The 144,179-nt window shown below is 44.0% G+C and overlaps 1 protein-coding gene across 3 annotated transcripts; it reads left to right on the top strand.

Moving 5' to 3' along the window:
* Positions 1–61,259: 61,259 nt before the first annotated feature.
* On the top strand, positions 61,260–141,166 carry LOC117515176 (5-hydroxyisourate hydrolase-like). Of its 3 annotated transcripts, XM_034175647.1 has the most exons (5): positions 131,025–131,290; positions 134,768–134,907; positions 134,980–135,115; positions 140,918–141,013; positions 141,074–141,166. In XM_034175647.1, the coding sequence occupies exons 2-4, from the start codon at positions 134,774–134,776 to the stop codon at positions 141,005–141,007; spliced, it is 360 nt and encodes a 119-aa protein (XP_034031538.1). In that variant the 5' UTR covers positions 131,025–131,290; positions 134,768–134,773; the 3' UTR covers positions 141,008–141,013; positions 141,074–141,166. The 3 variants fall into 3 exon arrangements, with proteins under 3 accessions (XP_034031539.1, XP_034031538.1, XP_034031537.1); XM_034175648.1 differs by lacking the exons at positions 131,025–131,290; positions 141,074–141,166 and adding an exon at positions 61,260–61,282 and having other exon boundaries at positions 134,771–134,907; positions 140,918–141,067; XM_034175646.1 differs by lacking the exon at positions 141,074–141,166 and having other exon boundaries at positions 134,771–134,907; positions 140,918–141,067.
* The last annotated feature ends 3,013 nt before the right edge of the window (positions 141,167–144,179 follow it).

Below are 144,179 nucleotides of genomic sequence, written 5' to 3'. Positions count from 1 at the left end.
GAGTCACACTAACTGTCAGAATGCTCGTAGCACGGGCCGAGGCGGAGGATTAGCAGCAATCTTCCACTCCAGCTTATTAATTAATCAAAAACCCAGACAGAGCTTTAATTCATTTGAAAGCTTGACTCTTAGTCTTGTCCATCCAAATTGGAAGTCCCAGTTTTATTTGTTATTATCTATCGTCCACCTGGTCATTACTGTGAGTTTCTCTGTGAATTTTCAGACCTTTTGTCTGACTTAGTGCTTAGCTCAGATAAGATAATTATAGTGGGCGATTTTAACATCCACACAGATGCTGAGAATGACAGCCTCAACACTGCATTTAATCTATTATTAGACTCTATTGGCTTTGCTCAAAATGTAAATGAGTCCACCCACCACTTTAATCATATCTTAGATCTTGTTCTGACTTATGGTATGGAAATTGAAGACTTAACAGTATTCCCTGAAAACTCCCTTCTGTCTGATCATTTCTTAATAACATTTACATTTACTCTGATGGACTACCCAGCAGTGGGGAATAAGTTTCATTACACTAGAAGTCTTTCAGAAAGCGCTGTAACTAGGTTTAAGGATATGATTCCTTCTTTATGTTCTCTAATGCCATATACCAACACAGTGCAGAGTAGCTACCTAAACTCTGTAAGTGAGATAGATTATCTCGTCAATAGTTTTACATCCTCATTGAAGACAACTTTGGATGCTGTAGCTCCTCTGAAAAAGAGAGCTTTAAATCAGAAGTGCCTGACTCCATGGTATAACTCACAAACACGCAGCTTAAAGCAGATAACCCGTAAGTTGGAGAGGAAATGGCGTCTCACTAATTTAGAAGATCTTCACTTAGCCTGTAAAAAGAGTCTGTTGCTCTATAAAAAAGCCCTCCGTAAAACTAGGACATCTTACTACTCATCACTAATTGAAGAAAATAAGAACAACCCCAGGTTTCTTTTCAGCACTGTAGCCAGGCTGACAAAGAGTCAGAGCTCTATTGAGCCGAGTATTCCTTTAACTTTAACTAGTAATGACTTCATGACTTTCTTTGCTAATAAAATTTTAACTATTAGAGAAAAAATTACTCATAACCATCCCAAAGACATATCGTTATCTTTGGCTGCTTTCAGTGATGCCGGTATTTGGTTAGACTCTTTCTCTCAGATTGTTCTGTCTGAGTTATTTTCATTAGTTACTTCCTCCAAACCATCAACATGTCTATTAGACCCCATTCCTACCAGGCTGCTCAAGGAAGCCCTACCATTAATTAATGCTTCGATCTTAAATATGATCAATCTATCTTTATTAGTTGGCTATGTACCACAGGCTTTTAAGGTGGCAGTAATTAAACCATTACTTAAAAAGCCATCACTTGACCCAGCTATCTTAGCTAATTATAGGCCAATCTCCAACCTTCCTTTTCTCTCAAAAACTCTTGAAAGTGTAGCTGTAAAACAGCTAACTGATCATCTGCAGAGGAATGGTCTATTTGAATAGTTTCAGTCAGGTTTTAGAATTCATCATAGTACAGAAACAGCATTAGTGAAGGTTAAAAATGATCTTCTTATGGCCTGAGACAGTGGACTCATCTCTGTGCTTGTTCTGTTAGACCTCAGTGCTGTTTTTGATACTGTTGACCATAAAATTTTATTACAGAGATTAGAGCATGCCATAGGTATTAAAGGCACTGCGCTGTGGTGGTTTGAATCATATTTATCTAATAGATTACAATTTGTTCATGTAAATGGGGAATCTTCTTCACAGACTAAGGTTAATTATGGAGTTCCACAAGGTTCTGTGCTAGGACCAATTTTATTCACTTTATACATGTTTCCCTTAGGCAGTATTATTAGACGGCATTGCTTAAATTTTCATTGTTATGCAGATGATACCCAGCTTTATCTATCCATGAAGCCAGAGGACACACACCAATTAGCTAAACTGCAGGATTGTCTTACAGACATAAAGACATGGATGACGTCTAATTTCCTGCTTTTAAACTCAGATAAAACTGAAGTTATTGTACTTGGCCCCACAAATCTTAGAAACATGGTGTCTAACCAGATCCTTACTCTGGATGGCATTACCCTGACCTCTAGTAATACTGAGAGAAATCTTGGAGTCATTTTTGATCAGGATATGTCATTCAATGTGCATATTAAACAAATATGTAGGACTGCTTTTTTGCATTTGCGCAATATCGCTAAAATTAGAAAGGTCTTGTCTCAGAGTGATGCTGAAAAACTAATTCATGCATTTATTTCCTCTAGGCTGGACTATTGTAATTCATTATTATCAGGTTGTCCTAAAAGTTCCCTGAAAAGCCTTCAGTTAATTCAAAATGCTGCAGCTAGAGTACTAACAGGGACTGGAAGGAGAGAGCATATCTCACCCATATTGGCCTCTCTTCACTGGCTTCCTGTTAATTCTAGAATAGAATTTAAAATTCTTTTTCTTACTTATAAGGTTTTGAATAATCAGGTCCCATCTTATCTTACGGACCTTGTTGTGTGTTGGGGGGCTTGGCTGGACACTGTTTTGCGGTTTTTGTGTTTGTTTTCCTTCCCAGGTGGTTTGAGGCTGATCTCTGGGGAGAATGTGCTGCAGAAGAGTCTCTCACCTCTGTCACGGTGATCTGCTGCACCTGTTGCACTCACGTGCGATTCTCTAATCAGGACGATTTACGACACCTGTGACATTCGCGTGCAGTTCTAAGGACTCTCAACTGGTACCAATGAAGAGATGAAGAACTGCATTTAAGCCAGCAGTGATCTGGGCTTAGGGGCCGGAGAATACGACCGTGTGACGATCGTTTGGGGACGCTGAGGGCCGCTCCAGAAGCTGACATTGCGCCTGTGAAGGAGGACGAGGGTGAGAGGCAAGCGCTGTCAGCACACGTTAGAGGTGATTATCCTTAAAAGCTTATCTGCGAATATAATGTGGCGTGGTTGCGCAGCTAAGTTTAAGTATTGAAGAGAATTGCTCGTTTGCTCCTCACGGCTGTGGCGTGCGGATTGATAATCCTCCGCAAGATGGGAGCAGCTGTTCTTTTGAATTAAGCCTGAAATCAGTCCTGAACGTGTTGCTGATAAGTGTGCCTCTAAATAGTGTTTCTTGATATAAGTACTGAATAACCTCACCTCTGTTCCTCCTTCACAGAGTACAGTCTTGGGAAAAGCCACCTGGGGGGGTGTCGGCGGAACTCCTGAGTCCAGAACGTTCGGGCTCCGATCCGTTGAGGCGCTGGGAGAGCGTGCCACGTCTTCACCCCACCAAACTCATTTATTTTGTATTTTGTGTACAGCACAGTGGGAAGAAAATTAATTTGTTTCTTTTGGAACTGCTTCTGGTTATTTAGTGCTGGGTTCAGTCAGACGCTGGACCGCTCCTCAACCTGCGTCCAGACCATAACAGAATTCTCCGGCCAAACCAGTATGGACCCAGTGGCAGAAGCAGTTCCTTTTCAGGAAAAGGTCCAGAAACACCTGGAGATGATTTGGGAGCAAGTACAGCACCTTTCGATTCAAATTAAGCAGACAGATGCCCGTGTTACGGAGCTTGTAGCGCAGGCTGTTCCGCTTCCTGCGGTTGCAGCTCCGGTTCCATCGAGCCCGGTGCAGATAAGTTCGCCGTCCAGAGATTCGGCTCCTGAACCAGTTATTTGTCATCCGGAGCCTTATTCGGGAGATGTGGAGGTTTGTGCTCCGTTTTTGATGCAGTGCTCCTTGGTTTTTGCTCAGCGACCGGTGTCTTTCTCCTCTGAGAGTAGCCGAGTTGCATATGTTACAAATCTGCTGCGAGGTGACGCCCTGGCATGGGTCACTGCGTTGTGGAGCAACAAATCACCACTGTTAGAATCCTTTGATGAATTTTCCCGTGAGTTTCGTTTGGTTTTTGATCATCCGGTAAAAACAAATACCGTGGTTCAACGATTGCTGAACCTCCGACAGGGGCGACGAAGCGCAGCTGATTATTCTGTGGATTTTCGAATCTTTTCCGCACAGTCCAGTTGGAATGCTGCTGCTTTGAGGGGGGTGTTTGTAGACGGGTTGAATGATTCCCTGAAAGACGAGCTAGCAGTCTGTGATGAACTGAAGGATTTAGACGAATTGATATCCTTGGTTATTTGTCTAGATGATTGGATTAAGGAGCGTGGACGGGAGAGGGGGCGAGCGTGCGAGCGTGCGAGCGGGGTTTTGTGTCTCGGGGCTTTCCCCGACACAAGTCCGGACCGCCTCTTCTTCGTTCCACTGAGACTCCTCCGATGGGACCTCTAGCTCCTCTAGGGGATGAGCCAATGCAACTCGGAAGGGTCAAAACGGCCATATTGCCCCGGTCAAACGAGCGTCAGGAGACAGGATAGTATCATGGCTCCAGGTGTTTTTGGGAAATATTTGGGATATAAATGGGTGGTTTTTGTAAACTGTTTTTTTTTTTGTTTTTTGCACAGCACTTGAGGTAGTTCTGGTGGGGTGAACGGGTTGGCTGATTGGAGTTCTCTTGGACTCAGGTAAGCGTGAGTTCTTATTATTTATAGTTGTTTAAATTCAGTTAGTGGAGTGGGTCGTTTTGTTTTGGGTTTTTTTTTGTTTTTATTTCCCTGTCCCCTAACCTCAACCTCACACACTTCTGACCGTTCGTCTTTGGTGTTGTGGGGTGGTGCAGGTTGGTTGCTGGGCATTCCCATGAGGACCTCTGCACCTGGGGGGAGGGGGGTTTCAGGGCTCTTTTCTTGGATTTAGTTAATTCCCAGTTCCACTCCAGCCTCAGTGAGCCTCTGACCGTTCGCCATTGGCATCGCTGAGGTGTGGGGCAGTGGGGAGATACTCCAGTCGGATCGGTGGGGCCGATCAGTGCCGTACGCCTTTTCCGCTGCCCACCCCTCCTGGTGGGCTGGAGTATAGTCGGGGGGTCAACACCGGCGGTCTTGCCAGTTTTCCCCTGCCCTTGGGGGTGGAGCTGGGTTGCGTTTTTCCTGTTGTCTTCCCCGGCTTAGTAGTCCTGAGCTGATTGCCGCGACGTGTTTGCCGATAGACTCGAGGGGTGTTCCGGGGTCTTTCGGGGTGCTGGGGAGGTCAACGGGGCTTCCCTTTGTTTTTGTTTGCTCCTGGGGTGGTTTTTGGAAATCCCTGGGGGTTTGGGGTTTTTGTTTCCTCCTATTTCCCCCCGGGGTTTGATGGGACGGTCCTCTGGGGGGGAGGTTGATTGTGGGGCCGACCGACCGTGTTGGGCTGGGGTGGGGTTCCTGGGTTGTGGGGGTGTCTCCTGGGGTTTGATGGAACTGTCCTCTGGGGGACGTTAGGGCTCCCGTGTATGCCTGGGGATTCCTGGATGGCTCCTGCCGTGGTTGTTGCTCCTGGGGTTGACGACGATTTACCCTGGGGGAAGTCGGGCTCCACATGTTGGGGGAGGGCGTTGTTGTTTTTTTTTCTTTAACCTGTGTTTTTATGTGTTGGGGGGTTTTTGTTGGGGTTTTTGGGGTTGTATGTTTTTCGTTTTCCCCCGGGGTTTGATGGGACGGTCCCCTGGGGAGGGGTTGGTGGTATTCTCTGGGGGGGGTGCTGGGGGCTTTTTCTGTGTTTTTGATTTTCTGTATGGGTTGTGTTGGGACTCTTTTGGGGTTTTTGGGGGTGTTTTTGTTTTGTTGCCAGCTGGCCTTCCAGCCGCGTCTCCTGGCCTTGTTGCCTGCTGTGGACTCTGGGAGCGTCGTCACTGCCTGCTTCCTGTTTTGGACCCCGGTGAGGGGGCGGTTTTCGGGTCAGGTCTGTGCGGTCGCCGGGAGGCTTCCCGTTGACGGGGGGGTACTATTGTGTGTTGGGGGGCTTGGCTGGACACTGTTTTGCGGTTTTTGTGTTTGTTTTCCTTCCCAGGTGGTTTGAGGCTGATCTCTGGGGAGAATGAGCTGCAGAAGAGTCTCTCACCTCTGTCACGGTGATCTGCTGCACCTGTTGCACTCACGTGCGATTCTCTAATCAGGACGATTTACGACACCTGTGACATTCGCGTGCAGTTCTAAGGACTCTCAGCTGGTACCAATGAAGAGATGAAGAACTGCATTTAAGCCAGCAGTGATCTGGGCTTAGGGGCCGGAGAATACGACCATGTGACGATCGTTTGAGGACACTGAGGGCCGCTCCAGAAGCTGACATTGCTCCTGTGAAGGAGGACGAGGGTGAGAGGCAAGCGCTGTCAGCACACGTCAGAGGTGATTATCCTTAAAAGCTTATCTGCGAATATAATGTGGCGTTGTTGCACAGCTAAATTTAAGTATTGAAGAGAATTGCTCATTTGCTCCTCGCGGCTGTGGCGTGCGGATAATCCTCCACAAGCTGTGAGCAGCTGTCCTTTTGAATTAAGCCTGAAATCAGTCCTGAACGTGTTGCTGATAAGTGTGCCTCTAAATAGTGTTTCTTGATATAAGAACTGAATAACCTCACCTCTGTTCCTCCTTCGCAGAGTACAGTCTTGGGAAAAGCCACCTGGGGGGTGTCGGCGGAACTCCTGAGTCCAGAACGTTCGGGCTCCGATCCGTTGAGGCGCTGGGAGAGCGCGCCACCTCTTCACCCCACCAGACTCATTTATTTTGTATTTTGTGTACAGCACAGTGGGAAGAAAATAAATTTGTTTCTTTTGGAACAGCTTCTGGTTATTTAGTGCTGGGTTCAGTCAGACGCTGGACCGCTCCTCAACCTGCGTCCAGACCATAACAGACCTCATTGTACCATATCACCCCAATAGAGCGCTTCGCTCTCAGACTGCAGGCTTACTTGTAGTTCCTAGGGTTTGTAAGAGTAGAATGGGAGGCAGAGCCTTCAGCTTTCAGGCTCCTCTCCTGTGGAACCAGCTCCCAATTCAGATCAGGGAGACAGACACCCTCTCTACTTTTAAGATTAGGCTTAAAACTTTCCTTTTTGCTAAAGCTTATAGTTAGGGCTGGATCAGGTGACCCTGAACCATCCCTTAGTTATGCTGCTATAGACTTAGACTGCTGGGGGGTTCCCATGATGCACTGAGTGTTTCTTTCTCTTTTTGCTCTGTATGCACCACTCTGCATTTAATCATTAGTGATTGATCTCTGCTCCCCTCCACAGCATGTCTTTTTCCTGGTTCTCTCCCTCAGCCCCAACCAGTCCCAGCAGAAGACTGCCCCTCCTTGAGCCTGGTTCTGCTGGAGGTTTCTTCCTGTTAAAAGGGAGTTTTTCCTTCCCACTGTCGCCAAGTGCTTGCTCACAAGGGGTCGTTTTGACCTTTGGGGTTTTTCCGTAATTATTGTATGGCTTTGCCTTACAATATAATGCGCCTTGGGGCAACTGTTTGTTGTGATTTGGCGCTATATAAATAAAATTGATTTGATTTGTTTTGCTCTTGTTTGCTTGTTTTTAGGATATCTGAATCGCGGTGCGTCCCCTTGTCTGTGCGGTGGAACCACGACCCGTCCTTTATCTTCTTCGCCCTCTTCCTCCTCCACGGTGGTGCTGATGATGAAGAGAAGCAAAACTCCCAGCAGGAGTAGCAGCACACAGACGCCGTCTTCTGTTTGCTACAAAGCCAAACGTAGGAGACGAAGTTTGACCTTTAAAAACAGATTCACGTGTTTGTCCAAACATCCACCAACATGTTCTCTACATGTTCTCATCCATAACTGTGGTTCCAGCAGTTGTGAAGCAGAATGAAGATGATGATTGTGCCTGTGAGTCTGTGCTGATACCCCGGGGTAGGATTTAGGATCGACTACTTCTTACTTACTTCTTACTTCTTTACTACTACTTTCTTCTTACTTACTACATTCTTTATAGGAGATGCAAGCTAAAAGAAATCACAGACTGTAAGGTGGTAGCAGGAGAGAGTGTCACTAGACAGCATAGGATGGTTGTTTGTAGGATGACTTTAGAGGTAAAGAAGAAGAAGAGAGTGAGAGCTCAACAAAGGATCAGATGGTGGAAGCTGAAGGAGGAAGACTGTTGTGTGAAATTTAGCGAGCAGGTGAGAGAAGCACTGGTTGGAGGGGAAGCAATTTTTGGACAACTGGAAAAGTACTGCAGATGTGGTGAGGGAGACAGCTAGGACAGTACTGGGTATGACATCTGGACAGTGGAAGGAAGACAAGGAGACTTGGTGGTGGAATGAAGAGGTCCAGGAAAGCATAAGGAGAAAGAGGTTGGTGAAAAAGTTTTGGGATAGTCGGAGAGATGAAGAAAGTAGACAGGAGTACAAGGAGATGCGGCGTAAGGCGAGAAGAGAAGTGGCAAAAGCAAAGGAAAAGGCATATTGTGAGCTGTACAAGAAGTTGAATAGTAAGGAAGGAGAAAAGGACTTGTACCGATTGGCCAGACAAAGGGACAGACCTGGAAAGGATGTGCAGCAGGTTAGGGTGGTAAAAGATTCAATTCAATTCAATTCAATCAATTTTTTTATATAGCGCCAAATCACAACAAACAGTTGCCCCAAGGCGCTTTAAGATGCACATGGTAATGTGCTGACAAGTGAGGAGTGTGTGCTGAGAAGGTGGAGGGAATATTTTGAAGAGTTGATGAATAAAGAAAATGAGTGAGAGAAAAGGCTGGATGATGTGGTGAGAGTAAATCAGGAAGTACAAGATATGCTTTGGAGAGAAGGGGAATGAAAGTCAGTAGAAGCAAGACTGAGTCCATGTGTGTGAATGGGAGGGAGCCCAGTGGAATAGTGCAGTTACAAGGAGTAGAAGTGGTGAAAGTAGATCAGTTTAAATATTTGGGGTCAACTGTTCAAAGTAATGGAGAGTGTGGTAGAGAGGTGAAGAAGAGAGTGCAGGCAGGGTGGAGTGGGTGGAGAAAGGTGGCAGGAGTGATTTGTGATTGAAGAATATCAGCAAGAGTGAAGGGGAAAGTTTACAAAACAGTAGTGAGACCAGCTATGTTGTACGGCTTAGAGACAGTGGCACTAACAAAAAGACAGGTGGCAGAGCTGAAGATGTTGAGATTCTCTTTGGGAGTGACAAGAATGGACAAGATTAGGAATGAACATATCAGAGGGACAGCTCAGGTGGGACGGTTTGGAGACAAAGTCAGAGAGGCGAGATTGAGATGGTTTGGACATGTGCAGAGGAGGGACCCAGGGTATATAGGGAGAATGATGCTGAGGATGGAGCCACCAGGCAGGAGGAGAAGAGGGAGGACAAAGAGGAGGTTTATGGATGTGCTGAGAGAGGACATGCAGGTGGTTGGTGAGACAGAGGAAGATACAGAGGACAGGGTGAGATGGAAACGATTGATCTGCTGTGGCAACCCCTAACGGGAACAGCCGAAAGACAAAGAAGAAGACTTCACACAAAACGATCAGAATGACAACATTAAATTTAGATTTTAAAGCTGGAAAAGCAACATTTACTCAAGTTTACTTTTATATTTATTCAAGAACCAGATTAAAGGTCTTCTGCTCATGCTCCTCTACTCACAGTCTTCCACTCCTGGTGTTCTACTCACAGTCTTCTACTTATGTTCCTCGACTCACATTCTTTCACTCATGGTCTTCTACTCACAGACTTCCGCTCGTGGTCTACTCACGGTCTTCTGCTCATCTTCCTCAACTCATGTTCTTCCGCTCGTGGTCTTCTACTCACTGTCTTCTGCTTGTGGTCTTCGACTCATGGGCTTCTATTCACTGTCTTCTGCTTGTGGTCTTCTACTCACAATCTTCTGCTTGTGTTCTTCGACTCACCGTCTGCTTCTCATGGTCTTCTACTCATGTTCTTCTGTGTGGCCTAAGCTGTGATGTTCTATGTTCCAGAAACAGTATATTTTCTAAATTATGATAGAGAAAATAAATCCTTCTGGACTTTAAAACAGAGATTTATTAAAAGCACAGCAGAGACCAGAGTGGCATAAACAGGATGTACTGGATAGGCCAGCTACAGTGAGGAAAATAAGTATTTTAACACCCTGCGGTTTTGCAAGTTCTCCCACTTAGAAATCATGGAGGGGTCTGAAATTTTCATCTTAGGTGCATGTCCACTGTGAGAGACATAATCTAAAAAAAAAAAAAAAATCTGGAAATCACAATGTATGATTTTTTTTAAATAATTTATTTATATGTTACTGCTGCAAATAAGTATTTGAACACCTACCAACCAGCAAGAATTCTGTCTCTCACAGACCTGTTAATTTTTCTTTAAGAAGCCCTCTTATTCTGCACTCTTTACCTGTATTAATTGCACCTGTTTGAACTTGTTACCTGTATAAAAGACACCTGTTCACACACTCAATCAATCACACTCCAACCTGTCCACCATAGCCAAGACCAAAGAGCTGTCTAAGGACACCAGGGACAAAACTGTAGACCTGCACAAGGCTGGGATGGACTACAGGACAACAGGCAAGCAGCTTGGTAGAAGACAACAACTGTTATGATTATTTATTAGAAAGTGGAAGAAACACAAGATGACTGTCAATCTCCCTCGGTCTGGGATTCCATGCAAGATCTCACTTTGTGGGGTAAGGATGATTCTGAGAAAGCTCAGAACTACACAGGAGGACCTGGTCAATGACCTGAAGAGAGCTGGGACCACAGTCACAAAGATTACATTAGTAACACATCATGCTGTCATGGTTTAAAATCCTGCAGGGCAGCAAGGTCCCCCTGCTCAAGCCAGCACATGTCCAGGCCCGTTTGAAGTTCACCAGTGACCATCTGGATGATCCAGAGGAGGCATGGGAGAAGGTCATGTGGTCAGATGAGACCAGAATAGAGCTTTTTGGAATCAACTCCACTTACCATGTTTAGAGGATGAGAACAACCCCAAGAAAACCATCCCAACCGTGAAGCATGGGGGTGGAAACATCATACTCTGGGGGTGCTCTTCTGCAAAGGGGACAGGACGACTGCACCATATTGAAGGGAGGATGGATGGGATCATGTATTGCGAGATTTTGGCAAACAACCTCCTTCCCTCAGTAAGAGCATTGAAGATGGCTCATGGCTGGGTCTTCAACATGACAATGACCCCAAACACACAGCCAGGGCAACTAAGGAGGGGCTCCGTAAGAAGCATTTCAAGGTCCTGGAGTGGCCTGGACAGTCTCCAGACCTGAACTCAATAGAAAATATTTGGAGGGAGCTGAAACTCCAAACCTGAAAGATCTGGAGAAGATCTGTATGGAGGAGTGGACCAAAATACCTGCTGCAGTGTGTGAAAACCTGGTGAAAAACTACAGGAAACGTCTGACCTCTGGAATTGCAAACAAAAGCTACTGTACCAAATATTAACATTGATTTTCACAGGTGTTCAAATACTTATTTGCAGCAGTAACATACAAATAAATTATTAAAAAATCATACATTGTGATTTCTGGATTTCTTTTTTTTTTTTTTAGATTATGTCTCTCACAGTGGACATGAACCTAAGATGAAAATTTCAGACCCCTCCATGATTTCTAAGTGGGAGAACTTGCAAAACCGCAGGGTGTTCAAATACTTATTTTCCTCACTGTAGATTATACCTGGATATACACACACCGGCCACTTTATTAGGGACACTTGTTCAATTGATTAACACAAATAGCTAATCAGCCAATCACATGGCAGCAACTCATGTAGACATTTAGTGCATTTAGTCATCTAGATGCGGTAAAGATGACTTGCTGAAGTTCAAACCGAGTAGCATAATGGGGAAGAAAGAGGATTTAAGCATTAGGGCTCTCCAATTGGTTCAAAATGCTGCAGCCAGACTTTTGACACAAAGAAGAAAGTTTGACCACAATACACCCATTTTGGTGTCTCTTCACTGGCTTCCTGTCCCAGTGAGATCAGATTTTAAGATTTTCTCTACAAGGGTCAAGACAGAAGTCAGACTACCAGAGCAAGAATTTTAGCTGAGGAAGCTTCTGTGATTTGAAGCGAAACGTCCTCGCATCAAGCAACCCAGTCCAGTCGAAGAGTCAAGCTTCTCTACTATCAGATTTTAAGGTTCTGCTACTAGTCTATAAAACTGTTCACAGACTGGCACCTCCCTACCGAGCTGACCTAATTAAACCCTACGTACCGGCCCGGGCTCTGTGTTCTCAGGGTGCAGGACTACTTTGTGTCCCTAAGGTGAATAAGAAGTCTGTGGGTCACAGAGCTTTCTCTTATCGTGCTCCTGTTCTGTGGAATGATCTCCCTGCATCAATAAAACGGTCAGATTCTGTGGAGACTTTCAAGTCCAGACTTAAGACGCACTTATTTTCCCTTTCATATGGCAGCATACTGGTACAGTTTTGTTTTACGCTTTTTACTCTTTTACTTAATTTTATTAGTAAACAGAGTGTGCTGCAGCCTCAACTTTACCTAAATTCTGGATTTTTTAGTGTTTAGGGCTAGTGGCCGGCGATCACCTTAGTATTTCTTCTGTTTTTCTTGTTGTTTAATGCTGACAAATTATACTGTATTTCTTGTCTTTCTGATGCCTGATTCAGTTTTTTTCTGTCTGTTTGAGGTGCAGCTTCATCTAGAGATAGGAGTGGTATTTGTGCTGGAGACCCTCCTGTCCTGTGCACCGACAACATTTCTTGTATGTTCATTTTGTGAATTGTTTTGTAATTTATGCCTCTATCATGGCCCAAGCAGAGGGTCACCCCTTTGAGTTTGGTCTGCTTCAGTTTCTTCCTCAGAGGGAGTTTTTTTTTTTACCACTGTTGCTCTGGGGGTTAGAAGGTTAGACCTTACCTGTGTGAAGCACCTTGAGGTAACTCTGTTGTGAGTTGGCGCTATATAAATGAAAATAAATTGAAAAAAAAATTGAAATTGAAAATTTAAGTGACTTTGAATGTGACCTGGTTCTTGGTGCCAGACTGGCTGGTCTGAGTATTTCTCAAAGTGCTCATCTACTGGGATTTACACCCACAACCATCTCCAGGGTTTACAGAAAATGGACCAAAAAAAAAGAGAAGATATCCACTGAGTGGCAATTGTGTGGATGAAAATGCCTTGTTGATGTCAGAGGTCAGAGGATGATGGACAGACTGGTTGAAAGGGTGACTGTGTGATGCCATCGTGCCAATATAGACCAACATCTCTGAGGAACGTTTCCAACAGCTTGTTGAATCTGTGCCACCAAGAATTAAGGATGTTCTGAAGGCAAAATGGGTCCAACCAGGTACTTCAAGGTGTACCTAATAAAGTGGCTGGTGAGTGTAGGTTGTCAGTGGTTAATCTCTCCTGCTGCACTGGTTCAAGAACTTGTGTGTTGAATGTTAAAAAGCTTTTAATCAAAACATGCTGATGTCAGAGGTCCAGAGGCAGTGCCACCGTCCTCCAACGCTTTTTATCTTCAAACTAGCACAACTGCACTTTTTTCCTCTACAATGGGACACGGCACGGCATGGAAATGGGAAATGTTTTGTCTTTCAGAACCGTGTTCTGTTATCTTGTGCCCTGGGGTGTGTGTGTGTGTGTATGTGTGTGTGTGTGTGGTGTGCCAGATGGTCTCTTCATTAGAAGCCTCTGTACCGCGGGCCTCTCCTGCCTGCTATAATCCAGCTGAGCCTATCACAGCTCGCAGTTAGACTGAGTTAATAGTGCATATCAAATAAGAATTGTTTATACTCGTTTATTACAAGCTGTAATAGTTTTTACTGCGTCCCATCACCACAAAATTACGTTGCCTTTGGAAGCTTCGGAGGTTGAAAAGCTTTCAGGAGTGAAGTACTTTTCATGGTTGTTTGGGGAGCCGTGCGTGGCGCCGGCGGTCCGTCACGGCAAAGGCCAAAGCTTGTTGAGTGCATGGAGGCGGGGCTAAAGCTTTGACGGTTTGTCATGGTGCAGGACTTCAAACAACGTGATGTCTGACTCTGAGCCCATTTTATAATGAAAAGGGAAAAACTCCCGTTCAGGTTTATTTTGTTTTGTAAACCAAACACTGTGGACCTGTAGCTAGTCAGCGTGGAGACGTGAGTCCTGTCCAGGGCTCAAGGCCTACTGGTGCTTATCCCAGATACTGTAACACTAAGTGGATGAGGGTTTACGGCTCGAATCCCAGGTTACTTCCTCAGCCAAGATGGGGGTCACGATGCAGAGGGTGTGTCTTGTAGCCTGAACCACACAGCTGGAACTGAATGCCGGTCTGTAACCAGAGTTCATCCCACAGAGTCACCAGGAACCTCATGTACAAAGACTAACATGGACTTTCTACTAAAAGCTGGTGTTTGCCAAAACCCTGAATCTGGTGTAAACACAAATATATTCAGATGTATGAAAGTGTGCGTAGGCATGAATTCACACACGTTCCGTTTGTACGTCCCACTGAACATGGAATTGAGCGTGGAACCAAACTCCTCCCTGGCCACGCCCCATTTAAATATGCAATTTCATGTAAATAAGCCCATTGAGCAGAGATTCCCCCCGACGACACATCAGACAACACGAACACAGGAAAGAAATGATACTATAGATGACTGGACATGACACACAGGGACAGTTTTTTCAGGATGCTGTTAAACAGATTAATCATGAAACTGGAAAAATGTTCATGGGAGCTACAGAGTGTGAGTGTGTGAGGCCACACACACACAGACACACAGAATAGTGCACACACAATGACATTAAAAAGGTGAGGTGTGACATCACAGCTTACACATGCGTTTCTAAATACTAAACACAGGAAATCTGTTAAGAATCTCTGCAGCTCACCATCAAACAAAAATAAAAAAAACCATTATTAATAACAATAAAAACATATTTGAATGTGCACAAATGTGACCGCGCTGGTTTTCGTTTGGAACAATTACACAAATAAACTACTTAAACACAAGCAGCCCCCCCATGGCTCGCCGTGCCAGGCGCCTGCTGCACATCACATATGATCTGAACATTGATGGAATGAAAGGGTGATTCTTAGACTACGGGCACGTATTATGTTCTTTGATCATATTGTATGAAAAACAGAAAAAAGAGGAAATTTCACACTTTTATAGTTATCTTTACAATGAAAGTGTGTTAAGAAATTTGTTCTAGTAGTCTATGATGACTTTTTCACCTTTTTTCAGCATCATTATGCAAATATTGCCGTTTTGTGCTTGTCCCACACCCAGACTTTTGATCTTCAATGATAAAAATGAATGGTAAAGAAACATTTTTTTCTAATGTTTTAAAATATCTCTGAATAAAATATCAGCAAAATAATCAAAACATAATTGGGGTATTCAATGTCATACAACTGTTGTGATTTTTTTTAAACAAAATGTAGTTGTCCCACACTATTGCCGTAATTTCTTCCACAACACTGTAATGTCCCTTTAAACAGTTTGTATGAAAGATTGTTTGGGTAGTTTCTATGGAGATAAACAGTGACATCAGAGCACGTGTATATAGCGCCAAATCACAACAAACAGTTGCCCCAAGGCGCTTTATATTGTAAGGCAATGGTGTGGTGGAAATTACATTTACAAGGCCAATAGTGCCCATAGTTAAAGAATCACCCGAAAACGTAGGCTATTAACAAAAACAAATTCATCATATGATGGCAGCTTTATAGCAACATGTGTGCAGTTAACAGCTCTGATTGCAAATTGAGCTTTAATGTTGGAATGTGATGTACCTGGATGACATTCTGATGATTGTCTTCCACACAGCTGGCACGGCTCGGCTCAAGGTTGACTGGCACACTCCTGACCGATCAGCCAGCTCCTGCAGGAATGCCCCTGTTGCCAGGAAGCCCAGCGTGGTCACCACATATGTGGGCAGAGACAACCACTGGCTCCTTGCCGTATTGCACTCTGGGCCGGCCACAATTCTGCATGCAACTGTTACTGGTCTTGATAATTGGAATTAACTTATGAGCCAATTATCGTCATTTGGAAGTAAATCCTCGTGTTCCCTGAATACTCGCTCACGTTGGATGGCACCATTTTTAAGGTCCTCTAACAACGCTAACACAGCCACGGTTAGCGCCATTTTACATATCACTTTGTGCATGTTTTTATATCCACCCATATAACTGCAAACACGTGGGTGTGTTATTTGTTCATCTGTGTGTCTCTGATGTGCACATCACTCTGATGACTTCATGTTTTCACACTATTAACGGTTCCCTGTGTCACCTGTACATGAGATGGAACAATAGCTGTAGAAACATGCGGACGCAGGCCAGGATTTTTGTGTGACGCACTGTACATTTTCACATCTGCACGCGGATGTGGAGACGGATGTACGCCAGGTTTTTGTGCGTATGCAGCCTTTGTACATGAGGCCGCTGGTGTCAGGCTGCAGTGAACAGATATTTAAAATGTTGTCAGTGATTTCAGTCAAGAATTTGATTTAATTTTATGTTTTCACACCTGTTTGTCTGTTTGTTTATGAACAAAATGGATATGGATTTAATATTGAAAAGCCCTTTAGATTTATATTTTGTATTATAGTTTAACTTATGAAAAGTCACTTCAAACAGGACTTTGACTTTGAAAAATTTTTCTAAGGCAAAAATTTGTATAATTGGAAATTAGTGTAGGTTTGCGCTCGCGGAGCACGGCGCTCTAGTTAGTAATTTGATTGAATTTGATTTCTGTCTTTGTATTTTTCTGCAGTGAAAATGACGGAGCTTCTTGCCATAAAGAGGGAGCTGACAGTGATTAAGATTCAGATCGACGGCTTGTTAGACTGCGTGGACAAGATGCACCAACAACAGCAGCAATCTTCAGGTAGGGGGCAGAATACTGTGTTTGATGGAGCCACGCGTTTTCAGACTCTTGTGCAGTTGTTCTCTTGAGTTGACTGTATTGGATGGGCCACTGGGGGGTGGGTGGGTGGGGGGTTGACCTCAAGCTTCAAGAGTCCTCCCCACTGTCACCACATTCACATTGGCTGTGGTTAAAAAAATTATACTGACTTTCAGATGTTTGATGTCATCTGTCCATCTTTGGTTTTAGATGGCTGAACAATACGGGAATTTTTGATTGCACTTACAGTAACATAACGAGTTGTCATAATGAGTAACACGAGCACATGCAACATTAACACACTTGTAGCCTGTCAACATGCATCCTTAGAACCCATGTAATTGATTTGGACCATCAGTACATATGCCATTCACAACCTCCTGGCCTCCCCATACCTGTCCGACCTCCCTGATGGGGGGCAGAGCATTCAGCGGCTCTGCTCCCCTCCCTAGGGAAGCGCCCAGGAGGCATCCTTACCAGATGCCCGAACCATCTCAGCTGACTCCTTTCAACGTGAAGGAGCAGTGGCTCTACCCAACTTCTCACCCTATGTCTAAAGGAAACACCAACCACCCTCCTGAAGAAGCCCATTTCAGCCGCTTGTACCCGCGATCTAGTTCTTTCGGTCATGACCCAACCTTCATGACCTATAGGTGAGAGTAGGAACAAAGATTGACCAGTAGATCGAGCACTTCACCTTTTGGCTCAGCTCCCTTTTTGTCACAACAGTACGTAGAGTGAATGCAACACCGCCCCTGCTGCACCGATTCTCCGGCCAATCTCGCGCTCCATTGTCCCCTCACTTGTGAACAAGACCTTGCGGTACTTGAACTTCTTCACTTGGGGCAAGACCTCATTCCCTACCTGTAGTAGGCAATCCATTGGTTTCCTGCTGAGAACCATGTCCTCAGATTTACAGATGCTGATCCTCATCCCAGCCGCTTCACACTCGGCCCTGAACCGGTCCAGTGAGTGTTGGAGGTCACAGGCTGATGAAGCCAACAGAACCTTAACCTTTATTTAACCAGATAATAAAAACCCATTGAGATCAAGACCTCTTTCACAATGGTGACCTGGCCAAGAAAGACAGCAAAGACAAACCAAGTAACAAAACAAAACAACACAACCACCATAAAATACAAATACAAGCAGCTGACTAAAGGACACAAGAATTACTTTTTGCAGTAACAACAGTGATGCCGGTGGTCAGATTAGAGTTACCTAGTAACGTGTTACTCTAATCTGACCACTTTTTTTAGTAACGAGTAATCTAACGCATTAATCTTTCCAAATCAGTAATCAGATTAAAGTTACTTCTCCAAGTCACTGTGCGTTACTATTATTTTTCATTGTGGGTCGATAGCAGCATTAAACTTGGTCCGTGGGCAGGAGGTCGGGGTTCGACTTAACTACACTTAAGCGAGCTGTGAGCTTTTCAACCGTGGTTTTCTGCAACAGCTACGACTCGTCCTCACCTCTTAAAGCGCGGTGACAACAGCACACCTGCACTGAGCTTTACAAAGACATTTTTATGCTTTTTTTTCCCCGAGCCGCTCCGTATCTGCTCGCTAAAAACAGCTGATCCTCCGCGACGTGTCAACAACTAACACTATTTTCCACTCAAAAGCACCTAAACTCTCTTTCAGAGGACCATATGATGTGAAAACACAATAAAACTTTCTTACCTATAAATCTGGTCATGTTTTCTGTATAAATAAATGTTATTCATTCTTTGTGCTCAGACGCCAAAGCAGGGGCGAATCCAGATGGAATGGGGGTGTGGGGCAGGGATGTGCCCCCCCTCCCCACAACACACCTGGATTAAAGGTCCAGTTTTGAAGCCTTTTTTTACTACTACTACTACAACTACTAATACTACTTAAAATAATATTAATTTCGACAAGTAAAATCAATCAATCAATCAAATTTTATTTATAGAGCCCTTTTACAACACACAAGGTGCACAAAGTGCTTTCCATTAAAATCAAACAAGGAAAAGACAGTGTGCATAAACAGTTATTCAAAAAATAAAATGCAAATAAATAAACCATCACTGCTTAATAAGTATCAAAAGCCAGTCTGATCAAACGAGTTTTGAGTCGAGCTTTAAAAATATCAAAGTCTGTCATGGTTCTCATGTCAGGGGGAAGTTTGTTCCAGAGTCTAGGCCCAGCAACAGAAAAAGCTCGATCACCCCAGTGCTTATACCTGGTTCTTGGAACTTCCAGTAAAAGCTGGTCTGTAGACCTTAAGGCCCTGGTTGTGTTACGAATACACAACAGTTCGGAAAGGTAAGAAGGGGCAAGACTGTTAAGAGCTTTAAAAACAAAGAGCAAAATTTTAAAATCAGTTCTAAAAGAAACGGGGAGCTAATGAAGAGAATAAAGAACTGGAGTGATATGTTGGCGATGGGAAGTGTTTGTTAAAAAACGTACAGCTGCATTTTGAACCAATTGAAGCCGTTTGAGAGACGACTGGGAAATCCCAACATAAAGTGCATTGCAATAATCGATCTTCGAGCTGATAAAAGCATGAATGGTTTTCTCCAGGTCTGCATGGTTTAAAAAAGGTTTAACCTTTGCCAAGAGACACAACTGATAAAAACTGGTCCTGACCACACTATCAATCTTCCTGTTCCGGAGCACAGCGGTGTTTTGCTGTATCTGTTAATTTTGGCTCTCTGTTGGGACTGTTTACACAGAGACTGCTACCTGCTGCTTTGGACTTTGAACTAATAGTCTTTTTCAAGACTTTTTTACCTTTTTATTTTTTTTTTTTTTTTTTTTTTTTTTTTACTTTTTTACTTGACTCTACTGGTGGTCGGCTCTCACTGCGGTATTGTATCACTTCTTGTTCCGGAGCACAGCGGTGTTTTTCTGTATCTGTTAGCTGTTTGATCTGCGCAGTTAGATTGATCTAGTTATCTAGATTACGATTTGTTTCCCAGTGTAATCTTTACGTGCCTTAACTAAAGCACTCCTTCTGCTGAATCACCTCTAAATTATTTACACATTATTCGCTTTGCGTGTTTTTAGGAATCCGCTAGCTTAGCGTAGCTACTAGCTCTTAGCCGATTTAGCATGGCGGCTTCTCCTGTCTCTCCCGCACTTTTCTGCTCTGGGTGTGAAATGTTTAGTTATTCCTCGGCCTCCTTTAGCAGTAATGGTACTTGTAATAAGTGTAGCTTATTCGTAGCTTTGGAGGCCAGGCTGGGCGAATTGGAGACTCGGCTCCGCACCGTGGAAAATTCTACAGCTAGCAAGGCCCCTGTAGTCGGTGCGGACCAAGGTAGCTTAGCCGCCGTTAGTTCCCCCCTGGCAGATCCCGAGCAGCCGGGAAAGCAGGCCGACTGGGTGACTGTGAGGAGGAAGCGTAGCCCTAAACAGAAGCCCCGTGTACACCGCCAACCCGTTCACATCTTTAACCGTTTTTCCCCACTCGACGATACACCCGCCGAGGATCAAACTCTGGTTATTGGCGACTCTGTTTTGAGAAATGTGAAGTTAGCGACACCAGCAACCATAGTCAATTGTCTTCCGGGGGCCAGAGCAGGCGACATTGAAGGAAATTTGAAACTGCTGGCTAAGGCTAAGCGTAAATTTGGTAAGATTGTAATTCACGTCGGCAGTAATGACACCCGGTTACGCCAATCGGAGGTCACTAAAATTAACATTGAATCGGTGTGTAACTTTGCAAAAACAATGTCGGACTCTGTAGTTTTCTCTGGGCCCCTCCCCAATCAGACCGGGAGTGACATGTTTAGCCGCATGTTCTCCTTGAATTGCTGGCTGTCTGAGTGGTGTCCAAAAAATGAGGTGGGCTTCATAGATAATTGGCAAAGCTTCTGGGGAAAACCTGGTCTTGTTAGGAGAGACGGCAGCCATCCCACTTTGGATGGAGCAGCTCTCATTTCTAGAAATCTGGCCAATTTTCTTAAATCCTCCAAACCGTGACTATCCAGGGTTGGGACCAGGAAGCAGAGTTGTAGTCTTACACACCTCTCTGCAGCTTCTCTCCCCCTGCCATCCCCTCATTACCCCATCCCCGTAGAGACGGTGCCTGCTCCCAGACTACCAATAACCAGCAAAAATCTATTTAAGCATAAAAATTCAAAAAGAAAAAATAATATAGCACCTTCAACTGCACCACAGACTAAAACAGTTAAATGTGGTCTATTAAACATTAGGTCTCTCTCTTCTAAGTCCCTGTTGGTAAATGATATAATAATTGATCAACATATTGATTTATTCTGCCTAACAGAAACCTGGTTACAGCAGGATGAATATGTTAGTTTAAATGAGTCAACACCCCCGAGTCACACTAACTGTCAGAATGCTCGTAGCACGGGCCGGGGTGGAGGATTAGCAGCAATCTTCCATTCCAGCTTATTAATTAATCCAAAACCCAGACAGAGCTTTAATTCATTTGAAAGCTTGTCTCTTAGTCTTGTCCATCCAAATTGGAAGTCCCAAAAACCAGTTTTATTTGTTATTATCTATCGTCCACCTGGTCGTTACTGTGAGTTTCTCTGTGAATTTTCAGACCTTTTGTCTGACTTAGTGCTTAGCTCAGATAAGATAATTATAGTGGGCGATTTTAACATCCACACAGATGCTGAGAATGACAGCCTCAACACTGCATTTAATCTATTATTAGACTCTATTGGCTTTGCTCAAAAAGTAAATGAGTCCACCCACCACTTTAATCATATCTTAGATCTTGTTCTGACTTATGGTATGGAAATAGAAGACTTAACAGTATTCCCTGATAACTCCCTTCTGTCTGATCATTTCTTAATAACATTTACATTTACTCTGATGGACTACCCAGCAGTGGGGAATAAGTTTCATTACACTAGAAGTCTTTCAGAAAGCGCTGTAACTAGGTTTAAGGATATGATTCCTTCTTTATGTTCTCTAATGCCATATACCAACACAGTGCAGAGTAGCTACCTAAACTCTGTAAGGGAGATAGAGTATCTCGTCAATAGTTTTACATCCTCATTGAAGACAACTTTGGATGCTGTAGCTCCTCTGAAAAAGAGAGCTTTAAATCAGAAGTGTCTGACTCCGTGGTATAACTCACAAACTCGTAGCTTAAAGCAGATAACCCGTAAGTTGGAGAGGAAATGGCGTCTCACTAATTTAGAAGATCTTCACTTAGCCTGGAAAAAGAGTCTGTTGCTCTATAAAAAAGCCCTTCGTAAAGCTAGGACATCTTTCTACTCATCACTAATTGAAGAAAATAAGAACAACCCCAGGTTTCTTTTCAGCACTGTAGCCAGGCTGACAAAGAGTCAGAGCTCTATTGAGCTGAGTATTCCATTAACTTTAACTAGTAATGACTTCATGACTTTCTTTGCTAACAAAATTTTAACTATTAGAGAAAAAATTACTCATAACCATCCCAAAGACGTATCGTTATCTTTGGCTGCTTTCAGTGATGCCGGTATTTGGTTAGACTCTTTCTCTCCGATTGTTCTGTCTGAGTTATTCTCATTAGTTACTTCATCCAAACCATCAACATGTTTATTAGACCCCATTCCTACCAGGCTGCTCAAGGAAGCCCTACCATTATTTAATGCTTCGATCTTAAATATGATCAATCTATCTTTGTTAGTTGGCTATGTACCACAGGCTTTTAAGGTGGCAGTAATTAAACCATTACTTAAAAAGCCATCACTTGACCCAGCTATCTTAGCTAATTATAGGCCAATCTCCAACCTTCCTTTTCTCTCAAAAATTCTTGAAAGGGTAGTTGTAAAACAGCTAACTGATCATCTGCAGAGGAATGGTCTATTTGAAGAGTTTCAGTCAGGTTTTAGAATTCATCATAGTACAGAAACAGCATTAGTGAAGGTTACAAATGATCTTCTTATGGCCTCGGACAGTGGACTCATCTCTGTGCTTGTTCTGTTAGATCTCAGTGCTGCTTTTGATACTGTTGACCATAAAATTTTATTACAGAGATTAGAGCATGCCATAGGTATTAAAGGCACTGCGCTGCGGTGGTTTGAATCATATTTGTCTAATAGATTACAATTTGTTCATGTAAATGGGGAATCTTCTTCACAGACTAAAGTTAATTATGGAGTTCCACAAGGTTCTGTGCTAGGACCAATTTTATTCACTTTATACATGCTTCCCTTAGGCAGTATTATTAGACGGTATTGCTTAAATTTTCATTGTTACGCAGATGATACCCAGCTTTATCTATCCATGAAGCCAGAGGACACACACCAATTAGCTAAACTGCAGGATTGTCTTACAGACATAAAGACATGGATGACCTCTAATTTCCTGCTTTTAAACTCAGATAAAACTGAAGTTATTGTACTTGGCCCCACAAATCTTAGAAACATGGTGTCTAACCAGATCCTTACTCTGGATGGCATTACCCTGACCTCTAGTAATACTGTGAGAAATCTTGGAGTCATTTTTGATCAGGATATGTCATTCAAAGTGCATATTAAACAAATATGTAGGACTGCTTTTTTGCATTTACGCAATATCTCTAAAATCAGAAAGGTCTTGTCTCAGAGTGATGCTGAAAAACTAATTCATGCATTTATTTCCTCTAGGCTGGACTATTGTAATTCATTATTATCAGGTTGTCCTAAAAGTTCCCTAAAAAGCCTTCAGTTAATTCAAAATGCTGCAGCTAGAGTACTGACGGGGACTAGAAGGAGAGAGCATATCTCACCCATATTGGCCTCTCTTCATTGGCTTCCTGTTAATTCTAGAATAGAATTTAAAATTCTTCTTCTTACTTATAAGGTTTTGAATAATCAGGTCCCATCTTATCTTAGGGACCTCGTAGTACCATATTACCCCAATAGAGCGCTTCGCTCTCAGACTGCAGGCTTACTTGTAGTTCCTAGGGTTTGTAAGAGTAGAATGGGAGGCAGAGCCTTCAGCTTTCAGGCTCCTCTCCTGTGGAACCAGCTCCCAATTCAGATCAGGGAGACAGACACCCTCTCTACTTTTAAGATTAGGCTTAAAACTTTCCTTTTTGCTAAAGCTTATAGTTAGGGCTGGATCAGGTGACCCTGAACCATCCCTTAGTTATGCTGCTATAGACGTAGACTGCTGGGGGGTTCCCATGATGCACTGTTTCTTTTTCTTTTTGCTCTGTATGCACCACTCTGCATTTAATCATTAGTGATCGATCTCTGCTCCCCTCCACAGCATGTCTTTTTCCTGGTTCTCTCCCTCAGCCCCAACCAGTCCCAGCAGAAGACTGCCCCTCCCTGAGCCTGGTTCTGCTGGAGGTTTCTTCCTGTTAAAAGGGAGTTTTTCCTTCCCACTGTAGCCAAGTGCTTGCTCACAGGGGGTCGTTTTGACCGTTGGGGTTTTACATAATTATTGTATGGCCTTGCCTTACAATATAAAGCGCCTTGGGGCAACTGTTTGTTGTGATTTGGCGCTATATAAAAAAAAATTGATTGATTGATTGATTGATTATCAAATCTGAAGCCACTTTTTTTTACAGTGGCTTTCAGTTTAGCAGGCAGGTGGTTAAAATCAGTGGTGCAATCGCCAAATAAAATACATTCTGTCTTCTCTTCATTTAAATGGAGAAAATTTTGACCTAGCCATAACTTTATATCTGCAATACAGTTGATGAAGGCTTGAAGAGCACCTGCTGTGTTCGGGATCACAGGCAAATAAATCTGTAGATCATCTGCATAACAGTGAAAAGCAAGATTGTGCCTGGTTACAATAGATGCCAGTGGCAACATGTACAATGAAAATAATAAATAGCCAAGAATCGAGCCTTGAGGCACACCGCAAAGCAAAGGCACAACGGAGGAAGATAAATCACCGATCGTTACAGAAAACGTTTGGTTGGCTAGGTACAATTTGAACCATTTCAGTGCTGTGCCAAGAATGCCAACACACTGGTCAAGTCGTGATAAAAGAATAGAATGGTCGACTCTATCAAATGCTGCTGTCAAATCCAACATTACTAAAATAACAGGGCACTTGGTATCAATGGACAGAGCAATGTCATTGTTTAGAGAGAATTTAAATGTTGTGTGGGCCGCCAGAAGAGGAGGTACTGCTGGCCCACCACCAGAGGGCGCCCTGCCTGAAGTGCGGGCTTCAGGCACGAGAGGGCGCAGTCACCTCACAGGAGCAGCCAGGGTGACAGCTGTCACGCATCACCTGCAACAGCTGTTACCCATCATCTGATCAGCAGGGGAATATCAGCAGGACGACGCCTCCACCTCTTTGCCGAGATATCGTTCTACCTGGAAGGTAACGTGCTCAGCTGACTGGTTAACAGTGATCTTTTGTGACTTTTGTGAGTTGTTTAGCTGACTCCTTTTCCAACAAGTGGTGGAGGTAGTTTTCCTGCCGTGCGGATTCCTGGGTGCAGACGCACCCACATTTAATTGTTCTTTTGTTCCTCGCCAGCAGTACCAGGTCCGACACGCGAAGGCAGTGGCCACCTGGGAGTTCGGGACTTGGCGGCTCCAGTATTCCCGGGGTCTGGTGGCGGAGGAAATCATGTGGTTCCGGTTCTGCTTTGGACAGACGTCTCCTATCTTCGAGCCTGCCCACACGACACCTTTTGTGATTTGGCTTTTGTCTATTGATGTAATCTGATTGTATTTGTTGTGCCCATTCACAACAGTAAAGTGTTGTTATTTGACCTCATCCATTGTCCGTTCATTTGCGCCCCCTGTTGTGGGTCCGTGTACCTACACTTTCCCAACATTAAATGTTAGAAAAATGTTAGAATGAATTTAATAGTTACATTTGTAAACAATGTAGGTTCGAAATAGAAAGTTTTACTGTTACAGTGCTGTCAACAGTTAAATATGAGGTCAAGAAAGAGGTCTTTATTTTACTTTTTATAAAACAAGTATTTATTTTCATTGAAGTCAAGAAAGGGTGACTATAAAGTGAGTTTTGGCAAAACAAGTACGCGTGGAGGAGCTGTTAGAGGACAAGTTTGGACATGCTTACCAGTCGAGTGAGTATAAGAGAACTTGTGGAGAGCTGGACATGTCCCAACTTGTCCTCTAACACTCCTAAACGGAGGTGTTCCTTTGTCTCGCTTCATCAGCGAATCGGTCGTGATGCGCGAAGCCTCCGCGCGGCTTTCCATGAGAAAATCTCATGTTAAAAGTGAAATCTGCTGGAAAATGGCTGATGTCCAGCTCTTGTGATAACCAGAGAAAGAGCACACGACGGTCTTGTATCCACAGAGCCATCAGCTTAGAAATGATCCAGTGGTTTGTGCCGCGACATCGCAGCTCAGAGCACGGCGCACCGACCATCCTTAAAGGGGTCCCTAAAGCTGTAGTTAAAGTCCTTATTCTCTGTGAAGCCCGTAAAATTTTCACCGAAAGCCAGATAAATTTTTCGAATGGTTTCCAGGTGCCAGTCTCTAACACCTTCTGAAAAAATTCTGATGGAATAAAAGTCCTTTTCATTCCGCCATTCCAGACAATGAAAATCCGACGATGGGGCGGGACCACTCCTTCCACAAGGCGTGGAAAAACTCACGCATGCGCACGAGGGTTCAAGCCTGTCTGACGTAAAAACATATGAATGAAATCCATATAGTTTTTTAAAAAAATAAAAAGGACCGTTACTTTATGGACAGACCTTGTATATATATATATATATATATATATATATATATATATATATATATATATATATATATATATACACACACATACATATATGACTTTATTTTGACATGAAACGCGATCCTCTCAAAACGAGACCCTATTTAGGAAATCAAACACCCCTCCCTTCTTCTTCTTCTTCTTCTTCTTCTGTGGCGTTTAACAGCAGCCAGCATCCTTATTGTTGCACTGCTGCCACCTTGTTATGTGTCGGACGCAGCCCGGAGAACCGACCAGCGTTTGAAGGACCCAGTATGAAATAAGGAGAGCACGGTACAAAGGATAACTAAATTTAATTACATAACAATGATGTGGAAAATATAACAAAAGAGTGCACGGTCTGGCGTGGTGGTGAAACGGTGTGCTCCCAGCAGCACTAATGGTCCGGAGCCAGAAACTGTTCGGACCCAAGGACCCCGCCGACACCCCCCAGGTGGCCGCGACAAACCGAGTCTGTGAAAGAAGAAATTATCATGTGAGTCCACACTCCACACACAGAGAGACCGCTCAAAAGTGTTCACAAACAGCAAACACTTCCTGGCTTAATTACTAATCAGCTTCCCACCCTGCAGGCATGGAACACCCTGTTCACAAACTCAACTGCAGTGGAAGCTGATTAAACGACTAACATAACAGCTCAATATAATAAGGTGTGAGGGACACCACATTTACTGACTGTATAAATGTTAGTCACAAAACCTAACGTACCTCAGGAAGTGTGCTGACGAGCGTGAGACCTCACCCCCTCCTCTTTCACAGACCATGCATCAAACCTGGACGTTCTCTGCATCCACTGATGATGAGATGGCTCTCGAGACGATGATCTCACCCGTCTGGTCACAAGGTCGAGTCTCTGGCAAATACACACTGTGTACTCCAGACTTAAATGCCACCATGCTGCAATCTGTGTAGATGCACCACAGCTGTGAGTCCTGACGAGCTGCACTTGATCAGCCTCAGGTGATCAGGGTGAGGTCCTGAAAACTCAGCCACACAGCCACTCAGTCCTAAACGCGTACCACCTGGAAGGAAAAACAAAAGACAGCACAGAAGACAGAAACAAAAGGCAGCCAGGCCCCCCCAGCCATACAACACACCTGCTGCATCAGTCTGTGATAGCAGCACTAAATCCTCTGGATGAGACCAGTGTCTTTCAAATATTTTAAAGACAAAACTTCCACCTCTCACTTGACCTTATGGCTAAAATACTTCCTACAGAAACTTCTTTCAGGCCTTACAATTGATTTCCTTTAATAGATAAACCAATCAAAAATGATGAGATATATTTTGTAAAATAAAATATTTTGAGCTAAAATTAAAGCGCGGTGCTAAATACTGTACAGGTATATTCAGTGGTTATGATTTTTATTATTTATATTATAACTGGTGGCATTTGAAAGTGCTGAATTCTGGTGATGGCATTTCGCACTTTATTTAGAATTCAGTTGGTCTGGTTTTGGTATTTGGCTTTAATATGTGGTATTGATCTGGTGATGGTCTTTTTTAATTACATTTTTTTAGCTCTCAATTTTCTATAGGAATACAATCTTCCTACAGGCGCTGCACTAGTATTAATAATAGTGTGAATGTTATAGAGTTTAGAATAGAATAGAATTCCCTTTATTGTCATGATACAAAATGTACAGTGACACTGGAGAGAGCTTCTCCTTTGACAGTGCAAACAGATAAAGTAAATAAAAAAAAGTATAAATAGATCAAACATCCTACAGGACAGTTCAATGTACACTGTTCCCGTATCCAGGTATCACAGTGTTGTGATGACCTTCATCTCAGGTGTGATTACGTTACTACACTGGGTGGGAACAGTCAGCTCATTCCTGATGAGGTCAACCACAAACATTATCTGTTATTATTAATGATTATTAGTAATATGCTTGTAACCAGTTGTCTTCTAACACTGATATTCTTGTCACTCGTCGATGTGAAAACAAACACCATCCTGCTTCTGTATCAGTCTGATTTCACCTCAGCTGAACTGTGGACTGATGTTTGCCGATTGAAACGATCTGTCGGGTTATAATGAGCTGCATTGTGTTCAGAGATACAAAGTCTTTGTGTTCAGATGTCATCAGGTGTCAAACTGCATCTGTGAGTAAACCTTTAGTGAAAAACTGCCTCCATTGGAGCGTGGATGATGACAGTGAGGGAAAACAGCAATAAATGGCAGCCCTGTAAATTTTCATAAGCGCCGCATCGCTGCTCGTGAGTTCTGACTGTCCGCCAACTCTGCCTGTCTTATTTCTGAAAAAATGTCCTCTTAAGTGTCAAAAAAGGCAGAAACTGTCCAAACTGATGACATGTTAATGGTCCTCATTTGTTTAATTGTAAATTAAAACATGATATAATTAATGTTTCTGTGTATTTGTGTTTTTTTTATCAGAATGTTCAGAAAACAGCAGTCCCACTGTGATGGATTCTCCACGCCAAGGATCAGTCACCAACATAGAAAGTCCTGAACCAGGAGAGACCAGCGACGAAGACGCACTGAGCTACAAAGACTACTACCCCCATATCTACCACCGCAGGGTAAATATACACTGTACTGTTCCATATCTACCACCGCAGGGTAAATATACACTGTACTGTTCCATATCTACCACCGCAGGGTAAATATACACTGTACTGTTCCATGACTACCACCGCAGGGTAAATATACACTGTACTGTTCCATATCTACCACCGCAGGGTAAATATACACTGTACTGTTCCATGACTACCACCGCAGGGTAAATATACACTGTACTGTTCCATATCTACCACCGCAGGGTAAATATACACTGTACTGTTCCATGACTACCACCGCAGGGTAAATATACACTGTACTGTTCCATATCTACCACCGCAGGGTAAATATACACTGTACTGTTCCATATCTACCACCGCAGGGTAAATATACACTGTACTGTTCCATGACTACCACCGCAGGGTAAATATACACTGTACTGTTCCATATCTACCACCGCAGGGTAAATATACACTGTACTGTTCCATATCTACCACCGCAGGGTAAATATACACTGTACTGTTCCATGACTACCACCGCAGGGTAAATATACACTGTACTGTTCCATGACTACCACCGCAGGGTAAATATACACTGTACTGTTCCATATCTACCACCGCAGGGTAAATATACACTGTACTGTTCCATGACTACCACCGCAGGGTAAATATACACTGTACTGTTCCATGACTACCACCGCAGGGTAAATATACACTGTACTGTTCCATATCTACCACCGCAGAGTAAATATACACTGTACTGTTCCATGACTACCACCGCAGGGTAAATATACACTGTACTGTTCCATATCTACCACCGCAGGGTAAATATACACTATACTGTTCCATGACTACCACCGCAGGGTAAATATACACTATACTGTTCCATATCTACCACCGCAGGGTAAATATACACTGTACTGTTCCATGACTACCACCGCAGGGTAAATATACACTGTACTGTTCCATATCTACCACCGCAGGGTAAATATACACTGTACTGTTCCATGACTACCACCGCAGGGTAAATATACACTGTACTGCTCCATATCTACCACCGCAGGGTAAATATACACTGTACTGTTCCATGACTACCACCGCAGGGTAAATATACACTGTACTGCTCCATATCTACCACCGCAGGGTAAATATACACTGTACTGTTCCATGACTACCACCGCAGGGTAAATATACACTGTACTGTTCCATATCTACCACCGCAGGGTAAATATACACTGTACTGTTCCATGACTACCACCGCAGGGTAAATATACACTATACTGTTCCATGACTACCACCGCAGGGTAAATATACACTATACTGTTCCATATCTACCACCGCAGGGTAAATATACACTGTACTGTTCCATGACTACCACCGCAGGGTAAATATACACTGTACTGTTCCATATCTACCACCGCAGGGTAAATATACACTGTACTGTTCCATGACTACCACCGCAGGGTAAATATACACTGTACTGTTCCATGACTACCACCGCAGGGTAAATATACACTATACTGTTCCATATCTACCACCGCAGGGTAAATATACACTGTACTGTTCCATGACTACCACCGCAGGGTAAATATACACTGTACTGTTCCATATCTACCACCGCAGGGTAAATATACACTATACTGTTCCATGACTACCACCGCAGGGTAAATATACATACAATGTACTACTCCATATCTACCACCGCAGGGTAAATATACACTGTACTGCTCCATATCTACCACCGCAGGGTAAATATACACTGTACTGTTCCATGACTACCACCGCAGGGTAAATATACACTGTACTACTCCATATCTACCACCGCAGGGTAAATATACACTGTACTACTCCATATCTACCACCGCACAGTAAATATACACTGTACTGTTCCATATCTACCACCGCAGGATAAATATCAATCAATCAATCAATCAACTTTTTTCTTGTATAGCGCCAAATCACAACAAACAGTTGCCCCAAGGCGCTCCACTTTGCAAGGCAAGGCCATACAATAATTATGAAACACAGTCTACGTCTAAAGCAACATAACCAAGGGATGGTCCAGGGTCACCCGATCCAGCCCTAACTATAAGCCTTAGCGAAAAGGAAAGTTTTAAGCCTAATCTTAAAAGTAGAGAGGGTATCTGTCTCCCTGATCTGAATTGGGAGCTGGTTCCACAGGAGAGGAGCCTGAAAGCTGAAGGCTCTGCCTCCCATTCTACTCTTACAAACCCTAGGAACTACAAGTAAGCCCGCAGTCTGAGAGCGAAGCGCTCTAATGGGGTAATATGGTACTACGAGGTCCCTAAGATAAGATGGGACCTGATTATTCAAAACCTTATAAGTAAGAAGAAGAATTTTAAATTCTATTCTAGCATTAACAGGAAGCCAATGAAGGGAGGCCAACACGGGTGAGATATGCTCTCTCCTGCTAGTCCCCGTCAGTACTCTAGCTGCAGCATTCTGAACCAACTGAAGGCTTTTTAGGGAACTTTTAGGACAACCTGGGTAAATATACACTGTACTGTCCCATATCTACCACTGCACGGTAAATATACACTGTACTGTTCCATATCTACCACCGCAGGGTAAATATACACTGTACTACTCCATATCTACCACCGCAGGATAAATATACACTGTACTGTTCCATATCTACCACCGCAGGGTAAATATACACTGTACTACTCCATATCTACCACCGCAGAATAAATATACACTGTACTGTTCCATTTCTACCACCGCAGGGTAAATATATGTACACTGTACTACTCCATATCTACCACCGCAGGGTAAATATACACTGTACTGTTCCATATCTACCACCACAGGGTAAATATACACTGTACTACTCCCATGACTACCACCGCAGGGTAAATATACACTGTACTGCTCCATATCTACCACCGCAGGGTAAATATACACTGTACTGTTCCATATCTACCACCGCAGGGTAAATATACACTGTACTGTTCCATATCTACCACGGCAGGATAAAGGATAAATATACACTGTACTGTTCCATATCTACCACGGCAGGATAAATATACTCTGTAATGTTCCATATCTACCACAGCAGGATAAATATACACTGTACTGTTCCATATCTACAACCGCAGGGTAAATATACACTGTACTACTCCATATCTACCACCGCAGGGTAAATATACACTGTACTGTTCCATATCTACCACCGCAGGATAAATATACACTGTACTGTTCCATTTCTACCACCACAGGGTAAATATATGTACACTGTACTACTCCATATCTACCACCGCAGGGTAAATATGCACTGTACTGTTCCATATCTACCACCGCAGGGTAAATATACACTGTACTGCTCCATATCTACCACCGCAGGGTAAATATACACTGTACTGTTCCATAGCTACCACCACAGTACAGTGTATATATGGTATTTTTAATCTGGTTTTATGGGTTACCCATGTTGTCCGTGAAGAACAGGAAAAGGACTATTTGCTTCTTTTCTTTGGGGCTAAAACAGACAGGGATCTGAGGAGGCGAGAGGGAGAACAGGTGACTTTTGGAGGATGTCCAGACAGGTTTATGGGAAGCTTCAGAGTGCTGAGTTCGATCAGAAACAGATTAGATTAGATTAATCTTTACTGTCACTGTGCAGGTACAGAGCCAATGAAATGCAGCTGACATCTAACCAGAAGTGCAAAAGAAGCATTAAATACCAAGTTCAACTGAGTAATATGTACAGTTAGGAGTGAGGAAGACTAACAGGAGGTGGATAATATACAGATGGGTATTACAGTAATATATATACAGAGGACTACAGTGACATACACATATCAGTATGTACAATAGCATATATATATATATATATATATATATATATATATATATATATATAGAGAGAGAGAGAGAGAGAGAGAGAGAGAGAGAGAGAGAGAGAGAGAGAGAGAGAGAGAGAGAGAACAGAGACGTTTCAGAAGACCTCGGGATCAGCAGTTTATCTGGACATTCCACTGCTAAAGGAGATTGTAATGAAAGATGTGCGGACGGATTGGCGCGCCGCCACAGGAAAAACACCTCTGTTGGAAGCCTTAAGGACAAGTTGGAACATGTCCAGCTGTTAAACAATTTCTCAGATACTCACTCTACTGAAAGCCATCAAAAGCTGCCTGGTTTTTACAAACGGTTATCAACACGGAGGTGTTTTTTCTGTGGCGGTGCACCACGCCGGCTGCCTGCCAACGCGCGGACCCATCCGCACGTCTTTCATTACAAAATCTCCTTTAACAGTGGAATGTCTGGGTAGACTGCTGATCCCGAGCTCTTCTGAAACTTCTCTGTTCTCTCACGACGTCCTGGGTCAACAGAGGCTTAAATTTGGAGGTTTTCAGCTCGAAACAGGCTGACGACAGCGGCTCAGGGCGCGGCACGACGTCCCGCTCCATGGGAAGTCCTTAAAGTGACAGTAAGACTCCATAATCTCTCATCAGCCCTTAAAATTTTCACAGAAAACCAACTGAATTTCTCGAATGGTGTCCACTTCGATCTGCCTCACAGGTTCTGAAAAAATTTTGATAAAGCAAAGCGCCAGTCTCTCAGAAAGAAGTCAGACAAAGGAATTCCGATGAGGGGGGTGGACCACTCCTCACTCAAAGACTGCCCACAGGCGAATGACGTAACCAACAGGCGTGAAAAAACTCTCGCATGCCCACGAGGGTTCAAGCTTGTCTGATGTAATCGCACGTGATTCAAATCCATATAGTTTTTGAAAAAAATAAAAAGGTCCGATACTTTTCTCACAGACCTCGTATATATATATACGAGGTCTGTGAGAAAAGTATCCGACCTTATTATTTTTTTTCAAAAACTATACGGATTTGATTCATATGTTTTTATGTCAGCCAAGCTTGAACCTTCGTGCGCAAAAATGAGTTTTTTCACGCCTGTCGGTTGCGTCATTCGCCTGTGGGCAGGCTTTGAGTGAGCACTGCTCCACCCCTCTTGTCTTGTTTCATTGCGAGGAAATGGCGGAATGATTTGGGCTTTTTTTCCATCAGAAGTTTTTCAGAAACTGTTAGAGACAGGCAGCTGGAAACCATTCGAAAAATTTATCTGGCTTTCGGTGAAAATTTTACAGGCTTCACAGAGAATAAGGAGTGTTACTACAGCTTTAAGGACGGCCCACAATGGTGCACGGCGCGCTGCGCTCCGAGCCGCCATCGAGAGGCAGAAAACACCACATCATTTCTAAACGGATGGCTGTGTGGAGCCGGGACCGTCGTGTGCAATTTCTCTGGTTATCACAAATCAAATCAAATCAAATCAATTTTATTTATATAGCGCCAAATCACAACAAACAGTTGCCCCAAGGAGCTTTACATTGTAAGGCAAAGCCATACAATAATTACGGAAAAACCCCAACGGTCAAAACGACACCCTGTGAGCAAGTACTTGGCGACAGTGGGAAGGAAAAACTCCCTTTTAACAGGAAAAAACCTCCAGCAGAACCAGGCTCAGGGAGGGGCAGTCTTCTGCTGGGACTGGTTGGGGCTGAGGGAGAGAACCAGGAAAAAGACATGCTGTGGAGGGGAGCAGAGATCAATCACTAATGATTAAATGCAGAGTGGTGCATACAGAGCAAAAGAGAAAGAAACACTCAGTGCATCATGGGAACCCCCAGCAGTCTAAGTCTATAGCAGCATAACTAAGGGATGGTTCAGGGTCACCTGATCCAGCCCTAACTATAAGCTTTAGCAAAAAGGAAAGTTTTAAGCCTAATCTTAAAAGTAGAGAGGGTGTCTGTCTCCCTGATCTGAATTGGGAGCTGGTTCCACAGGAGAGGAGCCTGAAAGCTGAAGGCTCTGCCTCCCATTCTACTCTTACAGACCCTAGGAACTACAAGTAAGCCTGCAGTCTGAGAGCGAAGCGCTCTATTGGGGTGATATGGTACTATGAGGTCCCTAAGATAAGATGGGACCTGATTATTCAAAACCTTATAAGTAAGAAGAAGAATTTTAAATTCTATTCTAGAATTAACAGGAAGCCAATGAAGAGAGGCCAATATGGATGAAATATGCTCTCTCCTTCTAGTCCCCGTCAGTACTCTAGCTGCAGCATTTTGAATTAACTGAAGGCTTTTCAGGGAACTTTTACGACAACCTGATAATAATGAATTACGATAGTCCAGCCTAGAGGAAATAAATGCATGAATTAGTTTTTCAGCATCACTCTGAGACAAGACCTTTCTAATTTTAGAGAAATTGTGCAAATGCAAAAAAGCAGTCCTACATATTTGTTTAATATGCACATTGAATGACATATCCTGATCAAAAATGACTCCAAGATTTCTCACAGTATTACTAGAGGTCAGGGTAATGCCATCCAGAGTAACGATCTGGTTAGACACCATGTTTCTAAGATTTGTGGGGCCAAGTACAATAACTTCAGTTTTATCTGAGTTTAAAGGCAGGAAATTAGAGGTCATCCATGTCTTTATGTCTGTAAGACAATCCTGCAGTTTAGCTAATTGGTGTGTGTCCTCTGGCTTCATGGATAGATAAAGCTGGGTATCATCTGCGTAACAATGAAAATTTAAGCAATGCTGTCTAATAATACTGCCTAAGGGAAACATGTATAAAGTGAATAAAATTGGTCCCAGCACAGAACCTTTTGGAACTCCATAATTAACCTTAGTCTGTGAAGAAGATTCCCCATTTACACGAACAAATTGTAATCTATTAGATAAATATGATTCAAACCACCGCAGCGCAGTGCCTTTAATACCTACGGCATGCTCTAATCTCTGTAATAAAATTTTATGGTCAACAGTATCAAAAGCAGCACTGAGGTCTAACAGAACAAGCACAGAGATGAGTCCACTGTCTGAGGCCATAAGAAGATCATTTGTAACCTTCACTAATGCTGTTTCTGTACTATGATGAATTCTGAAACCTGACTGAAACTCTTCAAATAGACCATTCCTCTGCAGATGATCAGTTAGCTGTTTTACAACTACCCTTTCAAGAATTTTTGAGAGAAAAGGAAGGCTGGAGATTGGCCTATAATTAGCTAAGATAGCTGGGTCAAGTGATGGCTTTTTGAGTAATGGTCTAATTACTGCCACCTTAAAAGCCTGTGGTACATAGCCAACTAATAAAGATAGATTGATCATATTTAAGATCAAAGCATTAATTAATGGTAGGGCTTCCTTGAGCAGCCTGGTAGGAATGGGGTCTAATAGACATGTTGATGGTTTGGAGGAAGTAACTAATGAAAATAACTCAGACAGAACAATCTGAGAGAAAGAGTCTAACCAAATACCGGCATCACTGAAAGCAGCCAAAGATAATGATATGTCTTTGGGATGGTTATGAGTAATTTTTTCTCTAATAGTTAAAATTTTATTAGCAAAGAAAGTCATGAAGTCATTACTAGTTAAAGTTAAAGGAATACTCGGCTCAATAGAGCTCTGACTCTGTCAGCCTGGCTACAGTGCTGAAAAGAAACCTGGGGTTGTTCTTATTTTCTTCAATTAGTGATGAGTAGTAAGATGTCCTAGCTTTACGGAGGGCTTTTCAGGCAGTCAGGCACTTCTGATTTAAAGCTCTCTTTTTCAGAGGAGCTACAGCATCCAAAGTTGTCTTCAATGAGGATGTAAAACTATTGATGAGATACTCTATCTCTGGTATATGGCATTAGAGAACATAAAGAAGGAATCATATCCTTAAACCTAGTTTCAGTGCTTTCTGAAAGACTTCTAGTGTAATGAAACTTATTCCCCACTGCTGGATAGTCCATCAGAGTAAATGTAAATGTTATTAAGAAATGATCAGACAGAAGGGAGTTTTCAGGGAATGCTGTTAAGTCTTCAATTTCCATACCATAAGTCAGAACAAGATCTAAGATATGATTAAAGTGGTGGGTGGACTCATTTACATTTTGAGCAAAGCCAATTGAGTCTAATAATAGATTAAATGCAGTGTTGAGGCTGTCATTGTCAGCATCTGTGTGGATGTTAAAATCGCCCACTATAATTATCTTATCTGAGCTAAGCACTAAGTCAGACAAAAGGTCAGAAAATTCACAGAGAAACTCACAGTAACGACCAGGTGGACGATAGATAATAACAAATAAAACTGGTTTTTGGGACTTCCAATTTGGATGGACAAGACTAAGAGTCAAGCTTTCAAATGAATTAAAGCTCTGTCTGGGTTTTTGATTAATTAATAAGCTGGAATGGAAGATTGCTGCTAATCCTCCGCCTCGGCCCATGCTATGAGCATTCTGGCAGTTAGTGTGACTCGGGGGTGTTGACTCATTTAAACTAACATATTCATCCTGCTGTAACCAGGTTTCTGTAAGGCAGAATAAATCAATATGTTGATCAATTATTATATCATTTACTAACAGGGACTTAGAAGAGAGAGACCTAATGTTTAATAGACCACATTTAACTGTTTTAGTCTGTGGTGCAGTTGAAGGTGCTATATTATTTTTTCTTTTTGAATTTTTATGCTTAAATAGATTTTTGCTGGTTATTGGTGGTCTGGGAGCAGGCACCGTCTCTACGGGGATGGGGTAATGAGGGGATGGCAGGGGGAGAGAAGCTGCAGAGAGGTGTACATCAGCTGGACAAGAGCTGGACATGAGCCATTTTCTGGCAGATTTCACTTTTAACAAGAGATTTTGTCATGGAAAGCCGCGTGGAGGCTTCGTGAGTCACTACCGATTCGCTGATGAAGCGAGACAAAGGAACACCTCCGTTTCGGAGTGCCAGAGGACAAGCCCAGCTCTCCACAATTTCTCTTATACTCACTCAACTGGTAAGCACTGAAAGCCGAGATAGACATGTCCCAACTTGTCCCCTGGCACTTAGCCAGGGGACAAGCTGTAGTAACAGCGCCTCCGTGATGAAGTCTCATGGGACATGTTGTAACATGCCCAGCTCGTCCACCATTTGGAAGATTCAGATGGCTTTCGGTGGCTTTTCAGTCATGTGACTATCCGAGAAATTGTGAACAAGCTGGACATGTCAGGGCATGTTACAACATGTGCTGTGAGGTTTCAACATGGTGGCGCTGTTGCTGCGCCATCAGCTTCGTGCCGATGAATTTCGCTGCAACTCTTGTCATGGCAAAATCTTCTGTCACAGTGGAATGTACCGAAAAAGTGCTGATGTCCACCTCTTCCACAATTTCTCAGATAGTCACACGACGGTCCCACATCACCACAGCGTTCACTTTGGAAATGATCTGGTCATTTCAGCGTGTTGATGCCGATCAGAGCGTGGCTCGCTCTCCACCGTTGTGCGGCCGTCTTTAAATCGGTTGTACCGCTCCTTAATCTGTGTGATGCCCAGAGGATCGTCACCAAAAGCCGTCTGAATAATCCGAATGGTTTCCACCTGGCTGTCACCCAGTTTGTGGCAAAATTTGATGCAGTCGCACTGCACCAGTTGTTCCACCATTTTCCTTGCAAAGAAAAAATGATGAGAGACTCCACCCATCCTCACACAAAGGCAAGCAAATGACGCAACCGACAGGCGTGAAAAAAAATCACGTATGTGCACGAAGGTTCAAGGTTGGCTCATGCAAGCACACGTGATTCAAATCCATCAGGTTTTTGGAAAAAATAAAAAGGTCGGATACTTTTCTAACAGACCTCGTGTATAAATATATATATATATATATATATATATATATAAACTACAGAGGATCTTCAGACAGCACAAAATCCCAGTTTACTTTAAACCTGTTAACACCTTGAGACAGAAATTAGTTCACCCTAAGTACAGGATGTGTTGTATGGCTGGGGGGCCTGGCTGCCTTTTTGTTTCTGTCTTTTGTTTTTCCTTCCAGATAGCTTGCATTTGGGACTGAGTGGCTGTGTAGCTGTGTTTATCAGGACCTCACCCTGATCACCTGCGGCTCGTCAGGACTCACAGCTGTGGTGCATCTACATGGATTGGAACATGGTGGCATTTAAGACTGGAGTACACAGTGTGTATTTGCCAGAGACTCGACCTTGTGACCAGACGGGTGAGATCGTCTTCTCGGGAGCCATCTCATCATCAGTGGATGCAGAGAACGTCCAGGTTTGATGCATGGTCTGTGAAAGAGGAGAGGGTGAGGTCTCACGCTCGTCAGCACACTTCCTGAGGTACGTTAGATTTTGTGACTAACATTTATACAGTCAGTAAATGTGGTGTCCCTCACACCTTATTATATTGAGCTGTATGTTGGTCGTTTAAATCAGCTTCCACTGCAGTGGAGTTTTGTGAACAGGGTGTTCTATGCCTGCAGGGTGGGAAGCTGATTTGCAATTAAGCCAGGAAGTGTTTGCTGTTTGTGCACCTTTGAGCGTTTCTCTCTGTGTGTTGAGTGTGGACTCACATAATGATTCCTTCTTTCACAGACTCGGTTTGTCGCGGCCACCTGGGGGGTGTCGGCGGGGTCCTTGGGTCCGAACCAGTTCTGGCTCCGGACCGTTAGCGCTGCTGGGAGCGCACCGCAAAACCACCACGCCAGACCGCGCACTTTTATATTTGTCACAGCACTGTTATGTTCATTAAACTCTGTTATCCTTTGTACCATGCTCTGCTTATTTTATACTGGGTCCTTCAAACGCTGATCGGTTCTCCGGGCTGCGTCCGACACATAACAGTAGTCTCTGGCCAAACATCGCGGACCCAGCGGTAGCAGAGACGGTAACGCGCCGGGAAGGCGGCAGCAGACGTTCAGAAGTTATCCGGATCAGTTGCGGGTGCTCTCCGCCCGGATGGTGCGTGTTTGAGAACCCATTACTGAATACTGATTCGTGCTCTCTTGCAGCCGTGTTCCTGTGTGTGCCTTATCCGTGGGTCGTGGTGGAGTGTGACTGGCGACGGCTTCGCGTCGCACTTCGACCGGATAAGAGGTTTGAACGGGAGCTGCAGGAGTGGGTCTGTAATGGGTGAACGCGCACGGCGGAGCTCTGTGGCACGGGTCGCGGTGCTTCCTGTGTTACAGTCGTAGCCCCGTTTCCCCGGGTAATGATAGCTACTGCGTCTGTTGTGTCAGCTCCGGTGTTATTTAGTTGAATCACATTTTTGGTTGTGTGCTGCTCACAGAAAGGCAGCATGAGTTTGTTTTCTCAGTTACCAAAGGGGGTTTTTCATTTTTAGCACTTTGGCTCCCTCTTTTGGTGATTGAGTCACATTACTGTCAAGCTCTTAAGTTGGAACAGGTGTGTTCCATTTGTTTGAGCTTGACGGTATAAATCACTTATTTGTTTTGTGTTGGTTCATTTTTTGTGGGTGTTTTTTGAGTTGGTTTTTGTGTGGGGTTTTTATTTTTACACTATTTAGTGTCTGGGGTCGTGACCCTGCAGTTCTGTCTGGAGCAAAAAAAAAAGAGGACCCAAGCAACTTTATGTTAGTCTGTTAGTCTTTCTTTTTATTTCTTTCAGTTTCACCTCCCAGGGTTTGATGGGACGGTCCCCTGGGGGGTCATGGGGGGGTAATTGGGTTGTTTTTTTTTTTTGTTTTGTTTTTGTTATGCCCTCTCTTCTCCTCTGACTCCAGCCGGGTGAGCCGTAGAGTCGGCGTTGCTGGAGTGGTGCAGTTTGGTTATGCTGGGCGTTTCCCAGGTAACCTCTGCACCCGGGAGGGGGGGGGGGGGGTTTGGGGCATTTTCTTTTTGTTTTGCCCTCAGGGTTTGACTGTGGTGTCCTCTGGGGGGGAAAGGGCTGTGGGTCCATCTAGCCATAGACGGCCGGGGCTGGGTCCGTTGGTCATGAGGAGAGGCGTCTCCTGGGGTTGATGGAACGGTCCTCTGGGAGGCGCTGGGAGTCCCCGTGGGTGACGTTGGATCCCAGAGGGACCTTGGCTGTGGTTATTACTCCTGGAGCTGGCGGGATGTCCTCTGGGGGGTGTTGGTCCCTACATGTCGTTAGGGGGGGGGTGGGGGGTGGTGGTAGCAGTTTTATTTGCAAGCTTAAGTTTGGGTTTTTCTTTTCTCCCCTTCCCGGGGTTTGATGGAACGGTCCTCTGGGGGGGGGGGGGGGGGGGGGGGGTGTTTTGGTTGTTTGTGTTTGTCTTTTTTGTTTTATGACTAATCAGACTGTGAACATGGTTGGACAAAGGCTGACCGCACAGGTTCAAGAACTCCTGGCCACACCTGTGCTAATTGACTGATAGAAACAAGGGCAAAGATGCAGCCAGAGGAGAAGACATCTACCGTTCTGTTAGATGAAGATTCTGTTGGAAGATGAATGCGGATACGGTTTCCAGCCATGGTCCCTGGAGGGGGGTGTTTCTCCTGGGCCAGGTTTGTGTGGTCGCCGGGAGGCTTCCCGTGAGGGTGGGGTACTGTTGTATGGCTGGGGGGGCCTGGCTGCCTTTTTGTTTCTGTCTTTTGTTTTTCCTTCCAGGTGGCTTGCATTTGGGACTGAGTGACTGTGTAGCTGAGTTTATCAGGACCTCACCCTGATCACCTGCGGCTCATCAGGACTCACAGCTGTGGTGCATCTACATGGATTGGAACATGGTGGCATTTAAGACTGGAGTACACAGTGTGTATTTGCCAGAGACTCGACCTTGTGACCAGATGGGTGAGATCGTCGTCTCGGGAGCCATCTCATCATCAGTGGATGCAGAGAACGTCCAGGTTTGATGCATGGTCTGTGAAAGAGGAGAGGGTGAGGTCTCACGCTCGTCAGCACACTTCCTGAGGTACGTTAGATTTTGTGACTAACATTTATACAGTCAGTAAATGTGGTGTCCCTCACACCTTATTATATTGAGCTGTATGTTGGTCGTTTAAATCAGCTTCCACTGCAGTGGAGTTTTGTGAACAGGGTTGTTCTATGCCTGCAGGGTGGGAAGCTGATTTGCAATTAAGCCAGGAAGTGTTTGCTGTTTGTGCACCTTTGAGCGTTCTCTCTGTGTGTTGAGTGTGGACTCACATAATGATTCCTTCTTTCACAGACTCGGTTTGTCGCGGCCACCTGGGGGGTGTCGGCGGGGTCCTTGGGTCCGAACCAGTTCTGGCTCCGGACCGTTAGCGCTGCTGGGAGCGCACCGCAATCCACCACGCCAGACCGCGCACTTTTATATTTGTCACAGCACTGTTATGTTCATTAAACTCTGTTATCCTTTGTACCATACTCTGCTTATTTTATACTGGGTCCTTCAAACGCTGGTCGGTTCTCCGGGCTGCGTCCGACACATAACAGGATCCCTAGTTACAAACAGAGCAATGTAGTGTATTCTATCATATGTCAGGAAAACTGTAACGAACACTACATACGTGAGACTAAGCAACCGTTACACAAAAGGCTATACCAGCACCGCAGAGAGGTCGCCAGTGGACCTCAGTCTGCAGTTCATCTCCACCTTAAAGGCACTAACCACACGTTTGAGGACAAGGAAGTTAAAATCTTAGCCAGAGAAAAGAAATGGTTTGAGAGAGGTGTGAAGGAGGCATTCTATGTGAAACAGTTGAAACCCAGCCTTAACTGGAGAGGGGGTCTGAGACACGCTTTGTCCCCTGTTTACAATGGGGTACTCAGCTCAAAGCAGTTTCAGTCTTTTGTTCATGGTAATGAGTCATTCACGTCATCAGGAGAGGCATCAGTCCCATCATTAGGAGGGACAGCTGCCCTGTCATTAGGAGGGTGCTAAGAAGAGCACAATAGTTGCTAATTAAAGCAATTGTTTAGTCACTAGCCAATAGCAGTCTGCCTCTCGGTAGGAGGGGTCTGGTTAGGTTTAAAACTCCGGCTTTTGTGGTTTCTGTTTGTTCTTCTTGTCAAGGGTCAGACAGAAGTCAGACTACCAGAGCAAGAATTTTAGCTGAGGAAGCTTCTGCGATTTGAAGTGAAACATCCTTGCGTCAATCAACCCAGTCCAGTTGAAGATTCAAGCTTCTCTTCTCTCTTTCTTATGAATAGTTTTTATTTTTTTATCTTTATTCTTTTACTTCTGCTTTTAATTTTAATTATGTATTTGAATTTTTTGATTCATTTTTAATTATTTATTAAAATTTTATGTTGCTGTGATTTGTGATTTGCTTTTGCTGTGATTTGGCGCATTATAAGCTAATTAAATTAATTAATTAAATGAGGACAAACTGAACAGTTTTTAACTTACGTTAAAGGCAGGCAACAATCTGTGTGTGAGGTTCATCTCAAAAGCTGAGACATCGCCTCACATGCACACACAGTTTAGAATCAATGGATGTTCTGAATCACATATTGATCAGCAAAATGTTTGTGTGATTGGTATGAAAGACATCACATTGGAGTCACATGAAAAAGTCTAACATCGCCAAACGCACCATTACAGACAAGTGTATATTTACTTGTATATTTATATAATGATGTGTACCGTGTGCAGTCTGTGCATAAGCCATCTTGTATTTTTGTAATTTAATCTTTGCATATACAGCGTTATCCATTTGACCTGCAAGATGACCTGTGATGCTGCACCTCGGGTATGATCGCATGACGTCACAGAGGAGCATGCTGCTCATTTCAGAGTTGATTCTCTTCAAGCTGCATTTACAGTATTTTATCTTCATAAGTTTCAGGTTTTCCATTTTGCACATAAATTTTTCACTTCCAACATGCAATAAAATGATCTCTTTAAAAGTACAGTTTGGTGGAAAGTAGCAAAATACTTTCAACTCATCAACTGTACTTAAGTACACATTTGAGGTACTTCACCAAGGTTTTTTCTAAACCAGAAAATAGGGGTGCTGCACCCCCTGGTTTTGGCTGCGCGCCCTCTGGTTTTGGCTGCGCGCCCTCTGGTGTTGGCTGCGCGCCCTCTGGTTTTGGCTGCGCGCCCTCTGGTTTTGGCTGCGCGCCCTCTGGTTTTGGCTGCGCGCCCTCTGGTTTTGGCTGCGCGCCCTCTGGTTTTGGCTGCGTGCCCTCTGGTTTTGGCTGCGCGCCCTCTGGTTTTGGCTCGGCGCCCTCTGGTTTTTACTGCGCGCCCTCTGGTTTTGGCTGCGCGCCCTCTGGTTTTTACTGCGCGCCCTTTGGTTTTGGCTGCGCGCCCTCTTGCCAAAATGCTGATTTTTAATTTTTTTTTTTAAAGTATTATTCCTAACATACAGCCTTTCCTGCCAGCATTCAATTCTTCCTTAAATACATAACATTGATTCCTGAAAGTAGCAAACTTGTTCATAATAAATAGTGGGGTTTTTTCTCCCACAATACTAAACATGTGGCAAAATGGCAGTAAGAATGCATAAACATTTTATGCAGCTCCCATGCTCTGTTGTCTGGTCGTAGCCAGCAGGGCTTCAGATGAACCTCCCACTTTGCCCACTTTTGCCATGAATTTCGTTCTGGTGCCTGTTCACAGTCTCTACTGGACTCCACTCTGTGAGTGTCCTCACTGTGGTTAAAAACTGTTTTTTTCATCTTCTAGTAAAGTCCTTCCTTAGTAGACCAGGGCCCGCATCCGTGGAGCAACTCAAAGTCCTCTGAAAGAGCTCCTAACTGAGCCTAAAATTTCCTGGCAAGGAATCTTAGTGTAAGAGTGAGCCAGCAGGTGTCTGAGAGCAACTCTGAGCAGCGTGGAGAGGGGGAGCCTGCTGTATGGGCAACAGCATATGAGCCTAGTGTAGCTTCACTCCAGCATCATCACAAGATGCCAGCACAACATGAGAAGTGGCAGTTTGCTGGTTATAAGCTCATCTGTTTGGCAATGGAAACGAGCACCAGGGGTCACTTCTGACAGTGGGAGGGATCATCGCATCTCATTAGACAGCTGCCACCTGCCTCAAACTGGGCAGCTCCCAGCCAGTAAGGTGCTGTCTCACCATGGCCTGCTTGCTCCACTGGGTGTGTGAAGTTTAGAGTAAACCTTGAAAAGCAGGCCACAAATTCTGCACCAGACAACAAGAACAAAAGAAGAAAGATGACTCCAGGCTTTGTTTTGCAAGCTGAAACATCAGTAACATGTGCCCTGGCCTCTCTGTTGATCTGCAGCAAATTGATGATGCCCACAAAACTGCCGTCATTGACAGGGAACTCTCATGACTAAATGTTGACATTGGTTTCCTCAAGGAAGCAACTTACACCTTATTTTGGCAAGGGAAGTCCTTGAACAAATCCCATCAGCACAGTGTCAGTTTTGCTGTGAAGAACACTTTGGTCTTGTGCACTGCGCCACCGTCAACAGGCAGCGAGAGAATCCTTGCCTTCCCACCATCATCATTGCATACACTCCAACCCTCTACTCCAACCCAGAGGAAAAATACCAGTTCTGCGAGTCCCTAAACAAAGTGATATCTGGGATTCCCAGCACAGAAGGCCTCTACCTACTCAGAGACTTCAATGCCAGAGTAGGTGCTGATCACAAGGCCGGGCCCACCTAGGTGTGTACGGAAGGGGCAAGATCAACAACAACAGCCACCAATTGATGGAGCTGTGCTGCTATCATGGCCTATGCATGACCAACACCTTCAAATGCAAGGACATCCACCAGGTGTCTTGGAGACACCCGCTGTCCCTCCACTGGCACCATTTGGATCTAGTCATCACCGGGCGTGCAGACCTTGCCGATGTTCTTCTCACCCACAGCTACCATAGTGCAGACTACAATACGGATCACTTCCTCTTGACCAGCAAAGTGTGCATAGCACCAAGGAAGCTGCACCACTCCAAGAAGAAAGGTCACCCATGCATCAACACCTGCTATGTTGCCAGCACAGAGAAAACACAGCAGTTCTTCAGCCAGTTGCGAGAAGCCCTCACTGAAGATATACTGGAATGTGAGGAGGGTGTCATTGATGCCAAGAGGTCCCACCTCCAAGATGTTGTGTATGACTCGGCCATCAACGCCTATGGGAGAAAGGAGCACTAAACGCAGACTGGTATGAGGCCCACTGGGAGGAAATGGACCCTGTAACTGAGGCCAAGAGGAGAGCTCTCCTGACCTACAAGGCAGCGCCCAGTCCGAACATATTAGAAGCTGTCAAAGCTGCCAAGAGAAAAGCCAAACAAACCGTCCGCCACTGCACCAACTCATACTGGCTGAACCTCTGCAGCAGTATACAGACAGCTGCCAACACTGGAGATGCAAGAGGCATGTATGAGGGCATCAAGATGGCAACAGGCCCATTCACCTCCAAGTCTGCCCCACTCAAGTCAAAGACAGGCGAAGTCATCACAGACCAGGGGAAGCAGCTGCAGCACTAGGATGAGTACTATCTCGAGCTGTATGCAACCCAGAACATTGTCACAGTCACAGCCTCGAGGACATCCCAGATTTGCCACTCATGGAAGAGCAAGACACACCACCAACCATGGAAGAGCTTGGAAAAGCCAATGACTGCCTTGCTAGTGGCAGTGTCCCAGGGAGTGACGGCATCCCATCAGAAGTCTTAAAGAGTGGGGAAACCTGCGCTACTAAAACACCTGCACAATCTATTTTGCCTCTGCTAGGAACAGGGACACATTCCCCAGGACATGTGAGATGTGAGCATCATCACCTTGTATAAGAACAAAGGATTTAGAAGTGACTGCAGTAATTATCAAGGCATCTCCCTTCTCAGCACTGTTGAGAAGGCCTTCGCCCGTGTTGCCTTAGCGCGTCTACAGACCTTGGCCTCATGTGCATACCCAGAGTCCCAGTGAGGCTTTCGAGATGGGAGGTCAACTGTGGACATGATCTTTTCAATATGCCAGCTGCAGGAGAAGTATCAAGAGCAGAAAATGCCATGCTACATCACCTTCATCAACCTGACCGAGGCTTTTGACTTGGTCAGCTGAAGCGGAATCTTCAGGCTCCAGCCGAACATCGGCTGTCCCCCAAAACAGTGGTCTCTTCATTCCATGAGAACATGCACAGTACAGTTTGCTTCAGTGGTGCAACATCAGATGCCTTCCCAGTTAGCAGTGGGTTGAAACAGGGCTGTGTCCTTGTGCTGACACGCTTTGGAATTTTATTCTCCATGCTCCTCCAGTACGCCTTGAAGGATTGCAGGGCACAGTTGCTTTCCCTAACACTGACATTGATGGGTACAGCCTGGATGTCATGGAGCACTTCACATACCTTGGGTCAACCTTCTCTAACTCTGATGAACAGCAGGATTGCGAAGGCAGCAGCTATGGCAAGACTAAGCCACAGAGTCTGGAACAACTCCAGCCTCACTGAGAAGACAAAACTGTACGTCTACCAGAACTGCATGCTCAGCACACTCCTCTACGGTAGTGAGGCATGGACCACCTACGCCAGACATGAGAAAAAGCTCAACAGCTACCATCTGAGGTGCCTTAGACAAATTCTGCACATTGGATGGTAGGAGAAGGTCCCCCACACAGAGGTCTTGGAATTTGCCAACATGAGCAGCATGTTCACCATTCTTGGCGAAAGGCACCTTCGTTGGCTTGGCCCCATCAGGAGAATGGATCCGGGCTGCATTCCTAAAGATCTACTGTGTGGTGAGCTGGCAGAGGGCACTCGTTTGGCTGGTGGACCACACCTGCACTTCAAGGGTGTCTGCAAGAAGGACATTTGAGGCAACGTTTTTATGATTTGGTGCTATATAAATGAAATAAATTGACAATGAATTGAAAAAGTGTATAAAGAAACAAACTGGATGCTATGTCATCATATTCCACAGATGGACAGATGACAAGATGAATCAGTAAATAAATTTAAGTAGTAAAAGTAGGAGTAAAAAATTCTAATACTAATACTATGAAGCGTCACAGAACATGTTCTGGCATGTCCAGGCACATCCACAATTTCTTGGATAATCACTCGACTGAAAAACCACTGACAGCTGTCTGAACGTCATCTCAAAGCCATCCCGTGAGACCAAAACAGAGGTGGTTTTGTGTCGGTCCAGCAGCAAATCCATCATGACGCGCGAAGTGTCCGCTCGGCTTTCCATGACAAAATCTCTTGTTAAAAGTGAAATCTGCAGGAAAGTGGGTGATGTCCAGCCAGGGGCGTAGGCAGAAATCATAAAACGGGTGGGTCCAGAAAAAATCAGACGGGCCCAACCTTTGGGGTTGTAGGTAAGGTGTAGGTATTATAATACACCGTTTGAAAAAGTATGCCTCGTTTGGACATCGCAAGCAACGTTATCACTTAGCCTACAGCACTGGCAAAGTGAGCACACAGACACAAGCACCCCATGGACAATGCAAGCAGCAACGCAACGCTTAGTCATGTAAAGTCCTTTAAAAGAAAAATTCTAAATATATCCGCAACATGAAAACAGGTTGGCTCGGTGGCCAAATTAAAAACCATCAGAATGGACACCAACATGATTCATGGCAGTTGCAATATAATATTAACAATTAGGCCTATTTAGAAGAAAAAAGTAATTAATGGTCTCACACTTACATTTGATGAATCCTTTTAATGCTACAGCAGGAGACGACGGGGTTTTTTTTAAACTCTATCACGTCATCATGGTCCAACGACTTGGTCAGTTCTCTTTCAAGGGAAAGCACGGAGAGTGCATTCAGTCTGTGAGTCAACATGGATGTTCTGGTGGACGTTTTTATCCGATTAACAGTAGAAAACAGCTGTTCGACAGTGCATGTTGTTATTGGCATTGTGATGAGGGCCCGCAGAAGACTCCTTATTTGAGGAAAAATGTGGTCCCTCGTTTATCGCAGGCGTTACGTTCTAAAAATAACCCGCGATAAGCAAAATCCGCGAAGTAGTCAGCGGTATTTTTTGCAATTATTATAGATGTTTTAAGGCTGTAAAACCCCTCACTACACACTTTATACACTTTTCTCAAACAGGCATTAACATTTTCTCACTTTTCTCTCCTGTGTAAACACTCTTTTTTCTTCTGTACGAGAACATTATAAACAGACACAGAACACAATGCGCGTCTCACTGCCTCTGGAGGTACGGATGCGGTACCCGCAAAGAATCCAAGTCCTCTCTCAGTGGCCACAGAGCTCTGCGGCTGTGATCAACATCCGCAACAAAACAGCGAGCGTAGTCTCTGGACCTGTTGCCAGATTTGGTGCAATTCTGCACAGTAGACAGGAGGGCAGTGTGAGTGGCCCGGGCCAGCATCATCATCGCAGCATCATCCTTTGAAAACGCATCGGAGCCAGTGAGAGCAATCGCGGTGATGCCGACCGGTGCCGCTACCAGCCCGCCTGATAAGGACGCAGAACACAATGCGCCGCTGTTAAAAAAAAGCATGCAAAATTGCTCTAAAAAAATCTGCGAAACTGCGAGGCCACGAAAGGTGAACCGCGTTATAGCAAGGGACCACTGTACTCTGAAAATGAATTAATAAAAATTAATTCATTGTCATCGTCATCGGTGTCTGGGTCATCATACTTCCATTGGTCTGGGTACAGGTCATGAGAGCCCTCTTCCTCCTCGTCGTCGTTTTGCCCCAGGAGTGGATATGAAGCTGGTCCCCCTCCTGGTCCTGGACTTATTGCTGTGGTTATCATTCTATTTACAAGGCCTCGAAGACATGGAATACAACAACATCCACACAATGTTAGAATCGCAGCAAATACTGCTATAGACACTAATAGTGAAGAAATCAAAGACCTCCATTTTCCCATCCCTTCCAGCCACCAATCCCAGCCTTCGGTGTTTACTCCACTGTGCTCTTTCATCTTCCTGTTCAACGTCCTCAGACCGTCGATGGCTTGAGTGAGGCTGCCATCTGCAGCTGTGTTGTTGGGAATGAATGTGCAGCATTGTTCTCCGAACATGGCACAAACACCTCCTTTCTCTGCCAACAACATATCCAGAGCAATACGGTTCTGGAAGGCCATAAGGGACGTGGCTTCTAACTGTGAATGGACAGCCTTAAATCCTTCCTCAGTCCAATTTCCTAATTTCTGCACATTGTAGTGGATGTAGTTTGTTCTGTCTACGTTCTTATTAATTGAACACCACCAACAGATGGAGGATTCGAATCCAGCTGCTATCTGATCAGCCAGTTTATACTCGTCAGGCACTCCTCTGGGGACTCCTATTGCGTCAATATATGTTGGATTTCCTACTCCTTTCCACTCTCTTTTTACTCTATGTCTGGCTATGCCTTTCTGCCAGTCTTCAGGAATAAGAGAGGCTGTATATGTCATGACTTCTTCAGGTGTCATGGGCATGGCTTTAACTGGTAACAATAATGATATAAATGCACAATAACCTGACACATTTCTTGGCAGTCTGTCAAAAATTCTGTTATCGCCACACCACCACCATACGTCACTCCTACTGACAGGTTTGAATGTGGGAGTACTATGGACCACATCCTACACCAGGCAGTGTGGTTTAAGCTACCCAAAGTCTTACTTGTCCCTGTCAAGTTTACACATGTATGGTTAGCATGCCCAACTTTGCTTGAAAATAAAGGTTTAATCTTAGTCAATTTGGTCAATGGATACTGTCCATGGGGTCCAGGAACCCTCGTTCTTTTCGTTTTTTTTCTTTTGCCATTTCTACACACTACAGCACACCTATGTTCAGAACAGTGGCTTCTTAATGTCTTCTGCTAGCTTTCGTGTCTAGCCTGGATCTTAACACCAAGCTCACACACTATTACTAGTCTTATCCTACTGCTCTTACTGTTTGTCTGTGTCTGCAGAAATGACTTTCTTACAGTGAGTTAAATGAATCCATGTACTTCTTTCCCCAATTTTCAAGGCTGTGGGTGTTATGAGTAGTACTTGATGGGGCCCTTCCCACTTAGGTGAATGCCAGTGTTTTCTCTTGATGCTTCTTATCAACACCCAGTCTCCAGGTACCACTTTAGGGTCATCCTGTGGAGAAATGGGATCATCAGTGTTTGAAACTCTCCCTCGTTGTCTTTCTAACATCTTCCTCATGTAATCTGCCAAATTGGCTTCCTCAGGTACATCCCAAATTTGCCCATAATATGGCAATCGGTATTTTCTGCCAAACAATGTTTCATACGGTGTCAACCCCATGGTACTAGTTATGTTTATGTACATTTTTACCAAATCTACACAATGTGTCCATGGTCTGCCTGTTTCCTCCATTGTCTTTCTAAGTCTGTTTTTTACTGTCCCATTCATCCTTTCCACTAATCCGGCACTTTGTGGATGATAAGCACAATGATTTTTGAGATTAATCTGTAGCGCTTCTTCTACGTATTGCACTATTGTATTAACAAAGTGCGCTCCATTATCTGAATAGACTGTTTCTGGTATTCCAAATCGTGGAATGATGTCTTTGCACAGTGCTTTAGCCACTGTAAGTGCATCTGCATGTTTTGTGGGGAACAATTCTACCCATTTTGAGAACGCATCAATTATGACTAAACAAAATTCTTTTCCTTCATGTTTACTCAGCTGTATATAATCCATATGAATCACTTGAAAGGGATATTGTGGTGTTGGAAATTTGCCTCTTTGGGGTCTCAAATTGCCTTGTGAGTTGTGTTTTGCACATGTCATGCATGCTCTACAATGCTGTTTTGCATATGCATCGAACCCATAAAGACAAAAAATAGATTGCAATTGCGATATCATACCCCCTGATGAGACATGCGTCACGCCATGGCTCATAATAGCTGCCCATTTAAACATATTTTTTGGCAATATGGGTTTCTTTTGTGGTCATAAGTACAAATCATTTGCGAATGTAGCTCCTTTGTGTAACCACATCTGCCTTTCTTTCTCAGGTGCCTGCTGTTGCATCTCAGCAAGCAGTATGTGACCTAAGTGCAAATCTGGAGTGGTTTCCTGTACAACAAAAATAGAAGAAGCTGCTGCTGCTGCCGCCTTCGCAGCTCTGTCAGCAAAATCATTTCCTTGTGAAACTATATCAGAGCCTTTGGTGTGAGCCGCACATTTGCATATAGCAATTTGTTTAGGCAATTTCACAGCTTTCAGTAGTGCAGTTAGGAGTGTGGCATGAGTCACCGGCTTTCCAGATGATGTCACCATTCCACGCTCTTCCCACAGTTTTGCAAACACATGCACTGTGCTGAAAGCGTACTGGCTGTCTGTATAAATTGTTACAGCCTTTCCTTTAAATAAATGACAAGCTGCAGTTAGAGCTACTAATTCAGCTGCTTGCACTGAGAATGATGACAACAGCATATCCAGATTGTGTTTGTCCATAAGCATTTTTAGTGGAGGATCCATCCACATACACAATTGTACTGTGTGGGATGGGCGTATCCAAAAGATCAACACGGGCCTTCATACAGACAGTTGCTACATCAAGACAATTGTGCGGCTCACCATCCTCAGGTAAAGGTATCAATGTGGATGGATTCAATGTTGTACAGCGCTCTACCGTAAGGTGTGGTTGTGATAATAGCAAGGACATGCACGAAAGATGTCTTGCTGGGGACAAAAAGCTCATGTTTGTCTGCAACAGGAGTGCAGAAACTGCATGTGGAACTTTCAATGTCAGCTGATGGAATAGAACAACATTACTGCTACTTTGAACAGCCATAGAGGCTGCAATTACAGCTCGCACACAGTGAGGCAATGCACTTGCTACTGTATCCAATTTGGAAGAATAGTAAGCCACTGGTCGTAATTTTGTACCATGTGACTGTACTAAGACACTTGTCATGAAATTATTTTTACAATCCACTGTTTGAGTAAATGGTTTACTATAATCTGGTAGTGTCAAAACTGTAGATGACACTAACGTTTGTTTTACTTTTACAAAAGCTTCCTCAGCTTCTTTGTTCCATTCCAACACGGTTGACATTGAAATATCATCTTTGTACATCAAATCAGAAAGTGGACTAGTCAATTCTGCATAGCAGGGAATCCATGCCCTGCAGTAATTAGTCAGTCCAAGAAATGACATCATCTGTCTTTTAGTTTGTGGTTTCGGAGCATATAAAATCGCTTCCTTCCTGTCAGACAGGATAGTACGCCCTGTGGCTGATAATTCATGTCCTAAATATTTTACTTTATCCCTACACAACTGAACTTTGTTTTTACTCACTTTTTCTAGTCTCCTTTTCTCTGCTTCCTCCTCCCAAAACGCCACTAAATCTGCCCCTATTGCTGTTTTTTTTTTCTCATAACCTTTATGTTCCTTTTCTAACCTTTCCTTCAACTTCTGAATACTAGTCAGGTTCAGTCGTCCGTCAAAGTCATGTTTATTTATCCAGGTCTCCAATTTCTTTGTTGCTTTTGGATTTTTTGCTTCCATAAATTTCCAGTCGTCAGTTGATAAATTTTCCTTATTTTTAGACGTCTTACCCCCCATTTTTATTATCCCTTGTTATAATTTGGACTTCAGACGGGGGCACACCTAGGGTGTTCTAAATCTGAAGTTTTCACTTTCTTTGGACGTGACAATTAATTTGCCGTCGTGTGGTTGATTCCTTTCACCTCCCCGTAGGAAGCGGAATCACTTGCCTTCGCTTCCACACACACGTTTGTCACTTACGTTGTCCAAAGTATTACACTCTCACACTTTTATTCTCAAAACCGGTATTACTTCGTATTAAAACAGAGGAGTCCGTACCCTCCTTCCGGAATTTCACTACGTGCGTCCCTCGCAACCGTAGAGGAGTCCGCCCTCCTCGCGGAGTTTAACTGCTTTACATTAACAGATGATTCCACGCCATCGTTTACGGAGTTTAACTGTTTATGTGATCACACTTTTATCCCCTACCGGTACGCGTATATAAAACAGAGGAGTCCGCACCCTCCTTCGGAATTTAACTACGTGCGTTCCTCGCCATCGTAGAGGAGTCCGACCTCCTTACAGAGTTTAACTGTGTTTCATTAACAGACGATTCTGTATCATCGCTTGCGGAATTTAACTGTTTATGTGATCTGATCACCACTCACTCAGTACTGTTTACAAAGAAATTTTACTCACTGACTCGACTTCCTGTCTGTCTTCTTCGGGAAAATCTCGTCAACCAGACGATGCCACCGGCGGTCGACAATTGCAGACACGATCAATCGATCGGACCTTGGCCAAGGATTTACGTCTGGACTTGGCGACCCCCGCCGGACACCTCCGGTATTGTTGAGATCCCGGACGAGCCCCCAGTCAATGTTGGGTATTTTCTCCTCCAAACATTCTTAAAACCTTTAACAAGACAAACAGAGTCAAGAACCACCAGTGAGACAGAAAGTCAAATTTATCTCGCGAGGAGTGCAGTCAGGCTGTACACCAAAGCTACACTAAAGTCTGGCCTGCGCTCCTGCTCTTTTATTGGAGAAGCCATAACCACATCATAAAACTTGTCCTAAGGGTGGGGGGGACAACGCAAGACAAGTTTCTTCCCGTGACATAAACACATACGTCAATAAGTGCAGCTGTAAGGAAAAACAGTTTCTTTCCTTTAATCTTATCGTCGAAGGTCAGCACATCCCGTTCGTTTGTTGCACTTATCATCTGTTCTGCATCTGCCTAGAGTGTCCTGTTCTTCACACTAAGCATCACATATCACAAGGCCATAAATTCACAACGGTCAAAATAACCTCCAGTTCTTTACTCCCAGTTCAGACTGACCCCAGCATGCTAAAACGAAGTTGAATAATATGTGCATTCTCAGGGTTATCTTAAGACTGGTGCAAAACAGCACAATAACATTTTCATAAGAAAGAAGACAAAGGTACAAATGTTTAACAGTGATAAAAATATATATATATATAAAATCTTTAACAGATGAACCAGATTTTTTTGACAAAATTTATTAATTGTCGCTCAGTGCTAATGCAATACCATATCATAGGAATACAATGAGGCAACGACAGGTGACTGTCGAGTGTCGACTCAGCCTTCTCATTGGATGGGGTGGGCCTGGCTGACAAGAGGGCGGGCCCACACCCATCCAGGCCCGCCCCTGGCTATGCGTAAGTGTCCAGCTCTTGTGATAACCAGAGAAAGTGCACACGATGGTCACGGATCCACAGAGCGATCCGTTTAGAAATGAAATGGTCGTTCAGCCTGTCGATGGCAGCTGGAGCGCGGCACACCCCACAGCTGCTGTGGGCCGTCCTTAAAGCGACAGTGACATCCCTTAATGTCTTTGAAGCCCATAAAATTTTCACCAAAAACCACCTGAATTTCTCGAATGGTGTCCACATGGATGTGCCTCACAGTTTCTAAAAAAAATTTGATCAAGCAAAGCAGCAGTTTCTCAGCCATTTCCCTGACAATGAAAATCCGCCGAGGGGGTGGACCACTCCTCACTCAAAGCCTGCTCACAGGCGAATGACGCAACCGACAGGCATGAAAAAAATCACGCATGCGCATGAAGGTTCAAGGTTGGCTCACGCAAGCACACGTGATTCAAATCCATGTTTCTTTTTTTTTAATAAGGTCGGATACGTTTCTAATAGACCTCATATATATATATATATATATATATATATATATATATGAGGTCACACACACATAAATGGCAATGATTCCCAACATTTCCTCATCAAACCCTTATGAAAAAGAAATGTAATTGAGGTTTTACAGCTTAAACATGAACTTTTTCACAAATAACTATAAATCTAACCAACAAACTATCAACACACATCACACTGCCTTCACTCTGATTGGTTGTCACCATGTCATATCACTTTGTATAGTAGACTTCTCATTTATTTTGGCTCCGCCTAGCTGGCGGCATATTGACCGCTTGTTGCTGTAAAACATCCATTGTGATTGAAAAAGAACAGCAGCTGGTCTCTTTGCCTGTCTCTTGTAATTAATGTGATCAAGGGGTGAAGGGGTCCCAACCATGCTTGACAGGACAAACTATGTAATGACACCATTTCCGGCAGCCATATTGTTTTTTCTGCATGATTTATTCAGTAAAATAGATGTTTTCATATCGTCAAAAATAACTCTGATTCCAATGTATTTCATATTCATATCAGCTGATATTATCAACCAGTATGACTTTATTTGTCCACAGGGTGCTGTGAAAGTGTTGTTATATGGCTGGGGGGGCCTGGCTGCCGGTTTGTTTGCCTTTTGGTTTCCTCCCAGGTGGTGTGCATTTGGGACTGAGTGGCTGTGTTGCTGAGGCTGTCAGGACCTCACCCTGATCACCTGCGACTCGTCAGGACTCACAGCTGTGGTGCATCTGGATGGATTGGAACATGTTGGCATTTAAGACTGGAGTGCACAGTGTGTATTTGCCAGAGACTCGACCTTGTGACCAGACAGGTGAGATCGTCGTCTCGGGAGCCATCTCATCAGCAGTGGATGCTGAGAACGTCCAGGTTTGATGCACAGTCTGTGAAAGAGGAGGGGGTGAGGTCTCACGCTCGTCAGCACACTTCCTGAGGTACGTCAGATTTTGTGACTAACAGTTATACAGTCAGTAAATGTGGTGTCCCTCACACCTTATTGTATTGAGCTGTTTGTTAGTCATGTATCAGCTTTCACTGCAGTGGAGTTTTGTGAACTGGATGTTCCATGCCTGCAGGTTGGGAAGCTGATCAGTAATCAAGCCAGGAAGTGTTTGCTGTTTGTACACCTTTAAGTGTTCTGTGTGTAGAGTGTGGACTCACATAATGGTTCCTTCTTTCACAGACTCGGTTGTTGCGGCCACCTGGGGGGTGTCGGCGGGGTCCTTGGGTCCGAAACAGCTTCTGGCTCCGGACCGTTAGCGCTGCTGGGAGCGCACCACGCCAGACCGCACCTTTTGTTATTATATTATCACTGTTATGTATTAAATTCCGTTAGCCTTTGAACCGTGCTCTGCTTATTTCATACTGGGTCCTTCAAACGCTGGTCGGTTCTCCGAGCTGCGTCCGACACATAACAGTAATCTCTGGCCAAACATCACGGACCCAGCGGTAGCAGAGACGGTGACGCGCCGGGAAGGCGGCAGCAGACGTTCAGTGGTTATCCGGATCAGTTGCGGGGCTCTCCGCCCGGAAGGTGCGTGTTTGAGAACCCATTACTGGATACTGATTTGTGCTCTCTTGCAGCCGTGTTCCTGTGTTTGTGCCTTATCCGTGGGTCGTGGAGGAGTGTGACTGGCGACAGCTTCGCGTCACGCTTCGACCGGATAAGAGGTGTAAACGGGAGCTGCAAGAGTGCGTTTGTAATGGGTTCACGCGCACGGCGGAGCTCTGTTAGCACGGGTCGCTGGGCTTCCTGTGTTACAGTCATAGCCCCGTTTCCCCGGATAAAAGGTAACTACTGCGTCTGTTGTATCAGCTCCGGCGTTATTTAGTTGAGCACATTTTGGTTGTGTGTTGCACTCAGCTGCGCACACAAAAGCAGCTCGTTTGTTTTTTTTCTGTCGCCCAAGGGGTTTTTTCATTTTTTGCACTCTGGTTCCCTCTTGTGGTGACTGAATCACGGTACCGTCAAGCTCTTGAGTAGGAACAGGTGTGTTCCATTTGGTTGAGCTTGACGGTATAACTCACTGATTTGTTTTGTGTTAGTTCATTTTGTGTGGGTGTTTTTGAGTTGGTTTTTGTGTGGGCTTTTATTTTTTGTTGTCCACTATTTGTCTGGGGGTGTGACCCTGTTGCCTTTGCTAAACAAGAAAAAAAAAAAAAAAAAAAAGAAAGACGGGGACCCAAACAACTGTGTGTTGGTCTGTTTTTTGTTTTTTTTTTCTTTTGTTTCTTTTTGTTTCACTTCCCCAGGGTTAGATGGAACGGTCCCCTAGGGGGTGATGGGGTGGTATTTGGGTTGTTTTTTCTCTTTGTTTTTTGTTATGCCCTCTCTTCTCCTCTGACTCCAGCCGGGTGTGCCGTAGTGTCGGCATTGCTGGAGGGGTGCAGTTAGGTTGTGCTGGGCGTTTCCCAGGTGGCCTCTGCACCCGGGAGTGGAGGGGGGGGGTTTGGGGTTTTTTTGTTTTCCCTCCCCCAGTTTCCGCCCTCAGGGTTTGACTGTGGTGTCCTCTGGGGGGGAAAGGGCGTTGGGTCCATCTAGCCGTGGACGGCCGGGGCTGGGTCCATTAGTCATGCAGGGAGGCGTCTCCTGGGGTTGACGAGTGGTCCTCTGGGGGGCGCTGGTGGTCCCCGTGGGTGACGTTGGATCCCAGAGGGACCTCGGCCGTGGTTATTACTCCTGGAGCTGGCGGGTGGCCCTCTGGGGGGTGTTGGTCCCTACGTGTCGTTTGGGGGGGAGGAGGGGGGGTCTTTTGGCATTTTTGTTTGTGAGTTTACATTTGGGTTGTTTTTCCTTTCTCCCCTTCCCTGGGGTTTGATGGGACGGTCCCCTGGGGCGGGGGGGGGTGTTTTGGTTGTTTTGTGTTATGACTAATCACACATGTTTGGTTAAAGGCTGACCGCACAGGTGTAGGAACTCCTGGCCACACCTGTGCTAAGACTGTCAGAACCAAGGGCAAAGATGCAGCCAGTTCAACCAGTCTGTTGGAGGACGAACGCAGACGCGGTTTCCAGCCATGGTCCCTGGAGGGGGGTGTTTCTCCTGGGCCAGGTGTGTGTGGTCGCCGGGAGGCTTCCCGTGAGGGTGGGGTACTGTTATATGGCTGGGGGGGCCTGGCTGCCGGTTTGTTTGCCTTTTGGATTCCTCCCAGGTGGTGTGCATTTGGGACTGAGTGGCTGTGTTGCTGAGGCTGTCAGGACCTCACCCTGATCACCTGCGACTCGTCAGGACTCACAGCTGAGGTGCATCTGGATGGATTGGAGCGTGTTGGCATTTAAGACTGGAGTGCACAGTGTGTATTTGCCAGAGACTCGACCTTGTGACCAGACGGGTGAGATCGTCGTCTTGGGAGCCATCTCATCAGCAGCGGACGCTGAGAATGTCCAGGTTTGATGCACAGTCTGTGAAAGAGGAGGGGGTGAGGTCTCACGCTCGTCAGCACACTTCCTGAGGTACGTCAGATTTTGTGACTAACAGTTATACAGTCAGTAAATGTGGTGTCCCTCACACCTTATTGTATTGAGCTGTTTGTTAGTCATGTATCAGCTTCCACTGCAGTGGAGTTTTGTGAACTAGATGTTCCATGCCTGCAGGTTGGGAAGCTGATCAGTAATCAAGCCAGGAAGTGTTTGCTGTTTGTACACCTTTAAGTGTTCTGTGTGTAGAGTGTGGACTCACATAATGGTTCCTTCTTTCACAGACTCGGTTGTTGCGGCCACCTGGGGGGTGTCGGCGGGGTCCTTGGGTCCGAAACAGCTTCTGGCTCCGGACCGTTAGCGCTGCTGGGAGCGCACCACGCCAGGCCGCACCTTTTTGTTAATTTATCACTGTTATGTATTAAATTCAGTTAGCCTTTGTACCGTGCTCTGCTTATTTCATACTGGGTCCTTCAAACGCTGGTCGGTTCTCCGAGCTGCGTCCGACACATAACAAGTGTAGTGACACGGACCCACAACAGGGGGCGTAAATGAATGGACAATGAATGAGCCGAAAATAGAACACTTTACTGTTGTGAATGTGCACAACAAAATACAGACGATTACAGAATTTGTATGTAGTCAATCTACAAAGGTGATGTGTGGGCAGGCTCGAGGATAGAAGACGTCCATCCAGAGAGGAGCCAGAACCCACACGATTTCCACTGCCACCGAACCCGGAGAATACTGGAGCTGCCAAGTCCCGAGTCCCCAGGTGGTCACCGTCTCCGGCTGTCGGATCTGGTACTGCTGGCAGGAAGCAGAAACAATCAAGAGTGGGTGTGTGCGCACCCAGTAACACAGTCAGATCTGTTAGATTTCTCCTTTTAAAGTGGGGAAAAAAACACCTCCACCTTTATTGACAGTTCAACTCTGGTTGTCTCTGTAGTGTGATGTGACAAGTGAACGCCCTTCACTTCGTCACCACTCCGTACTCCCACAGAACAACAACAGTGAGCAGACTCCTGAAACAATATCACAGAATAGAGAAAATAATGTGTGCACGGCACAATCATGGCTGAGGTATTACCTTCTTCACTTGAAGATATCTCGGCAGCGAGGTGGAGATGTCATCCGGCTTTATGGAGTGGTTGATAGATGACAGCTGTTGGAGATGATGGACAGCTGTCCTGAAGAGGCGGCAGCACCCTCTCGCAGGGCGCCCTCTGGTGGAGGCCAGCAGTACCTCCTCTTCAGCGGCCCACACAACACAGGGACAAATATACAAGCAGCATGTAAAGTAACATATAAATAATAGAGCATTTCATATTAGCTCCACGTCTTCCAGCTGCAACACTAAAGTGATGAACACATGAATGCATCAGTGATGATAATGCAATAATATAATATCGTCACCTTCCTAAAATAATGGTCTAAGTCATGTTTTGGAAAATATGACTTAGGCCATTATTTTAGGAGAGTGACGAATGTATGATTTCTGATCCTCATATGATCTTTGTTTGGTACCAGATGAAGAGGAGATGCTGGTTTTGGATTTGTTGAAGTCTGATTCTTCTTCTTGTCCAGTTTGTGTCCTGGTGATCCGGAGGCATCACTTTCCTGACGTCACTGATTTCATTTGATTTCAGCTGCGATGAAAACAGGAATATTTCTGCAGATGCTTCACTTCAGTTTGTGGTTTATAGAAACGTGACATGTGTCACAGTGCTACAGGCTGTCCTGTTTTAAGTTGAGCACTTTACAAATGGTTTCTCCTTAAAGTTCTGCATAAAAGATCAATTATCATTATTATTGTTATTATTATTATTATTAGGAAGAAGATGTAAAATAAATGGTAAATGGATTGCATTTATATACCACTTTTCCATCTGCATCAGACACTCAAAGCGCTTTACAATAATGCCTCACATTCACCCTGATGCCCACTACACACCAGGAGCAACTGGGGGATTAAGGACTTTGCCCAAAGGCCCTTAGTAATTTTCCGGTCAGGCTGGGACTTGAACCGAGGATCCTCTGGTCTCAAGCCCAATGCTTAACCACTAGACCATCACCTCCCCTGGGCTGGTTTTTGCCTGATGTTTGTCCTGATTTTCTTTGTTATTCATAGTACATTCTGTTGTTCTTTTCTGGTAAATTCTGGAGAGCCGTCAGTTGTTTTTGAGTTACTGAATAACTGACCTGTTAAATAATGTCTCAGTCACTGTGCTTGTTTCAGTACCTTAATAAATTACACAGTCAAAAAATAACTAAAAGCTGAACAACTGTAAATAAAGTGTTTCTGCAGAATATTTGTTCATGTGTTCCATTAAAATAATATGCGTTTAATTAATCCTGTAGGTTCAGTTTTTTCTTCTTGTAGTTTGTACGCGTATTTTTTGGGGTTTTGTGTTGAATGTAACCGATTACAATGTCAGTGAAGTAAAAGTATTTTCTTAAAGTAAATGTGACTGTGTGTAAACAGCAATAAAGTTTGAGGTCATTTGGAGCCAAAATGTTTGAACTTCTCTCATAAAAGTTTAAAATAAACACAAAGATAATTAAGGACATTTTCCATTTAAATGGTTTTAATTAAATCAGCAAACAGTCACATGTTGTTGACTGAAGCTCAGCTACTCAGATTCAGGGTGACCTTTGACATCAGGTCTGTTTGCAGTACATGCTGGGTACGGTGTGGGTTTACGGTTTGACGCTGCAGCTACTTGGATCAATTTTAGGAGCCGAGTGAAGTCAGAAGGTAAGAATTTTATTTTCAGTTTCATATTAAATATCAGCATGTGATTTAAAACTGATCTCTGATCCTTTGAATCATCACAATGTTGACATGAACATTTCTGTCATTTTCCAAAGAACAAGAAAACAAGTGAATTTAAATCACCTCCGAGTTTAAAGCTCATATTTAGTGAGAATTTAAAAAAATATTCTTTTATTAGTCCTGCATGGGTAAATTTTACAGTGTCACAGCAGCAGTGATAAAAGAGCTGTGAAACAGAAGGAGAGAGTAAAGTGTGCGCAGAGAACAAATAATACCTTGATATGACAAATATGCAGTGTAAAAAAAAAACACAGTATACAGTAATGTAGTGGAACGGGACAGTGCAGGGACATGTGACTGGAGTACAGATATACAGTAACTTTCAGTGCAGGGACGACCAATCTGTACTTTATCATAGTGGGTCAGGGGGAGGAGGCGTAAATGGGGGTCTCTGGCATTATTTACTGGTCTACCTGTGGACGGAAAGAAGCTGTTTTGGTCCTGATGGACCTCAGCCGTCTGCCAGAGGGGAGGGTGACAAAAAGTTTGTGTCCTGGGTGAGGGATCGGCCACTATCTTTCTTGCTGGCCTCAGGGCTCTGGAGGTGTACAGGTCCTGTAGGGATGGCACACTGCAGTCCATCACCTTCTCTGTTGCGTGGATGATACGCTGCAGTCTGCTCTTGTCCTTAGCAGTGGCAACAGCATACCAGACGGTGATGGAGGAGGAGTTGACGGACTCAGTGGCAGGGTAGAAGTTCACCATCTATATACTGACATCAACAAGTAGTGCAACAGCCGTAGAGCAGGAGCGAAAAACACTCACAAATACAGCACAATGTAAACAACTGGAACAACAGCTGTAGACCAGGAGCGAAAAACACAACTCCAGCACAATGTCAACAAGACATCAACAACTGGAGCAACAGCCATAGAACAGGAGCAAAAAACACTCACAACTACAGCACAATGTCAACAAGACATCAACAACTAGAGCAACAGCCGTAGAGCAGGAGTGAAAAACACTCACAACTACAGCACAATGTCAACAAGACATCAACAACTAGAGAAACAGCTGTAGAGCAGGAGTGAAAAACACAACTACAGCACAATGTCAACAACTGGAGCAACAGCCATAGAGCAGGAGCGAAAAACACAACTACAGCACAATGTCAACAAGACATCAACAACTAGAGAAACAGCCATAGAGCAGGAGTGAAAAACACTCACAACTACAGCACAATGTCAACAAGACATCAACAACTAGAGAAACAGCCGTAGAGCAGGAGTGAAAAACACTCACAACTACAGCACAATGTCAACAACTGGAGCAACAGCCATAGAGCAGGAGCAAAAAACACAACTACAGCACAATGTCAACAAGACATCAACAACTAGAGAAACAGCCGTAGAGCAGGAGTGAAAAACACTCACAACTACAGCACAATGTCAACAAGACATCAACAACTAGAGAAACAGCCGTAGAGCAGGAGTGAAAAACACAACTACAGCACAATGTCAACAATTGGAGCAACAGCCATAGAGCAGGAGCGAAAAACACTCACAACTACAGCACAATGTCAACAAGACATCAACAACTAGAGAAACAGCCGTAGAGCAGGAGTGAAAAACACAACTACAGCACAATGTCAACAATTGGAGCAACAGCCATAGAGCAGGAGCGAAAAACACTCACAACTACAGCACAATGTCAACAAGACGTCAACAACTAGAGCAACAGCCGTAGAGCAGGAGTGAAAAACAGTCATAACTACAGCACAATGTCAACAACTGGAGCAACAGCCGTAGAGCAGGAGTGAAAAACAGTCATAACTACAGCACAATGTCAACAAGACGTTAACAACTGGAGCAACAGTCGTAGAGCAGGAGTGAAAAAAACTCACAACTACAGCACAGTGTCAACAAGACATCAACAACTAGAGAAACAGCGGTAGAGCAGGAGCAAAAAACACTCACAACTACAGCACAGTGTCAACAAGACATCAACAACTAGAGAAACAGCCGTAGAGCAGGAGTGAAAAACACTCATAACTACAGCACAATGTCAACAAGAGGTCAACAACTAGAGCAACAGCCGTAGAGCAGGAGTGAAAAACACTCACAACTACAGCACAATGTCAACAAGACGTCAACAACTAGAGCAACAGCCGTAGAGCAGGAGTGAAAAACACTCACAACTACAGCACAATGTCAACAAGACATCAACAACTAGAGAAACAGCCGTAGAGCAGGAGTGAAAAAAACTCACAACTACAGCACAATGTCAACAAGACATCAACAACTAGAGAAACAGCCGTAGAGCAGGAGCAAAAACACTCACAACTACAGCACAGTGTCAACAAGACATCAACAACAAGAGAAACAGCCGTAGAGCAGGAGTGAAAAACACTCACAACTACAGCACAGTGTCAACAAGACATCAACAACTAGAGAAACAGCCGTAGAGCAGGAGTGAAAAACACTCATAACTACAGCACAATGTCAACAACTGGAGCAACAGCCGTAGAGCAGGAGCAAAAAACACTCACAACTACAGCACAGTGTCAACAAGACATCAACAACTAGAGAAACAGCCGTAGAGCAGGAGTGAAAAACACAACTACAGCACAATGTCAACAACTGGAGCAACAGCCATAGAGCAGGAGCGAAAAAGACTCACAACTACAGCACAATGTCAACAAGATGTCAACAACTAGAGCAACAGCCGTAGAGCAGGAGTGAAAAACAGTCATAACTACAGCACAATGTCAACAAGACGTCAACAACTGGAGCAACAGTCGTAGAGCAGGAGTGAAAAACAGTCATAACTACAGCACAATGTCAACAAGACGTCAACAACTGGAGCAACAGTCGTAGAGCAGGAGTGAAAAACAGTCATAACTACAGCACAATGTCAACAAGACGTCAACAACTGGAGCAACAGCCGTAGAGCAGGAGTGAAAAACAGTCATAACTACAGCACAATGTCAACAAGATGTCAACAACTGGAGCAACAGTCGTAGAGCAGGAGCGAAAAAACACTCACAACTACAGCACAATGTCAACAAGACGTCAACAACTGGAGCAACAGCCGTAAAGCAGGAGCAAAAAACACTCACAACTACAGCACAATGTCAACAACTGGAACAACAGCCATAGAGCAGGAGCGAAAAACACTCACAACTACAGCACAATGTCAACAAGACTTCAACAACTGGAGCAACATCCATAGAGCAGGAGCGAAAAACACTCACAACTACAGCACAATGTCAGCAAGCCTTCATCAACTGGAGCAACATCCGTAGAGCAGGAGCAAAAAACACTCACAACTACAGCACAATGTCAACAACTGGAGCAACAGCTGAAGAGCAGGAGCAAAAAACACTCACAACTACAGCACAATATCAACAAGATGTCAACAACTGGAGCAACAGCCGTAAAGCAGGAGCAAAAAACACTCACAAGTACAGCACAATGTCAACAACTGGAACAACAGCCATAGAGCAGGAGCGCAAAACACTCACAACTACAGCACAATATCAACAAGATATCAACAACTGGAGCAACATCCGTAGAGCAGGAGCGAATAACACTCACAAGTACAGCACAATGTCAACAACTGGAACAACAGCCATAGAGCAGGAGCGCAAAACACTCACAAGTACAGCACAATGTCAACAACTGGAACAACAGCCGTAGAGCAGGAGCGAAAAACACTCACAACTACAGCACAATGTCAACAAGATATCAACAACTGGAGCAACAGCTGTAGAGCACGAGGGAAAAAACACAACTACAGCACAATGTCAACAAGACATCAACAACTGGAGCAACAGCTGTAGAGCAGGAGCGAAAAACACTCCAAACTACAGCGCAATGTCAACAAGACGTCAACAACTGGAGCAACAGCCGTATAGCAGGAGTGAAAAACACTCACAACTACGGCACAATGTCAACAAGACGTCAACAACTGGAGCAACAGCCATAGAGCAGGAGCGACAAACACTTACAACTAAAGCAGAGTGTCAGCAAGACATCAACAACTAGAGCAACAGCCGTAGAGCAGGAGTGAAAAACACTCAACTACAGCACAATATCAACAACTAACAAAAAACACTCACAACTACAGCACAATGTTAAAAACTGGCGCAACAGCCATAGAGCAGGAGCAAAAAACACTCACAACTACAACACAATGTCAACAAGACGTCAACAACTGGAGCAACAGCCGTAAAGCAGGAGCAAAAAACACTCACAACTACAGCACAATGTCAACAAGACATCAACAACTGGAGCAACATCCGTAGAGCAGGAGCGAAAAACACTCACAACTACAGCACAATGTCAACAAGACGTCAACAACTGGAGCAACAGCCGTAAAGCAGGAGCAAAAAACACTCACAACTACAGCACAATGTCAACAAGACATCAACAACTGGAGCAACATCCGTAGAGCAGGAGCGAAAAACACTCACAACTACAGCACAATGTCAACAAGACGTCAACAACTGGAGCAACAGCCGTAAAGCAGGAGCAAAAAACACTCACAACTACAGCACAATGTCAACAAGACATCAACAACTGGAGCAACAGCCGTAAAGCAGGAGCAAAAAACACTCACAACTACACCACAATGTCAACAAGACATCAACAACTGGAGCAACATCCGTAGAGCAGGAGCAAAAAACACTCACAACTACAGCACAATGTTAACAACTGGCGCAACAGCCATAGAGCAGGAGCAAAAAACACTCACAACTACAACACAATGTCAACAAGACGTCAACAACTGGAGCAACAGCCGTAAAGCAGGAGCAAAAAACACTCACAACTACAGCACAATGTCAACAAGACATCAACAACTGGAGCAACATCCGTAGAGCAGGAGCGAAAAACACTCACAAGTACAGCACAATGTCAACAACTGGAACAACAGCCGTAGAGCAGGAGCGCAAAACACTCACAAGTACAGCACAATGTCAACAACTGGAACAACAGCCGTAGAGCAGGAGCGAAAAACACTCACAACTACAGCACAATGTCAACAAGATATCAACAACTGGAGCAACATCCGTAGAGCAGGAGCGAAAAACACTCACAACTAAAGCAGAGTGTCAGCAAGACATCAACAACTAGAGCAACAGCCGTAGAGCAGGAGTGAAAAACACTCAACTACAGCACAATATCAACAACTAACAAAAAACACTCACAACTACAGCACAATGTTAAAAACTGGCGCAACAGCCATAGAGCAGGAGCAAAAAACACTCACAACTACAACACAATGTCAACAAGACGTCAACAACTGGAGCAACAGCCGTAAAGCAGGAGCAAAAAACACTCACAACTACAGCACAATGTCAATAAGACATCAACAACTGGAGCAACATCCGTAGAGCAGGAGTGAAAAACACTCACAACTACGGCACAATGTCAACAAGACGTCAACAACTGGAGCAACAGCCATAGAGCAGGAGCGACAAACATTTACAACTAAAGCAGAGTGTCAGCAAGACATCAACAACTAGAGCAACAGCCGTAGAGCAGGAGTGAAAAACACTCAACTACCAGCAGGATCAACAAAAACACTCACAACTACAGCACAATGTTAACAACTGGCGCAACAGCCGTAGAGCAGGAGCAAAAAACACTCACAACTACAACACAATGTCAACAAGACGTCAACAACTGGAGCAACAGCCGTAAAGCAGGAGCAAAAAACACTCACAACTACAGCACAATGTCAACAATACATCAACAACTGGAGCAACATCCGTAGAGCAGGAGCGAAAAAACACTCACAAGTATAGCACAATGTCAACTACTGGAGCAACAGCCATAGAGCAGGAGCAAAAAACACTCACAACTACAGCACAATGTCAACAAGACATCAACAACTGGAGCAACAGCCGTAGAACAGGAGCGAAAAACACTCACAACTCCAGCACAATGTCAACAAAACATCAACAAGTAGTGCAACAGCCGTAGAGCAGGAGCGAAAAACACTCACAACTACAGCACAATGTCAACAAGACATCCACAACTGGAGCAACATCCGTAGAGCAGGAGCGAAAAACACTCACAAGTACAGCACAATGTCAACAACTGGAACAACAGCCGTAGAGCAGGAGCGAAAAACACTCACAACTACAGCACAATGTCAACAAGATATCAACAACTGGAGCAACATCCGTAGACCAGGAGCGAAAAACACTCACAAGTACAGCACAATGTCAACAACTGGAACAACAGCCGTAGAGCAGGAGCGAAAAACACTCACAACTACAGCACAATGTCAACAAGACATCAACAACTGGAGCAACATCCGTAGAGCAGGAGCGCAAAACACTCACAAGTACAGCACAATGTCAACAACTGGAACAACAGCCGTAGAGCAGGAGCGAAAAACACTCACAACTACAGCACAATGTCAACAAGATATCAACAACTGGAGCAACAGCTGTAGAGCAGGAGCGAAAAAACACTCCAAACTACAGGGCAATGTCAACAAGACGTCAACAACTGGAGCAACAGCCGTAGAGCAGGAGCGAAAAACACTCACAACTACAGCACAATGTCAACAAGACGTCAACAACTGGAGCAACAGCCGTAGAGCAGGAGCGAAAAACACTCACAACTACGGCACAATGTCAACAACTGGAGCAACAGCCATAGAACAGGAGCGAAAAACACTCACAACTACAGCACAATGTCAACAAGACATCAACAACTGGAGCAACAGCTGTAGAGCAGGAGCAAAAAACACTCACAACTACAGCACAATGTCAACAACTGGAGCAACATCCGTAGAGCAGGAGCAAAAAACACTCACAACTACAGCACAATGTCAACAGCTGGAGCAACAGCCGTAGAGCAGGAGCAAAAAACAGTCATAACTACAGCACAATGTCAACAAGACATCAACAACTGGAGCAACAGCCGTAGAGCAGGAGAAAAAAACACTCACAACTACAGCACAATGTCAACAAGACATCAACAACTGGAGCAACATCCGTAGAGCAGGAGCAAAAAACACTCACAAGTATAGCACAATGTCAACTACTGGAGCAACAGCCATAGAGCAGGAGCAAAAAACACTCACAACTACAGCACAATGTCAACAAGACGTCAACAACTGGAGCAATAGCCGTAGAACAGGAGCGAAAAAACACTCACAACTCCAGCACAATGTCAACAAAACATCCACAACTGGAGCAACATCCGTAGAGCAGGAGCGAAAAACACTCACAAGTACAGCACAATGTCAACAACTGGAACAACAGCCGTAGAGCAGGAGCGAAAAACACTCACAACTACAGCACAATGTCAACAAGATATCAACAACTGGAGCAACATCCGTAGACCAGGAGCGAAAAACACTCACAAGTACAGCACAATGTCAACAACTGGAACAACAGCCGTAGAGCAAGAGCGAAAAACACTCACAACTACAGCACAATGTCAACAAGACATCAACAACTGGAGCAACATCCGTAGAGCAGGAGCGCAAAACACTCACAAGTACAGCACAATGTCAACAACTGGAACAACAGCCGTAGAGCAGGAGCGAAAAACACTCACAACTACAGCACAATGTCAACAAGATATCAACAACTGGAGCAACAGCCGTAGAACAGGAGCGAAAAACACTCACAACTCCAGCACAATGTCAACAAAACATCAACAAGTAGTGCAACAGCCGTAGAGCAGGAGCGAAAAACACTCACAACTACAGCACAATGTCAACAAGACATCCACAACTGGAGCAACATCCGTAGAGCAGGAGCGAAAAACACTCACAAGTACAGCACAATGTCAACAACTGGAACAACAGCCGTAGAGCAGGAGTGAAAAACACTCACAACTACAGTACAATGTCAACAAGATATCAACAACTGGAGCAACATCCGTAGACCAGGAGCGAAAAACACTCACAAGTACAGCACAATGTCAACAACTGGAACAACAGCGGTAGAGCAGGAGCGAAAAACACTCACAACTACAACACAATGTCAACAAGACATCAACAACTGGAGCAACAGCCGTAGAGCAGGAGAAAAAAACACTCACAACTACAGCACAATGTCAACAAGACATCAACAACTGGAGCAACATCCGTAGAGCAGGAGCAAAAAACATACAAGTATAGCACAATGTCAACTACTGGAGCAACAGCCATAGAGCAGGAGCAAAAAACACTCACAACTACAGCACAATGTCAACAAGACGTCAACAACTGGAGCAATAGCCGTAGAACAGGAGCGAAAAACACTCACAACTCCAGCACAATGTCAACAAAACATCAACAAGTAGTGCAACAGCCGTAGAGCAGGAGCGAAAAACACTCACAACTACAGCACAATGTCAACAAGACATCCACAACTGGAGCAACATCCGTAGAGCAGGAGCGAAAAACACTCACAAGTACAGCACAATGTCAACAACTGGAACAACAGCCGTAGAGCAGGAGCGAAAAACACTCACAACTACAGCACAATGTCAACAAGATATCAACAACTGGAGCAACATCCGTAGACCAGGAGCGAAAAACACTCACAAGTACAGCACAATGTCAACAACTGGAACAACAGCCGTAGAGCAGGAGCGAAAAACACTCACAACTACAGCACAATGTCAACAAGACATCAACAACTGGAGCAACATCCATAGAGCAGGAGCGCAAAACACTCACAACTACAGCACAATGTCAACAAGATATCAACAACTGGAGCAACAGCCGTAGAACAGGAGCGAAAAACACTCACAACTCCAGCACAATGTCAACAAAACATCAACAAGTAGTGCAACAGCCGTAGAGCAGGAGCGAAAAACACTCACAAGTATAGCACAATGTCAACTACTGGAGCAACAGCCATAGAGCAGGAGCAAAAAACACTCACAACTACAGCACAATGTCAACAAGACGTCAACAACTGGAGCAACAGCCGTAGAACAGGAGCGAAAAACACTCACAACTCCAGCACAATGTCAACAAAACATCAACAACTGGAGCAACAGCCGTAAAGCAGGAGCAAAAAACACTCACAACTACAGCACAATGTCAACAATACATCAACAACTGGAGCAACATCCGTAGAGCAGGAGCAAAAAACACTCACAAGTATAGCACAATGTCAACTACTGGAGCAACAGCCATAGAGCAGGAGCAAAAAACACTCACAACTACAGCACAATGTCAACAAGACGTCAACAACTGGAGCAACAGCCGTAGAACAGGAGCGAAAAACACTCACAACTCCAGCACAATGTCAACAAAACATCAACAAGTAGTGCAACAGCCGTAGAGCAGGAGCGAAAAACACTCACAACTACAGCACAATGTCAACAAGACATCCACAACTGGAGCAACATCCGTAGAGCAGGAGCGAAAAACACTCACACGTACAGCACAATGTCAACAACTGGAACAACAGCCGTAGAGCAGGAGCGAAAAACACTCACAACTACAGCACAATGTCAACAAGATATCAACAACTGGAGCAACATCCGTAGACCAGGAGCGAAAAACACTCACAAGTACAGCACAATGTCAACAACTGGAACAACAGCCGTAGAGCAGGAGCGAAAAAACACTCACAACTACAGCACAATGTCAACAAGACATCAACAACTGGAGCAACATCCGTAGAGCAGGAGCGCAAAACACTCACAAGTACAGCACAATGTCAACAACTGGAACAACAGCCGTAGAGCAGGAGCGAAAAACACTCACAACTACAGCACAATGTCAACAAGATATCAACAACTGGAGCAACAGCTGTAGAGCAGGAGCGAAAAACACTCCAAACTACAGGGCAATGTCAACAAGACGTCAACAATTGGAGCAACAGCCGTAGAGCAGGAGCGAAAAACACTCACAACTACAGCACAATGTCAACAAGACGTCAACAACTGGAGCAACAGCCGTAGAGCAGGAGCGAAAAACACTCACAACTACGGCACAATGTCAACAACTGGAGCAACAGCCATAGAGCAGGAGCGGAAAAACACTCACAACTACAGCACAATGTCAACAAGACTTCAACAACTGGAGCAACAGCTGTAGAGCAGGAGCAAAAAACACTCACAACTACAGCACAATGTCAACAACTGGAGCAACATCCGTAGAGCAGGAGCAAAAAACACTCACAACTACAGCACAATGTCAACAGCTGGAGCAACAGCCGTAGAGCAGGAGCAAAAAACAGTCATAACTACAGCACAATGTCAACAAGACATCAACAACTGGAGCAACAGCCGTAGAGCAGGAGAAAAAAACACTCACAACTACAGCACAATGTCAACAAGACATCAACAACTGGAGCAACATCCGTAGAGCAGGAGCAAAAAACACTCACAAGTATAGCACAATGTCAACTACTGGAGCAACAGCCATAGAGCAGGAGCAAAAAACACTCACAACTACAGCACAATGTCAACAAGACGTCAACAACTGGAGCAATAGCCGTAGAACAGGAGCGAAAAACACTCACAACTCCAGCACAATGTCAACAAAACATCCACAACTGGAGCAACATCCGTAGAGCAGGAGCGAAAAACACTCACAAGTACAGCACAATGTCAACAACTGGAACAACAGCCGTAGAGCAGGAGCGAAAAACACTCACAACTACAGCACAATGTCAACAAGATATCAACAACTGGAGCAACATCCGTAGACCAGGAGCGAAAAACACTCACAAGTACAGCACAATGTCAACAACTGGAACAACAGCCGTAGAGCAGGAGCGAAAAACACTCACAACTACAGCACAATGTCAACAAGACATCAACAACTGGAGCAACATCCGTAGAGCAGGAGCGCAAAACACTCACAAGTACAGCACAATGTAAACAACTGGAACAACAGCCGTAGAGCAGGAGCGAAAAACACTCACAACTACAGCACAATGTCAACAAGATATCAACAACTGGAGCAACAGCCGTAGAACAGGAGCGAAAAACACTCACAACTCCAGCACAATGTCAACAAAACATCAACAAGTAGTGCAACAGCCGTAGAGCAGGAGCGAAAAACACTCACAACTACAGCACAATGTCAACAAGACATCCACAACTGGAGCAACATCCGTAGAGCAGGAGCGAAAAACACTCACAAGTACAGCACAATGTCAACAACTGGAACAACAGCCGTAGAGCAGGAGCGAAAAACACTCACAACTACAGCACAATGTCAACAAGATATCAACAACTGGAGCAACATCCGTAGACCAGGAGCGAAAAACACTCACAAGTACAGCACAATGTCAACAACTGGAACAACAGCGGTAGAGCAGGAGCGAAAAACACTCACAACTACAACACAATGTCAACAAGACATCAACAACTGGAGCAACAGCCGTAGAGCAGGAGAAAAAAACACTCACAACTACAGCACAATGTCAACAAGACATCAACAACTGGAGCAACATCCGTAGAGCAGGAGCAAAAAACACACAAGTATAGCACAATGTCAACTACTGGAGCAACAGCCATAGAGCAGGAGCAAAAAACACTCACAACTACAGCACAATGTCAACAAGACGTCAACAACTGGAGCAATAGCCGTAGAACAGGAGCGAAAAACACTCACAACTCCAGCACAATGTCAACAAAACATCAACAAGTAGTGCAACAGCCGTAGAGCAGGAGCGAAAAACACTCACAACTACAGCACAATGTCAACAAGACATCAACAACTGGAGCAACATCCGTAGAGCAGGAGCGAAAAACACTCACAAGTACAGCACAATGTCAACAACTGGAACAACAGCCGTAGAGCAGGAGCGAAAAACACTCACAACTACAGCACAATGTCAACAAGATATCAACAACTGGAGCAACATCCGTAGAGCAGGAGCGAAAAACACTCACAAGTACAGCACAATGTCAACAACTGGAACAACAGCCGTAGAGCAGGAGCGAAAAACACTCACAACTACAGCACAATGTCAACAAGACATCAACAACTGGAGCAACATCCATAGAGCAGGAGCGCAAAACACTCACAACTACAGCACAATGTCAACAAGATATCAACAACTGGAGCAACAGCCGTAGAACAGGAGCGAAAAAACACTCACAACTCCAGCACAATGTCAACAAAACATCAACAAGTAGTGCAACAGCCGTAGAGCAGGAGCGAAAAACACTCACAACTACAGCACAATGTCAACAAGACATCCACAACTGGAGCAACATCCGTAGAGCAGGAGCGAAAAACACTCACAAGTACAGCACAATGTCAACAACTGGAACAACAGCCGTAGAGCAGGAGCAAAAAACACTCACAACTACAACACAATGTCAACAAGACATCAACAACTGGAGCAACATCCGTAGAGCAGGAGCGCAAAACACTCACAAGTACAGCACAATGTCAACAACTGGAACAACAGCCGTAGAGCAGGAGCGAAAAACACTCACAACTACAGCACAATGTCAACAAGATATCAACAACTGGAGCAACAGCTGTAGAGCAGGAGCGAAAAACACTCCAAACTACAGGGCAATGTCAACAAGACGTCAACAATTGGAGCAACAGCCGTAGAGCAGGAGCGAAAAACACTCACAACTACAGCACAATGTCAACAAGACGTCAACAACTGGAGCAACAGCCGTAGAGCAGGAGCGAAAAACACTCACAACTACGGCACAATGTCAACAACTGGAGCAACAGCCACAGAGCAGGAGCGGAAAAACACTCACAACTACAGCACAATGTCAACAAGATGTCAACAACTGGAGCAACATCCGTAGAGCAGGAGCAAAAAACACACAACTACAGCACAATGTCAACAAGACTTCAACAACTGGAGCAACATCCGTAGAGCAGGAGCAAAAAACACAACTACAGCACAATGTCAACAGCTGGAGCAACAGCCGTAGAGCAGGAGCAAAAAACAGTCATAACTACAGCACAATGTCAACAAGACATCAACAACTGGAGCAACATCCGTAGAGCAGGAGCAAAAAACACTCACAAGTATAGCACAATGTCAACTACTGGAGCAACAGCCATAGAGCAGGAGCAAAAAACACTCACAACTACAGCACAATGTCAACAAGACGTCAACAACTGGAGCAACAGCCGTAGAACAGGAGCGAAAAAACACTCACAACTCCAGCACAATGTCAACAAAACATCAACAGTAGTGCAACAGCCGTAGAGCAGGAGCGAAAAAACACTCACAACTACAGCACAATGTCAACAAGACATCCACAACTGGAGCAACATCCGTAGAGCAGGAGCGAAAAACACTCACAAGTACAGCACAATGTCACCAACTGGAACAACAGCCGTAGAGCAGGAGCGAAAAACACTCACAACTACAGCACAATGTCAACAAGATATCAACAACTGGAGCAACATCCGTAGACCAGGAGCGAAAAACACTCACAAGTACAGCACAATGTCAACAACTGGAACAACAGCCGTAGAGCAGGAGCGAAAAACACTCACAACTACAGCACAATGTCAACAAGACATCAACAACTGGAGCAACATCCGTAGAGCAGGAGCGCAAAACACTCACAAGTACAGCACAATGTCAACAACTGGAACAACAGCCACAGAGCAGGAGCGGAAAAAACACTCACAACTACAGCACAATGTCAACAAGATGTCAACAACTGGAGCAACATCCATAGAGCAGGAGCAAAAAACACACAACTACAGCACAATGTCAACAAGACTTCAACAACTGGAGCAACATCCGTAGAGCAGGAGCAAAAAACACAACTACAGCACAATGTCAACAGCTGGAGCAACAGCCGTAGAGCAGGAGCAAAAAACAGTCATAACTACAGCACAATGTCAACAAGACGTCAACAACTGGAGCAACATCCGTAGAGCAGGAGCGAAAAACACTCACAACTACAGCACAATGTCAACAAGACATCCACAACTGGAGCAACATCCGTAGAGCAGGAGCGAAAAACACTCACAAGTACAGCACAATGTCACCAACTGGAACAACATCCGTAGACCAGGAGCGAAAAACACTCACAAGTACAGCACAATGTCAACAACTGGAACAACAGCCGTAGAGCAGGAGCGAAAAACACTCACAACTACAGCACAATGTCAACAAGACATCAACAACTGGAGCAACATCCGTAGAGCAGGAGCGCAAAACACTCACAAGTACAGCACAATGTCAACAACTGGAACAACAGCCGTAGAGCAGGAGCGAAAAACACTCACAACTACAGCACAATGTCAACAAGATATCAACAACTGGAGCAACAGCTGTAGAGCAGGAGCGAAAAACACTCCAAACTACAGGGCAATGTCAACAAGACGTCAACAATTGGAGCAACAGCCGTAGAGCAGGAGCGAAAAACACTCACAACTACAGCACAATGTCAACAAGACGTCAACAACTGGAGCAACAGCCGTAGAGCAGGAGCGAAAAACACTCACAACTACGGCACAATGTCAACAACTGGAGCAACAGCCACAGAGCAGGAGCGGAAAAACACTCACAACTACAGCACAATGTCAACAACTGGAGCAACAGCCACAGAGCAGGAGCGGAAAAACACTCACAACTACAGCACAATGTCAACAAGATGTCAACAACTGGAGCAACATCCGTAGAGCAGGAGCAAAAAACACACAACTACAGCACAATGTCAACAAGACTTCAACAACTGGAGCAACATCTGTAGAGCAGGAGCAAAAAACACTCACAACTACAGCACAATGTCAACAGCTGGAGCAACAGCCGTAGAGCAGGAGCAAAAAACAGTCATAACTACAGCACAATGTCAACAAGACATCAACAACTGGAGCAACAGCCGTAGAGCAGGAGTGAAAAACAGTCATAACTACAGCACAATGTCAACAAGACATCAACAACTGGAGCAACATCCGTAGAGCAGGAGCAAAAACACTCACAACTACAGCACAATGTCAACAACTGGAGCAACATCCGTAGAGCAGGAGCAAAAAACACACAACTACAGCACAATTTCAACAAGATGTCAACAACTGGAGCAACATCCGTAGAGCAGGAGCAAAAAACACAACTACAGCACAATGTCAACAAGATGTTAACAACTGGAGCAACAGCTATAGAGCAGGAGCGAAAACACTCACGTGAGCGGGGGCTGGGATGAGGTGTGTGATGAGGACAGGAGCTGGGTAGGGGCGAGGTGGGAGCATGCTTTCAGTCTCTGACCATGTGTGAGTCAGTTTCTCTCCGTGTGTACTGAAGTTGGAAAAGTTGAAAAAGAAGGCAGCTGAATGTTCACCAAGGCCGTAGAAATTCTTCTGGAGGAAACAACTGGGTGTTTTTTCCTTCAGAGGATGATAAGCCTGCCATGTTCATGGTTGAGCAGTGAAAAACAACTTTATAGCTTCACATGAACAACCAGATCCAATTATGAATATTCCTTGGTCTCCGACATCTTCCTTTGCGAGGTGTGCATTTGCTCCGAGATGTTATCCATTTTGCGTCTGAGTTCAAGGATTAACGCAGTCTGAGATTGTATCACCTTGCCCAACTCATTAATTATGATGGACAGATAAGGGGTCGTGGTTCTGGTGGCAGCAGTCTTGCCAATTTTCTAGTAGGTCAGGACAGCACATAAACCAATAAGTACCAGCCCTCCTAGTATGAAACCAAATATAAATATCCCACTGTTGCCAAGTGCTTGCTCATAGGGGGTCGTTTTGACCGTTGGGGTTTTTCTGTAGTTATTGTATGGCTTTTGCCTTGCAATATAAAGCGCCTTGGGGCAACTGTTGTTGTGATTTGGCGCTATATAAATAAAATTGATTTGATTTGAAATAATTCCTCTACGTCCTCCACAGAGAATGGTACAAAGCATGCGACATGCCATGTTTCCCAGGTGTCGAGAACATAGCCCGCAGGGTAGATTCCAGCTGGGCATGCAGGGTCCCCCGGCCCTGATCTTCCTGTAGAAAAAATGGTGTCAATAGCATTCATAGACCAGCTGATCAATTCCATGATTAATCCAATATAGTTTGAAGAATTCACAGTCCGGTGAAATAGGGACTTTGAAGGATGGAGCAGAGAGAGAGGAGAGAGGAGGAGATGCGACTGCCCTCGCCGGAGTCCAAAGCAGTGCACTTGTAGGAAAACGAGAGCGAAATGTCCCGCACACACATAGTAGCATTGCACACACACAGTAGCATTGCACACACACAGTAGTGGTAACAAATTAACACGCACTCATAAGAAAACAAGAGCGACACGTCGCTGCACACAGTAATGGAAAACAAGTGAAGCCACAACAGCTCAATCATAGAAAATACGATTACACTCACCGAGTGCTGAGGTCAAATCAACCGAACACCTGCAGCAAGCGGGGTCACTCACCCATAGCGGTAAGCAGGACAGAGCTAGGAAAGAACTCATGGTCTTGCAGCCTCTGGAGGGCGCATATGCTCAGCTCCATCCACGGAAGGTTGCGAGGCTCTGATCAACACGCGATCCTAAAACGTTTGACCTGAATGCTGGGTAACATGCACTCATATACTGTTGCTGGCGTCACCCAGGTCACACCTACTGGTGTGCCTTTGTTGGTATATAAGTGTTTTTGGGGGGCGGCCAAGATGGCAGCGTGAGAAGATGGACTTTGTCAAGCTCTCAGCACTATTCCTAAATTAAATACATTTTCAGCCTAAATGATATAATAACTTTGAGGAACAAGCCAAGAACTTTTTTTATTGACCTTTTTGGAACAACTTTGGATCTTTTACGTCACTCAAGATGCCAAAAGCTGGTAAAAGAAGCGAGCCTAGCATTGAAGAGGAGGAGCCATTAGCAGCAACCACGACTACAGCAGCGGAATGGAGGACACAGTGCATGAAAAAGAAGAGTTTCCTCTGCTACCTGTGACTCCAAGTAAGCCTCCTCTTGCTAAGAAACCTGCCAGTGAAAGAGCTTGAGTTAGAGAGTCCAACTTTACCTCTGACAGTACTGCTAAAGTGATTATTGATCTGATCAACTCAAGAAGCGAAGCGCTTGAAGACATGATTGGCGCCATTCGTCTCGATATGACAGCCTTTAAAGAAAAGTTGCTGTCATTGAAAAACAAATTGAAAAAGTGAAGAGACATCTCTCAAGTGCCTATCCCGTGTTGCTGACATTGAGTCATATGGGAAGAGATCGAACCTGAGACTGCGTGGTATAGTTGATGCAGAAAAAGAACATATTAGAGAGGAGGTGATTGCCATCTGCCAACAAGTGCTCCCGACGCTGAAAGAGAAACTCCCCGACATCACTGATGTGGCCCATCGTGTGAAGAAGACGATATGACGACCCAAAGCCCCATGGAGTCATCATCAGGTTCATCTCCCTGTGACACAAGGAGGAACTGTGGAAGGCGGCCAAGAACTGCGCTTTTCTCCAAGCAAAAGGTCTGCAGTTCACTGAAGATTTGACCAAAGAGGACCGAGACAACAGACAAAAGCTGTGGCCGAAGATAAAGAGAGCTCGTGATGATGGAAAGTCTGCCTACTTTGAAGGTGGAAGAGGATTCATAAATGGTACCGAGATTTATCCTTCAGCAGAAACTATCAATCAATCAATCAATTTTATTTATATAGCGCCAAATCACAACAAACAGTTGCCCCAAGGCGCTTTATATTGTAAGGCAAGGCCATACAATAATTATGTAAAACCCCAACAGTCAAAACGACCCCCTGTGAGCAAGCACTTGGCTACAGTGGGAAGGAAAAACTCCCTTTTAACAGGAAGAAACCTCCAGCAGAACCAGGCTCAGGGAGGGGCAGTCTTCTGCTGGGACTGGTTGGGGCTGAGGGAGAGAACCAGGAAAAAGACATGCTGTGGAGGGGAGCAGAGATCGATCACTAATGATTAAATGCAGAGTGGTGCATACAGAGCAAAAAGAGAAAGAAACAGTGCATCATGGGAACCCCCCAGCAGTCTACGTCTATAGCAGCATAACTAAGGGATGGTTCAGGGTCACCTGATCCAGCCCTAACTATAAGCTTTAGCAAAAAGGAAAGTTTTAAGCCTAATCTTAAAAGTAGAGAGGGTGTCTGTCTCCCTGATCTGAATTGGGAGCTGGTTCCACAGGAGAGGAGCCTGAAAGCTGAAGGCTCTGCCTCCCATTCTACTCTTAAAAACCCTAGGAACTACAAGTAAGCCTGCAGTCTGAGAGCGAAGCGCTCTATTGGGGTGATATGGTACTACGAGGTCCCTAAGATAAGATGGGACCTGATTATTCAAAACCTTATAAGTAAGAAGAAGAATTTTAAATTCTATTCTAGAATTAACAGGAAGCCAAACTAGTACTCAGGTACAACTATGTTCACTCATGCAGACGACTTTTCCGTTACTGACTATTTTGAGTTCATGTTAAACTAAGAGTTCATTTCATTACCGAAATACATTCTGATCAAGGGTAAAAAAAGAGGTCTAAAGTTTAAAACAATAATTAATAATATTGTCTTTTTTTCTTTTTTTTGTGTGTTTTTTGTTTAAAAGGGAAAGAGAGAAAAAAAAGAGGTTCCATATTAAATATGGAACCTCTAAATATGGGGGGGAAAAGAAAATAATAATAATAATAATAATAGTGATAATGATAAATTAATAAAAAAGTTAAGGTAATTAAATTAATAAAATAAAATGAATGTAGCATAATTGTATATATGTATCAATCAATCAATCAATTTTTTTTTTATATAGCGCCAAATCACAACAAACAGTTGCCCCAAGGCGCTTTATATTGTAAGGCAAGGCCATACAATAATGATGTAAAACCCCAACGGTCAAAACGCCCCCCTGTGAGCAAGCACTTGGCTACAGTGGGAAGGAAAAACTCCCTTTTAACAGGAAGAAACCTCCAGCAGAACCAGGCTCAGGGAGGGGCAGTCTTCTGCTGGGACTGGTTGGGGCTGAGGGAGAGAACCAGGAAAAAGACATGCTGTGGAGGGGAGCAGAGATCAATCACTAATGATTAAATGCAGAGTGGTGCATACAGAGCAAAAAGAGAAAGAAACACTCAGTGCATCATGGGAACCCCCCAGCAGTCTAAGTCTATAGCAGCATAACTAAGGGATGGTTCAGGGTCACCTGATCCAGCCCTAACTATAAGCTTTAGCAAAAAGGAAAGTTTTAAGCCTAATCTTAAAAGTAGAGAGGGTGTCTGTCTCCCTGATCTGAATTGGGAGCTGGTTCCACAGGAGAGGAGCCTGAAAGCTGAAGGCTCTGCCTCCCATTCTACTCTTACAAACCCTAGGAACTACAAGTAAGCCTGCAGTCTGAGAGCGAAGCGCTCTATTGGGGTGATATGGTACTACGAGGTCCCTAAGATAAGATGGGACCTGATTATTCAAAACCTTATAAGTAAGAAGAAGAATTTTAAATTCTATTCTAGAATTAACAGGAAGCCAATGAAGAGAGGCCAATATGGGTGAGATATGCTCTCTCCTTCTAGTCCCCGTCAGCACTCTAGCTGCAGCATTTTGAATTAACTGAAGGCTTTTTAGGGAACTTTTAGGACAACCTGATAATAATGAATTACAATAGTCCAGCCTAGAGGAAATAAATGCATGAATTAGTTTTTCAGCATCACTCTGAGACAAGACCTTTCTGATTTTAGAGATATTGCGTAAATGCAAAAAAGCAGTCCTACATATTTGTTTAATATGCGCTTTGAATGACATATCCTGATCAAAAATGACTCCAAGATTTCTCACAGTATTACTAGAGGTCAGGGTAATGCCATCCAGAGTAAGGATCTGGTTAGACACCATGTTTCTAAGATTTGTGGGGCCAAGAACAATAACTTCAGTTTTATCTGAGTTTAAAAGCAGGAAATTAGAGGTCATCCATGTCTTTATGTCTGTAAGACAATCCTGCAGTTTAGCTAATTGGTGTGTGTCCTCTGGCTTCATGGATAGATAAAGCTGGGTATCATCTGCGTAACAATGAAAATTTAAGCAATACCGTCTAATAATACTGCCTAAGGGAAGCATATATAAAGTGAATAAAATTGGTCCTAGCACAGAACCTTGTGGAACTCCATAATTAACTTTAGTCTGTGAAGAAGATTCCCCATTTACATGAACAAATTGTAATCTATTAGACAAATATGATTCAAACCACCGCAGCGCAGTGCCTTTAATACCTATGGCATGCTCTAATCTCTGTAATAAAATTTTATGGTCAACAGTATCAAAAGCAGCACTGAGGTCTAACAGAACAAGCACAGAGATGAGTCCACTGTCCGAGGCCATAAGAAGATCATTTGTAACCGTCACTAATGCTGTTTCTGTACTATGATGAATTCTAAAACCTGACTGAAACTCTTCAAATAGACCATTCCTCTGCAGATGATCAGTTAGCTGTTTTACAACTACCCTTTCAAGAATTTTTGAGAGAAAAGGAAGGTTGGAGATTGGCCTATAATTAGCTAAGATAGCTGGGTCAAGTGATGGCTTTTTGAGTAATGGTCTAATTACTGCCACCTTAAAAGCCTGTGGTACATAGCCAACTAACAAAGATAGATTGATCATATTTAAGATCGAAGCATTAAATAATGGTAGGGCTTCCTTGAGCAGCCTGGTAGGAATGGGGTCTAATAAACATGTTGATGGTTTGGATGAAGTAACTAATGAAAATAACTCAGACAGAACAATCGGAGAGAAAGAGTCTAACCAAATACCGGCATCACTGAAAGCAGCCAAAGATAACGATACGTCTTTGGGATGGTTATGAGTAATTTTTTCTCTAATAGTTAAAATTTTGTTAGCAAAGAAAGTCATGAACTCATTACTAGTTAAAGATAATGGAATACTCAGCTCAATAGAGCTCTGACTCTTTGTCAGCCTGGCTACAGTGCTGAAAAGAAACCTGGGGTTGTTCTTATTTTCTTCAATTAGTGATGAGTAGAAAGATGTCCTAGCTTTACGGAGGGCTTTTTTATAGAGCAACAGACTCTTTTTCCAGGCTAAGTGAAGATCTTCTAAATTAGTGAGACGCCATTTCCTCTCCAACTTACGGGTTATCTGCTTTAAGCTACGAGTTTGAGAGTTATACCATGGAGTCAGACACTTCTGATTTAAAGCTCTCTTTTTCAGAGGAGCTACAGCATCCAAAGTTGTCTTCAATGAGGATGTAAAACTATTGACGAGATACTCTATCTCCCTTACAGAGTTTAGGTAGCTACTCTGCACTGTGTTGTTATATGGCATTAGAGAACATAAAGAAGGAATCATATCCTTAAACCTAGTTACAGCGCTTTCTGAAAGACTTCTAGTGTAATGAAACGTATTCCCCACTGCTGGGTAGTCCATCAGAGTAAATGTAAATGTTATTAAGAAATGATCAGACAGATGGGAGTTTTCAGGGAATACTGTTAAGTCTTCTATTTCCATACCATAAGTCAGAACAAGATCTAAGATATGATTAAAGTGGTGGGTGGACTCATTTACTTTTTGAGCAAAGCCAATAGAGTCTAATAATAGATTAAATGCAGTGTTGAGGCTGTCATTCTCAGCATCTGTGTGGATGTTAAAATCGCCCACTATAATTATCTTATCTGAGCTAAGCACTAAGTCAGACAAAAGGTCTGAAAATTCACAGAGAAACTCACAGTAACGACCAGGTGGACGATAGATAACAACAAATAAAACTGGTTTTTGGGACTTCCAATTTGGATGGACAAGACTAAGAGACAAGCTTTCAAATGAATTAAAGCTCTGTCTGGGTTTTTGATTAATTAATAAGCTGGAATGGAAGATTGCTGCTAATCCACCGCCCCGGCCCGTGCTACGAGCATTCTGACAGTTAGTGTGACTCGGGGGTGTTGACTCATTTAAACTAACATATTCATCCTGCTGTAACCAGGTTTCTGTTAGGCAGAATAAATCAATATGTTGATCAATTATTATATCATTTACCAACAGGGACTTAGAAGAGAGAGACCTAATGTTTAATAGACCACATTTAACTGTTTTAGTCTGTGGTGCAGTAGAAGGTGCTATATTATTTTTTCTTTTTGAATTTTTATGCTTAAATAGATTTTTGCTGGTTATTGGTAGTCTGGGAGCAGGCACCGTCTCTACGGGGATGGGGTAATGAGGGGATGGCAGGGGGAGAGAAGCTGCAGAGAGGTGTGTAAGACTACAACTCTGCTTCCTGGTCCCAACCCTGGATAGTCACGGTTTGGAGGATTTAAGAAAATTAGCCAGATTTCTAGAAATGAGAGCTGCTCCATCCAAAGTGGGATGGATGCCGTCTCTCCTAACAAGACCAGGTTTTCCCCAGAAGCTTTGCCAATTATCTATGAAGCCCACCTCATTTTTTGGACACCACTCAGACAGCCAGCAATTCAAGGAGAACATGCGGCTAAACATGTCACTCCCGGTCTGATTGGGGAGGGGCCCAGAGAAAACTACAGAGTCCGACATTGTTTTTGCAAAGTTACACACCAATTTAATGTTAATTTTAGTGACCTCCGATTGGCGTAACCGGGTGTCATTACTGCCGACGTGAATTACAATCTTACCAAATTTACGCTTAGCCTTAACCAGCAGTTTCAAATTTCCTTCAATGTCGCCTGCTCTGGCCCCCGGAAGACAATTGACTATGGTTGCTGGTGTCGCTAACTTCACATTTCTCAAAACAGAGTCGCCAATAACCAGAGTTTGATACTCGGCGGGTGTGTCGTCGAGTGGGGAAAAACGGTTAGAAATGTGAACGGGTTGGCGGTGTACACGGGGCTTCTGTTTAGGGCTACGCTTCCTCCTCACAGTCACCCAGTCAGCCTGCTTTCCCGGCTGCTCGGGATCTGCCAGAGGGGAACTAACGGCGGCTAAGCTACCTTGGTCCGCACCGACTACAGGGGCCTGGCTAGCTGTAGAATTTTCCACGGTGCGGAGCCGAGTCTCCAATTCGCCCAGCCTGGCCTCCAAAGCTACGAATAAGCTACACTTATTACAAGTACCATTACTGCTAAAGGAGGCCGAGGAATAACTAAACATTTCACACCCAGAGCAGAAAAGTGCGGGAGAGACAGGAGAAGCCGCCATGCTAAATCGGCTAAGAGCTAGTAGCTACGCTAAGCTAGCGGATTCCTAAAAACACGCAAAGTGAATAATGTGTAAATAATTTAGAGGTGATTCAGCAGAATGAGTGCTTTAGTTAAGGCACGTAAAGATTACACTGGGAAACAAATCGTAATCTAGATAACTAGATCAATCTAACTGCGCAGATTAAACAGCTAACAGATACAGAAAAACACCGCTGTGCTCCGGAACAGGAAGTGATACAATACCGCAGTGAGAGCCAACCACCAGTAGAGGCAAGCAAGAGCTCCTGGCAGCTATTTCCACTGAAATGTATATGTATTATGTGTATACATGTGTGTATAGGTGATGTATGTGTGTATTTTGTGTATGTATGTTCGCATGTATGATGTGTGTGTGTATATATATATATATATATATATATATATATATATATATATATATATATATATATATATTGAGACAGAATTACCATTGACACACACAAGAATAGTCCTTTTAAATAGTCATTTTCTGAGTAAATGTGGGGAATTTATTGACATATGAAAATGACTTAAGGAATGACACCAGCAATATCAATAGCAATAAAAAAAAATGGGAGTAATAATAATAATAGAAATAAAAAAAAACAAAAAAATCTTTTTGATTGACAATAATTATTGTCATTATTACTGTCTATTATGGTGGGAATTGTTTTTATCATCATCATTATTATTATTATTATAGATACTCATCACTAATATATGATATCAATTACATAGTAATAAAAAGGAATATTGTTCACACTCGGTAGTCGTAAAAACGTATGGGTATTTGGGGGTGGGGTTAAATAAGTTTGTCTTCATCCCACCCCTTTTCGGGTTAAGTGCGCGGGTATGTATGCGTGTATGTTTGTATCTCCTTGTTGTGTGGGCCGCTGAAGAGGAGGTACTGCTGGCCCACCACCACCAGAGGGCGCCCTGCCTGGAGTGCGGGCTCCAGGCACCAGAGGGCGCTGCCGCATCATGGGAGTAGCCTGGGTGACAGCTGTCACCCATCACCAGACACAGCTGTTCTACTCAGCACCGAGGTATATCAGGAGGACGGCGTCTCCACCTCAGTGCCGAGATATCGCCTAAGACCAAGGTAGTATTCTCTGCAGTTATACATTGCATCATCAGCTAAGACTGTTAAAACCTTTTTCAGGACTGGTGACTACTGAAAACCTCATTCTTTGGATAAGTACTCACCTTCCTGCTATACTTTGCCAAGAGGTGGAGGCGGCTTCTCCCCTCTCTGTTACTGGGTGCGTTCATCCACTCCTGTGTGTTGTTGCTCTCTCCTGCCAGCAGTACCGGATCCGACGAGCGGAGGCAGTGGCCACCTGGGAATTCGGGACTTGGCGGTTCCAGTATTTCCAGGGTTCGGTGGCAGAGGAGATCTGGGTGGTTCCGGTTCGACTGAGACAGACGTCTCCTACCTTCGAGCCTGCCCACACGACACCAGCGGATTCGACCCCAAATTGTGTTTGTTGTATTACTCGTGCTTGTTTCAGTAGTAAATCTTATTTACTCTCTCCATTGTCCGTTCATTGCGCCCCCTGTTGTGGGTCCGTGTTCCTACACTTTCACAACACTCCTGTTCTTTTCAACCCAATGTGGGTAAATGTAGATGTCAAAGAAATGCTTATTTTGTAAAACTCAAAATAAATGATCAATCAGTCAATATGTATGTATATGTACGTGTATATGTGTGTGTATATATGTATATGTATATATGTAGTATGTATGTGTATATATGTAGTATGTATGTGTATATATGTATATATGTAGTATGTATGTGTATATATGTATACATGTTTGTGTGTGTATGTATGTATATGTGTGCGTGTATATATATGTGTATATGTGTAGGGGTATGTATATGTATGTGTAGGTATAAATGTATGTATGTGTATATATATGTAGTGTGTATTTATTTATGTGTTAGTGGGTATGTATATAGGTATATATGTGAGTGTGTATATATATGTATGTGTGTATATATAGGTGTATATATATGCACAGCCCAAGCAGAGGGTCACCCCCTAGAGCCTGGTCTGCTTGAGGTTTCTTCCTAAGAGGGAGTTTTTCCTCACCACAGTTGCCTAGTTCTTGCTCTGGGGGTCGGCAGGGTTAATATGGAGTGACTTGGGCCAAGTTTGCTGTGATTTGGCGCTTTATACATAACATACTTATACATGAATTGAAATGTAATTGAATATTGAAGTGTGTATCTGTGTTGATATGTAGTGTGTTGTGAATTTGTGTATATGTTGTTATGACTGTTATAATTGTTGGACTCATTCTAGCAGGGGTCGACATTGATAAGCTTTGTTTCTGCTCACACCCTTTCGGACTCACAGGCTTGTTTATATAACATTCATATTATTGGTATGTTTCTGTTCTTTTGGATTTGTGTGTGTGCCGAATAAATCCATTCATTCATTCATTCATAAATATGTTAATGTAACGGAGGCCAGCAGGTGTTGCTGTGCAGATGTAATTAGTAAACCTCACTCCCAACAGCTCAAAAGGATTCTCTGGTCACAAGGCCAGAGCCCTGGGTTTTGGTTTTCTGGTTAGAGAGTCCGACTCCCATGCTGGAGATCGTGAGTTCGCGTCCCAAGGGGAGCGAATGGGCGGAGTCATAACAACACAACACAGAGTGCAGCCGCTACATTAATAAGTATTAGGCCAAGCTGTTCTGGTGCTGATCTTGGTGGCATGTTGTTTGAACTATCCGTAAAGCTGCGTTCACACTGGGCGTAATACCATGTAATACCTATGTGTCCTATGGAAGGACACATTGTGGTGCCAAGCCAAGCAATGCGATGCGATGGACGCAAATGAAGTGACGCGCATGAAGCGATTTTGAGCGATTGGCGCATTTGTGGCACGATATCACATCACATCACGTTGCCCTCCTCCCCAAGTTGAAAAATCTGAACTTTTTCATCTTGTTGTGCCGTGATGACCAACCAGGGACTGGATATGTAGTGACATGATGTCTGGAGTTTGACTGAGTTGGATGTGAACATGTCCTGTCTCTGGTAGCCAGCCTGTGAGCAGGACTTACTGTATGTCCCTTTTGTCCTTTATTTCACAATTATGACAGAGTTTTTGGGGGAAGAGCAAGCAGCAGCACCGCAGCAGCACCGCAGCAGCACCGCAGCAGCACCGCAGCAGCACCGCAGCAGCAGCAGACAGTTTTTTTTTATTGTTTACATGTGCGCACGTGAACAGGACAGGAGGTCCTCAAACTGGGTCCTGCAGAGGCGGAAGAACCGCTGAAAGTGGCTGTCATCCAGACACAGCTCCTGCAGCAAATAACGAAACCCCTCGAATTGGGAACATCTCATGAGGATTTTGTGAACCCAGGGACGGTGCCGCTGGCGACATTTGTCAGCTTTCCACAACAGCAACTCGCTCCATGTTATCAAAATCCACCATGTTAACTTGACTGACAACCGGAGCTGGCGAGTGGAATGGAAGCTCCTCCTATTTGATGACGCACTGGGGCAAATTTTCACAGCGAAAGCAGAGTGATACACTGGGTGATGGTGGCACGTCCTTCGCGTGGTGACGGATGCTACACCATCACAATTTGTGGCGTCGCGTCGCGCCCGGTGTGAACGCGGCTTAGGGGTTTATTCAGACAAAAGCCTTTTGTTCATCTCTGAGTTTCTACTTATTCTTAACCTGTCTCACATTTCTCTCTTCTCGCTCAATGCTCGGGGTTTGTGAAACAGCTTTAAATGCAAAGCTTTATTTCTTTTGGCTAAGCAGTTCAAATCTGATTTTGTTTATTTTCCAGAGTCTTACTCTGTTACAAACGATGCTAACTACTGGAAATGTCAGTGGGGTCATTCCATATGGCTGTGGCATGGCACAGAACGATCAGCAGGGGTCGCCACATTCAAACATAAATTCAATGAGAATATACTTCACTTTCACTTTATTTATTTATTCAGTGTCTCCAAAGGAGCAACGAGCTGTACAGCAATGGGTATACAGAAAAGTACAAAATAAAAGAAAAGAAAAAAAACACACCAAACATTCAGTACACAAGGGGGACACAGTACAGACCTGGATCGATGGAAAAGGAACCGAGTTACCTAACACGATTTGCCATCAACCCTATGTATCTGCTTCTCTCCTCCGGTCAGCATTCAGAACAGAGATAGCCACAGGTACAAAGGAATGCTTATATCTGTTACTCCTCACTGTAGGAAACCTAAGCCTCACTCCAGATGGCAAAAAACAAAATTCACCATGGAGAGGGTGGGCCAGATCAGATAAAATTCTCTGAGCCTTCCTCCTCACCTGTCTGGAAAACAAGTCAGACAGTGAGGTCTGTTGGGCCCCCAAAAGCTTGCTGCACAATTCTACAATGTTGTGAAGTGGCTTCCTTGCTTTAATGCTGAGATTTCCGTACCAGCACATCATCGCAAAATTTAAAACCGATTCAATACAAGATTTATAAAATAGGGTCATTATTGTCCTGTCCACTTGAAAATATGACAACTTACGAAGACAAAACAGATGCTGCTGCCCCTTCTTGTACAGCAGGTCTGCATTGTCATTAAAGTTCAACTTGCTATCGATCAGCGTTCCCAAGTATTTATAGTTGTCCACATGCTCCACCTGTTGGCCTTTGATTGTAGTGGTTTTGGGTGAGGACATCCTGAAAGTCATGGCCACCATGAAGTTTTGATCACATCAATTATGCCCTCCTGGCCATGTATTTGAGTTTCTTTGTTGGTTTTATATAGCCTATGCAATGTCAGTTGGCAAAAGCATTATGTTTTTTTCTTAAAATTTGGAAAAGCACACATGAAACAAGATGGCCGACAATATGGCCGTCAAAATCATTAGTTGTTTGTCATATTTAATTTGAAAATAAATATTTGCTTCTAAAATGTGAGAATGTTCTATGACAGTCATTCTAGCACATACATTTCTGACCATTTATTGATGTCTTTGTATAATCTAGATAGTAGTTTTAGTGATCTATGTAGTTGGAAGGAGTGAATGTCAGTGCACAACCAGGGCACACTGATGACTTCACTGCTGTAAAACTCAGCATGGGGTTCAGTGTAAGCTAATCTTACTTTACTAATGCTCCACCTGGCTTTACTAACTCCCAATATGGTAGAAAAGTAATAGTTGTAGTGTAGTTTAGCATAGTTTAGTGTCCCAAATGCTGTCTAACAGCCCCATATCAATTAGCTTGTAGAACGTAGTTGGTAGATTTAGTTAGACCACCGCACCTGAATTGACAGTATGTGCCAGCGTGGGAGAGCCAAGCCAAGGGTAAGTGGGGCTATGCATGGTGTCTCCATGTACTTACCCGGATGGTGTACAGATCACACGGGACTTAAATGGCACTGGATGAATGATCAGGCTAGGTGTAGGTCACCTATTTGTCCATGCCAGGTATGCTGCGGGACATGGCAGCAAGTCTGTCATGATCAAAGTCAGTGATACAGATGTGCTGGTCATTGGCTTGAGTGTCTTCTCAACTCTACATAGTATGGGTGTGCAGCAGTTGTGGTTGGCATTCGGTCAAGATTCGAGCCTTTGCTGGATTCCCATCCATGACCTGTCAGACTATGTAGGCCAAGAGAGGGCCACAGGAATGCCATTCTTCTATGCCTTCACTGGCTGTGATGTGGTCTCAGCCTTTAGAAACAAAGGGAAGAAGACAGCTTGGCAAACTTGGGATATGTTCCCAGAGGCTACCCCAGTATTTTCTAAACTGAGCAAGTACCCTCCGTCCATTGAGGATGCAGACATGGAGATTCATGAGAAGTTTGTGGTTCTCATGTATGACAGATCCAGCACTGTTGACAGTGTAGATGAAGCCAGACTTGACCTGTTTGCCAGGAAGCAGAGGTCGTATGAAGCCATCCCTCCTACCAGTGCAGCTCTGCTTCAACACACCAAACATGCAGCATACCAGGCAGGATGCATATGGGCTCAGGCAATACTACGTCAGCCAGAAGCAGAGAGTCCATCTGATTGTGGCTGGGAGAAAGCAGGTGATGAGTGGAAGGTCTACTGGACAGCCAACTCATCAATTGCAAAGAGTTGTGAACAACTCACCAAATGTAGCTGCAACTCTGGCTGCCGTGGCAGGTGCAAATGCCACAGGCTCGGACTAGCTTGTACAGCTTTGTGCAGTTGCAAATGTGACCTGTAAGCTGTCTCCTGAATGAGCTTATGATTTTTGTATGGGTTTGCTGAGTTAGTTGGCCTAATGTCTTTTGGAAAAGGGCACATCTTCTTCCTATCTGGCCTGAAGTTTTTTTTTTTCAAACCCACAAGCCACATAAATGAGCTCATACTTTTTTTTATTGATCTTCATTTGCTTATACTTACAGAATACAATTAAAATAGCACAAATTGAAAGTGGTAAATATATTTTTCTTCCAAAAGGTGCACTAAATCCAATCATTGTCTGGCAAGACTGGCACTCATACAGTGCATATTTACCAGCTTGTAACTGCAAAACTCAAGTGCCTCAAGTGGAGGAGTTTAAGTATCTCGGGGTCTTGTTCACGAGTGAGGGACGGATGGAGCGTGAGATCGATAGACGGATCGGTGCAGCATCTGCAGTGATGCGGTCTCTGTATCAGACCGTCGTGGTGAAGAGAGAGCTGAGTAGGGGGGCAAAGCTCTCGATTTACTGATCGATCTACGTTCCGATCCTCACCTATGGTCATGAGATTTGGCTCATGACCGAAAGAACGAGATCACGAGTACAAGCGGCCGAGATGAGTTTCCTACGCAGGGTGGCTGGGTGCTCCCTTAGAGATAGGGTGAGGAGCTCGGTCACTCGGGAGGAGCTCGGAGTCGAGCCGCTGCTCCTCCATGTCGAAAGGAGTCAGTTGAGGTGGCTCGGGCATCTTTTCCGGATGCCCCCTGAACGCCTCGCTGGAGAGGTGTTCCGGGCATGTCCCACTGGGAGGAGGCCCCGGGGAAGACCCAGGACACGCGACCCGACTCCGGATAAAGCGGAAGAAAATGGATGGATGGATGTAACTGCAAAACTGAGCCAGTGTCACAGTGATGCACATCTGGATCAGTTCTATTTTCCCTAGATATCTATAGCCCATCTTTTCATTCATGAATTCTGAAAATATTTCATGACAGGCAGAGATTGCATCTATAGGTATCTCACAACTTTTGCATTCAAAATAATTTAGGATACGTCAACGCCATAACGGAACTAAAATTCCAGCCTTATAATTTGGAGTTTTCAATGCATTGTTGTGATTTGCTTCTATCTTCTTTATTACCATCATACATTTGTGCATCTAATATAGCAATACAAATCCTAGAACCAAGTTCTCTTACCAGACAAACAAGAAAGTTTTCTATCGTGAAAGGGATTTTAGAGATTTTTCTAATAGCAAAAGGGTCCCTCAATGGTCATTTTGTTAAATATAATTTATCATAATGAAAAATATATTACTTCTGACTTATTAAATTAATGGATCTGCAAAGTGTAACAGGAATGGAACACGTGAATGTGTATTTTTTTTATATGTATACCCAAAAAATGATGAAAATCGGTACAACTGGTGGCCATCTTGAAAAATGGTGGCCATATTGAAATTTTGTGTGGCTATCCAAACTTTTCAAAAGAGTTGGTCCTAGTGAGCAAGTGTGCCAAATTTTATGTTTCTTTGTATAACGGAAGTATTTTTCTCCTTATTTGCTGCACTACATGGGGTGTGCAGCCAGTACATTCTGAGTGCCGGTCTCAAGCCCGGATAAATGAGGAGGGTTGCGTCAGGAAGGGCATCTGGCATAAAACAAGCCAACTCAACTATGCAGACTAAGAATCGAATTTCCATACCGGATCGGTTGCGGCCCGGGTTAACAACGTCCGCCACCAGTGCTGTTGCCCAACAGGGTGCCGGTGAAAGTTGGGTTACTGCTGGGTGAAGACGACGAAGAAGAGGAGGAGAATGTTTCCACAAACAGCGGGAGAAGAAGAAAACTAGAAGGGTGGAAATGAGAGTGGGGACTTTGAATGTTGGTAGTATGACTGGTAAAGGGAGAGAGTTGGCTGATATGATGGAGAGGAGAAAGGTAGACATATTGTGTGTGCAAGAGACCAAGTGGAAGGGAAGTAAGAGCAGGAGCATCGGCGGTGGGTACAAGTTGTTGTACCATGGTGAGGACAGGAAGAGAAATGGTGTTGGGGTCATTTTAAAGGAAGAGTATGTTAAAAGTGTGTTGGAGGTTAAACGAGTGTCTGACAGGATGATGAGTTTGAAGTTGGAAATTGAAGGGGTGATGATGAATATCATCAGTGCATATGCCCCACAGGTAGGTTGTGAGATGAAGCAGAAAGAAGATTTCTGAAGTGTGTTAGATCAGTGGCGGTCCTAGATTGATTTACTCCCCGGGCGAAACCCCCTGCGTGCCCCCCCCCCCCCGCGCACACTAACGTGGCCACCACTTCCGCCCCACCACCCATGAAAACACTAACTTCGTCCAGAACACCCACAATCCCACAAATTAACTCACAACAGCTATTTTCAAGAACAAATTTCTGGTTTTAATGTCTACTGCAATAACAAACAGAAAGATAAACAATAATTACTTCAATAAAGTTTTTTCAAGAACAAATTTCCGGTTTTAATGTCTACTGCAATAACAAACACAAAGATAAACAATAATTACTTCAATAAAGTTTTTGAACATAAAAAAACAAAAGACTCAGTGACTTCACATTACAACTATGTACAGTACAGGTATTTAAGAAAGCACAATTGCACTACAGCACCACCCGATGGTCAAAATATTGCACGTCATTCAGTTTTACCAACAGAGTGCACTTTGCATTATCATGGAGTACCATTCAGATGAGGTGTTGGAGAGTGTGCCCAAGCATGAAAGAGTGGCGATAGGAGCGGACTTCAATGGACATGTTGGTGAAGGGAACAGACGTGATGAGGAAGTAATGGGTAGATATGGTATCAAGAATAGGAATGTGGAAGGACAGATGGTAGTTGATTTTGCAAAAAGGATGGAAATGACTGTGGTGAATACCTACTTTAAGAAAAGGGAGGAGCACAGGGCAACATATAAGAGTGGAGGAAGGTGCACACAGGTGGACTACATTCTTTATAGGAGATGCAAGCTAAAAGAAATCAGAGACTGTAAGGTGGTGGCAGGAGAGAGTGTCGTTAGACAGCATAGGATGGTTGTTTGTAGGATGACTTTAGAGGTAAAGAAGAAGAAGAGAGTGAGAGCTCAACAAAGGATCAGATGGTGGAAGCTGAAGGAGGAAGACTGTTGTGTGAAATTTAGCGAGTAGGTGAGAACTCAGCCACATGGGGTGTACTAACTCAGCCACATGGGGTGTACAGTCAGTACATTCTGAGTGCCGGTCCCAAGCCTGGATAAATGAGGAGGGTTGCGTCAGGAAGGGCATCCAGCGTAAAACAAGCCAACCCAACTATGCAGACTCAGAATCGAATTCCCATACCGGATCGGTCGCGGCCCGGGTTAACAACATCCGCCACCGGTGCTATTGCCCAACAGGGTGCCGGTGGAAATTGGGCTACTGCTGGGCGAAGACGACGAAGAAGAGGAGGAAAATATTGCCACGAACAGCGGGAGAAGAAGAAAACTAGAAGGGTGGAAATGAGAGTGGGGACTTTGAATGTTGGTAGTATGACTGGTAAAGGGAGAGAGCTGGCTGATATGATGGAGAGGAGAAAGGTAGACATATTGTGTGTGCAAGAGACCAAGTGGAAGGGAAGTAAGAGCAGGAGCATCGGCAGTGGGTACAAGTTGTTGTACCATGGTGAGGACAGGAAGAGAAATGGTGTTGGGGTAATTTTAAAGGAAGAGTATGTTAAAAGTGTGTTGGAGGTTAAGTGAGTGTCTGACAGGGTGATGAGTGTGAAGTTGGAAATTGAAGGGGTGATGATGAATATCATCAGTGCATATGCCCCACAGGTAGGTTGTGAGATGAAGGAGAAAGAAGATTTCTCGAGTGTGTTAGATGAGGTGGTGGAGAGTGAACCCAAGCATGAAAGAGTGGTGATAGGAGCAGACTTCAATGGGCATGTTGGTGAAGGGAACAGAGGTGATAAGGAAGTAATGGGTAGATATGGTATCAAGGATAGGAATGGGGAAGGACAGATGGTAGTTGATTTTGCAAAAAGGATGGAAATGGCTGTGGTGAATACCTACTTTAAGAAAAGGGAGGAGCACAGGGTAACATATAAGAGTGGAGGAAGGTGCACACAGGTGGACTACATTCTTTATAGGAGATGCAAGCTAAAAGAAATCACAGACTGTAAGGTGGTAGCAGGAGAGAGTGTCACTAGACAGCATAGGATGGTTGTTTGTAGGATGACTTTAGAGGTAAAGAAGAAGAAGAGAGTGAGAGCTCAACAACGGATCAGATGGTGGAAGCTGAAGGAGGAAGACTGTTGTGTGAAATTTAGCGAGCAGGTGAGAGAAGCACTAGTTGGAGGGGAAGCAATTTTGGACAACTGGAAAAGTACTGCAGATGTGGTGAGGGAGACAGCTAGGGCAGTACTGGGTATGACATCTGGACAGTGGAAGGAAGACAAGGAGACTTGGTGTTGGAATGAAGAGGTCCAGGAAAGCATAAGGAGAAAGAGGTTGGCGAAAAAGTTTTGGGATAGTCGGAGAGATGAAGAAAGTAGACAGGAGTACAAGGAGATGCGGCGTAAGGCGAGAAGAGAAGTGGCAAAAGCAAAGGAAAAGGCATATTGCGAGCTGTACAAGAAGTTGAATAGTAAGGAAGGAGAAAAGGACTTGTACCGATTGGCCAGACAAAGGGACAGAGCTGGAAAGGATGTGCAGCAGGTTAGGGTGGTAAAAGATGCACATGGTAATGTGCTGACAAGTGAGGAGTGTGTGCTGAGAAGGTGGAGGGAATATTTTGAAGAGTTGATGAATAAAGAAAATGAGCGAGAGAAAAGGCTGGATGATGTAGTGAGAGTAAATCAGGAAGTAAAAGAGATTAGCAAGGAAGAATTGAGGGCTGCTATGAAGAGGATGAAGAGTGGAAATGCAGTTGGTCCAGATGACATTCCAATGGAGGCATGGAAATGTCTAGGAGAGATGGCAGTAGAGTTTCTAACCAGATTGTTTAATACAATCTTGGAAAGTGAGATGATGCCTGAGGAGTGGAGACGAAGTGTGCTGGTTCCTATTTTCAAGAACAAGGGTGATGTGCAGAGCTGCAGTAACTACAGAGGCATAAAGCTGATCAGCCACAGCATGAAGTTATGGGAAAGAGTAGTAGAAGCTAGGCTTAGAAAACAGGTGAAGATCTGTGAGCAGCAATATGGTTTCATGCCGAGAAAGAGCACTACAGATGCAATGTTTGCTCTGAGAATACTGTTGGAAAAGTACAGAGAAGGACAGAAAGAGTTACATTGTGTGTTTGTGGACTTAGAAAAAGCTTATGATAGGGTGCCAAGAGAAGAGTTGTAGCATTGTATGAGGAAGTCTGGAGTGGCAGAGAAGTATGTTAGGGTAGTGCAGGACATGTACAAGAATAGTGTGACAGCGGTGAGATGCGCAGTCGGAATGACAGACTCATTCAAGGTGGAGGTGGGATTACACCAAGGATCAGCCCTGAGTCCTTTCTTGTTTGCAGTGGTGATGGACAGGTTGACAGATGAGATCAGACAGGAGTCCCCATGGACTATGATGTTTGCAGATGACATTGTGATCTGTAGTGAGAGTAGAGAGCAAGTTCAGTCTAGTCTGGAGAAGTGGAGATATGCTTTGGAGAGAAGGGGAATGAAAGTCAGTAGAAGCAAGACTGAGTACATGTGTGTGAATGAGAGGGAGCCCAGTGGAATAGTGCAGTTACAAGGAGTAGAAGTGGTGAAAGTAGAGGAGTTTAAATATTTGGGGTCAGCTGTTCAAAGTAATGGAGAGTGTGGTAGAGAGGTGAAGAAGAGAGTGCAGGCAGGGTGGAGTGGGTGGAGAAAGGTGGCAGGAGTGATTTGTGACCGAAGAATATCAGCAAGAGTGAAGGGGAAAGTTTACAAAACAGTAGTGAGACCAGCTATGTTGTATGGTTTAGAGACAGTGGCACTAACAAAAAGACAGGAGGCAGAGCTGGAGGTGGAAGATGTTGAGATTCTCTTTGGGAATGACAAGAATGGACAAGATTAGGAATGAACATATCAGAGGGACAGCTCAGGTGGGACGGTTTGGAGACAAAGTCAGAGAGGCGAGATTGAGATGGTTTGGACATGTGCAGAGGAGGGACCCAGGGTATATAGGGAGAAGGATGGTGAGGATGGAGCCACCAGGCAGGAGGAGAAGAGGGAGACCAAAGAGGAGGTTCATGGATGTGCTGAGAGAGGACATGCAGGTGGTTGGTGTGACAGAGGAAGATACAGAGGACAGGGTGAGATGGAAACGATTGATCTGCTGTGGCGACCCCTAACGGGAACAGCAGAAAGACGAAGAAGAGGTGAGACAAGCACTGGATGGAGGGGAAGCAATTTTGGACAACTGGAAAAGTACAGAGTACAGAGAAGGCCAGAAAGAGTTACATTGTGTGTTTGTGGACTTAGAAAAAGCTTATGATAGGGAAGAGAAGAACTGTGGTATTGTATGAAGAAGTCTGGAGTGGCAGAGAAGTATGTTAGGGTAGTGCAGGACATGTACAAGAATAGTGTGACAGCGGTGAGATGCGCAGTCGGAATGACAGACTCATTCAAGGTGGAGGTGGGATTACACCAAGGATCATATTGACTGCTGGGGGGTTCCCATGATGCACTGAGTGTTTCTTTCTCTTTTTGCTCTGTATGCACCACTCTGCTTTTAATCATTAGTGATTGATCTCTGCTCCCCTCCACAGCATGTCTTTTTCCTGGTTCTCTCCCTCAGCCCCAACCAGTCCCAGCAGAAGACTGCCCCTCCCTGAGCCTGGTTCTGCTGGAGGTTTCTTCCTGTTAAAAGGGAGTTTTTCCTTCCCACTGTCGCCAAGTGCTTGCTCACAGGGGGTCGTTTTGACCGTTGGGGTTTTTCCGTAATTATTGTATGGCTTTGCCTTACAATATAAAGCGCCTTGGGGCAACTGTTTGTTGTGATTTTGGCGCTATATAAATATTTGATTTGATTTGATCAGCTCTGAGTCCTTTCTTGTTTGCAGTGGTGATGGACAGGTTGACGGATGAGATCAGACAGGAGTCCCCATGGACTATGATGTTTGCAGATGACATTGTGATCTGTAGTGAGAGTAGAGAACAAGTTGAGTCTAGTCTGGAGAGGTGGAGATATGCTTTGGAGAGAAGGGGAATGAAAGTCAGTAGAAGCAAGACTGAGTACATATGTGTGAATGGAAGGGAGCCCAGTGGGATAGTTCAGTTACAAGGAGTAGAAGTGGTGAAAGTAGATGAGTTTAAATATTTGGGGTCAACTGTTCAAAGTAAAGACAGGAGACAGAGCTTGAGGTGGCACAGCTGAAGATATTGAGTTTCTCTTTGGGAGTGACAAGAATGGACAAGATTAGGAATGAACATGTCAGAGGGACAGCTCAGGTGGGACGGTTTGGAGACAAAGTCAGAGAGGCGAGATTGAGATGGTTTGGACATGTGCAGAGGAGGAACCCAGGGTATATTGGGAGAAGGATGCTGAGGATGGAGCCACCAGGCAGGAGGAGAAGAGGGAGGACAAAGAGGAGGTTTATGGATGTGCTGAGGGAGGACATGCAGGTGGTTGGTGAGACAGAGGAAGATACAGAGGACAGGGTGAGATGGAAACGATTGATCTGCTGTGGCGACCCCTAACGGGAACAGCCAAAAGACAAAGAAGAAGATACTGAATGTAATGAATGTGACCCAAATGGTCACTTCATCTGCAAAGCCATAAAGTACGATGACAAAGTCTTTATCACATATAATATTTATGGATACAACTCAAAACAAGAAAATGATCAACTTCTTATTTCTATAGACTTTCTATCTAATTCTCAACTTGTTAGCCAAATTTCCGTATGCCACTCTACTATTAGGAGTGATTTTAATATCATTCTAAGTAGTGCCTTAAACAACTGGCCCCCAGGCCTATTAAATGGAGAAAACCAGGGCTTAATTTGAGGGGGAGCAAGCCGGAGCGCGCTCCGGAACCTCTGACGTTGGCTCCGCCAGCTATTTCTTGACTAATAAAATATTTTTTAAAAATCACCGCGATTGCTCTCACTGCCAATCACACCGCCGCCCTCCTGTCTGCTGTGCGTAATTGCGGCAAATCTGGCAACAGTTCCAGAGGCTACGCTCGCTGTTTTGATCCGGATGTTGACTGTAGCCGCAGAGCTCCGTGGCCACCGAGAGAGGACTTGGATTCTTTGAGGGTCCTGCATCCATACCCCCGGAGGCAGTGAGTGAAGGGAGAGCCGCGCATTGTGTTCTGCGTGTGTCTGTTGATAATCTTCTCGCACAAAAGAAAAAAGAGAGTGTTTACACAAGAGAGAAAAGTGAGAAAATGTTAATGCCTGTTTGAGAAAAGTGTGTAGTGAGGGGTTTTACAGCCTTAAAACATCTATAATAGCGCTACTTCGCGGTTTTAATGCCGCGTTCACACCGGGTGCGATCAGACGCTACAAATTCGCGGGGGTCGTGTGGCGACGGACGCGCCTCTTTCGCCCGGTGTGTCGCTCTGCTTGGGTGGACTTTCGCTGCGAAAATTCGCCCCGGTGCATCATCAAATAGGAGGAGCTTCCATTCCGCTCGGCGTCAAGTCATTATGACGGACCTTGATCACACGGAGCGAGTTGTTGTGAAAAGCTCCCAGTACAGAGAGTATCATCATTTGCTGCAGGAGCTGCGTCTGGATGATGGCTGCTTTCAGCGTCCCTTCCGCCTCTGCGGGACTCAGTTTGAGGACCAACTGTCCCGTTCACGCGCACACATGTAAACAATTTAAAAAAAAAAGAAACTCTGCTGCTTGCTGCAGCTCACTCTTCCCCCAAAAAACTCTGTCATAATTGTGTTTAGAAACCAGTCACCATTTGTTTTATTATACATCTGTGTAGTTAATTAATAAAATATTCTCCACACAGACGATTTGCTCACGCGTGCATGTAAAAAAAAAAGAAGAAAGAACAAACTCCGCTGCTTGCTGTGAGGCTCCTCCTCGCTCTTTCCCAAAAAAACTCTGTCATTATTGTCTTTAGAAACCAGTCACCATTTGCTTTATTATACATCTGTGTAGTTAATAAGTAAAATAATCTCCATGGATGATTCCCTCGCGTGCGCACATAAAAAAAAAGAAAAAGAAACTCCACTCCCCCTGCTGTGGGGCCTGCTGCTCGCTCCAAAAACTGTCATGATTGTGAAATAAAGGACAAAAGAGACATAAGTCCTGCTCACAGGCTGCTACCAGATACAGGACATGTTCACATCCTCAGTCAAACTCCAGACATCTCCACGTCACTACATATTCAGTCCCTGATTGGTCATTGCGGCGCGACGAGATGAAAAAGTTCTGATTTTTCAACTTGGGGAGGAGGGCAACACGACGTGACGAGACGCAATATCCTGCTACAAACACGCAAAACGCTCAAAATCGCTTCACTCGCGTCGCTTCACTCGCGTCACGCTGCGCAGTTTGGCGCCAAAATGCGTCCTTACATAGGGATTACATGGCAACCTGTGGCTGCAGTCGCTCGCGTCACGCCCGGTGTGACCGCGAAGAACGTAACTCCCGCGATAAACGAGGCACCACTGTACATCATTAAACAGGAATTTGTACTCTATCCGGATTTGGTGTGACTAGTGTTATTAATGCACAGCTTATTTTCAGTGTGGCGCACAGCGTTGTTTGCAAGCTCCCCCCCTTCCCCCCGCCCTTCTTTTTTTTTTCTGCACCGGAGCCACCCATCCTCTGCGCTCCAGGACCTCCCACTTTACAAATTAAGCACTGGAGAAAACACTAACTTTTCTGCATTTGTGGATAAATTTAATCTTAATGATATCTGGAGAGTTGAATACCCCAATAACAGGGCATTTACTTGGAGCAACAAAACAGGATCTAGTCAGTCAAAAATCGATTTTTGGCTGATGATCTCTAAAAGTTTTAACAAGGACAGTATTGATGTAGACATATCTCCCACTCCTCTTACTGATCATAAATGGATTTTTATTAGAATTAATCTCGCAGCCACTCAAACGAGTATTTCTCATTCTGTATACTGGAAACTTAATAGCTCTTTATTATCGAATGAAACGGTCAAAAAAAGAGGTTATAAAACTTATAACTCTTTTCTGGTCTAAAGCTAGAAATGAAAATGAATTTTGTACAAATTGGGAGCTCTTAAAGGGGATAGAGAATCAAAATCATCTTTTTCATGTTTTTGGTGTTATTTCAGAGTCTCCCCGCTGTGGGGAAAACACACGAAGTGCCAGCAAGTTTCAGAACCTCTGTTTCAAGTATTTCTCCTTTTTTGAATTGCTCCTAGAAAACAGGCCAATCTGTTTTTGAGGGAAACACTGCGTCACATTTTCACCAATAGCCCCCCCACACACACACCCACCCCCACCCCCTTTCACACACGCCCCTTCGAAATTAATTATTCATAAGGTTGTGCCCACCCGTTCGTAACACTGGAAGAGGAGCAATGACGAGCTCCAGGTGTTCTTTCCCAGGCTGTTTTAGCGGACTACGATCTTCCCACGGAAAGCAGTGTACACGATCACTGGCTTTTATTCATTTTTAACTGCATCCCCAGTACATACAACCGCTGACTATTTCTTTGCTCTGCGCATTTCACGGAGGACTGTTTCACAAACCTTGCACGATTTCGAGCTGGCTTCAGTCGGCATTTAATACTCAGTAGAGGGTCAGTTCCGACTGCGACAAAATCAACCCCAGCAATCAGTACAGCCTGTGAGTATCACAGTTTATTTTGTTTTAAATTTGTGTTGTGCCATATTCCTGTTGTAAGAATTGCACGTTAGAATGGCACGTTAGCTCTGGTTTGTTCCTCTAAAGGGAATGAGCTAACCCCTTAGCAGCTAGGGATGTGTATCGAGAACCGGATCCTTTTGGGTATTGTTAAGAAATGACTCGATCCACCGACATCAATAAGCTTTGTGCTTAACGATTATGTTATCGGTCCTTCAGAGTGGCCGTTGTTTGGGGGGTGTTTGTCAGGAAAATGATCATTTCTGTATTGATTACAGACCCTGCAGCGGGTCCGTAAACAACTTTTCTGCAGCGCGGCTTTGCTTTGAACCTTGAACCAATCGAAGCAGTGCTTCGCAGATTGAAGCAATGCTTAGATTATTCTTTCTTTCTTTTGCTTAATTTTCTCCTGCTAAAACCCTAAAGAGCATACATCTGTGAGTATTATTTACCTTTTCTATGTTAAACCGACCTGTTATGTTCTTCTGAAACAGTTGATAAATGTATTTTATAACTTAAAAACGGGAGCGATGCTAATGCGTTAGCATGTCTATGGCATTTTCAATGTTAAAAGTTAGCATTGCAGCTGTCATCACGTTAGGGTGCATTTGTTTTCAAATTGTAATATTTCTTAAATTTATTTTTGTTTATATATTATCTAATGATTATTATATACAATTTTAGAGAAAGAGGCAAAAAAAAAACCTGAATAGAAACACAACAGAAAATATAAAAGCAATGAAAATAAATAAATAATGCTTTCTTTTCAGTGAGAGAAAGGGTAGCCAATCAAACAACGGCAACCGATCAGCGCCACCTACTTGCATTTCATAATGAAGTTGCCAAATAAGCTCTGAAACATGCCATTAAAAGCAAATGAGGCATTCTAAACCCAGCATAGTAACATAGCTGTTTCAGAGAGCCTTTTAGGAAGGTTCTGAGCCATTACAGACCCAACCAATTTTTTGGGGGCTACATATCACATCACAGAACAAAGATTAATGCCCCATTCAACCTCTCTCTATCACCTTTAAAATTTGAACTTGGGGAATTTTTCAGGAGGTTTAACAGTGTTTTAGCCAAAAATAGAAAAGGAATCCAGTGTGGTGTCAAAGATTACATATTTAGCAAACAAATCCCCTGATACTTTATCAGATGAAGAGAAATTAGAACGCTCTAACTTATAAACTGAGTTCGATGAAATATATAATCACAAGGCCAAAGGTGCGTTTATTAGGCCTAGAGCCAGATGGCTTGAAGAAGGTGAGCAAAACTCTCACAACTTCTTCAGTTTAGAAAAGTATCGTTTCAGTTGTAATAACGTAAATCAGCTCAATATTGATGTATCCTTACAAAGGATCAGACCGTAATATCTAACTATTGTAGTCAATTTTATGCAAAACTTTGCAGATAAAACTTTTGTCAGGAATCAGCCCAGGTTTTTTTAGACTCTTTAACTGTTACAAGTATTAGCGGCAATGAAATGAAATCCTGCGATGATTCAATTACAGTTGGTGAAATCACTAATACAATTAACTCAGTGAAGAACAATAAGTCACCTGGAACAGATGGAATGGTGTCTGAATTTTACAAGACTTTCATTAATATTTTAGCTCCTTTTTCATTTGAAGTTTTTGTAGAGAGCATGAAAAAGGGAAATCTCCCCACAACGATGACCCAAGGTCTAACTACTTTGATACCTAAATCCAACAAAGACAACTTTTATTGATAACTGGTATCCAGTATCGTTATTAAACAATGATTGTAAGATATTTGCAACTATTTTTGCTAAAAGACTGAAAATGGTATTGGACTCAATTATTGGATAAACTCAGTCAGGTTTTATCAGTAAACGACATATTACAAATAATATTAGACTGGTGATGGACATTCTGGATTACTCTGATATATTTGATGATAATGGTGATAATCCAATTGCTTGATTTCTATAAGGCATTCGATACGGTGGAGCGATAGGTGATCCGGAAGTCGAAACGCCCGAAGAACAGTTACCAGCGGGCTTGCCTGGGGTTCAGCCGCTTGGCGGTCCTGATATACTCCAGGTTCCGATGGTCAGTGAAAACCGTGAATGGCACAGACGCTCCCTCCAACAGGTGTCTCCACTCCTCAAGAGCCTCTTTCACTGCAAGGAGTTCTCGATTGCCGACGTCATAGTTCCGTTCAGCCGGGGTCAACCTGCGTGAAAAGTAGGCACACGGGTGAAGAACCTTATCGGTCTCTCCGCTCTGGGACAGCACGGCTCCTATCCCTGAGTCAGAGGCGTCCACTTCAACCATGAACTGGCGGCTAGGGTCGGGCTGCACCAAAACTGGCGCAGTAGAGAACCGTCGTTTCAACTCCTTGAACGCGGCTTCGCACCGATCCGACCAGGTGAAGGGGACTTTTGGAGAGGTCAGGGCTGTCAGGGGGTAACTACCTGACTGTAGCCCTTAATGAACCACCTATAGAAATTAGCAAAGCCGAGGAACTGTTGCAGCTTCCTACGGCTTGTTGGTTGGGGCCAATCTCTCACCGCCGCAACCTTGGCCGGATCAGGGGCGACGGAGTTGGAGGAGATTATAAACCCCAGGAAGGACAAAGACGCGCGGTGAAACTCGCACTTCTCGCCCTTCACAAACAGTCGGTTCTCTAACAACCGCTGCAGGACCTGACGTACATGCTGGACATGGGTCTCAGGATCCGGAGAAAAGATGAGAATATCGTCCAGATATACGAAGACGAATCGGTGCAGGAAGTCCCGCAAGACGTCGTTAACCAAGGCTTGGAACGTCGCGGGGGCGTTGGTGAGGCCGAACGGCATGACCAGGTACTCAGAGTGACCTAACGGGGTGTTAAATGCCATCTTCCATTCGTCTCCCTTCCGGATCCGAACCAGGTGATACGCATTCCTAAGATCCAGCTTAGTAAAGATTTTGGCTCCATGCAGGGGGGTGAACACGGAATCTAACAATGGCAACGGGTATCGGTTGCGAACCGTAATCTCATTCAGCCCCCTGTAATCAATACATGGACGAAGTCCGCCATCTTTCTTGCCCACAAAAAAGAAACCTGCCCCCATCGGGGAGGTGGAGTTCCGGATCAGCCCGGCAGCTAATGAGTCCCGGATGTAGGTCTCCATTGATTCGCGCTCAGGTCGTGAGAGGTTGTACAGCCTGCTGGACGGGAACTCAGCGCCTGGAACCAAATCAATGGCACAATCGTACGGACGGTGCGGGGGAAGGGTGAGTGCCAGATCCTTGCTGAAGACGTCAGCAAGATCGTGGTACTCAACCGGCACTGCCGTCAGATTGGGAGGGACTTTGACCTCCTCCTTAGCCTGTGAACCGGGAGGAACCAAGGATCCTAAACACCCCCGATGGCAGGTTTCGCTCCACTGAACCACCACCCCAGACGGCCAATCAATCCGGGGATTGTGCTTCAACATCCATGGGATGCCCAAAATCACGCGGGAGGTAGGAGTTACAAAAAGCTCAATCTCCTCCCGATGGTTTCCAGACACTACCAGAGTTACTGGTTGTGTCTTGTGTGTGAGTAAAGGGAGGAGGGTGCCATCTAGTGCCCGCACCTGCAATGGCGAAGGAAGCGCCACCAGAGGGAGCCCTACCTCCCTTGCCCATCTGCTGTCTAGCAGATTCCCTTCTGACCCCGTGTCCACCAGTGCTCGGGCTTGAAGGGTTAAATCCCCGCTCAGGATTGTGACTGGGAGTCGTGTGGCAATTTGTGTGTGTCTCACTTGAATGGTTTGATCCCTCCTTAGCCCAGTCTCTAAGGGCGGTTGTTGTCGTTTTGGCCGTTTGGGGCATTTTCTCTGTGTGTGCTCAGTTGAGCTGCAGAGAAAACACTCTCCACGGATCAGCCTCCCCATTTTGGCCCTGTGCGTTTCCCTAACAACGTCAGCAGGGGGAGCTGTTGCCCCACAAAGCGCTGCGGCTGTGGAATGTGGGGAGGGCGGCGCCTTATCGAACCCGGAAGGGAGAGGGGCGGCGCGTATCCGGTCACGTCCTTCGCCTCGCTCCCGGTCACGTCCTTCGCCTCGCTCCCGACGGCGTTCCTCCAACCGATTGTCTAACCGTATAACGAGATCGATAAGCCCATCTAAATCCCGCGGTTCCTCCTTAGCTACCAGCTGCTCCTTCAGAACCAACGACAGTCCGTTTACGAAGGCGGCGCGGAGCGCAACGTTATTCCAGCCGGACCTCGCAGCCGCGATGCGGAAGTTGACTGCATAAGCGGCTGCGCTCTCGCGTCCCTGTCTCATTGACAGCAGCACAGTTGAAGCGGTCTCTCCTCTGTTAGCGTGATCAAACACTGTTCTGAACTCCCCCACAAACCCAGTGTATGCTGATAGCAACCGTGAGTTCTGTTCCCAGAGCGCCGTAGCCCAGGCGCGTGCTTTACCCCGAAGCAGAGCAATCACATACACTATTTTACTAGCATCTGACGCGTACATGACGGGACGTTGTGCGAAGACGAGCGAACACTGCATAAGAAAATCCGCGCACGTCTCCACACAACCTCCGTACGGCTCAGGAGGGCTTATGTATGCTTCAGGGGATGGTGGGAGGGGTTGTTGAACCACCACTGGAACATTTATATCCTGCACAGGGTCGGCAGGAGGATGAGCTGCAGCAGCGCCCTGAGCGCTCGCCGCCATCTGAGCGGAGAGAGCCTCCACCCTGCGGTTCAGGAGGATGTTTTGCTCAGTCATTTAATCCAACCGAGCCGTAAAGGCGGTGAGAATGTGCTACAGCTCACCAAGCACGTCTCCTGCAGACGCCTGCGCTCCCTGCTCCCCCATTGGTCATTCAACAGCCGGGTGACGCTGGCCGAGATATCCTGTTGGGAAAGTGTAGTGACACGGACCCACAACAGGGGGCGCAAATGAACGGTCAATAGATGAGCCAAAAAGTAACAATTTAATGTTGTGAATGTGCATAACGAACATACAGACAATCACAGAATATCATAACAGTCAATACACAGAGGTGACGTGTGGGCAGGCTCGAGGATAGAAGACGTCTGTCCTGAGAAGAGCCGGAACCACACGATTTCCGCCGCCCCAGAACCTGGTGAATACTGGAGCCGCCAAGTCCCGAATTCCCAGGTGATCACCGTCCCAGACTGTCGGATCTGGTACTGCTGGCGAAGAACAAAGACAGTCAAGTGTGGGTGTGTGTACACCCAGTAACAACAACGGTGGGAATGCCACCTCCACCTCTCATTCAATATGTTGCAGCGGTCTCAGCTGAAAAGGAGCGCCGTCTTGCACAGCCTCCTCACAAACGACCGGTTCTCCTGCAAATTCTCACAATAACAGAGTTACAAATCTCACAAAAAGGCTGAGAGTATTACCTCCTATGAAGTATGATATCTCGGCAACGAGGTGGAGATGATGTCTGGTCTTTATGGAGTGAGATGATGTTGAGTAGATGGGTGACAGCTGTCAGGAGGTAATGAGCGACAGCTGTCACCCCCGGCTGTGTCCATGGCGGCAGCGCCCTCTCGTGCCTGAAGCCCACACTTCAGACAGGGCGCCCTCTGGTGGTGGGCCAGCAGTACCTCCTCTTCTGGCGGCCCACACAACACTTCTGCTGGGACTGGTTGGGGCTGAGGGAGAGAACCAGGAAAAAGACATGTTGTGGAGGGGAGCAGAGATCAATCACTAATGATTAAATGCAGAGTGGTGCATACAGAGCAAAAAGAGAAAGAAACACTCAGTGCATCATGGGAAACCCCCAGCAGTCTAAGTCTATAGCAGCATAACTAAGGGATGGTTCAGGGTCACCTGATCCAGCCCTAACTATAAGCTTTATCAAAAAGGAAAGTTTTAAGCCTAATCTTAAAGTAGAGAGGGTGATCATCAAAGATAGTGTTGCATTAAAAGCAGGGCAGGAGACGGCAGGTGGCAGACTGCCGTGACAGGCTGTGCCATGCGGCACCGCTGCGATGCGCGGAATTCCTCCGCACGTCTGTCTCAATGTGCCGAAAAAGTGCTGATGTCCACGTCTTTTCATAATTCCTGTGCTAGTCAGACAACGTCCCGGATAAAACACAGCGTCCAGTTTGGAAATGAACGGCACATTCCACTGCTACAGGAGTTTTTGTCATGGAAAGAGGAGCGGAGGCTTCGCGAGTCGCGGTGGTGCTGCATGGCGCACAGCAACGCCGTGATGAAGCCTCACGGGACATGTTCTGGCATGTCCAGGCACATCCACAATTTCTCGGATAATCACTCGATGGAAAAACCACCGACACCTGTCTGAACGCCATCTCAAAGCCGTGCTGTGAGACCAAAACGGAGGTGGTTTTGTCTCGCTCCAGTAGCGAATCCATCGTGATGCGCGAAGCCTCCGCTCGGCTTTCCATGACAAAATCTCTTGTTAAAAGTGAAATCTGCCAGAAAATGGTTGATGTCCAGCTCTTGTGATAACCAGAGAAATGGCACACGATGGTCACGGATCTAGACAGCCATCCGTTTAGAAATGATCCGGTGGTTTGTGGCACGGAGCGCGGCGCGCCGTGCGTCCTTAAAGCTGTCCTTAAAGCTGTCCTTAAAGCTGTAGTAACAGTCCTTATTCTCTGTGAAGCCGGTAAAAGTTTCACCGAAAGCCAGATACATTTTTTTTATGGTTTCCAGCTGCCAGTCTCTAACCGTTTCTGAAAAAATTCTGATGGAAAAAAAGCCCAAATCATTCCACCATTTCCTGACAATGAAAATCCGCTGAGGGGGCGGACCACTCCTCACTCAAAGCCTGCTCACAGGCGAATGACACAACCGACGCGTGGAAAAACTCACGCATGCACACGAGGCTTCAAGCTTGTCTGACACAATCACACGTGATTCAAATCCATATGGTTTTTGAAAAAAATAATAAGGTTGGATGCTTTTCTAATAGACCTTGTATAGTGTGTGCATTAAAATGGCAGGGCAGGAGTGGCGGATGGAGATCAATCCATACCCAACACCTGGCCGCAGAACTATATGATCCCTATAATCTGCTACTTAAACCCCAGTACGATGTGCGTGCATGTACTGTGCTGGTGAAGTGCATTAAAAGGGTGTGACATGTGAGGCCCAACCCCAAGCGGCCGGCGGAAGGAGAGGCGCGGTGCAGGGAGCGGGCCACACACACCTGCCCCACCGGGCACCGCGGCCCAACTCCAGACCCGCGGAGGCACCAGGGAGACCGCAAGACGGAGGGGAGGCAGGCAGCCCCAGAGGAGCACCGGAAACACCGGGAAAGAACAAACCAACAGGGGGGAAAGGGGGCCAGGCAGCCGGAGATGGGTGAGCCACCCCACCTGGCGGCCCCAAGCCAGGGAGGCACGAGATGCTCTTTGATTTTATTTGGAAAAATAGGACTCACTACTTGAGGAAAGCTGTTGTCATGAACCCTTACGAAAGGGGTGGTCTAAACTTTTTGGACTTTCAAACAACACCTTTAAAATTAATTGGATAAAACAAATAGTAAAAAAAAAAATCCTTCTTCTGTATGGAACATTATCCCAAATCACTTCTTGTCCAAATTGGGTGGCTTGTTTTTCTTGTCTGCAACTTTAATATTGATAAAATTCATGTAAGATTGTCCGCTTTTCATCTCCAGGCCTTTCTTTCATGGTCTCTCATCTACAAACACAATTTCACCCCACACAGCTATATGATTTGGAATAACAAAGATATCCTATACAAACACAAATCTCTTTTTATGGAATATTGGTTTCAAAACAACATTATATGGGTTGACTAACTCTTTAATGAGGAAAGTTTATTGTTCACATATGGAGAGTTTCTGCAGAAGTACAAAATCCCTGTTACTCCTGGAGATGTATTTGGTGCTGTCCCCTCTGGTGTCTGCATGCTATTTAAAAGTCAACGCAGAATGAGTTCTGATTCACTTCACATTGTGGTGATCCAAGATACACCAGTGAGGAAAGTTTGCTTTCCAAACCACTCAAAAAATAAGAAATTTATAAGAGCCATATTCCAAAAAGATATAACAACAATACAGTGTTGTTTCATACTGGAACACATTTGTTGTTGATACTCTGTGGAAGAAGGTCTTCCTGCTGCCCAACACATATCTAATAACTAATAAGGTGAAGGAAGTGTCTCTGAAGTTAATTCATAAATTCTATCCCGTTAATTGTTACATTAAAAATAGATTTAGTAAAGATATTGAAACTGACTGTAGTTTCTGTGCGAACTCTCCTGAACTCTCTTGTTCATTTGTTTTGGTTGGGTCCCCTTGTGAAAACGTTTTGGCAGAGACTATGTGACTTCATCCAGAACTACACTAAAAAACATTTTGTGTTGTATTGGAAAAATGTACTGTTTGGGTTCAATGATAATTTATACAATGCCAATTCAACTCCATTTGATAAACCTTTTGATTTTAATGTCCAATTTTTACATTCACTGTTGTAAATTATCAGGGTAAAAAAACATGCTTCACTGCTTTTTACAGTGTTTTTAAGCAGTACTGACGGTTTTTCTCTATATTGTCAATATATGTATTATCAAATATTAATGTCTTCACTTTGATGTACTCTCTGTAATCATGTTAAATATTCCTTTAAATAATTACTTAGTGTCAAAAGCAATCATATACAACCCCTGGCAAAAATGAAGGAATCACCGGCCTCGGAGGATGTTCATTCAGTTGTTTAATTTTGTAGAAAAAAAGCAGATCACAGACATGACACAAAACTAAAGTCATTTCAAATGGCAACTTTCTGGCTTTAAGAAACTGTTGTTCCGGAGCACAGCGGTGTTCTGCTGTATCTGTTAGCTGTTTGAACTGAGCTGTTTGAGTTCTTTGAATTAAGTCTTTTTCAAGACTTTTTTACTTTTTACTTTTTTTTTTTTTTTTTTTTTTTTACTTTTTCACCGTGCTCCAACGCCTAAAGAAGACCTCTAACGGTCGAAACATCGCGACGGAGCACTTTTATCAGCTAACTTTCATCAGCGTTGGCAAGCTAACTAGCTTGCTAACGCTTTCGTTTTTATTTTATTTTATTTTTTTAGCACTGTTACCTGTGCTGCTCCACAGCCTGTCTAGTGGATTTTTATTTTATTTTAGCGCTGTTGTCGTGCGTTACCTGTGCTGCTCCACAGCCTGTTCAGTGGATTTTTATTTTATTTTAGCGCTGTTGTCGTGCGTTACCTGTGCTGCTCCACAGCCTGTCCAGTGGATTTTTATTTTATTTTAGCACTGTTGTCGTGCGTTACCTGTGCTGCTCCACAGCCTGTTCAGTGGATTTTTATTTTATTTTTTAGCACTGTTGTCGTGCTGCTCCACAGCCTGTCTAGTGGATTTTTATTTTATTTTTTAGCACTGTTGTCGTGCGTTACCTGTGCTGCTCCACAGCCTGTCTAGTGGATTTTTATTTTATTTTTTAGCACTGTTGTCGTGCGTTACCTGTGCTGCTCCACAGCCTGTCTAGTGGATTTTATTTTATTTTAGCGCTGTTGTCGTGCGTTACCTGTGCTGCTCCACAGCCTGTTCAGTGGATTTTTATTTTATTTTAGCGCTGTTGTCGTGCGTTACCTGTGCTGCTCCACAGCCTGTTCAGTGGATTTTTATTTTATTTTTTAGCACTGTTGTCGTGCGTTACCTGTGCTGCTCCACAGCCTGTCCAGTGGATTTTTATTTTATTTTTTAGCACTGTTGTCGTGCGTTACCTGTGCTGCTCCACAGCCTGTTCAGTGGATTTTTATTTTATTTTTTAGCACTGTTGTCGTGCTGCTCCACAGCCTGTCTAGTGGATTTTTATTTTATTTTTTAGCACTGTTGTCGTGCTGCTCCACAGCCTGTCTAGTGGATTTTTATTTTATTTTTTAGCACTGTTGTCGTGCGTTACCTGTGCTGCTCCACAGCCTGCCCAGTGGATTTTTATTTTATTTTTTAGCACTGTTGTCGTGCGTTACCTGTGCTGTTCCACGGCCTGTTTAGTGGATTTTTTTTTTTTTTATTTTATTTTTTTTTACCACCGTTGTCGTGCGTTACCTGTGCTGCTCCGCAGCCTGTCTAGTGGATTTTTATTTTATTTTTTACCACTGTTGTCGTGCGTTACCTGTGCTGCTCCGCAGCCTGTCTAGTGGATTTTTATTTTATTTTTTACCACTGTTGTCGTGCGTTACCTGTGCTGCTCCACAGCCTGTCTAGTGGATTTTATTTTATTTTTTACCACTGTTGTCGTGCGTTACCTGTGCTGCTCCACAGCCTGTCTAGTGGATTTTTATTTTATTTTTTACCACTGTTGTCGTGCGTTACCTGTGCTGCTCCACAGCCTGTCTAGTGGATTTTTATTTTGTTTTTTGCCACCGTTGTCGTGCGTTACCTGTGCTGCTCCGCAGCCTGTCTAGTGGATTTTTATTTTATTTTTTACCACTGTTGTCGTGTGTTACCTGTGCTGCTCCGCAGCCTGTCTAGTGGATTTTTATTTTATTTTTTGCCGCCGTTGTCGTGCGTTACCTGTGCTGCTCCACAGCCTGTCTAGTGGATTTTTATTTTATTTTAGCACTGTTGTCGTGTGTTACCTGTGCTGCTCCACAGCCTGTCTAGTGGATTTTTATTTTATTTTAGCACTGTTGTCGTGTGTTACCTGTGCTGCTCCACAGCCTGTCTAGTGGATTTTTATTTTATTTTTGCACCGTTGTCGTGCGTTCGCTGTTGCCGTGCGTTACTTGTGCTGCTTCATGGCCTGTCTGGTGCCTTAACTAAAGCACTCCTTCTGCTGAATCACCTCTAAATTATTTACACATTATTCACTTTGCGTGTTTTTAGGAATCCACTAGGTTGCGTAGCTACTAGCTTTTAGCCGATTTAGCATGGCGGCTTCTCCTGTCTCTCCCGCACTTTTCTGCTCTGGTTGTGAAATGTTTAGTTGTTCCTCGGCTTCCTTTAGCAGTAACGGTACTTGTAATAAGTGCAGCTTATTCGTAGCTTTGGAGGCCAGGCTGGGCGAATTGGAGACTCGGCTCCGCACCGTGGAAAATTCTACAGCTAGCCAGGCCCCTGTAGTCGGTGCGGACCAAGGTGGCTTAGCCACCGTTAGTTCCCCCCTGGCGGATCCCGTGCAGTCGGGAAAGCAGGCCGACTGGGTGACTGTGAGGAGGAAGCGTAGCCCTAAACAGAAGCCCCGTGTACACCGTCAACCCGTGCACATCTCTAACCGTTTTTCCCCACTCAACGACACACTCGCCGAGGATCAAACTCTGGTTATTGGCGACTCTGTTTTGAGAAATGTGAAGTTAGCGACACCAGCAACCATTGTCAATTGTCTTCCGGGGGCCAGAGCAGGCGACATTGAAGGAAATTTGAAATTGCTGACTAAGGCTAAGCGTAAATTTGGTAAGATTGTAATTCACGTCGGCAGTAATGACACTCGGTTACGCCAATCGGAGGTCACTAAAATTAACATTAAATCGGTGTGTAACTTTGCAAAAACAATGTCGGACTCTGTTGTTTTCTCTGGGCCCCTCCCCAATCAGACCGGGAGTGACATGTTTAGCCGCATGTTCTCCTTGAATTGCTGGCTGTCTGAGTGGTGTCCAAAAAATGAGGTGGGCTTCATAGATAATTGGCAAAGCTTCTGGGGAAAACCTGGTCTTGTTAGGAGAGACGGCATCCATCCCACTTTAGATGGAGCAGCTCTCATTTCTAGAAATCTGGCCAATTTTCTTGGATCCTCCAAACTGTGACTGTCTAGCGTTGGGACCAGGAGGCAGAGCTGTGGTCTTATACACCTTTCTGCAGCTTCTCTCCCCCTGCCATCCCCTCATTACCCCATCCCCGTAGAGACGGTGCCTGCTTCCAGACCACCAATAACCAGCAAAAATCTATTTAAGCAAAAAAATTCAAAAAGAAAAAATAATATAGCACCTTCAATTGCACCACAGACTAAAACAGTTAAATGTGGTCTATTAAACATTAGGTCTCTCGTCTAAGTCCCTGTTGGTAAATGATATAATAATTGATCAACGTATTGATTTATTCTGCCTAACAGAAACCTGGTTACAGCAGGATGAATATGTTAGTTTAAATGAGTCAACACCCCCGAGTCACACTAACTGTCAGAATGCTCGTAGCACGGGCCGGGGCGGAGGATTAGCAGCAATCTTCCATTCCAGCTTATTAATTAATCAAAAACCCAGACAGAGCTTTAATTCATTTGAAAGCTTGTCTCTTAGTCTTTTCCATCCAAATTGGAAGTCCCAAAAACCAGTTTTATTTGTTATCATCTATCGTCCACCTGGTCGTTACTGTGAGTTTCTCTGTGAATTTTCAGACCTTCTGTCTGACTTAGTGCTTAGCTCAGATAAGATAATTATAGTGGGCGATTTTAATATCCACACAGATGCTGAGAATGACAGCCTCAACACTGCATTTAATCTATTATTAGACTCTATTGGCTTTGCTCAAAAAGTAAATGAGTCCACCCACCACTTTAATCATATCTTAGATCTTGTTTTGACTTATGGTATGGAAATAGAAGACTTAACAGTATTCCCTGAAAACTCCCTTCTGTCTGATCATTTTTTAATAACATTTACATTTACCCTGATTTACTACCCTGCAGTGGGGAATAAGTTTCATTACACTAGAAGTCTTTCAGAAAGCGCTGTAACTAGGTTTAAGGATATGATTCCTTCTTTATGTTCTCTATTGTCATATACCAACACAGAGCAGAGTAGCTACCTAAACTCTGTAAGAGAGTTAGAGTATCTCGTCAATAGTTTTACATCCTCATTGAAGACAACTTTGGATGCTGTAGCTCCTCTGAAAAAGAGAGCTTTAAATCAGAAGTGTCTGACTCCGTGGTATAACTCACAAACTCGTAGCTTAAAGCAGATAACCCGTAAGTTGGAGAGGAAATGGCGTCTCACTAATTTAGAAGATCTTCACTTAGCCTGGAAAAAGAGTTTGTTGCTCTATAAAAAAGCCCTCCGTAAAACTAGGACATCTTTCTACTCATCACTAATTGAAGAAAATAAGAACAACCTCAGGTTTCTTTTCAGCACTGTAGCCAGGCTGACAAAGAGTCAGAGCTCTATTGAGCTGAGTATTCCATTAACTTTAACTAGTAATGACTTCATGACTTTCTTTGCTAACAAAATTTTAACTATTAGAGAAAAAATTACTCATAACTATCCCAAAGACGTATCATTATCTTTGGCTGCTTTCAGTGATGCCGGTATTTGGTTAGACTCTTTCTCTCCGATTGTTCTGTCTGAGTTATTTTCATTAGTTACTTCATCCAAACCATCAACATGTTTATTAGACCCCATTCCTGCCAGGCTGCTTAAGGAAGTCCTACCATTATTTAATGCTTCAATCTTAAATATGATCAACTTATCTTTGTTAGTTGGCTATGTACCACAGGCTTTTAAGGTGGCAGTAATTAAACCATTACTTAAAAAGCCATCACTTGACCCAGCTATTTTAGCTAATTATAGGCCAATCTCCAACCTTCCTTTTCTCTCAAAGATTCTTGAGAGGGTAGTTGTAAAACAGCTAACTGATCACCTGCAGAGGAATGGTCTATTTGAAGAGGTTCAGTCAGGTTTTAGAATTCATCATAGTACAGAAACAGCATTAGTGAAGGTTACAAATGATCTTCTTATGGCTTCGGACAGTGGACTTATCTCTGTGCTTGTTCTGTTGGACCTCAGTGCTGCTTTTGATACTGTTGACCATAAAATTTTATTACAGAGATTAGAGCATGTCATAGGTATTAAAGGCACTGCGCTGCGGTGGTTTGAATCATATTTGTCTAATAGATTACAGTTTGTTCATGTAAATGGGGAATCTTCTTCACAGACTAAAGTTAATTATGGAGTTCCACAAGGTTCTGTGCTAGGACCAATTTTATTCACTTTATACATGCTTCCCTTAGGCAGTATTATTAGACGGTATTGCTTAAATTTTCATTGTTACGCAGATGATACCCAGCTTTATCTATCCATGAAGCCAGAGGACACACACCAATTAGCTAAACTGCAGGATTGTCTTACAGACATAAAGACATGGATGACCTCTAATTTCCTGCTTTTAAACTCAGATAAAACTGAAGTTATTGTACTTGGCCCCACAAATCTTAGAAGCATGGTGTCTAACCAGATCTTTACTCTGGATGGCATTTCCCTGACCTCTAGTAATACTGTGAGAAATCTTGGAGTCATTTTTGATCAGGATATGTCATTCAAAGCGCATATTAAACAAATATGTAGGACTGCCTTTTTGCATTTACGCAATATCTCTAAAATCAGAAAGGTCTTGTCTCAGAGTGATGCTGAAAAACTAATTCATGCATTTATTTCCTCTAGGCTGGACTATTGTAATTCTTTATTATCAGGTTGTCCTAAAAGTTCCCTAAAAAGCCTTCAGTTAATTCAAAATGCTGCAGCTAGAGTACTGACGGGGACTAGCAGGAGAGAGCATATCTCACCCGTGTTGGCCTCTCTTCATTGGCTTCCTGTTAATTCTAGAATAGAATTTAAAATTCTTCTTCTTACTTATAAGGTTTTGAATAATCAGGTCCCATCTTATCTTAGGGACCTCGTAGTACCATATCACCCTAATAGAGCGCTTCGCTCTCAGACTGCAGGCTTACTTGTAGTTCCTAGGGTTTGTAAGAGTAGAATGGGAGGCAGAGCCTTCAGCTTTCAGGCTCCTCTCCTGTGGAACCAGCTCCCAATTCAGATCAGGGAGACAGATACCCTCTCTACTTTTAAGATTAGGCTTAAAACTTTCCTTTTCGCTAAGGCTTATAGTTAGGGCTGGATCGGGTGACCCTGGACTATCCCTTGGTTATGCTGCTTTAGACGTAGACTGTGGGGGGGTTCCCATGATGCACTGTTTCTTTCTCTTTTTGCTCTGTATGCATCACTCCGCATTTAATCATTAGTGATCGTTCTCTGCCCCCCTCCACAGCATGTCTTTTTCCTGGTTCTTTCCCTCAGCCCCAACCAGTCTCAGCAGAAGACTGCCCCTCCCTGAGCCTGGTTCTGCTGGAGGTTTCTTCCTGTTAAGAGGGAGTTTTTCCTTCCCACTGTTGCCAAGTGCTTGCTCACAGGGGGTCGTTTTGACCGTTGGGGTTTTTCATAATTATTGTATGGCCTTGCCTTACAATATAAAGCGCCTTGGGGCAACTGTTTGTTGTGATTTGGCGCTATATAAAAAAAAAAGTTGATTGAGTTGAGTTGATTGTGTGTTGGGGGGTTTGGCTGGACATTTGGGTGCTGTTTTCTTTTCATTGCTCTCCAGGTGGTATGCAAACTGTTTTTTTCTGTGGAGAAGGTGCTGGCGGAAGAGCCCTCACCCTCATCAGAACTATTGGCTGCACCTGTGGAGGATGTTCACGTGCAGGCCTAACAACTTGCAGCACCTGTGGATGATGCTCACGTGCAGACTTAAAGACTTTCAGCTGAAGCAGATAATGAGATGGCGTTCTGCATTTAAGCCATGAGTGATTTGAACAGAATTGCCGGGAACTCGACCTTGTGACGTTCGGTTTTGAGACACTGAGGACCGCGCCAGGGTTTGACACATCGTGCCTGTGAAGGAGGACGGGTGAGGGACACATGCTGTCAGCACACATCAGAGGTGATTATCATCTGAATAATCGTTAATAGTAATTTGGCGTTTTGTTACGCAGTATATTTGAACATTGATGAGAATTGTGCAGTTTGCTTCTCACTGCCGTGGCGTACGGATTGATGATCCTCCACCTGTTGTGAGAAGCTGCTCATTTACATAAGGCTTAAATTCAGACCTGAATGTGTTGCTGATAGTGTGTGCCTCTGAAGGATATTTGTTGTAGCTCTGTTGACTTACCTCACCTTTTCCGTCCTTCACAGAGTCAGTTTGTCGTATCCACCTGGGGGGTGTTCGGCGGTGAATCTGAGTCCAGACGTGCCGGGCTTTATCCATTTGGGCGCTGGAGAGCGCGCCGTCCTTCACCTTGCCAAGACAGCTGACTATTTATGTTGTACACAGATTATTGCACATGAGGGGGAATAAATTTGTTTCTTGGAACCGCTTTCTGGTTATTTAGTGCTGGGCCATTGTCAGATGCTGGTTCGGTTCTCTGACCCGCGTCAGCACATAACAGTAGTTCCCGTCCTTTACAAGATGGACCCAGCGGCAGAAGTGGTTCCATTTGCGGAAAGAGTTCAAGAACACTTGGAGAAGATATGGGAGCAATTACAGCATCTCGCAAACCAAATTAAACAAACAGATGCCCGCGTTACGGAGCTCGCAGCGCAAGCCGTTCCGCTTCCTGCTGCTCCAGCTGCTGCACCATCGATACCGGTGCAGATAACTCCGTCACCCAGAGAGTCGGCTTCCGAACCAATTATTTGTCATCCGGAACCTTATGCGGGAAACGTTGAAGCCTGTGCTCCGTTTTTGATGCAATGTTCTCTGGTTTCTGCTCAGCGACCGGCTTCCTTCTCTTCTGATGGTAGCCGTGTCTCATATGTGACAAATTTGCTTCGAGGTGACGCCTTAGCTTGGGTCACTGTGTTGTGGAGCAATAACTCTCCATTGTTAGGATCCTTTAAGGATTTCTCTCAGGAGTTCCGATTGGTTTTTGACCATCCGGTGAAAAAAAATACCGTTGCCCAACGGTTGCTGAATCTCAGGCAGGGGAGGCGGAGTGCGGCGGATTATTCCGTTGATTTCCGAATTTTTTCTGCTCAGTCCGGTTGGAATGCCGCAGCTTTGAGAGGAGTGTTTGTGGATGGTTTGAACGATTTATTAAAAGACGAGCTAGCAGTCCGTGACGAACCAAAAGATTTAGATGAGCTAATATCTTTGGTTATTCGTCTAGATGATCGGATAAAGGAGCGTGGACGCGAGAGAGGGCGGACATCTGAGCGGGTCTTTCCGTCTCAGCGCTTTCCCCGACACAGATCAGGGCCGCCTCTTCTTCGCCCCACTGAGACTCCTCCGACGGGACCTCTGGCTCCTCTTGCGGATGAGCCCATGCAGCTCGGACGAGCTGAAACAGCCATATTGCCCCGGTCACATAAGCGTCAAGAAAGATAACGATGACGTATCTCCAGGTGTTTTTGGACAGGCATAATATATATAAAAAAAAAAAAAAAAAAAAAAAAAAAAAAGGGCAGACCTCTGGTTATTTAGTTATTTGGTCTGTTTTTGTTTTCATGTAGGGGTTACAGAGTGTTTAGGGAATTAGAGGCTGTTCTGGTTGGGTGAACGACTGGCAGTTCGGAGCTCGGCTGGACTCAGGTAATCGTATGTCTTCATTATTTGAACTTAGGTAATTTTTGTTTGTGGATTGGGTCGTTTTGCTTTGTTGTTTTTTATTTCCCTGTTTTCCTAACCCCAACCTCACGTACTCTAAGACCGTTTGTCTTTTGGGTTGTGGGGTGGTGCAGGTTGGTTACACTGAGCGCTTCTCAGAAAACCTCTGCGCCTAGGTGGGGGTTGTCAGGGGCGTTTTTTTGGGTTTGGTTGTTACCCGGTTCCACTCCAGCCCCGGTGGGCCTTTGACCGTTCGTCATTGGCGTTACCGGGGTGTAGTGCAGCGGGAACATACCTCAGTCGGAGTGGTGGGCCGATCTGTGCCGTTCGCCACTTCGGTAGTTCCACCCCTCCCGATAGGCTGGTGGTTTGGTCGGTTTAGGGGCACCGGACGTATTTCCGGTTTTCCGCTGCACTTAGGGGATGGGACTGGGTTAGTTTTTCCTGTTTCCTTCCCCGGCTTGGTAGTTTTGTGCTGTTCGCCGAAATTGTACTGACGATAGGCTCTGGGAGTAATCTGGGGTCTTTCGGGGTGCTGGGGAGGGTAACAGGGTTTCCGGTTGTTTACTTTGCCGCCGGGGTGGTTTAGTGGAGTCCGCCGGGGGTTGGATTTTTGTGTTTTTTATGTTTCCTTCCAGGTTCCACCTCCAGGGTTGATGGGACGGTCCTCTGGGGGGCGCTGTTGCTCCATGTATACCTGGGGACCTCTGTGGGATTCCGGCTTTGGTTATTACTCCTGGAACTGGCGGTAAAGGTCTTCTGGGGGGTGTTGAGCTCTGCACGTCGTCTGGAGGGGTTGTTTATTTTTCTTTGTGAAATTGTGTTTGTATTGTGTTGTCGGGGCTATGTTGGGTTATTGGATTTGGGAGTTTCTCTTTTCTTCCCAGGGTTGGATGGGACGGTCCCCTGGGGAGGGTTTGGGTGGGTTTTGTATTTTTCTTGTATGTTAGGTTGTACTTGGGACTCTTTTGGGGTTTTTGTTGATGCCAGCCGGCCTTCCAGCCGCGGTGCCCTGTCCTGCTGTCTGCTGTGGACTTTGGGGGCGTTACACTGTCTGCATCCTGTCGTGGACCCCGGAGGGAGGTGCTGTTCTCGGGCCTGGTCTGTTCGGTCGCTGGGAGGCTTCCCGTTGATGGGGGGGTACTGTTGTGTGTTGGGGGGTTTGGCTGGACATTTGGGTGCTGTTTTCTTTTCTTTGCTCTCCAGGTGGTATGCAAACTGTTTTTTTCTGTGGAGAAGGTGCTGGCGGAAGAGTCCTTCACCCTCATCAGAACTATTGGCTGCACCTGTGGAGGATGTTCACGTGCAGGCCTAACAACTTGCAGCACCTGTGGATGATGCTCACGTGCAGACTTAAAGACTTTCAGCTGAAGCAGATAATGAGATGGCGTTCTGCATTTAAGCCATGAGTGATTTGAGCAGAATTGCCGGGAACTCGACCTTGTGACGTTCGGTTGTGAGACGCTGAGGACCGCGCCAGGGTTTAACACATCGTGCCTGTGAAGGAGGACGGGTGAGGGACACATGCTGTCAGCACACATCAGAGGTGATTATCGTCTGAATAATCGTTAATAGTAATTTGGCGTTTTGTTACGCAGTATATTTGAACATTGATGAGAATTGTGCAGTTTGCTTCTCACTGCCGTGGCGTACGGATTGATGATCCTCCACCTGTTGTGAGAAGCTGCTCATTTACATAAGGCTTAAATTCAGACCTGAATGTGTTGCTGATAGTGTGTGCCTCTGAAGGATATTTGTTGTAGCTCTGTTGACTTACCTCACCTTTTCCGTCCTTCAGAGTCAGTTTGTCGTATCCACCTGGGGGGTGTTCGGCGGTGCATCTGAGTCCAGAAGTGCCGGGCTTTGATCCATTTGGGCACTGGAGAGCGCGCCGTCCTTCACCTTGCCAAGAGTAGCTGACTATTTATGTTGTACACGGATTATTGCACATGAGGGGGAATAAATTTGTTTCTTGGAACCGCTTTCTGGTTATTTAGCGCTGGGCCATTGTCAGATGCTGGTTCGGTTCTCTGACCCGCGTCAGCACATAACATAAACACTATAAGAAATCAGGGAAAAAAATGGTGGCAGTCAGTAACGGTTACTTTTTTAGACCAAGTAGAGGGAAAAAAATATGGAATCACTCAATTCTGAGGAAAAAAATGATGGAATCATGAAAAACAAAAGAACGCTCCAACACATCACTAGTATTTTGTTGCACCACCTCTGGCTTTTATAACAGCTTGCAGTCTCTGAGGCATGGACTTAATGAGTGACAAACAGTACTCTTCATCAATCTGGCTCCAACTTTCTCTAATTGCTGTTGCCAGATCAGCTTTGCAGGTTGGAGCCTTGTCATGGACCATTTTCTTCAACTTCCACCAAAGATTTTCAATTGGATTAAGATCCGGACTATTTGCAGGCCATGACATTGACCCTATGTGTCTTTTTGCAAGGAATGTTTTCACAGTTTTTGCTCTATGGCAAGATGCATTATCATCTTGAAAAATGATTTCATCATCCCCAAACACCCTTTCAATTGTCCAAAATATCAACGTCAACTTGTGCATTTATTGATGATGTAATGACAGCCATCTCCCCAGTGCCTTTACCTGACATGCAGCCCCATATCGTCAATGACTGTGGAAATTTACATGTTCTCTTCAGGCAGTCATCTGTATAAATCTCATTGGAACGGCACCAAACAAAAGTTCCAGCATCATCACCTTGCCCAATGCAGATTCGAGATTCATCACTCTCAATCAATCAATCAATTTTATTTATATAGCGCCAAATCACAACAAACAGTTGCCCCAAGGCGCTTTATATTGTAAGGCAAGGCCATACAATAATTACGTAAAAACCCCAGTGGTCAAAACGACCCCCTGTGAGCAAGCACTTGGCGACAGTGGGAAGGAAAAACTTCCTTTTAACAGGAAGAAACCTCCAGCAGAACTAGGCTCAGGGAGGGGCAGTCTTCTGCTGGGACTGGTTGGGGCTGAGGGAGAGAACCAGGAAAAAGACATGCTGTGGAGGGGAGCAGAGATCAATCACTAATGATTAAATGCAGAGTGGTGCATACAGAGCAAAAAGAGAAAGAAACACTCAGTGCATTATGGGAACCCCCCAGCAGTCCAAGTCTATAGCAGCATAACTAAGGGATGGTTCAGGGTCACCCGATCCAGCCCTAACTATAAGCTTTCAATCAATCAATTTTCAATCAATCAATTTTTTTTATATAGCGCCAAATCACAACAAACAGTTGCCCCAAGGCGCTTTATATTGTAAGGCAAGGCCATACAATAATTATGTAAAACCCCAACGGTCAAAACGACCCCCTGTGAGCAAGCACTTGGCTACAGTGGGAAGGAAAAACTCCCTTTTAACAGGAAGAAACCTCCAGCAGAACCAGGCTCAGGGAGGGGCAGTCTTCTGCTGGGACTGGTTGGGGCTGAGGGAGAGAACCAGGAAAAAGACATGCTGTGGAGGGGAGCAGAGATCGATCACTAATGATTAAATGCAGAGTGGTGCATACAGAGCAAAAAGAGAAAGAAACAGTGCATCATGGGAACCCCCCAGCAGTCTACGTCTATAGCAGCATAACTAAGGGATGGTTCAGGGTCACCTGATCCAGCCCTAACTATAAGCTTTAGCAAAAAGTAAAGTTTTAAGCCTAATCTTAAAAGTAGAGAGGGTGTCTGTCTCCCTGATCTGAATTGGGAGCTGGTTCCACAGGAGAGGAGCCTGAAAGCTGAAGGCTCTGCCTCCCATTCTACTCTTACAAACCTTAGGAACTACAAGTAAGCCTGCAGTCTGAGAGCGAAGCGCTCTATTGGGGTGATATGGTACTACGAGGTCCCTAAGATAAGATGGGACCTGATTATTCAAAACCTTATAAGTAAGAAGAAGAATTTTAAATTCTATTCTAGAATTAACAGGAAGCCAATGAAGAGAGGCCAATATGGGTGAGATATGCTCTCTCCTTCTAGTCCCCGTCAGTACTCTAGCTGCAGCATTTTGAATTAACTGAAGGCTTTTTAGGGAACTTTTAGGACAACCTGATAATAATGAATTACAATAGTCCAGCCTAGAGGAAATAAATGCATGAATTAGTTTTTCAGCACCACTCTGAGACAAGACCTTTCTGATTTTAGAGATATTGCGTAAATGCAAAAAAGCAGTCCTACATATTTGTTTAATATGCGCTTTGAATGACATATCCTGATCAAAAATGACTCCAAGATTTCTCACACTATTACTAGAGGTCAGGGTAATGCCATCCAGAGTAAGGATCTGGTTAGACACCATGTTTCTAAGATTTGTGGGGCCAAGTACAATAACTTCAGTTTTATCTGAGTTTAAAAGCAGGAAATTAGAGGTCATCCATGTCTTTATGTCTGTAAGACAATCCTGCAGTTTAGCTAATTGGTGTGTGTCCTCTGGCTTCATGGATAGATAAAGCTGGGTATCATCTGCGTAACAATGAAAATTTAAGCAATACCGTCTAATAATACTGCCTAAGGGAAGCATGTATAAAGTGAATAAAATTGGTCCTAGCACAGAACCTTGTGGAACTCCATAATTAACTTTAGTCTGTGAAGAAGATTCCCCATTTACATGAACAAATTGTAATCTATTAGACAAATATGATTCAAACCACCGCAGCGCAGTGCCTTTAATACCTATGGCATGCTCTAATCTCTGTAATAAAATGTTATGGTCAACAGTATCAAAAGCAGCACTGAGGTCTAACAGAACAAGCACAGAGATGAGTCCACTGTCCGAGGCCATAAGAAGATCATTTGTAACCTTCACTAATGCTGTTTCTGTACTATGATGAATTCTAAAACCTGACTGAAACTCTTCAAATAGACCATTCCTCTGCAGATGATCAGTTAGCTGTTTTACAACTACCCTTTCAAGAATTTTTGAGAGAAAAGGAAGGTTGGAGATTGGCCTATAATTAGCTAAGATAGCTGGGTCAAGTGATGGCTTTTTAAGTAATGGTTTAATTACTGCCACCTTAAAAGCCTGTGGTACATAGCCAACTAACAAAGATAGATTGATCATATTTAAGATCGAAGCATTAAATAATGGTAGGGCTTCCTTGAGCAGCCTGGTAGGAATGGGGTCTAATAAACATGTTGATGGTTTGGATGAAGTAACTAATGAGAATAACTCAGACAGAACAATCGGAGAGAAAGAGTCTAACCAAATACCGGCATCACTGAAAGCAGCCAAAGATAACGATACGTCTTTGGGATGGTTATGAGTAATTTTTTCTCTAATAGTTAAAATTTTGTTAGCAAAGAAAGTCATGAAGTCATTACTAGTTAAAGTTAATGGAATACTCAGCTCAATAGAGCTCTGACTCTTTGTCAGCCTGGCTACAGTGCTGAAAAGAAACCTGGGGTTGTTCTTATTTTCTTCAATTAGTGATGAGTAGAAAGATGTCCTAGCTTTACGGAGGGCTTTTTTATAGAGCAACAGACTCTTTTTCCAGGCTAAGTGAAGATCTTCTAAATTAGTGAGACGCCATTTCCTCTCCAACTTACGGGTTATCTGCTTTAAGCTACGAGTTTGTGAGTTATACCACGGAGTCAGACACTTCTGATTTAAAGCTCTCTTTTTCAGAGGAGCTACAGCATCCAAAGTTGTCTTCAATGAGGATGTAAAACTATTGACGAGGTACTCTATCTCCCTTACAGAGTTTAGGTAGCTACTCTGCACTGTGTTGGTATATGGCATTAGAGAACATAAAGAAGGAATCATATCCTTAAACCTAGTTACAGCGCTTTCTGAAAGACTTCTAGTGTAATGAAACTTATTCCCCACTGCTGGGTAGTCCATCAGAGTAAATGTAAATGTTATTAAGAAATGATCAGACAGAAGGGAGTTTTCAGGGAATACTGTTAAGTCTTCTATTTCCATACCATAAGTCAGAACAAGATCTAAGATATGATTAAAGTGGTGGGTGGACTCATTTACTTTTTGAGCAAAGCCAATAGAGTCTAATAATAGATTAAATGCAGTGTTGAGGCTGTCATTCTCAGCATCTGTGTGGATGTTAAAATCGCCCACTATAATTATCTTATCTGAGCTAAGCACTAAGTCAGACAAAAGGTCTGAAAATTCACAGAGAAACTCACAGTAACGACCAGGTGGACGATAGATAATAACAAATAAAACTGGTTTTTGGGACTTCCAATTTGGATGGACAAGACTAAGAGACAAGCTTTCAAATGAATTAAAGCTCTGTCTGGGTTTTGGATTAATTAATAAGCTGGAATGGAAGATTGCTGCTAATCCTCCACCCCGGCCCGTGCTACGAGCATTCTGACAGTTAGTGTGACTCGGGGGTGTTGACTCATTTAAACTAACATATTCATCCTGCTGTAACCAGGTTTCTGTTAGGCAGAATAAATCAATATGTTGATCAATTATTATATCATTTACCAACAGGGACTTAGAAGAGAGAGACCTAATGTTTAATAGACCACATTTAACTGTTTTAGTCTGTGGTGCAGTTGAAGGTGCTGTATTATTTTTTCTTTTTGAATTTTTATGCTTAAATAGATTTTTGCTGGTTATTGGTAGTCTGGGAGCAGGCACCGTCTCTACGGGGATGGGGTAATGAGGGGATGGCAGGGGGAGAGAAGCTGCAGAGAGGTGTGTAAGACTGCAACTCTGCTTCCTGGTCCCAACCCTGGATAGTCACGGTTTGGAGGATTTAAGAAAATTGGCCAGATTTCTAGAAATGAGAGCTGCTCCATCCAAAGTGGGATGGATGCCGTCTCTCCTAACAAGACCAGGATTTAGCAAAAAGGAAAGTTTTAAGCCTAATCTTAAAAGTAGAGAGGGTGTCTGTCTCCCTGATCCGAATTGGGAGCTGGTTCCACAGGAGAGGAGCCTGAAAGCTGAAGGCTCTGCCTCCCATTCTACTCTTACAAACCCTAGGAACTACAAGTAAGCCTACAGTCTGAGAGCGAAGTCACTGAATATGAAAAATCACTGAATATGACTTTCATCCAGTCATCCACAGTCCACGATTGCTTTTCTTTAGCCCATTGTAAGCTTGTTTTTTTCTGTTTAGGTGTTAATGATGGCTTTCATTTAGCTTTTCTGTATGTAAATCCCATTTCCTTTAGGCGGTTTCTTACAGTTCGGTCAAAGACGTTGACTCCAGTTTCCTCCCATTCATTCCTCATTTGTTTTGTTGTGCATTTTCGATTTTTGAGACATATTGCTTTAAGTTTTCTGTCTTCACGCTTTGATGTCTTCCTTGGTCTACCAGTATGTTTGCCTTTAACAACCTTCCCATGTTGTTTGTATTTGGTCCAGAGTTTAGACACAGCTGACTGTGAACAACCAACATCTTTTGCAACATTGCGTGATGATTTACACTCTTTTAAGAGTCTGATAATCCTCTCCTTTGTTTCAATTGACATCTCTCATGTTGGAGCCATGATTCATGTCAGTCCACTTGGTGCAACAGCTCTCCAAGGTGTGATCACTCCTTTTTAGATGCAGACTAATGAGCAGATCTGATTTGATGCAGGTGTTAGTTTTGGGGATGAAAATTTACAGGGTGATTCCATAATTTATTCCTAAGAATTGAGTGAGTCCATATTTTTTGCCCTCTGCTTGGTCTAAAAATGTAACCGTGACTGACTGCCACGATTATTTTTCCTGATTTCTTATAGTGTTTCTTAAAGTCAGAAAGTTGCCATTTGAAATGACTTTAGTGTTTTGTGTCTGTGATCTGCTTTTTTTCTACAAAATTAAACAACTGAATGAACATCCTCCGAGGCCGGTGATTCCATCATTTTTGCCAGGGGTTGTATGCTGAATGGTTCAAGTGATCATTAAGACTGTCAAACAGTGAGCAGATGATCTTTGACCATCCAATGTGCAGATTGTTTTGCCAGAATGTCAGACTGGTTGGCTGGGGTCATGTTTGGCTAATCGCAGATGTGTACTTTTGATTAATGGTTCAGCCTTGAAGAAGAGCATTGTAACTGGAACACGGTTCAAGGGCTGGACATTATTATGGTAAGCTTAGGAGACTGAGGGCTCAAAAGCCATAACAGTTTTCATATCAATGTGAGACCAGACCTTGTGTCTTTCCATTGTTTTGTGATTTTGTCACTCTTATATGCTGTATGTAACGATATTCAATAAAAAGGAGAGGTAAATGGGTGGGACCTTTAGGACGGACAACAGTTCTTTCTGAAGGAGCTTCTCGTTTGTCCTCTTCTGTACAGCACAAAGAAATTCAGTGTCTCTTGCGTGATCATTTCTGTGTGAGTAGTTGTTCTGTTCAGGTCCAACTCTGAACAACTCTGACAAGTACATTCTTTCAATTGAAATGTCTGAAAATAAGAAGGCTATGAAAACTAGAGCAGTCTGTAATGCTTGAATGTATTCAGATGAGCTGTATGTGTCCAATGTGTATGACCCACTGTGTATATTCAAATGCTGAATGAGCTGTATAACCCAGAGCAAGACGGCAGCAGATCCTTTCCTTCCTCTCCTTTTTCCTACTTTACTTACTTTACTACTTTACTTTGCACTGAATTGTTTGACACTGTAATACTACCATTTCTAATAAAAAAAAACCTTATAAAAAAAAGACTTGTTGGTATAAGACTCAAACTCTGCGCATGTGTGCATGGAATAATCCAGATGCTAAAGCACTGCCCTCTGGCGGTCAGGAGGAATGAAATAGAACTCCGATTTAAAATTATAAACCAGCTTTATCCAATTAAGGATTTTTTTAAAACAGAGATTCCGAATGGATGTCGGTAACTGTGGCTTTTGTGAGACTGGAACTGAAGACCTGCTGGACCATAGTGCAAAGCTTTTGGTTTGACCTTCAACAATGGATTGTCTCTAAAGGATTAGCGATCTAACCTTCACAGACATCAGATTTGGAATATTTGGTAATAATTGTAATGACTTGGGTATTAATATGAGCAAAGCTCGCTCATGGTACAGGGCGTCCTAAACAGGAAGTGCCAATTTTCAAATCCACAGTAAACAGGAAATGTTCAAATGTCAAACACTTCCTGGATTGACAGACGAGATCCCATGGAATCTCACGGGAACTCAGTGGCAAGCTCACACTCAAACAGGAAGTACCAATTTATCAGTCACAGTGAAACAGGAAATGTTCAAATGTCAACCACTTCCTGGCATGGGTGGAGCTACAGCGGAGGCTGGGGTTTCACTGGACTCTCCTGAAATCTGATTGGACACAGATGATTGACATGTCACAGCACCACACATCTGGTTGAAAGAGCTGCAGTTTCAAATCAGTGAGTCACATTTACTGTTAGGTTCCTCCTGTCCAGTAGTTGGTGCTGTGTACCACAAAAAGTTCAAATCAACCTTAGTAGAAAAAGAAAAATGTTTGCTTCAGATTTAAACTGAACACGTCGTTTGAACTATGGACTTCAAATCACACCAAACTTATATTGGTGACTAAACAACCGTATTTTATGTCAGAAATTATGTCCAGGTTGTTAAAAGCAGCATTTCTCCTTTAATATGGCTTGGCTTATGTACACATGTTTAAGCTAACAGACAGCAGCTGGTTCATGATCTGTTGGCTTACTAGTGCAGCAGATAACTGAAACAATCCTTCAAATGGTGATACAAGTATCAGATTCAGCACAAATACAGCTGGAGCTAAATTAATGGAGCAACTTTAACTTTTGACCCCTGTACAAACTGAAACTGACCTTTGTCACCATTCTTGCTGCTTTTACCTCATAACTCCATAACATTCAGTCACAGACTGTCCAAGCTACACCTTTTTTGGAATCTTTATGATCAGGCAAATAATGTGGTGTAGTTTTCTATATGATTGGAGCATCTTTTAATTAATGACCCCTGTGTAATTCTTCAGTTGACCCCTACCTGGCTGCCTATTGAAAATTCAAGTGGCCAATCACTTTTTTTAAAGAGTTCATGTCTATGGATTATTTGTGCTGAATTTGATGTTTGTATCATCGTTTGCAGGATTCCACTCTAAATATTCTCTTATCTGCTGCACTATATATGAGATGTAAGATGCTGCTCCTCACTGTTTTTCAGTTGCCCTCAAAAGTATTGGAACACTTGGTATTTCACACATTTTAATTTGTTTATTCCATTTCAAATACATTTTCTTTCTAAAATTATCTTCCTTAACTCAAACTGAAAGCAAATCGCTACAACTTGATATAAATTCTTTAAAAATCTAAAATCCAGCTTCCTAATGAAGTGGTGTTGGTCTTTTTCTTCAAAAGAAGACCTGAAAGTTCAGCTACAATTTGACAGAAAGTACATTTGAGATGAAAGTCTAGATTTGATGTTTTGGTGAAAGAAACTTCTCTATTTCTTAATAATCGATGTAAATAAAGTCCAAGACATATTGTTCATGTTTCCATCCCCTGACTTGTCTGAAGAAAACTGGCAATAAAACTGATTATTATTTACAGGTTTTATCAAGTTTTAGAGATTTGCTTTCAGTTTGAGTTTGAGAGAGATAATTTTAGAAATTTATATTCTTTATTTTTTTGTATTTCTTGTATTTAAAATGACATAAATTAAAATGTGTGAAATTCCAAGTGTTCCAATACTTTTGGAGGGCTGAAACAACCAGATCATCTCCAATGTGAAGGCTTTGTTGATCCGGGACGTCGTCTGACTTCCACAAAAAAGGCAGAAGGCGTGGACATTGGCACTTTTTCGGCACATTCCACTGTTACAGGAGTTTTTTTCATGGAAAAAGAAGCGGACGGATGCGCCACCGTGCCGCTCATGGCACGGGACAAAACCACCTCCGTGTTGGTCTCACAGGACGGCTTTGAGACGGATTTCAGATGGCTGTCGGTGGTTTTTCAGTCATGTGACTATCCGAGAAATTGAGCATAAGCTGGACATGCCCCAACATGTCCTGTGAGGCTTCATCACGGCGTTGCTTTGCACCATGCGGCTCCGCCGCGACACGCGGAATTCCTCTGTTCCTCTTTCCATGACAAAAACTCCTGTAACAGTGGAATGTGCCGTTCATTTCCAAACTGGATGCTGTGTTTTATCCGGGACGTCCTCTGACTAGCACAGAAATTGCGGAAGACGTGGACATCAGCACTTTTTCGGCACATTGAGACAGATATGCGGAGGAATTCCGCGCGTCGCGGCAGAGCCGCATGGCGCAAAGCAACACCATGATGAAGCCTCACAGGACATGTTCTGGCATGTCCAGCTCATCCACAATTTCTTGGTTAGTCACACGACTGAAACCCCACCGACAGCCATCTGAAATCCATTTCAAAGCCGTCCTGTGAGACCAACACGGAGGTGGTTTTGTCCCACGCCATGAGCGGCACGGTGGCGCATCCATCCGCTTGTTTTTCCATGAAAAAAAACTCCTGTAACAGTGGAATGTGCCGAAAAAGTGCTGATGTCCACGTCTTCTGCCATTTTTGTGGAAGTCAGACGACGTCCCGGATCAACAAAGCCTTCACGTTGGAAATGATCTGGTTGTTTCAGTGAGGTGTCAGCCTGTCGATGGGCTCTCGGAGTGCACCGCACTCTCAGACGCTGTGGGCGGTCTTTAAACTGGCTGGAGCACTCCTTAATCTGTGTAATCCCCATAAAATGGTCCCTGAAAGCCATCTGAATTTTCCGAATGGTGTCCACCTGGAGGTCTCTAACAGTTTCTGGAAAAAATTGATGCAGCAAAGCTCCAAATCATTCAGACGTTTATTCGCAATAAAAATCCAACGAGAGGGGTGGACCAGTGCTCACACAAAGCCTGCTCACAGGCGAATGACGCAACCGACAGGCGTGAAAAAACTCACGCATGCGCACGAAGGTTCAAGCTTGTCTGATGCAATCACACGTGATACTTTTCTAATAGACCTCGTAAGTGACATTTACATGACAATTTATATGACAATATTGAAATACGATAATTTGTCCATATTGTACAGCCCTACTGTCAACTAGCTGAAAACTCTGAATATTAATTTACATCTACATTTAAAAAAATGCGTAAAGTGGCAGGAGGTTAAGAGGGCTGTAATTAGGGGGATCAGCTGAAAAGCAACAAAGAGAAATGCTTAAAAAGGTGGGGGGTCTGGGGGGAGGCCAATGCTCCCATGAAGCATTTTCTCAAAATAAAGTCTGAAGGACCTAAATGACATGGTGAGATGCTGACGAGCTTCGCACATTCATGTCCACGACATATGCATATTAATGTAAACATTACAGACACAAATGTCGTTTTTTTCCAAGACAAAACCAAACATTACTCGTTGGAGAAATGAGTTTAATGAGTTTTTGTACAGAACGTGTTTTGTTTGAAAGGCTGCACCTTCCGTTGTACTTTGTGACAAATAAAGTATCTGTACTTTGTTTTTGATTCATAAAAAAAAATAGATTTAAGAAACCCTTCCATTGGTTGGTTGTGTCATGTGACTAGTGGCTAACGTTTCCGTGTTATTTTTGTTTTCCTGGTGCGCGTTGCATTTAGTGTGTGGTCTGATTTCATGATGTTCATATTTGTAAAGTCGTTTGGAAACATTTCTGACACAGCAGAGTCTCAGAAAGTCTCATGTTTTAACGTCCGGAGACTGGAGGATTAATGTTACGTGCCGCCGCTCGTCCACGCAGCAGCCAATCAGAGACGCCGTTACAGTTTTTACTGTGAAAAGCGAACACTTCCGGTAAATCTTTGATTTTTATTATATTATGTTTCAAACTGTCTTTGGGGTTGTCAGGGTCAAACACCTTTAGACACCAAAGAAATGAATGGACACGGGATGCAGCAAATCTTTTCTGTCAGCTTTGCATGCAAAGGGAAGAGCAGTCTCAGAGCAGTCAGTCTCCACCTGTCTCTCTTTGACTCTCTTCGACAGTCTCCCTCTGCTCAGCATCTTTTATTCACTCAAACAGTGTGATATACAAGCAGGGCGTGATCATATAGTCATTGCTTGAAAACTCACATGCGTCTCACAATTTGTCAGGTACCTTGAGTAGATGCATATGCAAAACATCCTGTGCAGCTGTTGAACAAAGATCTATTACATGTCCTATCTGTGGATTTGCTTTGATTGCTAGCTTGTACTTCCTTCTCTTCCCATCAAACAACCCATCTCCAGGCAGGATGTTTAACTGACTGGTGCTCATCAGTTCTGTTGTTTCACTGTCATCCCACGAGAACTTTCCTCGTTTCAAGGCCAGCAATCCCAGCAGAGACGTGCAACACAGCACAGTGCAAAAATATAAGCATGCATAAGCTATGTGATGCAGAACAAACGATAATAAAAACATAAGTGTTATGATAATATGAGCATAATTTTTCTGACAGGGATGAATTTATTTCAAACTGTCTCCATGCAAATGTAATAGCTTGAACTGCTAAATCTGCATTTCGTTATTTCTTCCAAGTTAAGTAAAGTTGGAAAGATATTCAAAGATTTTCCGGAATCAATAACTTCAAAGCAAATCACTGTTTTAAATCAAATGACACGTCTTTCCAAACATCAACAACAAACTACAAACGATGAAAACTGACGTCCTTTATGAATTACATTGATCTTGACATGCAACTGAGACCGTGACACCAAAGCTCAGGGACCGTCAACAAATTACCACGGTGATGGGAAATGCTCAGAGACTGTCAACAAATTACCACGGCAACAGGAAATGTTCAGGGCCTGTCCACAAATCGTCACATGGTGAAAGGAAATGCTTTGATAAAAACTCAGTATAGTCACATTTGTGGCTTGTAGTGCCACCAAACTCACATAACACATAACTGAGCTCCCTCTGGTTAAATATTTTTAGAGAAGCTACATATATTAGTGAACAACACTGAACAATGGACACTGATATTTACATTCTGGACTCACACGCTAATCCAACAGGAGGTGGTAAGTCATATATATATACTCAACAAAAATATAAACGCAACACTTTTGGTTTTGCTCCCATTTTGTATGAGATGAACTCAAAGATCTAAAACTTTTTCCACATACACAATATCACCATGTCCCTCAAATATTGTTCACAAACCAGTCTAAATCTATGATAGTGAGCACTTCTCCTTTGCTGAGATAATCCATCCCACCTCACAGGTGTGCCATATCAAGATGCTGATTAGACACCATGATTAGTGCACAGGTGTGCCTTAGACTGCCCACAATAAAAGGCCACTCTGAAAGGTGCAGTTTTGTTTTATTGGGGGGGGATACCAGTCAGTATCTGGTGTGACCACCATTTGCCTCATGCAGTGCAACACATCTCCTTTGCATAGAGTTGATCAGGTTGTCAATTGTGGCCTGTGGAATGTTGGTCCACTCCTCTTCAATGGCTGTGCGAAGTTTCTGGATATTTGCAGGAACTGGTACATGCTGTCGTATACGCCGGTCCAGAGCATCCCAAACATGCTCAATGGGTGACATGTCCGGTGAGTATGCCGGCCATGCAAGAACTGGGACATTTTCAGCTTCCAAGAATTGTGTACAGATCCTTGCAACATGGGGCCGTGCATTATCCTGCTGCAACATGAGGTGATGTTCTTGGATGTATGGCACAACAATGGGCCTCAGGATCTCATCACGGTATCTCTGTGCATTCAAAATGCCATCAATAAAATGCACCTGTGTTCTTCGTCCATAACAGACGCCTGCCCATACCATAACCCCACCGCCACCATGGGCCACTCGAGCCACAACATTGACATCAGAAAACCGCTCACCCACACGACGCCACACACGCTGTCTGCCATCTGCCCTGGACAGTGTGAACCGGGATTCATCCGTGAAGAGAACACCTCTCCAACGTGCCAAACACCAGCGAATGTGAGCATTTGCCCACTCAAGTCGGTTACGACGACGAACTGGAGTCAGGTCGAGACCCCGATGAGGACGACGAGCATGCAGATGAGCTTCCCTGAGACGGTTTCTGACAGTTTGTGCAGAAATTCTTTGGTTATGCAAAACGATTGTTTCAGCAGCTGTCCGAGTGGCTGGTCTCAGACGATCTTGGAGGTGAACATGCTGGATGTGGAGGTCCTGGGCTGGTGTGGTTACACGTGGTCTGCGGTTGTGAGGCTGGTTGGATGTACTGCCAAATTCTCTGAAACGCCTTTGGAGACGGCTTATGGTAGAGAAATGAACATTCAATACACGAGCAACAGCTCTGGTTGACATTCCTGCTGTCAGCATGCCAATTGCACGCTCCCTCAAATCTTGCGACATCTGTGGCATTGTGCTGTGTGATAAAACTGCACCTTTCAGAGTGGCCTTTTATTGTGGGCAGTCTAAGGCACACCTGTGCACTAATCATGGTGTCTAATCAGCATCTTGATATGGCACACCTGTGAGGTGGGATGGATTATCTCAGCAAAGGAGAAGTGCTCACTATCACAGATTTAGACTGGTTTGTGAACAATATTTGAGGGAAATGGTGATATTGTGTATGTGGAAAAAGTTTTAGATCTTTGAGTTCATCTCATACAAAATGGGAGCAAAACCAAAAGTGTTGCGTTTATATTTTTGTTGAGTGTGTGTGCTTGATTTTATTTAGTAAGTTCAATGTAAGTCCATAATATAATTGTAAATATGTTATAAATACATAGATGACACAAGAAAGTGAAAACACTTATTTCCATTGTGGTCCATTTAAAAATCAAATGACAAAATGGAAGAAATAATAAAATAAGAAGAAGAACAGAGATTTCTGATGTCCGCCAATCCAGATCTATATCACCTCTTCAGTGGAGTCTTCCGTGGCCTAATATGTATCTGTGCTGCAAATTTGGTGAGAATCCAAGAAGTAGTATTTATTTTTATTTATTAGTCCACTGATGATTTTTATGGTGTTTTCAGACAGAGGATATTGGTATTTAACACTGATAATCTTGATATGTTGTAATATTCTGGTGTTTTTATCTACAAATAACATTTCTGACATTTTTGACATTTCTGATATTTGACATTTTCTGAAATGTTATTTTACTTTGATCTTGTAAATTCATTAATATTTTGATGTCTCTATGAATTGAAGTGTAAGTTCGTGACTGTAATTTCTGGTTCCAGAAGCCTTAAGATGCCTTTTGTTGATTCGTCATTCTTTTATATTTTTGCATCCTTTTGAGATCTAGTATGTAAAAGAGTCTGACCTATTGACCTGTTCAGCAGATCATGGCAGCTGCAGGTTCGAGTCCTTTAACCACTCATGTGCTCAACACTGCCGACGGCGTTCCAGCAGCCAAAATGGCCATCAGTCTGCACCGGCTGGACTCCAGCGTGCTGGTCTGGAACCTGCTGGCCGTCGGGTAGGCTGTGATACGGCTGATCCTCTCGTCCGGGTCTGACAACAAATAAACCTCATAATTCATGATTTTTAGGACAACAAACATGGACGGTCGCTGTCCAGACCTCGTCAGTCCAGAAGCTTTCACGCCCGGCATGTACAAGTTGCGCTTTGAGACGGGGCCGTACTGGCAGAGTCTGGGTCAGACGTCCTTCTATCCCTACGTCGAGGTCAGAATGACACAGTAATCAGGATCAGGATGTCACTGATCCATGATATGTAATCAGTCGAATGTTCACTCGCATATTCACCTCTGAGTTTTATTGTGCTGTTTTTGAACACTTACTTTTTTATCGTTTTAGTTTGTAGTGATGTGAACAATTCAGAACTTCATTTTACTGCATAAATCGTTGATCATCCAGGATCTGTCAGTCTGTTAGCTTTTTGGCACAGATCAGGTCTAGCAGCATCTGCTGGTGTTCTACCTCCAGACGTTCCCCAGGTCCTGGTTGGCAACAACACTGATCCATCCCCACCTTCCAAATGTAGCCATCAACATCTCTTATCTGTGATATGTGGATGTCCACTGGACCTTTTCCAGCTCCTCGGGTCCTCCTGGGTCATGCTCAGAAAGGTGCACCACAGGGCCATAGTCTGAAAGCAGATGTTCCTGACAATGCAAGTAGTCCACATTGCCAAACGCCTCTTTAAGATCTTCCAGATGTGTTTGGATTTCAGCAGTTGAGGACATCGACACTTTTGATGGATGCAGGTACGTTTCTGATTCCTGAATCCAGAAAGTCATTGAAAGCCTGTCTAATAAGGTGAAGTCCAGAGTGAGAAGATCTTCCTACTGGCTTGGCAAGCGTGGAATTCCCCTTTGGCTGACCTGGTAGAGCCTTGATCTCAAATACGAGCAATCTGGTCATCAAACCCCGACCCCAACCCTGACTCTGGCCCTGCCACAAAAACATGTCATCCAGTCATGCCTGGATCTTTGTCTTGATTCTGGAAAATCGTAAACCCAGACATGCAGCTAACTTTGTGTACCCGTATATCAGCCAGCTGTCATGTTCAAACATATAAAATCCAACACATCCTCAGGATGCCCCAGGGAGCACCCTGGTCAACTGACTGAAATGATATGTCACCACCAGAGAAGCACTGTCGATAGTCACCATTACAGTCTGAGGTCGCAGCCCATGAGCAACGTCTTGAGGGTGAAGCCAAACTCTTCTGATTATTGACTGGAAAGAGAGAGCGTGACATGCCGGGTTCTGAACCTGGCATGGCAATGGGAGACTCTCAAAGGACTTTTTGAGTTTTGATATCCCATAATGCTTTACTGCCTGTGAAACCTACATTTGTAATACATCAGTAACACGTTTTCAGAAATGAAGGATTTGGGTTCTCAGGGGTAGCGAAGTGTCAAGTGAGTCAGAGTCCAAAACGTCATCACACTGTTTCACATCATCTTAGCCTGTTAGCATCCTGTTAGCATGGGCCGCACAGATGAATGTTTACTTTGCTAATATGTAAAGCAGATGAGATCATGTGTTTCTGTGGAATAGCTGTTGGAATACAAACCTCTGGACCAAGGTTCGATTCCAGGTGTGTGCTTCAGGGAACCTGTCTGTGTACTCTGCTTGGGGAGGAACCTGTGATGGACTGGCATCCATGGGGGGGGTCACAGACTTGAATATGTTTTCAGGGACTGGATAGGACTGATGTGATCATAGACTCTGTTGAGGGACATGTCCTCGCTAACTGATGGACACAGGTTTGTTGGGTGAATCTGTGCTGAGTTGTCTCAAAATCAAATCAATTTTATTTATATAGCGCCAAATCACAACAAACAGTTGCCCCAAGGCGCTTTATATTGTAAGGCAAGGCCATACAATAATTACAGAAAAACCCCAACGGTCAAAACGACCCCCTGTGAGCAAGCACTTGGCGACAGTGGGAAGGAAAAACTCCCTTTTAACAGGAAGAAACCTCCAGCAGAACCAGGCTCAGGGAGGGGCAGTCTTCTGCTGGGACTGGTTGGGGCTGAGGGAGAGAACCAGGAAAAAGACATGCTGTGGAGGGGAGCAGAGATCAATCACTAATGATTAAATGCAGAGTGGTGCATACAGAGCAAAAAGAGAAAGAAACACTCAGTGCATCATGGGAACCCCCCAGCAGTCTACGTCTATAGCAGCATAACTAAGGGATGGTTCAGGGTCACCTGATCCAGCCCTAACTATAAGCTTTAGCAAAAGGAAAGTTTTAAGCCTAATCTTAAAAGTAGAGAGGGTGTCTGTCTCCCTGATCTGAATTGGGAGCTGGTTCCACAGGAGAGGAGCCTGAAAGCTGAAGGCTCTGCCTCCCATTCTACTCTTACAAACCCTAGGAACTACAAGTAAGCCTGCAGTCTGAGAACGAAGTGCTCTATTGGGGTGATATGGTACTATGAGGTCCCTAAGATAAAATGGGACCTGATTATTCAAAACCTTATAAGTAAGAAGAAGAATTTTAAATTCTGTTCTAGAATTAACAGGAAGCCAATGAAGAGAGGCCAATATGGGTGAAATATGCTCTCTCCTTCTAGTCCCTGTCAGTACTCTAGCTGCAGCATTTTGAATTAACTGAAGGCTTTTCAGGGAACTTTTACGACAACCTGATAATAATGAATTACAGTAGTCCAGCCTAGAGGAAATAAATGCATGAATTAGTTTTTCAGCATCACTCTGAGACAAGACCTTTCTAATTTTAGAGATATTGCGCAAATGCAAAAAAGCAGTCCTACATATTTGTTTAATATGCGCATTGAATGACATATCCTGATCAAAAATGACTCCAAGATTTCTCACAGTATTACTAGAGGTCAGGGTAATGCCATCCAGAGTAAGGATCTGGTTAGACACCATGTTTCTAAGATTTGTGGGGCCAAGTACAATAACTTCAGTTTTATCTGAGTTTAAAAGCAGGAAATTAGAGGTCATCCATGTCTTTATGTCTGTAAGACAATCCTGCAGTTTAGCTAATTGGTGTGTGTCCTCTGGCTTCATGGATAGATAAAGCTGAGTATCATCTGCGTAACAATGAAAATTTAAGCAATGCTGTCTAATAATACTGCCTAAGGGAAACATATATAAAGTGAATAAAATTGGTCCTAGCACAGAACCTTGTGGAACTCCATAATTAACCTTAGTCTGTGAAGAAGATTCCCCATTTACATGAACAAATTGTAATCTATTAGATAAATATGATTCAAACCACCGCAGCACAGTGCCTTTAATACCTATGGCATGCTCTAATCTCTGTAATAAAATTTTATGGTCAACAGTATCAAAAGCAGCACTGAGGTCTAACAGAACAAGCACAGAGATGAGTCCACTGTCTGAGGCCATAAGAAGATCATTTGTAACCTTCACTAATGCTGTTTCTGTACTATGATGAATTCTAAACCCTGACTGAAACTCTTCAAATAGACCATTCCTCTGCAGATGATCAGTTAGCTGTTTTACAACTACCCTTTCAAGAATTTTTGAGAGAAAAGGAAGGTTGGAGATTGGCCTATAATTAGCTAAGATAGCTGGGTCAAGTGATGGCTTTTTAAGTAATGGTTTAATTACTGCCACCTTAAAAGCCTGTGGTACATAGCCAACTAATAAAGACAAATTGATCATATTTAAGATCGAAGCATTAATTAATGGTAGGGCTTCCTTGAGCAGCCTGGTAGGAATGGGGTCTAATAAACATGTTGATGGTTTGGATGAAGTAACTAATGAAAATAACTCAGAACAATCAGAGAGAAAGAGTCTAACCAAATACCGGCATCACTGAAAGCAGCTAAAGAGAACGATATGTCTTTGGGATGGTTATGAGTAATGTTTTCTCTAATAGTTAAAATTTTATTAGCAAAGAAAGTCATGAAATCATTACTAGTTAAAGTTAAAGCAATACTCGGCTCAATAGAGCTCTGACTCTTTGTCAGCCTGGCTACAGTGCTGAAAATAAACCTGGGGCTGTTCTTATTTTCTTCAATTAGTGATGAATAGTTTTTCCTTCCCACTGTAGCCAAGTGCTTGCTCACAGGGGGTCGTTTTGACCGTTGGGGTTTTACATAATTATTGTATGGCCTTGCCTTACAATATAAAGCGCCTTGGGGCAACTGTTTGTTGTGATTTGGCGCTATATAAAAAAAAATTGATTGATTGATTGATTGATAGTAAGATGTCCTAGCTTTACGGAGGGCTTTTTTATAGAGCAACAGACTCTTTTTCCAGGCTAAGTGAAGATCTTCTAAATTAGTGAGATGCCATTTCCTCTTCAACTTACGGGTTATCTGCTTTAAGCCGCGAGTTTGTGAGTTATACCACGGAGTCAGGCACTTCTGATTTAAAGCTCTCTTTTTCAGAGGAGCTACAGCATCCAAAGTTGTCCTCAATGAGGATATAAAACTATTGACGAGATAATCTATCTCACTCACAGAGTTTAGGTAGCTACTCTGCACTGTGTTGGTATATGGCATTGGAGAACATAAAGAAGGAATCATATCCTTAAACCTAGTTACAGCGCTTTCTGAAAGACTTCTACTGTAATGAAACTTATTCCCCACTGCTGGGTAGTCCATCAGAGTAAATGTAAATGTTATTAAGAAATGATCAGACAGAAGGGGGTTTTCAGGGAATACTGTTAAGTCTTCAATTTCCATACCATAAGTCAGAACAAGATCTAAGATATGATTAAAGTGGCGGGTGGACTCATTTACATTTTGAGCAAAGCCAATTGAGTCTAATAATAGATTAAATGCAGTGTTGAGGCTGTCATTCTCAGCATCTGTGTGGATGTTAAAATCGCCCACTATAATTATCTTATCTGAGCTAAGCACTAAGTCAGACAAAAGGTCCGAAAATTCACAGAGAAACTCACAGTAACGACCAGGAGGACGATAGATAATAACAAATAAAACTGGTTTTTGGGACTTCCAATTTGGATGGACAAGACTAAGAGTCAAGCTTTCAAATGAATTAAAGCTCTGTCTGGGTTTTTGATTAATTAATAAGCTGGAATGGAAGATTGCTGCTAATCCACCGCCCCGGCCCGTGCTACGAGCATTCTGACAGTTAGTGTGACTCGGGGGAGTTGACTCATTTAAACTAACATATTCATCCTGCTGTAACCAGGTTTCTGTTAGGCAGAATAAATCAATATGTTGATCAATTATTATATCATTTACTAACAGGGACTTAGAAGAGAGAGACCTAATGTTTAATAGACCACATTTAACTGTTTTAGTCTGTGGTGCAGTTGAAGGTGCTATATTATTTTTTCTTTTTGAATTTTTATGCTTAAATAGATTTTTGCTGGTTATTGGTAGTCTGGGAGCAGGCACCGTCTCTACGGGGATGGGGTAATGAGGGGATGGCAGGGGGAGAGAAGCTGCAGAGAGGTGTGTAAGACTACAACTCTGCTTCCTGGTCCCAACCCTGGATAGTCACAGTTTGGAGGATTTAAGAAAATTGGCCAGATTTCTAGAAATGAGAGCTGCTCCATCCAAAGTGGGATGGATGCCGTCTCTCCTAACAAGACCAGGTTTTCCCCAGAAGCTTTGCCAATTATCTATGAAGCCCACCTCATTTTTTGGACACCACTCAGACAGCCAGCAATTCAAGGAGAACATGCGGCTAAACATGTCACTCCCGGTCCGATTGGGGAGGGGCCCAGAGAAAACTACAGAGTCCGACATTGTTTTTGCAAAGTTACACACAGATTCAATATTAATTTTAGTGACCTCCGATTGGCGTAACCGGGTGTCATTACTGCCGACGTGAATTACAATCTTACCAAATTTACGTTTAGCCTTAGCCAGCAGTTTCAAATTTTCTTCAATGTCGCCTGCTCTGGCCCCCGGAAGACAATTGACTATGGTTGCTGGTGTCGCTAACTTCACATTTCTCAAAACAGAGTCGCCAATAACCAGAGTTTGATCCTCAGCGGGTGTGTCGCCGAGTGGGGATGTCTCACAGCATTTGTTTTGTGTCCAGGTTGTGTTCTACATCACTGATCCAGATCAGAGGTTCCACCTGCCGTTGCTGCTCAGTTGCTTCTCCTACAGCACCTACAGGGGGAGCTAAGAACTGCAACAAGTCCTGAACCCATGCAGACTCCAAAAACACATGGATGGCTCTGATACTGCTCACCAGTTCATCTTCTCCTGGGGCCTCATGTTCAGAGACTTGTGTGGATTTCCTACTTAAACATGGCGTACACTAAAACCCAGAAATTGGCATAAGCACAAAAATATCCAGATGTATCAAAATGTGCATACGCATGGATCCAAGCACGTTCCATTTGTACAACCCCAATTACAATGAAGTGGGACATTGTGTGAAATGTAAATAACAACAAAATACACACTCACACATACTCATCTTCAACCGCTTCAACCACCTTCAACACTCATCTTCAACCGGGGACAACAGAATACAATGATTTGCAAATCCTCTTCAACCTATAATCAATTGAATACACCACTAAGACAAGATATTTAATGTTCAAACTGATCATTTTTTTGTTTTTGTGCAAATATTTGCTCATTTTGAAATGGATGCCTGCAACACGTTTCAAAAAAGCTGGGACAGTGGCAACAATGCTCAAAGAACACCTGTTTTGTACATTGCACAGGTGAACAGGTTAATTGGAAAAAGGTGAGTGATTGAGTATAAAAGGAACATCCCCAAAAGTCTCAGCCATTCACAAGCAAAGATGGGTGAGGATCACCACTTTGTGAACAACTGCGTGAAAAAAATAGTCTAACAGTTTAAGAACAAAGTTTCTCAATGTTCAATTGCAAGGAATTTAAGGATTACATCATCTACAGTCCATAATATAATCAGAAGATTCAGAGAATCTGGAGAACTTTCTACACATAAGCGGCAAGGTTGAAAACCAACATTGAATGCCCATGACCTTTGATCCCTCAGGTGGCGCTGCATTAAAAACTGACATCATTGTGTAAAGGATCTTACTGCGTGGGCTCAGGAACACTTCAGAAAACCATTGTCAGTTAACACAGTTCGTCACTACATCTACAAGTGTAAGTTAAAACTCCTCCATGCAAAGTGAAAGCCAAACATCAACAACATCCAGAAACACCGCCACCTTCTCTGGGCCTGAGCTCATTTGAAATGGACAGACACAAAGTGGAAAAGTGTGCTGTGGTCTGATGAGTCCACATTTCAAATTGTTTTTGGAAATCATGGACGTTGTGTCCTCTGGACAAAAGAGGAAAAAGACCATCCAGATTGTTACCAGAGCAAAGTTCAAAAGCTAGCATCTGTGATGGTATGGGGGTGTGTTAGTGCCCATGGCATGGACAACTTACACATCTGTGATGGCAGCATCAATGCTGAAAGGTACATCCAGGTTTTGGAGCAACACATGCTGCCATCCAAGCAACGTCTTTTTCAGGGACGTCCCTGCTTATTTCAGCAAGACAATGCCAAGCCACATTCTGCACGTGTTACAACAGTGTGGCTTCATAGTAAAAGAGTGCAGGTACTAGACTGGCCTGCCTGCAGTCCAGACCTGTCACCCACTGAAAATGTGTGGCGCATTATGAAGCGCAAAATACGACAACGGAGACCCCGGACTGTTGAACAACTGAAGTCGTACATCAAGCAAGAATGGGAAAGAATTCCACCTACAAAGCTTCAACAATTAGTGTCCTCAGTTCCCAAACGCTTATTGAGTGTTGTTAGAAGGAAAGGTGATGTAATACAGTGGGAAACATACCACTGTCCCAGCTTTTTTGAAACCTGTTGCAGGCATCCATTTCAAAATGAGCAAATATTTGCAGAAAAACAATAAAGTTTATCAGTTTGAACATTAAATATCTTGTGTTTGTGGTGTATTCAATTGAATATAGGTTGAAGAGGATTTGAAAATCATCATATTCTGTTTTTATTTACATTTTACACAACGTCCCAACTTCATTGGAATTGGGGTTGTACATCCCAACATGGAATTGAGTGCACATGCACATGTACTGAGCTCCTCCCTTTCCACACCCCTGTTTGAATATGCAAATCTATGTAAATGCGACCTGGGAATCCCCTCTGTCAGATCAGTCAACATGAACACAGAAAAAATATATAAGAAAAATATAAGTGTGAGCTACAGATGACATGGAGACATGCAGGGATAGTTTATTTGATTCCCTGTCAAACGGATGTGCGGAGCACACACACTAGTTAAAACAGTGAGGTGCGCCGTGGCCAACACTGTGTGACACCTCAACTTTACACACGTGTTTACATGACAAATACTGAACACAGAGAGACAGTCGGGGGCCTGTAAAGAATCTGCAGCTCCAGTTTCACCATGAAGAAAAAGAAAACACATTAATAACATCAGCAGTCAGAGATTTGTGACGTCTGCCGATCTGGATCACCTCCAAAATTCAGTGGAGTCTTCCATGGTCTAATATATGTATATCTGGTGACAATTTTTGTCAAAATCCATGCAATAGTTTTGATGTAATCCTGCTGACAGACAGACAGACAAATTAATAAAGAAATGATTTTATTACATCCTTGGCGTGCATAATAATAACAAAAAACATTTGAATGCACACATGCCCAGATGTGCCCATGCTGGTGTTCATTCGGGACAATTACATGAATAAACTATTTCCTCACCGAGCAGCCCCTCATCATGCACCGTCCCAGCCTCTAGCCTGTTCCCAACCCAACGCATTTGTACATCACATATGATTTGAACACTGATGGAATGAAAATGTTTCCTATTAACAAAAACTAATTCATCATGTGATGGCGCCTTTATAGCAAAATGTGTGCAATTAACAGCTCTGATTACATTTGGGGAAACCAGCTCTCACTGCAAAATGCGCTGTAATGTTGGAATGTGATGTACCTGGATGACATTCAGATGATTGCGTTCCACACAGCTGGCACGGCTCAGCTCAAGGTTGACTGGCACACTCCTGAGCTATCGGCCAGCTCCCGCTGGAATGTCCCTGATTCCAGGAAGCCCAGCGTGGTCAGCACCTGTGTGGACACAGATGGCCCCGGGCTCTGAGCTGTACTGCGCTCTGGGCCAGCCGCAGTTCTGTGCACAACTCGAGTAACCGTGTTCTTGATAATTGGAATATGAGGCAATTATTGTCATTTGTAAGTAAATTCTCGTGTTCCCTGAATACTCGCTCATGTCGGATTGCAGCATTTGCAAGGTCCTCTAACAACGCTAAGGCAGCCACTGTTGGGGCCATATTACACATCACTTTGT

Source organism: Thalassophryne amazonica, chromosome 8 (assembly GCF_902500255.1).
Source record: "Thalassophryne amazonica chromosome 8, fThaAma1.1, whole genome shotgun sequence".
Taxonomy (NCBI): Eukaryota; Metazoa; Chordata; class Actinopteri; order Batrachoidiformes; family Batrachoididae; genus Thalassophryne; species Thalassophryne amazonica.
This window is presented reverse-complemented; position numbering and strand designations above follow the sequence as displayed.

Excerpts from the sequence above, each read along its gene's own strand:
- LOC117515176 (XM_034175647.1), top strand. The coding sequence starts at position 134,774 with ATGGCAGCTGCAGGTTCGAGTCCTTTAACCACTCATGTGCTCAACACT. Across the intron at positions 134,908-134,979 it reads TGGAACCTGCTGGCCGTCGG|GACAACAAACATGGACGGTC; the intron begins GTAGGCTGTGAT and ends CATGATTTTTAG. Across the intron at positions 135,116-140,917 it reads CCTTCTATCCCTACGTCGAG|GTTGTGTTCTACATCACTGA; the intron begins GTCAGAATGACA and ends TTTTGTGTCCAG.